Genomic DNA, 141,528 nt, shown 5'->3' with positions numbered 1-141,528 from the left:
TTATTCCACAAAAGATAAAACCATTTAATTCGACAGTACCAGTTAATGTCAGTAGTCGTTTTCTATGCGAAAGTTGTTTGATAGCGTATGATTGTGCATGTGTATTCAAGTATAATACATGACAACGGACCTACCTGAAGATATCTTAAACTAAACAGGTGACCTAATACGTTGAACACTCGAACCAGAGCAGAGCCACCTTGGAAGAAAAACAGAACAGGTTTCTACCTAAACTTTGAAAGTGTGCTATGATTATTTACTTTAACCCTTCATGAGAGCCTGAATTTCTTCAAGGTTAGAAATTTAATCCATAAAATTCTTTGAATTACACTTCTGTGAAAAACTACCTAGAGGAGAATCTATATGGTCACACACAGTCAATATGTTGAGATCGACCGGTAAGCTAGCATAGATGTCCAAGGATACTCAAACCTTCAACTCTTGCAAGAGACAAAGACATCACAATTTTTGAATTTAAAGACTTGAACTTTTTAGGAAAATAACCATAACTGTAAATAGTTCTGGCAACTCTTGTTTTCCTAGTAAGATAGATATAAGCAACTATTGTTCACCACTTGTTAGTCCAATACTCCGACCTTATCCCTAGGGCCGCCTCTGAAATTTACAGGACCTTAGTCGAAAAGTAGGCCTTTTGGGTCTTAAAAATATCTGCGCCACACACTCTTTCAATTATAAATAATTCCGAAATTTAGGGGAAAATAGAATGCTGAATTGAAACACATTAATCCATTTTAAGTTATAAGGTTCGGACATAACAATAGGTAGAATTAGACTTACTTCATATGTTTAGTGTGCACAAGCCTTCCAGCCAAAGAAATAGGAGCATCAAGTTCATCATTTTCATACAACAACTTAGGATCAGAAACCATTGGCAGATTTCTCTTCTTGAATGCAGCCACACAAACTTGAATCAACCGCGTAAACGGACTCCCTGCAGGATCCATGTTCCTATAAAGCGGATACCCGATCAGAAACGCAATTATTGAGAGCGCCATCGCGACAGTTGGCGTGCCAAGGCCCCATCCCCATCCCACATTGTCTTGTATGTACACGACCACAGTCACTGCCAGCAGCATGGAGGCACCCATGAAAAAATAATACCAGTTGAAGAACTTCCACGTGGAAGTCTTTTGTTTCGGGTCTGTTTCGTCGAACTGGTCTGCCCCGAATGCCACCACACAGGGCCGGATCCCCCCGGCTCCAATTGCGGTTAACAGAAGTGAAACATACAGGATTAGTAGCTGCCCAGAATCAGCTTCTTCGCACACTTGTTCACCACTACATGGGGGAGGCCTTAACTTTGGTAGTATTGCAGATATTGTTAAGTTTGTCATCCCCTGTCAATCACAAACATTTATGATTTATGCTCAAATTTTAAACTAATTAAATTCGAGAAAAAAAAAACTAAAATATATAGACGCAACGATTATAGTCAATTTGCAGGCTAAAATTATTAACAGGGGAGCGGAAAATCAGACATGCATGTAACGTATTTGAACTCAGTATTCGTCACCAGGCTAGGACTTTATCGGGAATATATGTGAGGGAGTTATGAGCTTACAATTAGATAGATGAAGGAAGCAATTGTTATGGTCCAGAAGCGTCCGGCATATGAATCAGCTATGAAAGCTCCGAGCAACGGAGTCAAGCTGGCAGTGCCATTAAAGTTAGTGAGAGTATTGGCTGCTTTCGTGATAGGCATGTGAAGTTGCACAGTTAAGTAGCTTATCATGTTAGTCCCGAATCCAACCACAGCCAACTTCTCCGATGTTTCATTAGCTTCATATATGGAAAAAAAAAAAAAAAATTAAGTTATCATACGAAAAAAAGTGAAAATGAGGTATCCCGCATCGCAAGAAACAGAGTTAAAACCGACTACCGCATCACAAGAAATAAGAGTCAAAACCGACTGTCCCGAGGACCGAAATCAATTAAGGTTGTGTGTGTGAAGCTTACCAAAGATGAAGGGCATGGTGACAAGTCCACCCTTCTTTCGTTTGACGACATTGCTGTTTTTGCTCTCCACATTCTCCATGTTCTTACACACTCACTTAGTTCTTGTGGTGTACATGAAACCTTAGCCACTATTTATAGGCTGTAGTAACATTTATCTTTCCATTTTTCACGTTACAGGCTGCATCAAATAATTGACGGTATAATCATATTGAACTTTTACCATTATTAAATAAAGTTCAACTCCATATTTAGAATAGGAGTAATATACTCCAAATCTATGAACAGTTTATCCGGACTTATAAGTCTGAAAATTGCATATATTTTCTAACTTTGAAGCCGAAAAAAAAACACCTCAATTATCTTCCATGAATCATCATTTATCAGTTTCCACTTTGCACAGGTAGATGTCAAATTCCGGTCATTCGTCAAAGTTTAAGTGATAGGGATTGATAATTATTGCGTGCAAGAGTACTATAAATCATTATTGCATGACAATTCTGATGATATTGCTGTATGGGAAGTTCACTGTTGTAGTACTTTCTCCGGGAGCATGAAAATATGTACTAGTTTAATTAATTTAAAGCTAATAACAAGTAGAAATTGAAATTCGGAACTAATACATTGAACAACATCATTTATGAATTATTGAAAATTTATTGGAGATTTTTAGTCCGATGTAATTGATAAAAATATTTTTTAGGAATTAATAGGAAATTAATCAAGAATATCTTATTATATTATATACTTATATATAATAAGCGTAAGGGAGATAATTTGGTCGCATGGTCCTCTGGTCCAAAAGCTTATCATCCGTTGGATCTTATATTGAACAAATAAGAACCGTTAGATTGGAACAAAATTAAATTCTGCTCTAGAAGGCAACTGATATCTACTTGCAGGTTTATAATTCCTTTTCTGAATCCAAAGCAAATTCTGTCTTTCGCATGTATATGATTTTTTTTTAATCCTAAATAAATATTTCCTACCAGTTTTATTCGTAGAATCATATAAATCTCACCGTCACAATTTTTTATAATATATTTTAAAATTAATAAGCCGGATTTATGTCAGGAACAAATACAAAAACTTTTTCTTAATCCAAAATAGATTCTACCTTCTTATTGCATATTTATGATTCATTTTCTTAATTCAAAACAAATTATGTTTATCAATTTTAATTTAGAACCATATAAATTTTTTGAAAAATATTTAAATCACATTATAATAATTTTAATATAAAATACATTTATTAATATAATCTAATAGGAGTTGGCATAACGTATTCCACTCAAAATATATTAAAATTTGATAGATGGAATTTAATACTTTGGCATGATACATACGAGAAAAGGAATTGCTTGATTAAAATAATTTATTTGAAACCATTAATGGCTGTGATGATGTATTTACCAAAGTTTTAACTTACAAACAAATCATAATTTCGAATTTTATTTTATTGAAAATTTTAATTTATTATTTATAAATTAAATTTTTTCACACCATTTAAGATATATTTAAAAAGTTTATAAATAATTAAAAAGCTCCCGTGCCTTGCACGGGCTATAAGCTAGTACTTATATATAATAAGCGTAAGGTAGATAATTTGGTCGCATGGTCCTCTGGTCCAAAAGCTTATCATCCGTTGGATCTTATATTGAACAAATAAGCACCGTTAGATTGGAACAAAATTAAATTCTGTTCTAGAAGGCAAATATCTATTTACATGTTTATAATTCCTTTTCTGAATCCAAAACAAATTCTGTCTTTCACATGTATATGATTTTTTTTAATCCTAAATAAATATTTCCTACCAGTTTTATTCGTAGAATCATATAAATCTCACCGTCACAATTTTTTTATAATATATTTTAAAATTAATAAGCCGGATTTATGTGAGGAACAAATACAAAACTTTTTCTTAATCCAAAATAGATTCTACCTTCTTATTGCATATTTATGATTCCTTTTCTTAATTCAAAACAAATTATGTTTATCAATTTTAATTTAGAACCATATAAATTTTTTGAAAAATATTTAAATCACATTATAATAATTTTAATATAAAATACATTTATTAATATAATCTAATAGGAGTTGGCATAACGTATTCCACTCAAAATATATTAAAATTTGATAGATGGAATTTAATACTTTGGCATGATACATACGAGAAAAGGAATTGCTTGATTAAAATAATTTATTTGAAACCATTAATGGCTGTGATGATGTATTTACCAAAGTTTTAACTTACAAACAAATCATAATTTCGAATTTTATTTTATTGAAAATTTTAATTTATTATTTATAAATTAAATTTTTTCACACCATTTAAGATATATTTAAAAAGTTTATAAATAATTAAAAAGCTCTCGTGCCTTGCACGGGCTATAAGCTAGTACAGATAATAGGAGTAAGATTGGATAGCGCAAGTTGTAAAAGGTTTATCTTGTTATCAGCTCAACTTCTGCGAAAATTGTTCAGAATAGATAATCAATTGTAAGGATATAAATCAAATAAAAAAATATTGGCTAAATAATTATTTTTGTAAGTTAAAAATATAATATTTTAATAATTTATAGCATAAACATCATCCGCAGACTGCAAACATGATACTCAAAAAACATATGCGTAACCATGGTCTCTTGTTCCGTTGTTATCGACCATTTTTTTTAATGTGCAATTCATATTTTGTCTGTGTTTTAATCTAGTCGACATTTCCAGTTTTGTCAAGTTGGTTTTATGAGTACGCTATTCGCATAATAAACTATAGGGTTTTTCATCAAACTCGTCACCAGTTACATCAAAATATATTATTTGACCCACCTATCTTATCATAGACTTGTTTAAAGTTTTAAACCACTATAACCATATATGTATCATTTTACCCACATCTCTTTACTTAATCACTTGTCAAAAACCAACCTTATGTTCTTTTACTACAAACCATTTATGTTTTGTTTGGTTAGGGTGAATGATTCCAGAAGGAATGAAATGAAAAATGAACTATTTTATGGTTGATTTTTAAGAAATTTCATTCCTTCCTCCATTCCATTCCCTACATCATATGCTAGATATCACCCCTTCTATTTGAGATGGAATGCTCCATTCTCTCCCATCCTCAATTTCTTCTCAAATCTCATCATAGCAATTTTGCACTCTTTCAAATTTTTTCAAAACTTTCTTCTTATCTCTATTAATTTCAAGTATTTTTAACTCATTTCATTCCATTCCATTCCATTCTTTCCAACCAAACACAACATTAGAGTACTTTTATAATTGTCTCTAATATTTATCAAAATAATTTATGAATTTATAAAACAGTTATGTTATTTAGTTAAAAGTATATACATCTCAATGAATATTAGTTGATTTTTTAAAATTCAAACTTATCCCTGTTGTCATTTGTAATTTGAATAAACATGTATTTACAATTGTTACTATAAAAGAGGGGCCTTTAAAATAACATAGTTGTTTGGGTTAGTTAAAAGATTTGATATCTTACTTCAATCAGAAATACTGTAGTATAAGCTAGAGATAAATAAGTTAACAAAGTATTTTGAAAGTGAAATAAAAGCTAACATTCTAAACTTGAAAAATTAGCATTCTCAACTTCTTAAAAATGCTTCCACTTATTTACACAAATGGATTAAGAAAAGTAGAAGGCGGAAATTGATAGGGTATAACCCGGATTGGCTTAATCTGGACCCTGGATTGGCTTAATCCGGACCCGAGCACGATATGACCCTGAGATGATCCCGGACCCAGGAGACGATCCCGGACCCAGGAGATGGTCCCGGACCCAAACACAACCTATCCACTCTTCTCCCGGACCGGGACACAAAAGTCCAAGCCGACACCTGAACAAGCCACATTCTAACATGAAAAGGATTGGCTTAACCCGGACTCTGGATTGGCTTAATCCGGACCCGAGCACGATATGACCCGGATATGGTCCCGGACCCAGGAGATGATCTCAGAACCAGGAGACGATCCCGGACCTTGGAGATGATCTCGAACCCCGGAGATGATCCAGGACCCAGACGCAACCTATCCATCCTTCCCCCGGACCGGGACACAAGAGTCCAAGCCGACACCTGAACAAGTTGCAGTCTGACATGACAAGGACAATACCCAATGCCTGCTACTGATACTATGAAGACAAACCTCATAACACTCCAAAATACTATTCCTTAGCTGACACCTGGACAGGTGTTAAGCATCCAAGCCCTACAGATGGACAGCATGATCCAAGGTACACATCCTTAAACCCTAATCCTTGGCCTATAAATAGACCAAGGATGAGAGGCTTAAGGATCTTCTTCTCCACACTCTCATATTTCTCACACACTCTAAGCCATCATACACAGCAGCCATACACCTTCACCCATCACACATAGATAGCTCATTTCCCGTCTATATATTTTCCGACGCCTGTACTCATTCTTACGCCGGAGGCGCCGCGGGACTCAAACCCCCCTCCGGTGTTGTTTTGCAGACACCCGTCCAGCAGCTACACCGCAAGACACCAGTACACGGCGGAGGAAGCACCAGAACGGGATTTGGCGTTATCATTTGGCGCTAGAAGGAGGGCAAAAATTTTTCTAAGACAAACAAACAAAAAGCTACCCCGGTCCAGTTATGACATATCTCTTACTTGGAAAAATTATTTTCCAAGGCAAACAAACAAAAAGCTACCCCGGTCCAGTTATGACCTATCTTTTACTTAGAAAAATTTTTCGAAAAATTTTTGAAGGCAAAAAAGCAAAAGCTACCCCGGTCCAATTATGACCTATCTCTTACTTAGAAAAATTTTTCGAAAATTTTTCTAAGACAAACAAACAAAAAGCTACCCCGGTCCAGTTATGACATATCTCTTACTTGGAAAAATTATTTTCCAAGGCAAACAAACAAAAAGCTACCCGGGTTCAATCATGATCTATCTCCTACTTGGAAAAATTTTCCAAGGCAAAATGCAAAAGCTACCCCGGTTCAATTTTGAGAACCCGAGTACCCCGGTTCAATCATGAGCTATCTTACTTGGAAAAATTTTTCTAAGGCAAACAAACAAAAAGCTACCCCGGTCCAGTTATGACATATCTCTTACTTGGAAAAATTATTTTCCAAGGCAAACAAACAAAAAGCTACCCGGGTTCAATCATGATCTATCTCTTACTTGGAAAAATTTTCCAAGGCAAAAAGCAAAAGCTACCCCGGTTCAATTTTGAGAACCCGAGTACCCCGGTTCAATCATGAGCTATCTTACTTGGAAAAATTTTTCTAAGGCAAACAAACAAAAAGCTACCCCGGTCCAGTTATGACCTATCTCTTACTTGGAAAAAATTTCCAAGGCAAAAAGCAAAAGCTACCCCGGTTCAATTTTGAGAACCCGAGTACCCCGGTTCAATCATGAGCTATCTTACTTGGAAAAAATTTTTCTAAGGCAAACAAACAAAAAGCTACCCCGGTCCAGTTATGATCTATCTCTTACTTAGAAAAAATTTTCGAAAAATTTTTGAAGGCAAAAAAGCAAAAGCTACCCCGGTCCAGTTATGACTTATCTCTTACTTAGAAAAATTTTCTAAGGTAAAAAAGCAAAAGCTACCCCGGTTCAATTTTGAGTACCCCGGTTCAATCATGAGCTATCTTACTTGGAAAAATTTTTCTAAGGCAAACAAAAAAAAAAAAGGAAAAAGAAAAAAAAAAGCAATCACCCGGACTCATGTCAAGCAATCCCGTCCGGACACATGTCGAGCAATCCCGTCCGGACTCATGCCGAGCAATCTCGTCCAGACTCACCTCTTGTCCGGATCAACCCAGGCCGAGGGATAAAAAGCCAAATCTCACATCCTACCCTGATCAACCCAGACGGGGTGCAAAAAGCAGAATCCCACCACTTCGTCCAGATCGGTCCGGACAGGGGGGCAAAAGCAAAATTTCACACCATGTCTGGATCCACCTGGATAGGTGAGCTAGATTTCACACCTAGTCCGGGTCAACCCGGGCAGAGGAGCAAAAGCAGGATTCTTCGCCTAATACCGGATTAACCGGGATAGAGGCGCAAAAGCAAAAATTCCACCTTGTCCAGGTTAGCCCGGACAGGGGGGCAAATGAAAAACTCCACCTTCTCCGCAATCAGCTCGGACTAGACAATACACTCAACTCCCTCACACAGAAAATCTGTATAAGGGAGTGGGGGGCAAATGATAGGGTATAACCCGGATTGGCTTAATCTGGACCCTGGATTGGCTTAATCCGGACCCGAGCACGATATGACCCTGAGATGATCCCGGACCCAGGAGACGATCCCGGACCCAGGAGATGGTCCCGGACCCAAACACAACCTATCCACTCTTCTCCCGGACCGGGACACAAAAGTCCAAGCCGACACCTGAACAAGCCACATTCTAACATGAAAAGGATTGGCTTAACCCGGACTCTGGATTGGCTTAATCCGGACCCGAGCACGATATGACCCGGATATGGTCCCGGACCCAGGAGATGATCTCAGAACCAGGAGACGATCCCGGACCTTGGAGATGATCTCGAACCCCGGAGATGATCCAGGACCCAGACGCAACCTATCCATCCTTCCCCCGGACCGGGACACAAGAGTCCAAGCCGACACCTGAACAAGTTGCAGTCTGACATGACAAGGACAATACCCAATGCCTGCTACTGATACTATGAAGACAAACCTCATAACACTCCAAAATACTATTCCTTAGCTGACACCTGGACAGGTGTTAAGCATCCAAGCCCTACAGATGGACAGCATGATCCAAGGTACACATCCTTAAACCCTAATCCTTGGCCTATAAATAGACCAAGGATGAGAGGCTTAAGGATCTTCTTCTCCACACTCTCATATTTCTCACACACTCTAAGCCATCATACACAGCAGCCATACACCTTCACCCATCACACATAGATAGCTCATTTCCCGTCTATATATTTTCCGACGCCTGTACTCATTCTTACGCCGGAGGCGCCGCGGGACTCAAACCCCCCTCCGGTGTTGTTTTGCAGACACCCGTCCAGCAGCTACACCGCAAGACACCAGTACACGGCGGAGGAAGCACCAGAACGGGATTTGGCGTTATCATTTGGCGCTAGAAGGAGGGCAAAAATTTTTCTAAGACAAACAAACAAAAAGCTACCCCGGTCCAGTTATGACATATCTCTTACTTGGAAAAATTATTTTCCAAGGCAAACAAACAAAAAGCTACCCCGGTCCAGTTATGACCTATCTTTTACTTAGAAAAATTTTTCGAAAAATTTTTGAAGGCAAAAAAGCAAAAGCTACCCCGGTCCAATTATGACCTATCTCTTACTTAGAAAAATTTTTCGAAAATTTTTCTAAGACAAACAAACAAAAAGCTACCCCGGTCCAGTTATGACATATCTCTTACTTGGAAAAATTATTTTCCAAGGCAAACAAACAAAAAGCTACCCGGGTTCAATCATGATCTATCTCCTACTTGGAAAAATTTTCCAAGGCAAAATGCAAAAGCTACCCCGGTTCAATTTTGAGAACCCGAGTACCCCGGTTCAATCATGAGCTATCTTACTTGGAAAAATTTTTCTAAGGCAAACAAACAAAAAGCTACCCCGGTCCAGTTATGACATATCTCTTACTTGGAAAAATTATTTTCCAAGGCAAACAAACAAAAAGCTACCCGGGTTCAATCATGATCTATCTCTTACTTGGAAAAATTTTCCAAGGCAAAAAGCAAAAGCTACCCCGGTTCAATTTTGAGAACCCGAGTACCCCGGTTCAATCATGAGCTATCTTACTTGGAAAAATTTTTCTAAGGCAAACAAACAAAAAGCTACCCCGGTCCAGTTATGACCTATCTCTTACTTGGAAAAAATTTCCAAGGCAAAAAGCAAAAGCTACCCCGGTTCAATTTTGAGAACCCGAGTACCCCGGTTCAATCATGAGCTATCTTACTTGGAAAAAATTTTTCTAAGGCAAACAAACAAAAAGCTACCCCGGTCCAGTTATGATCTATCTCTTACTTAGAAAAAATTTTCGAAAAATTTTTGAAGGCAAAAAAGCAAAAGCTACCCCGGTCCAGTTATGACTTATCTCTTACTTAGAAAAATTTTCTAAGGTAAAAAAGCAAAAGCTACCCCGGTTCAATTTTGAGTACCCCGGTTCAATCATGAGCTATCTTACTTGGAAAAATTTTTCTAAGGCAAACAAAAAAAAAAAGGAAAAAGAAAAAAAAAAGCAATCACCCGGACTCATGTCAAGCAATCCCGTCCGGACACATGTCGAGCAATCCCGTCCGGACTCATGCCGAGCAATCTCGTCCAGACTCACCTCTTGTCCGGATCAACCCAGGCCGAGGGATAAAAAGCCAAATCTCACATCCTACCCTGATCAACCCAGACGGGGTGCAAAAAGCAGAATCCCACCACTTCGTCCAGATCGGTCCGGACAGGGGGGCAAAAGCAAAATTTCACACCATGTCTGGATCCACCTGGATAGGTGAGCTAGATTTCACACCTAGTCCGGGTCAACCCGGGCAGAGGAGCAAAAGCAGGATTCTTCGCCTAATACCGGATTAACCGGGATAGAGGCGCAAAAGCAAAAATTCCACCTTGTCCAGGTTAGCCCGGACAGGGGGGCAAATGAAAAACTCCACCTTCTCCGCAATCAGCTCGGACTAGACAATACACTCAACTCCCTCACACAGAAAATCTGTATAAGGGAGTGGGGGGCAAATGATAGGGTATAACCCGGATTGGCTTAATCTGGACCCTGGATTGGCTTAATCCGGACCCGAGCACGATATGACCCTGAGATGATCCCGGACCCAGGAGACGATCCCGGACCCAGGAGATGGTCCCGGACCCAAACACAACCTATCCACTCTTCTCCCGGACCGGGACACAAAAGTCCAAGCCGACACCTGAACAAGCCACATTCTAACATGAAAAGGATTGGCTTAACCCGGACTCTGGATTGGCTTAATCCGGACCCGAGCACGATATGACCCGGATATGGTCCCGGACCCAGGAGATGATCTCAGAACCAGGAGACGATCCCGGACCTTGGAGATGATCTCGAACCCCGGAGATGATCCAGGACCCAGACGCAACCTATCCATCCTTCCCCCGGACCGGGACACAAGAGTCCAAGCCGACACCTGAACAAGTTGCAGTCTGACATGACAAGGACAATACCCAATGCCTGCTACTGATACTATGAAGACAAACCTCATAACACTCCAAAATACTATTCCTTAGCTGACACCTGGACAGGTGTTAAGCATCCAAGCCCTACAGATGGACAGCAGGATCCAAGGTACACATCCTTAAACCCTAATCCTTGGCCTATAAATAGACCAAGGATGAGAGGCTTAAGGATCTTCTTCTCCACACTCTCATATTTCTCACACACTCTAAGCCATCATACACAGCAGCCATACACCTTCACCCATCACACATAGATAGCTCATTTCCCGTCTATATATTTTCCGACGCCTGTACTCATTCTTACGCCGGAGGCGCCGCGGGACTCAAACCCCCCTCCGGTGTTGTTTTGCAGACACCCGTCCAGCAGCTACACCGCAAGACACCAGTACACGGCGGAGGAAGCACCAGAACGGGATTTGGCGTTATCAGAAATAACTTCTGCTTCTTGTAGACAAACGACACCATGTCTATTCGGGACAACGATTTTGTTTTCTTTTACCTTCTTTGTTCAAGGAATAAACGATTCTAAATGTATGGATTAGAGAGTAATTAATAATTTAGGTTTATATACAATCATTAATAACTGATCATAAGACCGTCAAATGGCGAGTAATCTTCCATTATTATGATTTATGACGATGATAGGATCGTTACTCCATTCAGTTCTACGTACTAGTTAAAATCATTACTATATTTTTCAAATGAACCAGATTAACAAATTCAATGTTACTTAAAAAAACAATAACAAATTATGAAATATTTATTTACTTGTAATCAATTTTTAAGGTACTCGAGTCTTTTTTGTTGTGTTGTTCATTTCAACAAACAAGCAGGTTACGTAAGAAGAAGAATCAAGAATTAGCTAGTGGTCCATTGGGCGAAGACCATAAATTTGGTCTTGGGCCACAAATGGACTCACAACTGCTCGCATTTATGTCCGTGATGACAACTAGAGAATTTTCCTTTTCATGTGATCTACAAAATGGTCCAATAAATATCTATAATCAGGGTATGTCTCCTACACCTGATTAGTTACTACGATTAATTATATACTCCATAATCCATATGACTCTTCAGGATGAATGGGGGACTCTCAGGCTGCGTTTACCGGAATGAAGATGGAAGGGATAAAATTTTATAAAAATTGATCAAGAAATAAGTAAGCATGATATAAGAGTGACTAAATATGAGGGAGTTCAAATTCTTTTATGACGAAGATTGAACATGATAAAAAACTGTAATGACAATTCTTTCTAAAATCTGAGTATGAGAAGATTGATCTTGATAAAAAAAAAATTGGAATGAGAATTCTTTCTAGAACCCTGATACCAATCAAAAAGACGATTGTCGCTACTGGACGACGAAATGAGTTTTGTAATTTATTAACATTCTCCAAAAAAGATACTGTTAATAATCCCATAAGTACTGAAACCATTAAAAAGACACCCAATAATTTATTGGGTACTGTACGAAGTATTTGAAATACGGGAAAGAAATACCATTGGGTAATATTTCCAAAGGAGTTGCAAATGGATCTGGTTCACCAATTATTGATGGTTCTAGAACCGCTAAACCTACGTTACATGCAATAGTTCCTAGAATTACTACCGGAAAAATATATAAAAGATCATTGGGCCAAGCGGGCTCTCCGTAATAATTATGACCCATATCTTTAGCTAATTTAGAGCATTTCCAATAGTATTTTAAGTCACTCTTCAAATATAATATAAATTGACTCTTAACAATTTAATGTACATTCATCTTCAACAACACTCTTTATATTCACTTTCTAAACAATATTTTACTATTAAATTATTTTTATTAAATAAGAGTACAATACAAAAGTGGAGAGAGAAGTGATCCTTGTATTATTTTATAATAAAATATAACTTAAGAGTTAGTGGTAGAGTTTTAAAAGAGAGGAGAAAGAAGAGACTCTTAAAGTTTTGAAGAGCCTCTGGGAGTCTATCGGAGCTACAATATTGTCAATGCTCTCTACTTTTTGATTTAAGAGCTTGTTTGAAGAGTTTGTTAGAGATGCTCTTAGCTCTTAATACAAGATCATTCGAGTCAGATTTTTTTTTATTGGGATAGGTGAATTCTTATAGATCCATCCCCCGAAGGAACCGAACATGATAATTTTTCATCATCCCGCTCGAGCAATAATAAAAAGAACCAAATCTGAATCTATAAAATATAATCATCTCCGTCAAAAAGTTTTCATCAAGACTTTGAGTTTTCGGAAGAATGGTAATATTTTGAATAAAAAGAAAAGAAAATCATGATATTGGAGACTCGTGTTCGACACCTTACGCCTCCAATACTTTTTTAATTTATTGTGAATATGGAACGTAAAGTTATGCCCCAAAATATCAGTGGTTGTTCCCTTTATAATCAAAAAATGGGTTTCTAATGAACGAAAGTATTAGATTATAACGATCCTCGTAAAGAATTTTTTTTCTAACATACTCATGAAGGGTCCTTAAAAGTTGGAAGACTTGGAGTCATGCTTACGAGCGAAATGATGCATTAAACTCCTTCCTTCCCATTTTAATAGTCTTGTTTATTTATCAAAATAAATGTAATAATATTTGTCTTATTTATTTGTTCACTGTAATTTTATATTATTCTCACCATTGACTATCATTAACTCACACAACTTTCAAATTTTTTTAACCAAATAACTATGAATTTTAATAAAATGGATGAAAATTTGGTTATATTCATGTATATTAATGCAATTTTGGCGATGATAATAATAATAACATATCATATTTAATATTTTTTAATATGTGTGAAATTTGTAAAGAAGATTATGTTTTTTTTTTGTCAGGAGTAAAGAAGATCATTAAAATGAGAAGGGGAGAGTATTATTTATTATGTTATAATAGTTATAGCGTTCTGCTTAGAGTCATGCTTAATAGTGAACTTATGCATTCTGAAACATGTGCTCACGCTGCATTTGTAATGCGGTTTATGGTCCAGGCTCCAGTCATCTACAGAAGTAGGGAAAGAAAATATTCCTGATAAGAAATGGGTTAAATGGCGTTTTGGTCACTCAACTAACCGGAAACTTGCAATTGGGTCATCCAACTCAAAAAGCTGTCAGTCACATCATTATAATCTTAAAAATTTTCATTTACGTCACTGGCCGTTACACTCCGTTAAATATTTGACGGAAAGCTGACTAAGTGTCGTGACTTGGCTTAAATAAATCCACCGTGGCATGTACAGTCAGCTGAAGTGGCATTTTGGTCACTCAACTGACTACAAACTTGCAATTGGGTCATCAAACTCAAAAAAATTTCATTTAGGTCACTTATCATAATATCCGTTAAAATTGAAAAAAGAAAGAATTAAAAGCTATTATGCAGCACCTTTTTTCCATCTTAAAATTTTTTAAACTTATTAACAAATGAAACAAATACACAGATATAAAATCTGTAGTTTCACCCACAAAAACTTAATATTTATTTATCTTTTATCGTTTTATATATCTTAAGGCCATTTTGGAAAAATTTCATACATATAAATCTATTGTCATTTTAAAATATTTTTTGGTCATCGTGAAAAAGTCCATAAAAAATTTAACGAGTTTTTTCAAGATGACCTCAAGATATATACAACGATGAGATAAACAAAGATTAAGTTTTTGTAGGTGAAGCTATTGATTTTATGTGTGTGTATTAGTTTCATTTATTAATAAGTTTCGAAATTTTCAAGAGAGAAAAAAAGGTGTTACATGATAGCTTTTAATTATTTCTTTTTTCAATTTTTAACGGATATTATGATAAGTGACCTAAATGAAAGTTTTTTGAGTTTGATGACCCGATTGCAAGTTTTTAGTCAGTTGAGTGACGAAATCGCCACTTCAGCTGACTGTACATGCCACGGTGGATTTTTTTAAGCCAAGTCATGACGCTTAGTCAGCTTTTCGTCAAATATTTAACGGAGTGTAACGGCCAGTGACCTGAATGAAAATATATAAGAGTATAATGATGTGACTGACAACTTTTTGAGTTGGATGACCCAATTGCAAGTTTCCGGTCAGTTGAGTGACCAAAACGCCATTTAACCCGATAAGAAATTGAACTATTGTAAGCTATTCTAGCTAGGTCACTTAACATGTTCCATATAAGAGGTGATCCCATACAAGAGCAGCTGGCAAATGATCGATTAGATGGCAATCCTAAATCCTACGTTTTGTAGAACACATTATCTCACTCGTTCATAGATCTTTGCCGCCGATGTGTTGTAAATAGATTGAGTTTTTTTCATTATCAGGGTATTTGCTTCCACTTGAGTTAGAAACTTAAGAAGAAAAAAAAAAGCTTTCGAGCAACACCAATACAGGTTGCCCATGCGTATGTGGCATGACATTTTTGGTTTCCCCTATCGGAACTTCATGGTTGTTGTTATTACCCGGAGAGATCTGCCTGACTTGACAACTGACATGACGCCTTACGACGCGACGGGTTGACGTGACACCAAGACTAGGACGTGAGCTCTGGACGTGGTTAGCGGATAAGGTATTCAAATTCTCAACAAACTGGAGAGAATACAGGGTCAAGGCTGGAGAGGAAATAGCAACCACTTCCCCGCACGATCTGTAACGGATAGATAAGCATGAAGCAGAAGTACGTTGGGTAGATTTTGAAGTAGAAATCTTGTACTATAAATAGAATAGGAGAATGAGTAGTAAAACACAACATACATTACAAACACATTACAAACTCTTGTAACAGATTATATAGTGAAGTATCTTTTCGGCAGGGCTCTAAACCCTCCCGCGGTTTTTACCTCACAAGGGTTTTCCGCGTAACCAAATTCTCGCGTATTACTTTATTGTTCTTAGTTAATATTCTTTAGCACTTAACCCTAAAATTACAGCGTAAACAATTGGCGCCGTCTGTGGGAAACTTGCTAAAGCTCTGATACGGGAACACACACATGACGACAGATGATCAACAACACCATGGCTCCACGAGCCAGGGAGACAATCCCACGATTCAGCAACTCTTGGAAACAATTCGAAAGATGCAGGACGACATGAGTTCTCAACAAGAAGCTTGGAGGACCGAGAGAGAGACATTACAGAGGGAACTCACGACAGCTCGATCCAAATCCAACCCCACGGCAAGAGAAGTGTTGGACACCGTAGCAAGACGTTTGAATATGGACGACGAAGAAGAGGAGCAATACGACGAAGAAATTGAAGTGGAACACCCAGAACAGAGGGGTCCTGAAGTTAACGACAATGGCAATGGTGGAGGCCCGAATAATGACGGTGGTGGTCCAGAGAAGCAAGACAGAAACAACGGACATAACAAGGGAGACAGAAAGAAGAAGAAGAAGGGAAGCAAGTCCACTAGGTCACATAGCCATGACACGATGCGCAAGGAATTACAGGCCCTGAAGGAAATGGTTCAACGCATCCCTGGAGTACCAAAACCACTTGAAAAGGCTGCACCCATGAGCTATGCGGACTCCCCTTTCTCTGACAACATTGCTCTGGTAGAGATGCCAAAACGCTTCGCCGTACCAGCTATGAAAACCTATGACGGGACGACAGACCCGCAAGAGCATGTGGCACAATACAAACAACGAATGTTCACGGTGTCAATTACAAAGGAGCTGAGGGAGCCGTGCATGTGCAAGGGTTTTGGCTCAACGCTGACTGGTCCAGCACTGCAATGGTATGTGAGCCTCCCAAATGGAAGCATTGAGACGTTCGCCGACCTGGTTGACGCCTTCAACCTTCAGTTTGCAAGCAGCAGAGTGTTTGAAAAAACTACAAGTGATCTCTACAAGATAGTTCAGGGGTTCAGAGAACCACTCAGAGATTATTTGACGAGGTTCAATCGTGAGAAGGTGACTATCACAAATTGTGACACACCTACGGCAATTGAGGCATTCAGAAGGGGATTGGAAAAGGATTCACCCTTGTACGACGAGCTCACCAAGTATCCATGCAAAACCCTAGATGATGTTCAGGCAAAGGCAATGGCTCAGGTGCGCCTCGAAGAGGACAAAAAGGAACGTGACGACAAGTATTACCGTCCAAATCGCAAGATCATGACCACAAGAGATAGGGATTACAAACCGTACACCAGAGACTCTAGAAGCTCAAGGGAGGAGACACGTGTGAACTCGACACAAGAATATGCGGACTGGAGAAAGGACCCAAATCTTCCCCCCACCTACGACAGCTATGGCTTCACAATCACACCCGCCGCCATGATGAGGGAATTCACAAAGATGGGAGACGTGATAAAATGGCCGGTGAAGAGCAACAAGCCTAAGGCAAACCCAGAGTCCAAATTATGGTGCGACTTTCACGGCGACTATGGACACAAGGCATCTGACTGCGTGGCATTGAGAAGAGAAATTCAATACCTCGTGAAAAAAGGGTATTTGACGGAATTCATGACGGGAAAGTCAGTGGCCAAAACACCGGAAAAGTTACCGCCACCACCACCTTATCAAAAGGTCGTAAACTTCATAGCAGGTGGCTCGGAGGTGTGTGGAGCAACCTACTCACAAGCAAAACGCGTAGCTAGACGCAAGGGGAAGCAGGTCAACGTGTTGGACGCAAAGGAAGATGACATGACAGAACTGGTTTTCAACTGGTCAGACAGGAAGACTGTACAAGAGCCTCAACAGGATGGCCTAGTTATCTCACTTCAAATAGGAAACTGTCTAATCAAGAGGGTGATGGTTGACAATGGTAGTGCAGCAAACATAATGACTAGAAACACACTCCAGGAGATGGGTTTGGCTGATAGTGACATGATCAAACAATCCACAACGCTTGTGGGATTCAGTGGCGAAACGAAGAGGACAATAGGAGAGATCACGTTACCAACTTATGCACAAGGACTCAACATGTTGACAAAATTCCTCATAATAGACTGCGAGATTACATACAACGTGATAATGGGCAGACCATGGATCCATGATTTGAAAGCAGTACCGTCAACGTTTCACCAAGTCATCAAATTTCCAACACCATGGGGGGTTCAACAAATTCGAGGGGAACAGTCCACAGCAAGGGAGTGCTACAAGACCTGTATGAAGCCAACCACCCAACACGAACCTCAACTAACACCAACACCCGTAATGACGGGCCCAGAAAAGCTGGCTGAAGTAAATTTGGACACAGGGGACAAAAAAGTGCTAGTGGGGGAGGACCTGTCGCCTAACGTGGAAGCAAACTTGGTGGAATTCTTGACGACTCGATTGGACGCCTTTGCATGGGAACATGAGGACATAACGGGTATCAGTGCAGATGTAATCACCCACAAGCTGAATGTCGACCCAAACTACAAGCCAGTGCAACAAAGAAGAAGGAAATTTGCGGCAGAGAGAAATAAAATAATCAACGAGGAGGTCTCACGACTACTCAAAGCAGGAATGATCAAAGAAGTGGACTACCCTGAATGGCTGGCCAATGTTGTCATAGTGCAGAAAAAGAATGGGAAATGGAGAGTTTGTGTCGACTACACGGACCTGAACAAAGCTTGTCCTAAAGACCCCTTCCCTCTTCCACACATCGACACCATGGTAGACTCAACCGCTGGACATGAACTCCTAACCTTCTTGGACGCCTCAAGTGGCTTCAATCAAATACAAATGGACCCGTCTGATGCGGAAAAGACAGCCTTTGTGACAGAAAGAGGAGTCTATTGCTATTTGGCCATGCCGTTTGGCCTGAGAAACGCAAGTGCAACATTCCAAAGGCTTGTCAACAAAATGTTCAAGGATCAAATGGGAAAGACAATGGAAGTATACATTGATGACATGGTGGTGAAGTCTCTCAATGCGGAAGATCATGTCAGACATCTCGAGGAGGTGTTCGACATCTTGCGACAATACAACATGAAGCTTAATCCATCAAAATGCAATTTTGCCGTTTCATCCGGAAAATTTCTGGGTCATATGGTGACAAGGAGAGGTATAGAGGCAAGTCCAGAACAGATCAAAGCAATCCATGACCTGACCAGCCCCAACAACATGAAGGATGTTCAGAAGTTGACGGGGAGAGTGGCCGCACTAAACAGGTTCATATCACGATCTTCTGACAGGTGCAAACTATTTTACAACGTGCTACGCAAAAATAAAGGCTTCAACTGGACGGAAGACCATGAAGCAGCTCTCACAGAACTGAAGCGCTACCTGACATCACCACCACTCCTTGCAAAACCGACCCCTGGAGAAGACCTTTACGTCTATCTCTCTGTCACAAGCCATGCGGTCAGCAGTGTCCTCGTGAAAGAAGTGGAGGGAACACAATCACCAGTGTACTACGTGAGCAGGAGCCTGGTTGAAACTGAAACCAGATACACACCTCTTGAAAAGCTGGTTCTTGCACTCACAATGACATCCACAAAACTACGACACTATTTTGAGACTCATAAAATACATGTCCTGACGAATTTTCCTTTAAGGACGGTCTTGAGCAAACCAGAGTTGACGGGGCGAATGGCGAAGTGGGCAATTCAACTCAGCACCTATGACATTGTTTATGAACCCAGAACAGCTATCAAGTCTCAGGCTTTAGCGGATTTTGTGGCTGATTTCAGCCCAACACAGATGACTCAAGCTGAAGAAGAACTCCGACGTGTCACGGCATGCCCGGATCCCTTGCCATGGACACTTTACACTGACGGGGCCTCCAACGTGAACGGAGCAGGACTTGGTCTTGTGCTGAAATCGCCACAAGGGGACAACATGGCATACTCAATATGCTGTGAATTTAAAGCAACAAACAACGAGGCTGAGTACGAGGCACTAATCATGGGCTTGACAACTGCAAAAGACATGAAGGTCAAAAACATTGATATATATTGCGACTCCCTCCTAATTGTTAATCACGTTAATGGCTCTTATGAAGCAAAAGATCAAAAAATGCTCACATATCTTGACATAGTAAAAAACTTACAGTTGTCGTTTGACACCTTCAACATTCAACAGGTGCTAAGGGAGCACAACACGGAGGCCGATGCACTGGCAGGACTAGGAGCTGTGCTAAAAAACACTGGTATAACATCCATCCCCATAATACATGTCATGCAACCTGCAAATCTTAGACTACAAGAACAATATGCTTTATGCACTGACACCATGCAAACAGATGACAGCATTGAGGACTGGAGACAAGTCTTCATAGACTACCTACAACATGGCACACTGCCAAACAACTCCAGTGATGCACGAGTCCTACGAATGAAAGTCTCACGGTTCACCCTGATTGACGGAGTTCTGTTCAAAAAATCTGCCACAGGACTGCTACAAAGATGTCTTGGCAAAGAGGAAGTCGACATGACATTGCGTGATCTTCATGAAGGAGAATGCGGAAACCACGCCGGAGGGAGAAGCTTAGCCATCAAGGCACTACGAATGGGCTACTATTGGCCCACGTTAAGGGAAGATGCAGTTGTATTCGCACAGAAGTGCGACGCCTGTCAACGCCATGCACCAGTGATCCACCAACCCTCTGAATTTTTGCATGTGACGACACCTTCATGGCCATTCATGAGATGGGGCATGGACATAGTCGGCAAAATGCCCCCAGCACCAGGTCAAAAAGTCTACATGCTGGCCATGACAGATTACTTCTCCAAGTGGATTGAAGCAGAGGCGTTCAAACAAGTGACATCTAAGGAAGTTATCGGGTTCATCAAGAAAAACATACTGTGCAGATTCGGCATCCCTTCAGAAATTGTTTGTGACAATGGATCCCAATTTATAAGTGAGAAGACGGAATCCTTTTGCAAGAAGTACAACATCAACTTGATAAAGTCTACTCCGAGGTATCCCCAAGCCAACGGCCAAGCAGAATCTAGTAACAAAATAATCATCAATAACCTGAAGAAGAGGTTGACGTCCCACAAGGGAAAATGGGCAGAGGAATTACCATGGGTCCTATGGTCAGACAGGACAACACCCAAGACATCAACTGGACAGACACCATTCAGCCTAGTCTATGGAGCGGAGGCAGTGCTCCCCACAGAAGTCATCACCCCTACTGCAAGATATGGACTACTCACACCTGCAACAAACCAAGTTGAGATGGCACACGACATTGACACCGTGGATGAATTAAGAGAGACGGCAAAATTAAGGATGGCGTCCTATCAGCAGAGGATTGCCAGGAACTACAACAAACACGTTCATATACGGCTGTTTCGAGTGGGTGACATGGTGTTACGAAAGACTTTTCAAAACACGACAGACCCGACCTCAGGAAAGTTTGCGGACACCTGGGAGGGGCCGTATCTCATAGATGCAGTGGTAGGCAAGGGCGCCTATCAGTTGTCGACTCTAGACGGCAAGCAGATTCCCAGAACATGGAATGCACTCCACTTGAAATTTTATCATGTTTGAATTCATCTCTTTCCCTTATTTATTTGAATAAGTCGCTAGGACCAGTTAGTTTCATTAATAGTATTTGAGAACATGCAATTCTCCTTTCATGTTTTGTTTGTGAACGTGTTAGCATCAATAAAATAGCCTGAATGCCATTTGTCTCGAAAATGCTTATCTGCATTATGTGTGTTTATGACTTGTTTCATACATTCCACTATCTGATTAGTCGTTTTTTCCGAAGCATGTAATTAAAGTAAATTAGCTTAATTAAGCGAAGCATAACATCATGTAAACACACATTTTACTACGTAAAATCACCACAATTGATCACTTCTATTTTCTTTCAACAACAATATCAGAATCACCAAATGTGAACGACGCCAACATATCGAAAACCGGTACGTCTATTTCATAAAACCTTAAGCAACAAAGTGCATGCACCTACGAAGTGAACGATGACATAAACATTGACATAATACATAAATAAACATTATGGATCACAAAGTTCAAACACAAACCACAAAAGGTCATCATTGCCAAACCGGCAAAGCAAATCCACGAGCTTAACAACAAAAATAAACTTAGTCTTAGAACAACAGAATATGCCACGACATGAAATTACGATATGAGATTAAGAATCCTACTTCAATCATCCTTGTTCTCCCCGCCGTCATCAGCAGGAACATCCACCTTTTCAGAAACCACGGCCGTATCCTTGACACCTGCATCATCAGAAGGACTTGTGTCCTCAACAACCAACTCATCATCCGCGACCCCAGTCTGTGCAGTGTAGAGCGGAAATGCATTTTCAGGATACGCTTCATTATAAATTCGAATGGTCTCGTTCAAGTCCCAGCCAGTGTGCTCTCCACGGTAGTACTCCTGCATAACCTCGACGCGAGTCCGCATCGCCTGCTGGGTGATTGCCTCTTGAGCTTTTCCTGTCATCTCCTTCTCCATGGTCCGCACCTTCTTAACAAACTCCTCCAGCTCCTGTTGAACTTCGCGACCCGCCTTCAAGTTAGCAGCTGCAGACTCCTGTGCACCCTTCAGCTTCCGAGCACACGAATTATGAGCAGATTGCAAGACGGACAACTTGGACGCTTGATCCTTGTGGACTTTTCGCGCCATAAGAGAGGCTTGCAGCACCTGTCAAGACAAAGTAATCAGTTAAATGGGACAAGAAGAATTGAGGAAAAGAAAGGACAAGTGACAAAGTAAAGAACCCACATGGTAGGCATGACCAGCGACTTCATCCACGACAACATCAACATCCTTGCCGGAGGAAGCTTCCACGTATTGGGAAAGCAACAGACCATCCAGCATATGAGCAAACTCAGAAGGTTTGGCTTCAGGATCATATCCATGTGAAATCAGAGGAACAGGAGAGGGAGGTTGAATGTTAACAGTAGAGGGCTTGAGCCTTTTATGATCAGGACAAGAGCCAGAAGCAAGGGAAAGTGGGCTTTTAAGACATTCAAAGCTTTTAGGCTTTTCCTCTCGACATCTTTTGGCGAACAACTCTTTACTGGAACCATCAAAAGGTTTCAGGACAGGGGGCTTGAACTCTACAACGAGATAAAAGGGCTCGACGAGAATCAAGAGAATAATAGAAAAACATATGGACAAGACGAGAAAAGACAACAACGAATAGAGTTTGCGAATACCTTTGGCAAAGACTCTATCGGAACTGACCTCCAGCCCCTGTTCGATTCTCAAACTATCAGAAGAACTAGAAGACAGGCTTTGAACTGACCCAGAAGACTTGACAGCAGAAGCGACAGCCTTGCTTCTGGTCCTCTGAGCAACCGTCCTCACGGTAGCAGACCTTGACTGATCATCGTCGCTTTCGACCACCATGCCCAAACGATTAGCGTACTCCTCAACATTCACCACGCTGGAGTTCCTGATGGTGCGACCCAAGCAATTAGGCCACAACCTATCACCAAGCGGAAGCTGCATTATTTTGTCCACAATCTCCTTTGCCGCTTCGTTGTCATCATCAAATTCAAAATTGGGCTCTACATAAAGAAGATATGGTGTCACAAAAGAGTCAACCGAAAAAACATTAGCCAAACACATAGCAAGCACACAAAGAACAGAAAGAGAAGGAATGTACCATTGGGGTTCCAACGCTCCACAAAATAAGAACTCTCTTCTCCTAAAGTAGATTTCTCAACGTAACAGAAGCTTTCCTTCCAGTACCTGTCGTTCACACCTTCAACATTTAGAATCAAGGGCATACTTTTCCTCCTGTGGCTGAATCCAAAACGCACACCGTAGAATTTCTTGATCTTGTAACAGCACTTCACTACATCAGCATTGATGCCCAAGTGATGCTTATTCTCGATAGCTTCGAGACATGCGAGGGTTCTCCAGGCAAACGGCATGAGTTGACCCGGAGAAACGCGCATGCAACTCAGCACATCTTTGATGACATCCGAGAAAGGGAACGGAATGGAGATGTCAAATGGGTAAAAGTAAAGACAAACCCAACCTTCTCTAAACGAGTCTGCACGATCAGTGGATTTGGGAGTAACAACGACCACGCCTTGACCCAAGCGCGATTTGATGACATTCAGTGTTGATTTCTTGATGAGAGTGACGTTGTTGTCACGAGGCTCGATCAAATTGGTAGCAACCCAGAGTGATTCGGCAGGAGCATTCTGAGTTGAGGCGTTTGGAGCGGCTGGATTTTGGGAGGTTTTCTTCGCCATCAGAGGAAAGTGTTTGGGATTCAAATGTAATGGAAACTGAAAAGATGAGTAATGGGCTGATTTACAAGAAACTGATTTGGTATAGAGAAAACTACGGGGAAGTGTAATAGTAGTGGGATAGACGAAGAGGCAACTGGACCGCGCGAAGCCCGAGGTAGAAAATCTATCCAAAAGATTTGATTCTTGTCAAATACGCTTGGTGCACATATATTTGACAAAAATCAAAGGGCTATTGTTATTACCCGGAGAGATCTGCCTGACTTGACAACTGACATGACGCCTTACGACGCGACGGGTTGACGTGACACCAAGACTAGGACGTGAGCTCTGGACGTGGTTAGCGGATAAGGTATTCAAATTCTCAACAAACTGGAGAGAATACAGGGTCAAGGCTGGAGAGGAAATAGCAACCACTTCCCCGCACGATCTGTAACGGATAGATAAGCATGAAGCAGAAGTACGTTGGGTAGATTTTGAAGTAGAAATCTTGTACTATAAATAGAATAGGAGAATGAGTAGTAAAACACAACATACATTACAAACACATTACAAACTCTTGTAACAGATTATATAGTGAAGTATCTTTTCGGCAGGGCTCTAAACCCTCCCGCGGTTTTTACCTCACAAGGGTTTTCCGCGTAACCAAATTCTCGCGTATTACTTTATTGTTCTTAGTTAATATTCTTTAGCACTTAACCCTAAAATTACAGCGTAAACAGTTGTCAAGAGGTTGCCTCTCAAGGTCGCCAAAACTGGGCAACTTCTCATCAAACTAAAAAGTAAAAACAAATCATCATCTAAAAACTATATTTCGCCTTACCTATTTATGTAGAGGACATTAATTAATTGACACAAATATACAATATTTATGTGGGGCCAGATTGGCAACTTTTATAGTTGTCAATTATTAGAGTGTATTTTGTAAAAAGATTGCCAAAAGTAATACGGAGGAGATATAAAACAAAAAACTAATATATATAGTCAGATGGCAAGATTTGATAACTATTTTGACAATCCCTGTTGGAAATGCTTTTAGGATTAGAATTTGACCATTATTTTAGGCTGAGTTAAAATTAGATGGAATGAAATGCTGAAAGAATTGAATGAAATGCATCTGTGTTAAGGGTGTATGATCTGGATATGTACATAACAAGTAAAATATTTGACATTCATAAAGTAAATTCTGTTATATCAGTTCTCAACACAATGTTGGATTGGAAGACTGGTCCCTATGTTAGGGATCATTACTCATCAGTGTTTGTTAAGATGCTGAAATGGAAGGCTGGTCCCTTTGCGCAGCATTGTCATTAAGAAAAAGCATGTTCCACTATATAGATGAAACCAAAATCTTGTGCCCCATTCACCCCACCTGCAACTCCCAAAACAATGATCCTGCTGGTTTTGGTTAATTACACAATCTACACTATTATTACCGTGATTGCTTTTTAAAGAAGTGGCTTCGACAGCGTATGCAAATGTGCGCACCATATCACAGCATATGCTCGTTGTTTCTTCACATAAGAGTCTGCAGAGAAGGAAGTGAAAAGGTACATAAGTCATAACAGAGTCTTTATAATGCAAATTGGTGCAATTTATTGATAGGTTCGTCTCATTAAGTTGTATACGTTTGAAATGGAATTTTTATTCACCAATAAAAAAATTTAAAAATAAATTATATATATACTCCAAGTAATGCAAAAAATTGTATAGAATTGTGTGGAACGGAAGGAGTACATTCCAAGGATTCGAGACTTTAATATAGCAGCAGGAAGCTCGGTTGTCACCAACATCAGTACATGGCTTTTAAACTTTGGAAGTGACCAGGTTTAGTTATTTACATAATAGTAGTTGCCATAGGCAATCACAGTAATAAGTAGTTCATATCTTCACTTTGGTTGATAGTCCAAAAGCCAAATGATCATATATTCGCTATTTTTTTTAGAAGGGGAGAAGCGAGCACAGGTGTAAATCCTAAAAATGACATTCCTGTTTAGCAAATTTGGGGCAAAATTAGAGGTTTGGATTGGTTTAGAGGTTTGACCATTAGAATCCGCTAATATAAGTGTTAAGTAGTTAGTGGATAGAAATAAAGGTTTGGACCCAAAAATCTAATTTTGAAAAAGCTACTTGAGGAGCTTTTGAGTTAGAGGTTTTGGTTTGTGTCAGAAAAAGTTAAGGACATCTCCAACCGTGATCCAAAAATCCAAATTTGAGGCAGTTTTGCCTCAAACCACTCCAACCGTGGACTAAGAAGTGATCCAAATTTGGATCAGTAAGTGAATAGTACTGGTCCAAATTTGGATCACTGCTATTCACTGATCCAAATCTTTTTAACATTAAAATATTATTACTTTTATTATTTGATGATTTTGTTAATATTATTAAAGATAGATTAATAAGCATCAGAATATAATTAAAATAACAATTAATTATAAATTAAAATTTCAAAATATATAAAATTTCAAAATACATAAAATTTCAACGATTTAACAATCGCTGCAGAAAAATCAAAGATAATGAAGAATATACTAATTCTATGAATTAGTATTTTAATGTAATATTTTAATGCTTTTAATTATTTTTATGTACCGTTTTATCTTTTTCGAATTATTTTGTAATATTTTATATTTGTCTAGTCGTTCATTGTATTATTATAATTATTGATGAAATTAGTTAACCATTTTTTAAAATATTTAAAATTAAAGTATATGAATATTATAAAGATGAATGAATTTGGATCACATGGTTGGAATAGGATTTGGATCTCGCCCTAAATTTGGATCATTTGGTGATCCAAATTTGGATCTATGGTTGGAATTGGCCTAACCAAATAGTTTTACGTTTTACGAGAAACAGCTAATTCAATCCGCTAGTCAAAATATCTATTTTAATCCGCTAGTCAAAACATCTAATTTAATCCGCTAACCGCTAACAACTAATCCCCAAACAGGGTCTAAATTTCTTTTATTTTTATTTATTTTCCATATTTATCTTTAGTAATATTCTACTTCTTTAAATTACCCAACATTGTAAGTAAAATTATCCAAAATCCAAATACTTAATAAATAGGGGTTAGTGCACGTCCATCCAACAACTATATTTCCAACAACTATATTTTGTTTAGGTGACAATTTGTGTTGACAGAGATTATTATACAATGCCAATATTATTTATAAGATGGGAGCTAATAAGTCATATTATCCAGGTGGCACATTTGTGTTGATGGAGATTTTGTACGGACTTATTTTTATTTATAAGATGAGAGCTAATAAGTCATGTTACTTATAAATTTTAAATTATCCATCATTTATAATTCACTTTTTTACTCTCTGTTTGTCAAAGGTGTACATGCATACTCGAACAAGAACGTAATTTTTGAAGAGAAATTTTTTTTATTCAAGAAAATTTATTATCTAATCAAAAGATATGCGAAACATCCCCAATCTTTAGACACTAAATTTTAATGCTCCAAAATAAAAATCTTAAACTAAGCATCACCTTGTTTCTCAACTTACAAGCAATAAAATTAATTCAAGATTAAAATGTACAACTTTTAAAATTAATAAATATAATAATATTTTCATAAAGGAGAAATAAAAATTAATATAAATTAAAAAAAATCCAACTAAAGGGTCCCAATATAATCTGTAAGTAACTTTTTTAACTTTAAACAAATAATCCCAATATTTTGGAGCACGAATAAAAATTATTCGCTCTCGTGTATTCACATAAAAAAGATATAGTATGACGGAACACGGATAATAAATATTAAGAGCAAGTCCAAGAATGTTCAAGTAATTGTCTTGTAAATATTATTTAATATAGTGTCATAATAGTTTAGAAACTCATTTTTTGTATATTCATTTCAACAAGAATCATTATTCAAAGGGTTTATTATGAAGATAATATATTTAACTTGTAAAATTTTGTTTTGTCATTGACTTGTAAGTATATATTTGAATGAAAAATATAAGAAAAATAAGTGTGAAAAGAGAGGTAATAATAATATTTTATTATCAAAATCAAATGAGATTTGAGTAGAACAATTTTATAAATAAGGCAATGAAAGATCTTAGACTCCTAGTAATTTAATATATTTTACGACATGATAGAAATATTTGTTTTTTAATAAATTATCCTAAATTATAATTTATGATATTATATATGACACACGTACTACTCCTCGTATAACTAATAAAAATATTTAAGGGTTAGATATGTTTTTTTGATAATCAAGTCCGGGGACACTGACAGATATACAGTGACATCAGTGAGAAATTAAGTCCAGCGGTAGAACCTGTTTTCAAAAGAAGAACAGAAATCAGTGGTAAAATCCTAATCTGAATTTAGACACGCTAGATATTTTTCAAAAAAAAAGTAAAATAAGAATCAATTATTGTGAAACCCTACCAAATTTGAATGAGCATTTAGCGGAATGTCGTTAAGTCAAAAGTTGTGAGCAAGTTGGTTTCGTTGCCGCAAGTCAACAAATTGGACCCTCCATAAATCTCCCACTACTCTCAGCACGTTGCCTCCAGGAACCAACGGCACTATGCACTACACTGATCAAGCAATTTACCGGGAATCACCCGTCACCATAAATATTACTGTCAGGCGAAAGTGGTAGTAGTTAAAGTATAGAGAGAAACAAAAATTAATCACCGAACTTTATCGTTTTTACGTTTTAGTAATTAGAATTTCAAATTTATAAATTGGTGGACATAAACTGTCCTTATATTTTATATGAGAAAAATTAATATTTTTTCAATCAAGTCTACCTTTTTATGAATCAAAATAATATACGGCCATACTACTGTAAATTTGAAATTTCAGATATTAGAATATTTTTAATGAATAAATTTCGATAATCATTACACATTTACTTCTAAGATATACTCCCCCGTCTCATTTTATATAATTCTTATTACTTTTCGGCATATTTTAGAAAAAATAACCTATTATATTTACTATATGTGAACACGACTTTTCACTATTACACCAATTATTTCTCTATTTTATACTCTCCTTTTACTAAATAAATATTATTACGCTCACTATTTTCTTTCACTATTTCACATTTATTATTAAATTTCGATAGGTTCTACCACTTTACCTAGTTTTCAACTGAACTAACATTTTTACTATCTTTCTTTTAATCACCGTGAAAATCAAACAAACCCACGTAAAACGGGTAAAATGGGACGGAAGAGTATCGTATTATAATTTAAAAAAGGGTGAGAAAATAAAAAATTTGAAAAGTCATATTCGTGATTCAAAGAGGGGACAAAATGGGGCCGGCGTAGCTGTCATTTGTCGTGGCATAATCATCTTTCTATTCTACACGTCACTTTATAATCAATTCTCCTTGAATATTTTAGACACGGATTTGAAGCTTTGAATTTTTTATTTAATAATAAAATAACGGTTTTTCTATGGTGTGCCCATGGGCACATATTAAGCACCAAAATTTATGAAATTGGAGGGTTTCTATTAGTTTACCTTCTTTAATAATGGTGGACCCCCCTGCAGTTACAACAACCACACCAATCAAAACCCTCCATTTTTATTAATGTTAGTGCTTAGCATGTGCCCACGGGCACACACTAGCCAAACCGATAAAATAATTTTAACATGTTCATAGCATCTGGTCAATTCTTTTTTCTATGGGTGTGTGAGTACGTGATTTTGGTAACACGTCTCTTTGGTTGGAGTACTCGGAGCGTTTCTCAGGAACATTTTATCCGTCCTTTCCATTTTAACGTTCTCATAAAATATAATTTAATAAATTATTTTATTTTTGTTTGAACAAATATTTATGATCTAAATACTTTACAAAAAACAAAAATTTCAAAAAAAATTACGAAATTGTGTTTATATATGCTTTAAATACATGTCGAGTAATGTAAAAAAGGTGTAAAGAATTGAAAGGAACAAAAGCAGTATGGAAAGAAATGAGAGGGACAGAAGTGGTATGGAATACTACTATATGACTATTATATTAATCAGTGGCGGAACCAGGACTGAAGGTTAGGGGGGCTGAACTATTTCGTTATCCACACTTCCATAAATAGCTTTCTCGACATATATCATCATACTATCATTCATTCATGCATCTCCCATCCTATTACGCTGATAAGTCCTAATTGTTTTTATAATGGAAAAAACTCTCTCAACAGTAGCAATGACAACAGGTAAAACCAGAGCTAACTCAACAATGACAGAAAGATTTCCTATACTTTAAAGTCCATATTAATCTTTATCCGCTTCTTATCATTTGAAATGGAGTGCCAAATCCGTCTGATTCTTTGATGTAAAGCTCATGACAAATTATTAGTAATTGTCAAGATAACTTTCATCAAAAGAACTCCATTGAGTTAGGGTAGTGTCAAGCGTGTACGTATGACTTATGAGAGTATATCCAAAAGTTTCCTAATTTATATGGGCTCTTTAGCCAAAATTTGAAGAATACGGAGATGAAATGAACTCCAACAAACTCCTAGCACCTCTTCAAAAACTTAGGAGATCTATTTGTTTCCTCAACAATGAGGAGCACACTCTCCCTATTAACTATATTTTATATTATTTTTTCTATGTTCATAGTACTCAGCATGCATGATAAAGTTAAGAAGTTTGTTGGAGATGCTCTGAGTATATCTATTTGAATGTATTTGTTAATTAGATTCTCTTTAGACTAAGAGCCTTTTCTTTTCTTTTTTTACAATAAATTCCTCTTTATGACATTTATAATTTAGCAGGGGCTAAAAGAAAAATTATATTGACAACACCAATTCACCGGGGGCTGGAAAAAAAAAATTACACTGTTTCTTCGAGGTTAGGGGGGGCTCTAGCATCCCCTAACCCCCCTCTGGTTCCGCCATTGATATTAATACTTTATCTATATCCAAGTTTATTTATCTTGAGATGGAATCTTGCCGCACATTTTTAAACTTTCTATGAAAATATTTTCATAAATATTTTAATTTAATTAAACAAGTACATTATGCTAATTTTAACTTTTAGTTAAAATAAAAAAAATTGACTTAAAATTCGACTAAAGACTTCACGTAAATAATAGTCAAATAAGTTAATAAAATTGGAAAATGAACGTATTTGGAGATAGAGATAGGGGCAATCTGGGGCAATGGCCTATGCCCAAAATTAGAAAGCACCCAAAATTTTTAAATTATATAATTATTGTATAATTTTTTTTCAAGATAAAATATACTAAAAAATAAAAAAAAATTGTTAAATAAGAAAAATGAAAAAAAATTGAAAGGTATAAGAAGTTTTAGATAGAAAAAAATTAAAATTGATGCATAAGAAATATTAAGAAAGTATTTCAATCCATAAGAGCAACGCGGAAACCGATACCTCTGTTCACGGACCCAACAAGATGAACAATTGGCAAATGTTGGACAAAACACTTTTCTGGCCTAGCTCCTCCAATGCATGGGCATGGCCTGTTCATTTTTTTTTTAACATTATTTTTGCAGGGACATGGTCCCACCACTTAATAAGTTGAATTTAAACTATGATTTATAGTATTTCGGTCCGTAAGTTATTAAAACTAATAAAATCTATTTTTTCTAACTTAAATTAATTTAAAGATAAAATATTTTTCATAAATTTAAATAAATGACATAAAATTTAAAAATTAGAAGAACAACATAATTATTAAAAAGAACAACATGCAAATAATTTAACGGGAATTGTGAAATTCCGAGATGTGCTCCACCAAGTCAGTCTGCAGTTGACGATATTTTACTCGATCATGAATCTGGATAGTTCTTTCGATATAGTTTTCATACGAAACAAAAAGCTCCTCACCTAAATTTGGTTGTGGTATTCCATTTGTTGTGTCATCGTAAGCCGGTAGAGGACCAAATGGTGTAGCATATGTGTCTCTTTCATCCTCCACAATTATATTGTGCAATATGATGCGTGCTCTCATTATTCTAGCAAGACCTCCTTTATCCCAGAATCGTGCAGGATTACGCACAATTGCAAAACGAGACTGCAATACACCAAATGCTCGTTCCACATCTTTTCGTTGACATTCCTGATATTTAGAAAATAACTTTCTCTTCTCACTTTGTGGACGTGGAATTGTTTTCACAAATGTAGCTCATTATGGGTATATTCCATCAGCTAAATAGTACCCTAAATTATAGTTGTTACCATTCAACGTATAATTTATTTCCGGGGCACGACCTTCCAGCACTTCATCGAATAATGATGACCGGTCTAAAACATTTATGTCATTGTTAGACCCAGCTACTCCAAAAAATGCATGTCATATCCATAGATCAGATGAGGCAACCGCTTCAAGTAAGAGTGTTGGAATACCTTTGTGACCACTCATAAACATTCATAAACATCCCTTTCCACGTTTTAGGACAATTTTTCCATTGCTAATGCATACAATCAATATTATTCATCATACCAGGAAACCCATGGGCCTCTCCCATCTCTAATAAACGTCGAACATATTGGAATTTGGTCTTCGCAGGTATTCATTTTCAAACACCAATATTACAGCAGTGACAAACTTTTTCAAGCATTCAATGGCGGTTGACTCGCCGATTCGGACATAGTCATCAACAGCATCAGCAAAGACTCCATATGCCAACATACGTATGGCAGCAGTGCATTTCTGTAGAGGTGATAAGCCTTTTCTTCCCAATGCATCAACCCTTTGTTGGAAATATGAATTGAAATTGGAGAGAGCATGTACAATGCGAAGAAATACATGTCTCCCCATTCGGAACCTTCTACGAAATGTTTCCGGGGTATAGACTGGATTTTCTGCAAAATAATCTTTCACTAGACGTTCACTCCAATGCTTATCAAAGTTACATTTTTTGTAGGATTCTCCATTTTTTTTAGGGGTATAGACTGGATTTGTACTTCCGCTATTTGTTGTAGGAGTTCTCCATTTTGGTTGCCTCTGAAGCTCAGTCCAATGCTTATCAAAGTTACATTTTTTGCCATAACGAGCTTTATGTTCAACATGAGCCTGCTATATTATATTGTCCATGTTTGAGTCACTCCCAATCATTTTTTGTGCTTGCTCGAAACATGCTCCATATTTTTAAGCGCCTTCATTGATTCGTTGTCATCTTTTTCTTATAGCCACAACGCCTCTTTTTATAAGACCAGGCTCGCTTTCTTCGCAATATTGATGAATTCGTTCCCAAAATGTTTCACCCTTTTGATCCGTACCAATTAGTGGATCAGTTGAGACATTTAATCAAGCACTAATTAAAAGATTATCTTCTTCTCATTTTCATTGAACACTACTTTCTCGTATATCTTCAACTTCAACGCTATTGTCGTTTAAATCTATAACGTCTCTACTATTAAAAGTAGAAAATTGCGAACGTGGAGAATCTTCAACATTAATTGGTGTTTGGTTGTTTCCGAATTGTGGGTGTGATGTAGTAAAATTTTGGAAATGTGAAAATGGATACATTTGAGAATTTTGAGTATACGGAAATAAATTATTTGGAATTAAAAAGGAAGGATTAGGAATCAGAGAATTGAAATTTTTATTTTGTATGTTTGAAAATTGAGTATTTTCCATACTAGGATTTTGAACAAATGGAAAATATGGATTTGGGAATTGAAATGGAAAATTTAAATTTGGGTTCTGAGAATTGGAGTTTGAATTTTACGAATTTGAAGATTGAAAATTATTGGGATTCATAATTTGGCAATAGAAAAATTGTTGAGAGAAAAAAAAAAGATGAAACTTGGAGTAAGAAGTGAATTAAAATGATCTACTATATATAGGCTAATAAATAGCAACGGATATAAATTTAGCTGTTATAAAATCAACGTATAGTTTCTTAATTATACAAATAAACGGTAACCTGCTAATACATACACTGCAAAAGAAAGTGAATGGGGCCATTTTAATTTTAAACCGCGCGCTTGTGTCAGTTGGCCAATGGCCACCCTAGAGACCATGGACAGAATTTGCAATACCACACAACGCATGTGGGTCACTTTTCTTTTGCCCAACTCTGTATTTGTCTTCCCGAGGTGGGAAGTGGCCTAAAAAAGGTCCGCGCTGCGGATGCTCTAACACACTCAATTTCATTTTAGCACATTAACTCATCACACCTCACTTTCTCCTCTAGCCTCCATCCCTCCAGTCTCCACCCATCATTAAATGTGATTATATCCCCAGAAAATAAGAAAATATTAGGTATCCAGAAATTTGTCTCATTTTTTTCCCCAAATGATGTGTCGAAAAGTTGGATGACAAAAATAATTTTTTTGTTAGACGTATGAAATTAGTGAAGCATTTTATTTGTTTATCGTCTTAAGGGGTGATGAAGTCCATTACAGCAGAAATAGATTTTTAAGAGATCTCGCGAAAGACTTGGTGTATAAAACATACTACCGTCGATTGAACTTTTTTGAGGCTATGTGCTAATTTTAAAAACGAGGTTCTCTCAAATGACAATATATTTTTTTAATAAATATTTAATGAACCAAAATATCATCTAGAAAATTATCTATTACAACCAAAACTTTGTTTGATTGTAACTAATACAAAGATATAGATGTGATTTTAAATGTTTGTGCTAATTTCGTGAGGAGAGAAAAATTTTAAATAAAAATAATTGAAAGTCACCTATATATTTTCATACACATGTGTTATAGAGGTGACAAAAAAGAATTAGTTGAAAAGTAAAAAAGATATTGATACTACTCTGTTGTTAAGAGGAGTATACCAGAAGATATAAAAAAAAGTGTTGTTAAGAGGAGTATACTAGAAGATATAGAAAAAAGGGGTTTGTTTAGCGTGTGCTCGCATCAAATTCTATAAGTTTGGTGGATTTTAATTGGTGTAGTTGGTGAATTTGGAGGGAGTCCACTATTATAAAGAAGTAGAAACCAATCAAAATCACTTAAACTTATAAATTTTAATGCTTAATGTGTGCCCAGAAAAACCGATAAAAAATAGTCATAAATTAGGGTCACTAAATTTTACCATTCAAATTCACCGCCTCTTGTATGCTTGTGATCATTCGTGAAGTCCCTATCACGGCTACATTAAAAAAAAAAAAATCACCGCAAAATACAATACTAACACTGCTGCTAGTTCCACTTGCTTTGATAAAATCATGAGAAAAGCTAAAGTTAGAAGATTTGAACCGCTTTTAGCCTGTTAAAAAGAAAATTAGCAGCTTATAATTAAGTGGGCCGAATACAAAAAATCCAAACTCGTTCTTTATTGCTTTCAGTGTCCTCTTTTGCACGACTTGCCATTTTATTCGGTGTATATGCAACAATAAGAATAATTAGGGCAATAATAAAATCCGTATTTTCCTGAATTTTTAAACTAATCTTTATTCTAAGAAATATTTAACCTAAAAATTAGGATGCCCATTTTTTATTAATTCATATAGAAATCCAAATCTCTATTCTTGTATTTTGTATCGATGTAATAGGACATGCCGATTTTTAATCTTTGTTGAAATATTGAGTATTAATTATCACAATAACTCTAGAATTATTAGATTTTAATATTGGATCCAGATTCAGGAACGAGATTTTTTTTATCAATTTAAAGAATTTATCATATTTCTTAATAATAATATAAAATGATTCTTCAATAATTAAGTATGCGAAATACTTTAAAAAAAAATCGGGTCCAACAGCTCAAAGAATTAGCTACATCTCATCGTTACCTTACCCAGCAAACTGAAAACCAAACAAAGACTCCACCTCTGCTCATAAATCCATTAATTTATTCTCATACAAATATTTATTTATTTATTTTTCCACTAATTGCCAAATAAAAAAATAAGAAAGAGGCAGTCTCCTTTTAAAAAATCAATCTCGATAACGACGGGCACAACTTGACCCCGAACTTCGTCCTTATCTCGCGGGCCCACCCTCGTAATTTCCTTTCATTACAAGCCCATTCTCGGTAACCATGATTCATCCTTACATATGAAACCCCGCTTTTCCTCAATCTCATCATCCCAGACTCAATCTCAGCCGTCCATCTCACTTTCAAAATCACCCAAAAATTATATAAATTCTCTACCAAACCCTAATTTCTTTCTCTCCCAACAACACAACTTCTCTATCTCCCCCTTGTATAACACACGCAGAAATAGCTATAATTTATTTATTATTATTATTTATTTTTTTGTGTACATACACAGAGATTTTTGTATGGAGAGCCAAAGGGTGTATGTGAAATGGAGAGAGGTGTTTGTGCTGAGTGAGAGAGGGAGAAAAGAGGTGAGATATTACTTGAAGAGGAGAGATGGGGTCTCAGATCTGGTGGTGGTGGGCAAAGAAAGGAGGGATTTGAAGGTGTATAGGTACAATATCAGGGAGACATCTTTGGTGGGTCAAGCTGATTTCAAGCTCAAGTCAAGAAAAGATGTGATTGAGTGGCTGAATTCTGTTATTTCAGGTGATTTTTATGGCCATTCTAGCTTTTTTTGTGTTTTTTGGGTAAAGATCGGATCTTTACAGTTTTTAGCTGGGTTATCCGGTGTTTGGTTTGTTTAATTTTGGTCTTGTAGGGTAAATATTGGATTTTTACAGTTTTTAGATAGGTTTTTGGGTTTTTTTCTTGTTTAATTTTGGTTTTGTGGTGATAAAGATTGGATCTTTACGGTTTTTAGATAGGTTTTGGTGTTTGTTTTTATTTAATTTTGGTCTTGTGGGGGTAAAGATGGGATCTTTACAGTTTTTAGATAGGTTTTTGGTGTTTGGTTTATTTAACTTTGGTTTTTTGGGGGTAAAGATTGTATATTTGTATCTATTGGCTGGGTTATGTGTGTATGATTAGGTCAATTTTGTGTGTATTTGGTTATTTGGTTCTGGGAAGTGGGTTTAGTTTGTTTTGTGGTTTGGTTGTTTTTGTTTTGGTGATTTTGATATTTTCTTCGGTTCTGATGTTTTTTTCCTGTTATTAGGTTATCTTGTTTTTCCTCATCTATTTTTTGGATGTGTATTATGAAAATTGCATCTTTGCAACTTTTTTCTTGTTCTGTTTCCTTGGTTCCTTTAGTGTTGATTTAGTGGTACGAAGATTGTGTTTTTGCAATTTTAATTAAGTCATGTGTTATTTTTTTCATCAAGGTTTATTTTTGTGAGACAAAGATTGTAACTTTGCAATTTCAACTGGGTTATTTGTTCGTCTACTATTCTTCTTGTGATATGAAAATTGTATCTTTGCAGTCTTTAAGTAGTTTATTTGCCTGAAAATATTGATTTTTAACAAAAATCGTAATTTGGCTGGGGAAGGTTTTTCTTTAGAAGCAAGTTTTCTTGGAAATTTTATTTAGAACTTTCTTCTTTTGAATCTTCTCTATAAAACTGTAAAATCCATTTATTTGCATATCTACGCCTCTCTGTATGTTGTAGTAATACTGGTCTCCCTGGACCGTATATCATAAATTATTGTTTTTTGGTGAAATTTAAGTGAATTAAACTGGTCTACCTTAGTTATAAAACTTATATTTTGTCTCTTAATGGCGGTAATCTGTATATTAAAATATAAATCTTTAAAAAGAAAAGAATTAATGTGTTATTATTTGTTCGAGGTCTTGTTCACTGGAAAATTATCTCTCGCTCTCCTTCCTCTTTTAAAAATCTGCCAGTTTTGAGTAAAACTCGCTTTTGTTATTGAAAACTGACTATGATCTGGGCTGCAGGATTTCTAGAATCAAATTCCAAGAGTTCGTTGAGAGCCTCGGAATTCATATGCACTCGGTCTAGGTTAAGATCTACAAAATTCTATATGGATGCTTGGTCTTGCACAATATTCTTATTATTGCCTATTAATCTGTTGTATGTATCGACACATAGACGTAGTTTTGCTTATAGGTTGTTATAATTTGTTACCAAATTTGCTCTCTTTTTGTGTTGTCGTAATGTTTGTGAATTACTTTTCATTATTATTATTACTAGCAGTATTTTCTTTTTTTACCTTGTAGTTATGTGTTGGAAAATAAATTTTTATTGTATAGTTTTTAGTTTATTAATTGCGCTGGATATTTATGCAGGGCTGTTGTTTGGTTCAAGTACTCTGTTTCTTAGTTTAGCTTGTTTGCTCCCACGTGTACTAATTATTGTTTTATCTGTGTTGTCAGGTTCAAACTCACATAATCATCACCCCCCAGTGCCTGTTGGTGGGGTTTCGGAGGTTATCAGTGACTGCCAGCCTAGTTCACAAGCGAAGGTATGGTTCAATTTTAATATCGTCCAAAATGTTTCTTTTGATCAGCCTTATGGCATCTATGGTAAATGTTAGCATCGTGATCATTATTTTTTATTATCTTCAGGATGGTCAATTACAGAAGCCAGGGAAGCATGGTACTGAAGTTCTATGGGTAGGTTCTGCAACGGCTTTGAAGAAAAAGAGGAAGCATTATCAATCATTTCAACGCAATGGTGTTAAAATATCGGTATGTATGCAAGTTTTTGTTTTGTATTTATTTATCAGCTTTGCTTGAATGTTCTCTGTGATGGGGATATTTTTTTCCGCTTGGATTAAAACTAATATGTTGCTTTATTTCCAGGTCCATGACTTTGTTTATGTATTAGCAGAAGAAGATAAACCGCTTGTTGCCTACTTGGATGATATGTATGAGGACTCCAGAGGCAACAAAATGGTTGTGGTACGATGGTTTCACAAAATTGATGAGGTTGATATTGCTTTACCTGAGACTTATAACTATAATGACAGGGAGATTTTCTTTTCTCTTTGTCTTCAAGATCTGAATATTGAGTGCGTCGATGGATTGGCATCGGTCCTCAGCCCCCAGCATTATCAAGTGTTTTTGAGAGAGGCTAGGCACACACGGTTTGAGCCATTCATCTGTGGTATGCAATTTGAAAATGATGATGTCAAGCCATTCGATATTACTCAAGTCAAAGGCTATAGTGAACAAAAAATATTTGACTACATGCTTCCTACATCTCCGTCTACTAATGCCGAGAATTTCCTTGCCAAAGATGGTCTAAAATTGGATGTAGAGTGTAATGAAAACTTCACTGTTAAACCTAAGAAGAGGCTTAGGCTTTCTAATAAATATGGTGCATGTTTACAGCCGGCCAACAAGTCTCAGGGACTGTATGATGCAACTCGTATGGATCCTAAATTGACAACTGGTTCAAACGACAATATTGTAGGGCCTGACCTGTCTGTGTTAAAACAGTCTGTGCCTCCTGTTTCTTTACCCCCCAGAGAGGTGGTTATGCAGAAATCAAAGGCTTTAACCCCTGGTGTTCAAATTGAAGTGCAGAAATCAACGGCTTTCTCCGTTGGTGGACAAATTGAAGTGCTTTGTCAGGATAGTGGCGTCAGAGGATGCTGGTTTAGGGCACTGATTATCAAGAAAAAATCAGACAAAGTTAAAGTTAGGTATTTGGATCTGAAGGATGCTGCTGATGAAGTCAATAATTTAGAGGTAAATATTAATTCAAACTTGTGAAGTCATTTTTGGAAGATATATTTTAGTTAAATCATATAATTAGTTTTAGCTGACAAAATATTGAATATTTTAGTTAAAACCATATAATTAGTTTTAGGTGGCAAAATAATGACTTTCTTCTTATTCTGTGTAGGAATGGCTTTTAGCTTCAAGGGCTGCTGTCCCTGACGAATGGGGCTTCCGGATTTCTAGGAGGAAAACTGTTAGGCCAGCACCAGTACACAGTAAACATGGTGGCGAAAAAGGTGGTGATGGACTGATTATAAAAGATGGCACTGTTGTGGATGTGTGGTGGCATGATGGTTGGTGGGAAGGCATCGTAATTCAGAAAGAATCAGAAGATAGTATCCATGTTTACTTCCCAGGTTTGTAGTGTTTTTTCTTAAAAGTGTAATTTCAATCAAATTTGAAACAAAAGAAAAGAAATGCTTAACTTGTTCTTTTTACTTGCTACAGCTGAAAAACGCGAGTCAGTTTTTTGTTGGAAGGACCTCAGACCTTCTCAAGAATGGTTGGGAACTGGATGGAAACAGATGGGAGAGAGACAAGATCTTCTGACTTCAATGTTGCCCAAACTCGATAGGAAGCCAGATACTCTTATACCTTGCCAGTCTGTAGTATGTATTGACAAACTGCAGCTAGGTTTTGATCAGGAAGGTAAATTATCAAACAGCAATAACACGGATGATAAATATGTAGCACGAGACATTGTGAAAGATGATCTACTGGAAAAATTGAAATGGAAGACTTCAGGAAAGAGAAAACGCAGTCCGAATTCCTCTCGGAAGCCATTCTGCAGTGAGACTGTGAATAGAAATCGTGTCAGAGCTTTTGGAACTCGCACATGGGAGAAGTTTTTCATTTCATCGTCGGCGAAAGTTGATCATGAGAACTGCAAAAATACCAGAGAATCTGCCTTCAGTTCGCCAGTTGTTTCTCCTCTATCGAACTTGGTTTTGTCAAGGTGACCCCTGATTCAATTGCTGTTCATTCATTAATAGATAGATATACCTCCTTTTGGCTTTAGGTTTAGATTAGTTGACTTTAGACACTGATCTGAATTTTTTTAGTTCTTTAGTAGTCTGCAATTCGGTCAACTCCTTGTACACCTTTCTGTAGACACAACTAATACATTGAAAGTCCCCATTGTAATTATTGTTAAATCTGTACAAAGTCACATCTAATAGCCTGGGTCAGGCAGTAATTTTGATGCAGTAAAACAACAATGTTTCAGACTCCAAACTTTGTTGCTCGGTACTTGTTGGCCCTTTTAATCATACTGTCTTTGGTTTTAAACGATGTTTACCGCATAATAATTGCACAAAGATTCTACTCAGTTTTAAAAGATTGCTTATCCTCTGGCTGAAGTTTTGCATGTGTATACTTGCTGTTTTTCTGGTTGGTTTCATGAATGACTTTTGCCAACAATTTCTTATGGTGTAATTGTCATTTTGGTGTGGACTCTTCACAGTTTGCAGCTACTGTTTTTGAGTTTCTTTTGATTTTGCAATGGCGGAAAATATTTCTACTTTGTCCTGTAAGGAAGATTACAGTATATATCGTTCGCAAGAACCACAAGTAGTATTGCAAATCACATGAAGCGTCATATCCGTATTTAGAAAGTTTGATAGAACATTAGAAGCTGATATGGTTGCGGATGGAACTACCTCTCAGATCTGGTGAAGATCATTCAATCGGGTAGGAAAGTTCTAATTCTAATTCTCAAAGGGTTCTTTTAGAAGAGTTACAGTCCTATGATATTCAGGCATTGTTTATCTTGTAGCTTACTGCATGCTTTATGTTAATTCTGCATAAACTTTGATTCGCTTGTTATATTCATATTAAAATTTAAACTTGTAACAGCATGTACCAAAGAAACTTCATTACAGTATGTCAGTATTTCTGCACAAAGAAAGGTCTAAAACAGAGCAGGTGCGGGATGGGGGGCTGTCCTGGGTTTCTTCTGTTTTCATCTGATTTGACTGAGACTCGGTGGCTACATTTTCATCAAGCTCTGTGAGCGATATACGGTCATGGTTAGTCTCGAATAAAATGGAATCAGACTCGGCTGAACTTTTAAATTTTCACTCAGAAACCTCTTTAGGAAGTGGTCAACCTTTTCTGTGAAAGAAGGGTCCGTACGTGTATGTGGGAGACCTCTTATATAAGAACATATAATATCTTGGCCGTTGGATGAATATCCAATGGTCAAGATTATAACATTTTCTTAACACTTTTGGTGTTTTTTAATTCGCTTGACGAGTATTTGTCTGTTTAGCAGTTATTTTTTAGCTAAACGATTGAAGTGAGTATTTTATCATCTGGCGGTCAACATTATAATAATTTTTTAAATATTTTCGGTGCTTTTTAAACTGCTAGAAGAGTATTTCTAGCTCTTTTTAAACTGCTAGACAGAGTATTTGTTAATGTAGCGGTTTTTAAAGCTAGACTTTAGAAATGAATATTTAACCCTTCCAACGATTAGGAAGCGTCGGACATTGTGGAATTTTATCCAAAATTCAAGAAATTACTCCCTCCGTCCCTTTTTACATGTCTCTTTTGAAAATTTTTTTTGTCCCAAATTACTTGTCCACTTCTCTTTTCAAAGCAACTTTTTGTATGTTTTTTCAAAATGTAACAACTTCCAATGTTTGACTAGCATATATATATACACAACTCTATCTAATTCATTGCATTTATTAGGGATATGTATGAAAACAAGATATCCACCTAACATTTTCTTAAGATGCGTTATTTTTTCAAAAAGGACAAGTAAAAAGGGACGGAGGGAGTATATGTTATATAAAAGTCTGGACGAAAACCGTATGTTATATAAAAGGTCGGGAATAAACGTTGGAATCAGGACCCAAAGAAGAAAGTGACTTTTCTTTACTTGAGGAGACTTCTCCAACCACGAATGCAATTTAAGTAAAAATTAAACCTTCGGTAAATATCATATTCCTGATGATAACTTGGCTTGTACTCTGTCACCAACCTCAAATATGTATAATTATAAGTTATCACCTAGTGGATTTGGTACTGGAGTAGCAAAGATCAATCCTGAGCTCTCAGAATCGGACTTTTAAGTTTGTGCACATCCACCCATTAACCCACTCTTGAGTCTTGACTTCACTGACAAACCATGCACTGCCCACAATTCCGGAACTGGAAGAATGTGGTCAAGTGCAGACAAGTTGGCTCCATCTCTATCCGAGCTATCAAGCGTAGTGGCGGAACCAGTTGTGTTATCCTCAACTCCAGCTCGACGCAAATATCCTTAAGTTGGCTCCCATTGTTATAAATTGTTACACTTTTCAGTGGTATAACAATTGCACAAAAAGTCTAATAAGCACCAAGTTAATTTATAATACATTATACAAAGGGTTATACATTTACACTACAGGAGTATCATGTGATACTTGATCTATACTTGATCCACATGTTACATTTGTTTGGTACGTATAGTATAGTATAGGAAAGTCTAGTATTAATCAGTGTCGTAAAAAGCGGAAATCGGACTTGATCGGTGAAACCACAGAACAATGATTAGTCGGAGATTAATCAGAGATTTAATCATTTTGGTGAGTTACGGAACATGGATTAATCGGTGATCAATATGGTTAATCACCGACTTTTAGAACAGAGGTATTAGTTAGTAATTGTAGCTTATACTTATCATAATCGACTTCATTTGTTAATGAAGGCCTTGATATGAGAGATCATCTCATTTGTACGAGTCTGTGAAATCTGAGACATGCTCAGAACTTGAAATGCATGTCCAACTCCTCTGGAGATCAAGCGTTCCACTTTGGTCCCCGATTTCGCCAAAGCGTTACAGAACTCCATGCTCCTGTCCTTGAGTATGTCGAATTCAGATACACATACCATGATGGATACTGATAAATATTTGGATGCCTTCATGTTGATTGTGCCATTTGCTGTTGGATTGCACCACGGATGGTCACGGTTCGACCCTGAGGGCAACGATAATCGCCAATAGATATCAGAAGTATTCAAGGTGAGGGCAGAGTGAGGGGGCTGCACCATGTGTTTCTCAGAGTGAGTTCTCAATTCACCGCCAAAAAATGGTTGGATTAGTATTAGGCCTTTAAGCGACGTGCTGGAATTTAAGCGTATCGCGACATTGTAGGCTATATTGGCACCTGCACTGTCACCAGCTAAGAACATTTTAGTGAAGTCACATTTTCTCGACCATAGGTCACTTGTTGAATATGTTGCTTGCAATTTTAGCCACATGAGAGCCTTAAGGCCATCATCATATGCTGCTGGGAGAGGATTTTCCGGAGCTAATCTGTAATTAACAGACATGATCATGCATCCCGCTTTAGCTGCTAATCGCGCTAAAAAATCATGGTAACAAATCCAAGCAGAGGAGCCAACACAAAATCCCCCACCGTGGAAGTACACAAGCAAAGGGAGCTTATCCCCATTACCTTTCGGAACATAAAAACGTGCCCAAATGCCCGTAAACTTGTCAATGACAATGTCATGAGAGGTAATGCCTAGCTCCGGGGCTAATGCATTACTCGTGGCACATGGGACGACCTGAGGTCGTTCCACGTGCCCGTCCTTATAAACCTTGATGAGACCACTTATTTCTTCCTTCACAACCCTAGGTTGTTGAGGGAGGTGTTTGGTGTTCTTAAGGCTCAAAGATGAGTCTAAGGCTAAAGCAACCATTCTTTTTCTCCTCATGACAAATGTTAAGAGTGTTTGAGTTACAAAACTATTGTTCATTGGGTGAATTTATATGGACATTTGAGTAATGGAGAAAGATAAGATTGTAGTACTATGGAGGGTTAAAGGCAAAAGGATGGTTCTCCTGTCCTTAGATGACAAGTGGGCAAATTGGACAGAGAGTCAATATGGAGTATATGCTTGTGGGCGCAGTGATAATAGAGATGCTTTACATTTTTTCAACGCTCTTATAAACTGAAAGTGTGTGTTCAAGAATTAAGAAGTCAAAAAGAAAGGAGAAATTTGGGAAGGATTAAGAATTAAGGGCTTCTTTTGATACATATGAGATGTTGTGCATGAACATGCAAATGGCAACCCATATGCTATTCTTATTCTTCACAAAACTGCCTATTTAGGTTCATTATTCTTTCGGTTTTGACCACCTCCTTTGTTTCTCAAATTAGATAAGAGAGGCACTTCACAAACGTGGTCAGTGGCTACTTCGAAGATTATTCGGATGAATTTTTAAGGCTAAAGGGATCTGCTATATTCGCCTGATTTAAACTCGACTCATTTTGATTCATTCAACTAAATATCAACAAAGGCGATAAAGTTCAATTTAGTTTATTCATTCTCAAATCAAACTTAAATATTTCACAATTTCAGCTCACACATAGGCCCTATCAGTGTAACAAATTCGAATATTTCATAATTTAAACTCGAATATGGCCCGACAGTTAAACGCTGTTTGGCTTACGAAAATTCTTCAATAGGCAGGGTCAAACTTTGAGCATCTCCAGCAGAGTCATGACATTTTTCCTAAATATATGATAAGATATTCATTTTTTAAGGGAATACTACATTTTATTGAAAGAAAATGCTAAGTATCCCAAATTTTGTTCCCAAAATTTTTTCCCAAATCTATGTGGCAAGTTGTGATTGGTTATACTCATACTAATAAATAATGGGACCCCCTGTATGCACATAAACCACCCAACCAAATTCCGCCATGTGTTTGCCACGTCATTTGGGAAAATAATTTGGGGACAAATTTTGGGGTCCCTAGCATTGCTCTTTATTGAATGGGAACTCTAACAACATTTCCTATTTCTATTCCTTATTATTATCATAATATTATATACAACTTGTAAGTAGGAGAGAGAAAGGAGGGAAACAGGGGAAAAAGGAGAGAAGTGAATATTTTATTCTTCAAAATAGTATGAGGAATGGTTCCACAATCTTTGAAAATGAGGAATGAAGTGGGCATCCTAACTTTTTAAGGGATGGCTAGGACTCTGCTGGAGTTGTGTTTTATGTCATATTACTTATATTAATAGCTTAGAGCATCTCCAGCAGTGTCTTAATATCTTCCTTATAAATATTATAAAATATTGAATCTTAGTGATTTAGGACAAGATTTTGTATTTCAACTCCAACAATGATCCTTATAATTCATTCCTTATTATTATTATAATAATAAATTTGGAAAGAGATTGATAAAAGATGGAAGGAAGAGAGAGAAAATAAGTTACAATAAGAGAGAGAAATGATTTTTTTATTAAAGAAATCAAATAAGGCATGGCTAGTGGTGCCTCATTAATAAGGCATGGAAGGAGGATCCTAGTGATTTAAGGAACCTCTAAGACACTGCTGGAGCACTAATTTATGTCACATTTCTTATAATTGGACTTAGGACATGATATAGGGAAGCTGCTGGAGTTGCTCTTAGAACACCATATAGGAAAGTTGCTGGAGATGCTCTTATATGACATTACTCTTTAGATGCTACTTGTCATTGTCATAGTAGTTTTTTTCTAGAATATAAAAACGCTTTTATTATTTTGAATATGATACAGTCGTGCAAATTTCCAACTGTCAATACAATTAAATTGAAAAATAAATAACATATTAAAAAATGATTAGTTAATTTATTTTTTAATCATTTAATACATAAAATTTAAAATTTCTTAAAACTTAAAAATGAATCAAAGATATTTTAAGTGATACAAATCCCTGAAACCAATATATCACATAAAAATTATTAGACCAGTGTTTAAAAATCGTCCCGCATAAACTAATCTTGAAATAGGGACACGCCATGCCAGTTAACAAGATGTCGGATATTAATTACTCTCTCCGTTCCTCTGATTTCTATACACTTTCCTTTTCGGGATGTCCCATTCAATTCTATACATTTCAAAACTTTCCTAAAATAATAAAATTTTATAATATAAAAATCCCACACATCCACTAACTTCATCTACTTTTCTAAATTTATCACTTAAATATTAATGGGTCCCCCCACTTTACCTACTTTTCTTTCTCTTTCTTATTACTTTACATTACTTTATACACTTTTCTTAGTCTCCGTGCCCGATACAAATGTATACTTCTCTTTCTTATTACTTTATACAATTTTCTTAGTCTCCGTGCCCGATACAAATGTATACATCTAAATGGGACGGAGGGAGTATAAACATACGCTGAAAGCGTAAACTTTCAAAGAATCAATATAACTTTTAGCTGTGAAAATTAAGTTGTCGTAATTACAACCAACTCATATTTATCTGGAACTTTTCAGATCCCAAAAAATCATTGACAGATCTAAAACCGAATATACTCAAAGATATCCAAACGAAAACATAACGAAATACTTAAAAAAAAGAGACAAAATAATCACTCAAAAAATTACCTACATTCACTATATTCCTCCGATGTACTCATGTTATATTATATCAATCGATTTGTCTCATCACCTTCTTTTTTTCTTTCCAAGAAATTATATATATTTTTTTCAATCTCACCGCCTTCGTCGGAGGAAGCAATTTAACATACCATCACAGCAGCCCAACCCAACTCAAGTAGCACGCAGCCCATCACTTGAAGTCCACTGACCCAAGTCCTTTCCCCAAAAACCACACTATCTTACCATAAAACCAAGTCGACAAACATTTTTGAAGTGAAAATTATATAATCAAAATTAAATTCATCTGAAATTAATCCGAGATATTCAGTCCGATTTCATTAAAATAGTTTATACATCTTTAAAATTAACATTGAATTAAATATAAATATATAAATTTAGAAAAAGTATAATTCGACAGCAAAATCTTTTAAACTTCTCAATTTACAGTTCCCTACTACAAGGGCAAGAACGTAAAGACAAAAAACCACGCAATATAAAAACAGCCTTTGCCAAACAAAATAATCGCAAAAAGCTCAGAAAATAAAATGAGGCAACAGAGAGAAGGGGAGTCTCAAAGGGCTGTTGCCCCCTCTGTTAAGATCTCATGATCTTCAAGCCCGTGATTTTATTTTCCATCAACAACCCTTTACTGTGTGTGTGTGTGTATTTCTCTATAGAGATAGAGAGGGAGAGAGACAGAAACAGAGAGATTGATGTTTAAGGGCCTGTTCGGGTGAGCTTAATAAAGGCAGTGATGATGAAAAAAGATGTTGTGTTTTCTGAGTTAAATCGGGTGTAGATGAATGTGGCGTTGTAGCTTGGCGGGGCGACCCGGTTGGGTTGCAGCCATGGCGGCGTTACCTTATACCTGATGTTTATTACAGATCTGAGCCTTGGTTTTTTTAATGAAAAATTGTTTTTTTTTTACTGGTTTACGGTTTACCCGGGGTAAAGGAATAACTTAAACGAACAAATCACAAATGTGACGAGATAAATGTGGCATTGTGTTAATTTTACCTCAAGATTTACGTTTTAGAATGGACCTGAAAAAAGGAACTGAAAATTCATTTTCTTGAAAAAAAATAAATTAATTTTCCTATAAGGAAATCGAGATTGTTATTTTTTTATTTTAAAATAATAGTCATCCTAATTTTTTGAACGTAATTTAACTTTTAAGATATAAATAATAAATATTTCTATACATTATTCCCCACTTTTGAATCAAATTTTAACACTCATATTTTTATTTTAAAAAAATTGAAGGTAATATTTACAATAATTAAATATGATTAATTCTATTTAAGATTATACAAAAATAATTATTACTTTAAAATGAGCGGAATTTATCTTTCCGAATCCCAAATGTTTAATTAATTTTACTTCCATAGTCTTAACAATTTAATCGGAATAACAATGTAATTTTTATTTCACGGTAAGCCGAAGAGACAATCTAGACAGTTCTAGGTTTATCAATGGATTGGACAACATGGTAAATTAAAAGATGAATTAAATTGTAATGACAAAAATACCCTTGCGTTCTTCGCCATAACACAACTTCTACAGAGGTCAAAACAGGCAAAACACAGATTAAGACCGCCACTACAAAACATGGTTTGGGACACAACAGAAGCATTCAGGGCATGTGAAACTCAGAAACAAAAGAATGAGGTTCCAGAGAGAAGGGATTTTTTACGGCAGTTGCCCCTCTCTGTACAACTCGAATGTTTTATTAAAATCATTCGACGAGCCTATGATTTCATGTCCTAGCCTTACCCAACAGCCCTTTCGTGCGAAAGATCTATACTATACTATTAAAACCGAAAGATCTTTTGCTAGCAAGAAACATGAATATATTTTGTTTGTTGCGAGAGTAGCAGCAACAGCAGAAGCCAATGTTGAAACTCGAAACATGTGTTGAGGAAAATAATGAACAAGAAAAATATTAAAGGGAAATTATGGAAACAAAGAGGCTGTGATGATTATTGTTTTAATATTTGTTTCTGAGTTGAATTGGGCATAGAGTGAAAGTGAGCCGTATCTTGGCGGGGCAATCTGGTGGTTGCAGCCATGGCGGCGGCGCCCTCTACGCCTGATAATTTGCAGATCTGAGCCTCATTTTTCCCATTTTACCCCTAGAAGAGTGAACTTTTGGTTTAATTGCTTCCCATTTATTTTCTGTGATTATTTTATTTTATTTGATACATATTTAAAATTTATATAAAATACAGCTTCATAATTTAATTTTAAGATTTCTTAGTTATTCAAAAAAATTTAAATATTAAACTTTTATTCGGATTAAGAAAACAATAAAAAAAATTATAAATTTACTTTTGGAAAAAGTATATAAGAAATCTCCTTTTTTGTAACATAAATTTTTATCTTTTTTGTAAGAGCGAATATGAAATATTTCTTTTGACATTAATTCCTAAAAAATTATTCGAAAATCTATATTTCAAAGAAAAACCTTATTTTATGATAATTTGGTTGTCAAATACCCTTTAATATTCCAGCTTTTGTAATTGAAAATTGAACTATTAGGTTATTTCATTTGATACAGAAAAAAGTCAAAGAGTATAATTCTGAGATAATCTAATTTATTTTATTCCAATTTTATGAAAATAACCATCATAGATAGAATAAAACTTTGATAAATAAACAGGAAAAGGGAACAATTCTGATGATAAACATAAAATATTGTTTGAACTCAAAAAGACAAAAATACCCCTAATTCACATCTCCCCAATTTATATAACAAAGTGTTTCTGCAGTGAAAGAAGGGGAGAAAAAAAAGACTGAGAAACACAAGAGATGAGGGTGCAGAGAGAAGGGAAGTTTTCAAGGGTGGTTGCCCCTCTCTGAATACACAGCCCATGATTCCATTTCTCTCAATCAACCACCCTTGAGTTCATGATTACATGGACTTTGCTCCCTCAAGTCATCACCAACCAAAACCAACACAACAATGAAGAAGCACAGAAAAAAAAAAAAAAAAGATTGGCAGTTATGACGGAATTAAAAGGGCTGTGATGATATATTAATGTTTCTTAGTTAAATGGGTATTGAGTGAATGTGACCCGTATCTTGGCGGGGCGACCCGGGGATGGTGGTTGCAGCCATGGCGGTGTTACCCTCATGCCCATTTGTTTTATAGATCTGAGCCTTTCATTTATTTGAGAAATGTCTATTTGTTGATTTATTTGATTTGATTAATCTAGGGTGAAAGACTAATCTTTAATCAACAATTCCGCGTATTAATCCTTCTTTCCAATTTTTACAAGTAACTTTTCAAATTTTATCACAACATCGAAGGGATCGTGTCATTAAAAGTGTTTGAACAGCGATGACTTATTTTGTATAATAAGCTCCAAACTCAAAAAAAAAAAAAAAAAACCCTAAGTTTCTAGCTTTTCTCTTTTTACTTTCAAACCTCATTCTAAGCATTTCTTTTAACTTGTCAAATGGTACATTAACTTGTCAAATGATACATAAATAAGTTGAAGCCACTTCTCTTCTCAATAATTCATAAGCTCGGTTTGCCAAACACCACTCACAGTTCAGTTCATGATAAGGCCAAGAGACCATCTAGACAGTTCCAGGTTTATTAGAGGACAACATGGTAAATGAAAAGATGAATTGAAACATAATGACAAGAAAACCCTTGCGTTCTTCACAATAACTGAATAACACCACTTCTACTGAGGTCAAAACAGACAAAAACATAAATTAAGACAGACACTACAAAACATGGTTTGGGACACAACTTAAGCATTCGGGGGCAAGGAAATTTTTAAAGCCAGTTGCCCCTCTCTGTAAAACTCGAATGTTTTTCTTTTAAATCATTCAACGAGCCTCTGATTTCATGACGGGATGGCAGTTTTACCCGACCCGATGGATACCCGACCCGTTCCGACCCGATTGGGTCTACCCGAACCCGATTTTTTTGGATTTGGATCTGGATCTGGATCTTATTTTTGGACCCGAAAAAGTTTGGATCTGGATCTGGATCTCAGGTATTCCGAACCGAGACCCGACCCGAAACCCGAAACTCGATTTAAACCCGATCCGAACCCGAAACCCGATAAAAACCCGATACAAAATATTATATATATATATATATATATATATATATATATATATATATATATATATATATACATACATATATGTTACATGTAAAGTATATAAATTGAAATATTATGAATTATTAGGTATGAATATTAACATCTTACTTAATTTTATATTTGCAATATAGAATTTATATTTATTTCATCAATGTTTTATTTTTCTCAATTATTGTGCATTAAAAAATCTAAATACAATAAAAATAATAAAATATAAATGATAAGTTGAATGATTGTATACAATTGAGTTAACATGTTTCACATATTTATGTAATAAATGAAGCATGTAATTCTCATTTTTATATTTCTAAAGTTAAAAAAAATAATCCATAATCACATTTTTATAGATATATAATTTTTAATTTGTATTTAATTTTATTTTTTTAAATACCCGAATTAGACCCGAACCCGAACCGAAACCCGACGAATCGGATCTGGATCTTCATTTTTTAGACCCGGACCCGAACCCGACCCGACCCGAAATATAATGGATCGGGTCTGGATCTCAAGAAACCCGACCCGATCCGACCCGTTGCCATCCCTATTTCATGTCCTTGCCCTTAACCAACAGCCCTTTGGTATGAAAGATTTCACTACACTATTAAATCTGAAAGATTTTTGCTAGCATAGAAACATGAATATATTTTGTTTGTTGCGAGGGCAGCAGCAAGAACAAAGGCCATTATTGTGGAATATGATGAACAATAAAGAAAGGAAATGCAGATAAACAAAGAGGCAATGATGATGAATATTTCAACATTTATTATTTGTTTCTGAGTGAAATTGGGCATAGAGTGAAAGTGAGCCGTATCTTGGCGTGGCAATCAGGTGGTTGCAGCCATGGCGGTGGCGCCCTCTTTGCCTCATATTTTGCAGATCTGAGCCTCATTTTTCCCCTGCATATTAGAATTTAGAATTATAATTTGTTGTGTGCTAAAATTTGGAGACAGAAATATGTGATCACTAAAAGTATTTTAAATAATTTTGATTTATTTGAAATTTCTAATAAATTTTTGATTAATTTTAAAAATATTTTATCATTTTATCGATTATATTCTAAAAAGAAATCTTTAATTTATTGATAATATTTTTGATATGCTCTAATTTCTAATATATTTTGAATCTGTATTGATTTCAATTTCCAATTTCTTTTAAGATAAATCCAATTTAAATTTCTTAATTCATTGCAACACAAAAATTGCACAGGAATATGCACATATGTGAGTGTTAGAAGAACAAGAAAATGATGAAATTATAATTGACACGAGGCTGTGATGATGTGTTGATCTTTCTCAGGTATGGGTATCGTGTCAATTTGACCCGTTTCTTGGCTGGGCAACCCGGATAGCTATAGAATCTTATTTTATCTTGAGCTACTGGTGCGTGTTTATCTGTCTGTTTATTTAAATGATAATTTTTGTAGCATTGAAAATTTTTTTAGTCAGTCATATAAAGATGTTAAAATATCGATTGTTTTATTAAAGTTTCGCAACATAACAAAACAGAAGAAGAGGATTCATTTTCTTACAGCATCGTTTGAGTGTTGTAATCTAGTGTGAAAGCTAAAACCTAGCTCATGAAACCCTGATAGATTGACGGAGGTTGTGCACTTGATGAGTTGTGTAGCTGATGAGGTTGTAGTTTAGTGACGAAAGTTGAGATCTTGTGTTTAATAGAACAAGCTTTGCGAATGATCCATTATAAAGATATGTCAGAAGAGATATCGCCAGATTTGGGAAGGAACACAAGACAAGCCCTCGGGAGCATAATTTACAATATGAAGTCATACTACCATTAGTTAGTTGCTGCTGAACAGGATTTCCCTCACCTATTCTGCAGGCATTGCCTAAGCCCATTCACACACTACAACTACAAGGAAAAACACGAATATGGTCCAGGCATTATCTCTATACTGAGTTTCACCTGAATCGCCATGTGGAGGATTAAGCTTAGTTCTTTGGACGTGCTAACCACAAGGAACTCAGGGCTCGGAGACGTGACATGTAATCGCTGATAACAAGCAGCGCACGAGCTGCTTGGCGAGTTGTTAAAATTCTATGCAATTGTTGCAAAGTTTGCTGCCTCAGAAGGTCCGCCTGATACAAGAAACATATAGTTTAGAATCAGAAGAATTATCAGGTGCACAGGTTGATATATACAGTTGGACACACCACCTGATAAAGGAAATTCTCTAGCGTAGAAAGTTTGCCCATCGCAATCGCCATGTGGCCCATATAATCAGCCACATTCCCAGAACCAGTAGGCCCCAGTGAATTTGAAGAGAGCGTCTCCACAAGGGATTGCTGCAGAGCTTCCATTCCTTGTGACAAGGCATCCTCGGCCTGCTGAGAGGATTGCTGGAGGTTGCATATGCCCATCAACTGTTGATCTGTCAGAGGTTCAAGTTGGTTGCCTAGAATCTGAAGTACGAGTGATGATTTAAAAATCTTGATGAACAGAAAATTGAGTCGATCCTATTCACGTAGCAATATGTACAAGTTTATAGTTAATTGATCACCTTCAGAAGCTCTGATGAGCGAAATCCACCTAACCACATAAAACACCGTTCAGCTGGAGTCTTCCACATACCAGAGAGCATGTGAAACACATCAGACTTTGCAGCTACACCCTTTAGCCTAAATATTTCATCATAATGTGACATTATCCCATCTACAAGAACACGCAGTTCAGCATCCCCTAAATGAGAATTCATTACTGATCTCAATTCATTGACCAGTCGCTGATGTTCTTCTAACCAGCGGGCATAGTCCATGTCAAATGCCATGGCAACTGCAAATAATAATCATACCACAAAATGCGAAGATCAGAGTGGTCCGCGTCATGATCACCAAAAACCATTGCTCAAAGTTTTAGGACATTGACTGGGAGACCACCAGCATATTTAAATTATCAAAAGTATTTTTTATTGTACAACGGGGATCTAGTGTATAAATGATATTTTTACATATGCTTATGTCTGCATTACCTAAATACTAGAGCGCACATCTGAATATAGCAGATTAAATCAGTGACCAAATAAAAATTATGGATTATATTTTTCCTGATTACTAGCAACATACATTTTAAGTTGACAATGGTGTAGATGTAGATGTATTTTAGGAGGCCCTTTTGTTTTGCTTTGCGTTCGTCAAATATTTATATTTTTCCAAGTGCATATGAACGGATCGTAATGCTGTGGCTTAAATTTTACTATATAGATGCTTGAAAAGGTTATATGACCAGTGGTACAGGTGTCAACTTAACCAGCGGTACAAGTATCAACTTAAAAAACATACACAGAACCAAATGTTCATACCGGTTATAGTTGCAATTCTAAAATCACATTGAATGGAAAAACAAGCATACCATTTAAACCAGTCGGATGAGTTTGATCTCCGCAAATTCCAGCAGACATATATAATCCCTACAGAAGAATAAAAGAGTAAGATTGCAGTAAAACTCAATGTAACATACTGATTCACAGTTGTTCAAAACTGGGCATAACCGATAACAGCAAAGCATGCCATATCTGATGGCCTTGGAAAAAAAACCAGTCAAGGAAGATGTCATTCATATAAACATTTAATTAACAAAGGAATAGGACCTGCTGACGTGCTCGTTTAAGTTCATCCTCCAATTGCGTTAGCCTTAGGCGACTGGTCTCCAATTGCTGGACATATGCCTAGACAAATGCACAAGCTTTTAAATTGAGCTTCAGTTATCGTGCACTATGTATATGGAAGGTTTTTATGTTGAATGCATTTGATCAATTAAGGTCCAAACCAAGTAAAAATCTAAACATCAATTTAAAACAGGCTCTCTCCAAAGTACAGTATTTTAACTGTTAAGACATGCTGCCAAATACCAATATGAAGATTCACCTTTTTCCTCAATCTACTCTTTCTAGCAGCTTCTCGGTTCTGAGCCAACCGGCGAAGGGTCTGGAAGAGCACCGAAATGAAATTATACAGCTGAATAGCAATTGATCTGAATTAGGACCATGAAAGAATTAGAAATATATCAAACACCTTTTGGTCCCCAGGTCTTGCGCTTGATTGATCAACTGAATCCACAACTGTCACCGCTCCACTTGGAACTCTGATATACTGAATACAGTGTATAAACCATTGTTACAGTTTCTGACTAACAACACTATACTATTGATAGGCAAAATAAAAGAAACTTGGATTTAGTATCAATATTTAATAAACATAAAACATAGCATTTAAGTTGATATATATTTAGTCATGCAAGCCTTGTTGCTACGTGTAAATAGAAAAGATAATTAGGTAAGCAAAAAATATTAGTGCAATTGGGTAACACATCAAAGTTGCCTCAAATTAGTCACCAAAGGCAATGTAAAATCCTTGGTTGAAAATTGCTGAACGCAGTGATGATAAAATGAAGAACTGACTATAGTATACAAGTGTATGACTCGTCACATTTGGACAAACCGATAACAAAGTAATTAATGGCATTGTTTTTCTTTTTCAACAAGCAGCTTAGGCCAAGTTTGTTTGCAAGAATTACAATCTCTGAACATTTATATATATTTTTCATGGACAAGTTATACATGGCTCTCAAGAAGAAACTGGATAATTTTTTTAAAATTCAGTAACATTTAGATATGTTAAAATTGCACCCAACCCAATGATGAATTCTAGGTCTGAGCACCCATTTAATCTTCATCTCTCCTATGCATTATTAATCAAAGATGAATTTTAAATTGACTGACATTTCGACCAGTAGAATAAAATAAGGTCTGAATATATGGTACAATAATCCTATGAGGCTATGATCTGTTTCTCATCACCTCCCAACTCCCAAGTATTTTCATAAATGAACTAGATAAACTTATAGAAACTCTAACATGATTAATTAACAACCTAACATAGCATTAACTAATAATAAGATGATTGTCACGGGATTATTAAGCCATATATAAAACAAATAAATAGTTCTTCATAACTATCCTACAAAATTAAAATATGAACTCGGTTTAAATGTGGCAGCTGGACTAGTTGGTTAGCATCCAGCGGAAAAATGTTGGACGAGAAAAATCACTAACAAATTACGGATAAGGAGGACCAGATCCTTTAAATGTAATCAAGGAGCCTAATTAACACATGCAGAGGCCAAAGGAAGAACAAAACAAATATGAACCAGAAAACAGTATAAAATTTGGTTAGCAAGAAAAGGACATGACAAAAAACATTAAGACGAGAGGTAAAGAAAACAGGGGAAGGGACCTGGTTTTTGTCATCAGTGTCAACATCTGTAGACGTGTCAGTCTGTTGGCTATTATCTGCAAGTCCAGAGTCTCCCCAGTTCTCAAAATGCCCATTTCCCAATGCATTTCCACCTCCCAATCCCACCATTGTTGCTGCCTCCTTGTGCATCATCATCTGCTGCCCTGTATCTACTACCCCTCTTGATCCCACCATCTCTGTTGAACTATAATTCTATTTTCCCCAGGAAATTTTTTAATCACAATTATGAACACCTAGTGGCTAGTAGATTTAAATATATACTAATGTGCACATTTTTTTGGAAATAGAGAGAGTGGTTAGTTAGGTGGGAGATTTTACCGTGGTGTGTCCCCCAAAGTGCAAGTTGTTGTTGGAGAGAATAGTCACATTTGGTTGCTTTAGTTCATAATACACGGGGCCTGAAATGTAACACTAGTTCAGAGAGACCGAGAGAGGGAGAGGGAGAGGGAGGGAGAGGGGGAGAGAGAGAGAGAGAGAGAGAGAGAGAGAGAGAGAGAGAGAGAGAGATGCAACACTGGTCAAGGGGGAGAGAAAGAGACAGAGATATCAGGGAGAGTGGGAGAGAGATGTGAGAGAGATGCAACAAGAGAGAGAGAGAGAGCATACTTGGACTTAAAACAACAGCATCCTCCTGATGAAAGGCAGTTGATTCATCAAGCTCACCAAGATCCGCAAAACGCGTAGTCTCATTTCTCCCACTAAAATCAACTACACATAAGCATGCAAGTCCTTAAAAATGTACAAAAAATAGTTAAAAAGATGCCCATAATTACCTGAGATAGAAAGAAGGGTGGCAATACATATCAGAGTTGTTGCTAACTGTAGCTTTATGCCTCTGCATTCTCTTGCTTTTTCTTGCACTCAAAGTCTGTTTCTATTATTTCTCTCTCACTCAATATATTTATACGAGGGGTTGCACAAAAATATGAAAGAACGAGAGAGATGATGAACGACGAGAAAAATAAGAGAGAGGGAGAGAGAGGAGAGATTACGAATTTATTTGGAGCAGAGAGGGGAAGAAGATAGCGTAGGAGTACGGTAGGTTTTTAAATTACACAAAACGTCTACTCTTCCTCTGTTTTCATAATTGCGTTTCTGACCCCGTAGTCCTCGTTTAGGCATTTTAGACTCCCGATGTCACTGTCCTTTTCTTTACAAACTCCCTCACGTGAGGCGCTACTTCATACGTGCTTCACTTTCTTCCAAAAGCTTGTAAGTTTGTAGGAGTAATCCAGTCCAAAGCTACCGGGGAATTTCATATTTTACGGTGAGAGCAACTCTGACATGCTAATCGGGTTTGTTTGGTCATGACGAAATTCGTATTCAAATTAGTTTATTTATATTTCATGACCATTCTTGCGGTGATTCGTATTCATTAATACTAATGAGTCAGCAAAGTAAGCTCCATATGATAAGTTGTCATCGAATTCAAAACAGTCTTAGGTGGTGTTTCGCAACGGCTTAAAAGCCGGTTTCTGGATTTATAAGTTATAATCACTTATTTCGTATTGTTTATATAAAAAGTCAAAAAGTACTTATAAAAAGTTAGAAATACTAGCTTTTGTTCACTTGTAAGTCTTAATTTACTTTTAACTTTTAGTTCATTTTTTTACTTTAATCAAGAAGCACTTATTTTAAACTCAACCAAGCGGCCCCTTAAATCGGTCACTTAGATTAGTTACAAATTAGTTACAGGTATCTCTAAATTTGAGTTCAAAAAAAATATTATTTATAGAATTTATACATCAATCATCAATATACTTATATAAAGGAGAAGCGAGGGCTGTGTAGGTGGCGACTCTCACATCGCTCCGTTTTATTTTTCTAATTTTCTGGAATTTTTGGATGAAAAATATCAAAAATTAGAACTACCTTTATTAGTTTCGGGTCTATTAGAAGCAAGTTTCAGAATCTGATTTTGTTTCAGAATCTGATTTTGTTTCAAATTATTTATGGAATATAATAGCTTTAAAGAGTAGCACACATGTCTCTCTACACCTATTAATACCCCTATACATTGTAGGGTTTTGGATCATCTAAACATAACCTCCTCTCTCTCAATACCACAACCCTACCACTCTCTAGAGATAGTTCCCTTACTCGATTTCAAACTCGGTGGTAGCGTTCGTCTGCAATGATAAGTGAAGGCTGTTTATACATTATTAAAAAATATAAAGATTGTTGCAAGCAAAAGTAGTTATAGACCGCTATGTTGGAGTCGACAAATCCAAACACAGGAAAAAAATATATTCTTGACATGATATTGATGGATGATATCAATAAATTAACTATTAGTGATGTATGTTTGTCGGTTATTCTTTTATAATATTTATTTTGTTCATCGGACATGTTTGTTGTTTTTAATTTTTATACGATTTACTTTGCATATAGGAAAAATTATTCATGCATTATCTGTTTGCTCCGTATAAAGGTTGTCACAAGTAAGGGTAGTTATAAACCGCTATCTTATAGATTTAAGTTAAATGTTTTTATGCACAATTAATCCTAAAAAACTGGAGGAAGGTGACAATGTTTAAAAAAAAACACAAATAAAGTTAACATTCGTCATACTTTAAATTGTTAATTACGTGTATAAATTTATTTTCATTTTTTCACCATGAATTATAGTCCAATTTGCAATTTTATATATTAGTATTGGTATTACATCAAGATTTTATTAATATAAAATTTATTTTATCCTACAAATATTAATTTTGAAATATTATTATACTTTTTATAGACAGTCGCAAAATTATTTTATTCTACAAATATTAATATTAAATTATTAATATAATTATTATAGGCCTACCGCAGCGCACAGTTTCTCAACTAGTTATTCTTTAATGTTAAATACAAGGTGCTTCTACTATTTATGATAATATATTTAGATTTTTTTCAAGTTTATTTACTAGTTTTTAATTAAAATAAAGAAAATAACTATATAATAATGAATAAATACTAAATAAACTTGATAAAATCTAATTATACTGTCATAAATACTATAAGTCATAATCTTATACAACTGGTAACATTCAAGAATAATGTATAAGCATTTTACTCCTTGAATTTATATATAGAGATCTCTGTAGCTGTAGCTGACTTGAGTGACCGAATTGAGACCGTTTTCCATTCGGTGACCCACTTGATATATTGAACCCGCTGTGATAACTCAATTGATTATTAACCCTAATATTCATATGTATGTGAGAGAGCTAAAGAATGGTTTGTTTTGGTGCTAGTACACTGTCTCCTTGATTTGAGCTTTCGGGTGGATACTTTTGGAGTGTAGATTGTCCGTAGCGGGATACATGGTGATTGATTAAAGTTAGGATCACCACCAGACATCCAATTCGTAAAAGCTTCTCAAGATAAATATCTGAACTACAAATTAAATATTGTTTTTTGCATGAATCCTGCGGCGGATTTCGAAAATTTTGAATTTTTCACGTTTTAAATATTGTTTCCATTGTGTTTTATGCCTCGAAAACCAACAATAACGCATTTATTATTATTATTATAGTACTAAATTCAAACTATATTAACAAGAAGATAATGGATAAAATGCTTAATCATTAAAATACAAATAAGAAATGAGTTAGTCATTAACTCGTTACGAGGAATAAAAATTGAATCCTTATATTGTATTTGGTTGGGAGGAATGGAGTGGAGTGAAGGTTTAAAGATAAATGAATGTTATGGATGTAGAAAGAAAGTTACGAAGAAAAAAACGATACAAGTGCAAAATTCATATGATAAGATTTAAAAACAAATTGTGAAACATCCTTTCTCAAATTTGGGGTGTTATTTCTACTATAGAGTGTAGTAAATGAAATTGAAAAGGTAATAAAATTAATAAATAATTATGTATATTCCTATTTTATTTAATTTCATTTTTTCCAAGTTTATTAATACTAACCAAAAACAATATTATTGTTTCCAAAATGACTAGATTCTTATGATATATTTCTTAAACTATAATTTAAGACATTATATATAACTAACCTGATACTGTTAGAATTAATTATGAGAACCACTAATTAAAAAGCGCGTTGATATATTAGAATAAAAAATAAATATTCTCATAAAAATATCACACGATTCATATTCTGCTATTATCAACTCCATAATTTTAGTCAAATTACAATGAATCAACTCCATAATTTTAGTCAAACTCTAATGAATGATTGTATTTGTTGAACCATTACAGATATATAACAAATGTCACGTCTTCAATTATTATATAAAAATAATATATTTTATTTATAATAACTTAAAATAATAATATCATATTAGTGACCAAAATGAGTTCCTGATTAAATAAATTTTACGTAATATCTTACCGATCTAATTTAACCGACCTATGTAACGATAAAGTTGAGGTAGGCAGTCTAAGTTTGTTTCGTATCAAAAGATTCAAGTCTAAACTACATGATTAATTCACGGTATCAGATAGAAATATACCCCAGAGGTGAAAATCAAAACCTTTCTAAAATTGGAATTAGTAAGAAAAATAAGCCTCCCGAGGCCAGTTGAGAGTAGCAAGTGTGTGTTGGAGTATGGGAGTATCACACATACAAACTCTCTCTCCCAGACCATCTCTCTCATTCATCAGTCCTGTGACTATTTTTCCCTAGCTAAGCCTGTATCCTATACTACTAGTAGGATTACTAATACTCTGATTCCTTCTCTCGCAGGGCAGGGTTATAAAAAAGGATTTAGGGGCCGTTTGTGTGATCTTAAAATAAATGCTTCTTACTTAAACTAGAAAAAGTGAAGTAGAAATTAGAATTAGTTCAAATTTATAAGTGATTTAAAGTGTTTGAGAAAAAAGTAGAAATTATGAAACAAAAGCTAAGACTCCTAACTTCTTATAAGTGCTTCTCGACTTTTTACACAATCGATACGAATAAGTGTTTCTAACTTAAAACTCCAGAAGCGGGGTTTTTAACCTGGCCCAAACACCCACTTAGTCTTTTGTTTATTGAGTGTATTTTATTTTTTCTTTCTCTAGAAGTGTGTGCTTATTTTGTGGCAGTATCTGCAACAGTAATGGTGTGTGTAATTGTGAGTACTCCCTCCGTCCCCTTCAATTGTTTACATTGGAGGGGGACACGGAGACCAAGACAATGTATAAAAAATGAGTAAACTTAGATGAAAAGTGGATAAAGTGGTGGGACCTATGAAAAACTTACTATTTATAATAACATAAAGAAATGAGAGGGACATCCCAAAATAGTAACTATAAAAAAATGAGAGGGACAGAGGGAGTACTTTATTACTCCCTCCGTCCCAGTGAGTTATATACATTGGGATTGGACACGGAAACCAAGAAAAAGTGTAAGAAATGAGTAAAGTTAAATGGAAAGTGGATAAAGTGGTGGGACCCATATTTTTTTAATAATAGATTTGAGTTAGTGGAGGAAGATAGTGGGTGTAATAGTTTTTTTATTATTATAAAATGGAGATAGTGGGAGCATGTAGTGGGTGTAGTAGTGTTTTATATTATAAAAAGTTGCTTTTTTGGGAATGTATAGAAATGATGGGACATCCCAAAAAGGAAACTGTATAGAATTGATTGGGACGGAGGGAGTATGCATATGTGTAAGAATAAGGTCGCATAGGGAGGAGAGATTCTTACAGGTAGCGTAAATATGATGGGATGGTGATTAGATTTGATAAGAATTGTGGTGTGAGAGTTGTAAGAAAAATCTATAGGCGCAGTATAGGTTTATTTGTGCTCTACGGAATTCATCGAGTTATGGAGACTGGGATCTTGGGTTTATTTAGAATGACGGGATGAGGGTGATGAACAAACCGAGCTGATTCGAGGTAAAAACCGAGTTTGAGTTTGAGTCTGAGTTTTTTATTTCGAGTCGGGCCAAATTCGATAAACTAATCGGTCTTCTTTTCTAGTTCAAACTCGAGTTTGTTAAAACCCGAGTCGAGTTCGAGTTTTTAACAAATCGAACCGAGTCGATACCGAGCTAGTCAATGAAATTTCTATTTTTTCAAATTTCAACAATTCGTTTTGTCTGTTTAGCACACAATTTAAAATTTAAAAATTTTAATTATAAAATTGAAAATAAAAAGCTAAAACTAAAGTCTAAAATCAAAATTAAAATTAAAATTTCTCTCTTTTTTAATGCATATTTTTATAATGACGAGTCCAGTCGAAATCGAGTCCGAATATTTAACGAGTCGAGTCGAACTTCGACTTGTTAAACCTATCAAACATTATTATTTGTTCGAACTCGAGCTCGTTAACGAGTCAAGTCAAGTTTTTATCGAGTCGAGTCGAAATTGCTTAACAAATAACTCGGTTCGTTTACGGTCTTAAGACCACTCGTTTTCATTATTATTAGATTATCATCATGTTAAATATTTAATGGTCTGATGCTAGAGCAACAAAATTTGAAACGAAAACTAAATATTCATCTCGGTTTGAAACGAGAATCATTTAACGAATAAGACGAGATTACGAGGACTCTTAGATATAGCGCCTGTTTGGCAACACGAGCTTTCAGTTTCTTTTTATAAAAAATCAGTTTTTTTTTTACTCGTTTGTGTAAAAAGTCAGAAGCACTTATAAAAACATATGAATGCTAACTTTTTTCCGGAACTTCTACTTGTTTCTCAAATAATTTAGTCGCTTATAAATCTTAATTTACTTAACATTTCTAATTCATTCCTCTACTGTAAGTCAAAAACATTTTTTTTTAAATTTATCCAAACCATCCTATAGTATGTTCATTCACATGGATATGCGAAATTGCACATTATTTGAGTTGCGTCCAAACAAGAACCGAGTAGTAATATGTTAGCAGAGGATTGAAAGCTGTTGGATTGGCAGTAAAGGGGTTTTCTTGAAACAAGGTTTTGCATCATAAGATATTGTACGAAGCCTGGTGATAAAACAGAACATATTCCAGAAATGGCTCAAATAAATAAAGTGTATGACGCAGACACTTATTGCGAGACTCGTACGCTAGGTGCCCGGTGCCCTGCCGCTCAGAGTTTTTTGGACCTGTCTCTAAATTTTTCGTCCCCTCCGATTTTACATGGCAGATTGGAGTGAAATACACTCCAAAACGATGTTTTAGAGAAAGTTCAATGGTGATATTAAAAACAAATGTAGCTATTGTTATAATTTAAAACAAGAAATGATTTTTGGTGTTAAAATAAAACTTATGATCCGATGACATGTGCAAAATAATATCAAACATATCCAAATAAAACTATATTCTAATTACAAAATCTTAAATTACATAACTATATTTGTCACTATTTCTTTATTAATGTATTTTGTCACTTGTATGTTTATGTGTCAGTTATAACACCATTTATATTTGGTTCTATATTTAGCACCAAGTATAACATTTTACTATTTTACATTCAAGTTTAGCATATTATTGGAGTTGATTTTTTTGCTTGGGTGTTATATTATAACAATAACATCTATTTTACCATCAGCATTGAACTTGTGCTTAGACTTGTGCGCCGAGAATGTGAGACCAAATAACATCCATTTTACCATCAGCATTGAACTTGTGCTTAGACTTGTGCGCCGAGAATGTGAGACCAAATAACATCCATTTTACCATCAGCATTGAACTTGTGTGCCGAGAATGTGAGACCAAATTCAAGTGTCGTCCCATTTTATCCGAGGCCCCTTTCCTTTTCTTGATATTTTAAATAGTATGATTTTTTATTTATAATATTATATTATAATTATATATTCATAAATTATAATTATTTAAAATTCACCAATTTTTTTAGAAGCTATGCTCATTTAACATTCACCAACTTCTTTTGTGATGGAAATTAAGTCAAGGATTTATTTATTCAAGAACGTGCTGGTTAAAGAAGCTCGTAGAACGGAGAGAAAAGTTATTATCATGACTTGTAATATTATGATATATTGTGTCCTCAATTTTTAACATTTTAATTAAATTTCCGTTCATATTTTGATAAGAGATATAATTCAGCGGTAGAGTGTCACCTTGATGTGATAGAACTCATCAGTTCGAGCCTAATTATCCCTAAACTCGTTGGGAGTTTTTTTATTTGATTTGCTCTTGAATAAATATGAAAGATGTAGTTCAGTGTTTCACATATTATTTAGTTAGCTGATTCGATAGTACAATTCTAAATAATTGTTGACCTGGTAATGTAGAATTTGGAGACTACATGTCTCAAGCAACATACTTCTGTAGTTACATTAGTTTTACACGCTTTCATCTTTTTTTTTTTGCCCTATATATACAAAGTACCTAAATACAATCAAAAGCATATACAATTTTAAGCAACATGTTCATGTAATATCGTATTTATTTTTGAATATATTAAATTAATTTTGATTTTATCATCCTATCCAGAGACGGATTCAGGGTCGGGACACCGGAGTACTTGTCCCCACTTACCTTCCTAAATCTATGTTTAGTTGCCCTCATGGTTAAGAAGGTATACGGACGAAAATTACAGGATACTATTTATATATCAAAAAGGTTTCTGTATTAAACAACCAGCAGAAATTTAAATACATGAGATCCATGTTTGAGTTCTCGTGTTAGTCTATGGAGTACTCGGGTCTCAAAAGCAGTTCGTGTGAGCTAAAAAGAATTACTCGTAAAGAAAGGGTAGAAAAGCTATAGGGTCCAGTGGCCTACGTTACGAGCCAGCCCAGGTCCAATATTCTGAGCTACCTGTTGGACCCTATATCCAGCATAACCACTGTCACTTGTTCTCCAAGTGGATCTGGGAGGACAAATCCTATTTCGATCCCTCGTATATAGTAAAACATTACTCCTAATTATTTAAAATATAATTAAATAAATTATTTTTTTATTTTTATATTAACTGTATTCCTTATGATAATCTTCTATATTTAAAATTAATGTTTTATTGGTTTTACTTTGATGGGATAGATGAAAAGTGAATGAAAATGAGGGAGGATGATATGGAATTTGCTTTTATCTCTAAAATAGGAAATTCATTTTTCTCTTCCCTAAGATTATTAAGGAGAATGATTGGAGTTTAGGTTTTTTGAGCTAAATTCCTATTTTCGTCCACATGAGTGCATTACATGCAGGAGATGGTCTCTTGGAGTTCCTCTGACACACTCTTCTTTTTTCTTAATTTCTTTTAAAAAGATGTTAGTAATTAATTTATTGATGAAAAAGTAGAAAACAATAAATTAAGAATATTTAGAAATGTTTTGGAAAAAAAAGATGGAAGAAGATTTTAGAGAGCCTCCATAGTGTATCACTAATTTTTAGATATTTTTATAATTTGAAATTAACTATTTGTTTAAAAAATATATTGAAGAAGCTGAAGAATTCACTCTTATATTCCGATAGTATTGTTAATATTGATTCTCTCATAAAATTCTTTCATAAGCCAACCTCGTTAAAGATTCTCTCATATGATTTTGCAAAAATAATAGACAAAAGAAATGTCTTATTAGAGAGTTGACATTTTTTATACGTAATTTCCATATTTTTTATTTTTATTATGGATTAATTATTTTTATCAAAGAGTCTTACACGATATGAAGATGTTCTTATAAGTAAAATTTTATTCTTTTATGCAATACCGACTTGTATTTAATTTAGAGCATAAAAGATGCAAATTATGTTTTATATTTGAAAATTATACTGAGATATTATATTATTTTATAGTTTTTACCATTTTTCAAATAATATTCTTCAGTAGTGCTTATTTATTCTATTATTCTTTGATAGCGCACCGGATAATGAAATTATTAAATTTATGCTTATTTCTAAATTGGGGAATTAAAAGAGGCTAAAATTGAAGTAGAATTTGAAGAAAGAGATAAAAGCATGAGATGCAATTCTGCAAAAGCTGTTTCTCAATATAATCCTTTCCAAATGAATAATGATGCAATGCACTAGGCACCATAAAATTGGCATTGGATTCGCTTATATAAAAAGGACCATTAAGAATAGGATAATAATTATTCTTGATTTCATTCTCGTTGATACTGCACTAGTTTCTTAGGTTTATCATTTAAAAATGTTAAAACATGCTTTGCCTTTTAAATCGTAACAAATAGAATGGTGGTTGATTTAATTTAATTTAATACTGCTCTCTCAACAATTCGCAAAACAATTTTATGAATATTTTCCAAGCAACAACCCAATCAAGTGAACTACATTTGATCTTAACAAATTAAAATTAAATCTATCATGATATGAATATAAAAAAGATAGATCGATTGTGTAACAAAAGTGAGAAAGTTCGAAGTCATTGTTAAAAAATATAAAGAACGGAGTGTTGTGTGTAAATATTACTGTGTGGCGGTATTAACAATGTTATCATTGACTAATGGACAAGGACAAAACTATACTCCTATTAAATTATTAATCGATAAAACTAATTTATATTTCTCTGATACTTAATGATGATCCGACAATAATAAAGTATACGGCATATGAATATTTTCTATAATCATAACTACAAAACACGTGTTTCGCACGCTCTGAAAAAGCTTGGAGTGGACTGTGGAGATGATTCACCTTGTGGCGTGTGGCGCTTTCTAAAAAGCTTACTTCCACTTGAAAATTTCTAAATATAAATAAAAAGTGTTTCTTAAATATCTAGGTTTAGAAAGTTCTTGTGTAAAAATATATTTACAAAAATATTATCTATTAAATAAAAATTGCAAAATTTTATTTTTTAAATATTTTTTTGCAAAAATACGGTAGCTGCATTTGCAACTGCTACAATCATATATGCAATCACAAATGAAATTTTTAAAAAGTTGTTGAAAATTAAATTTAATTACATAAAAGTTGCAAATACTTGCAAAAGTCGAAAAATACAAATATCATGAAATCGACCATAAAATCAACTAGAAACAACCACAAAATCAACCCCTATCCATTCACGTCAAAAAAATAAAATCAATCCTATCAATTTATTGTATGTCCATCACCGATTGATTATACTCCACGATTGATGATGACTGCTCAGATGAAAAGACATCACTGATTATATAAAATCGGCAGAATAAATTCTCAAAGAAGAATCATCGCGGATGATGACTGCTCAGATGAAAAGACATCGCTGATTATATAAAATCGGCAGAATAAGTTCTCAAAGAAGAATCGACGGAGCAGTCGCTCAAAGGTGTAGGATTTCCGAAGTTAACTTAATTGACCTAAAATATATCTTTACAAAAATATAAAGTTGCACGGGATATTCATAATTATTTTTAAAAAATAGTAGAATTGTAAGAAGACTTGCATAATTACAACCACCCAAAAATAGCACAAGAACCCAAAAATTATATTCGTTTACAACCACCCGCCACGCGCTACCGTATAACACTTTCAGTTTTGTATTGAGATTAAGAGATTCCACATATAGTTAGTTAGCAAATCAGCTGCAGCCCAACAGAAAAACCAAAACCCCTCTCTCTCTACGTGTTTATATAACAGATACTAAACTATCTGTTATATAATCTAACACACTTTGATCTTCCCATAAATCTAGTTCATCTTGTCTCTTCTCCCCTGTCTGAAAATGAGTCACTCTGTGGTACAAGTAAGTTTCCAAGTCACCGTTAATTATTTTAATTTCGTGATCTCGAATTATTGAATTTTTGATTGTTTTGATTTTTGATTGTGGATTTATAATAGGGTTTTACTAAATCTCTTGCCATGACTGTGCTATCTGAGATTGGAGACAAGACTTTTTTCGCAGCTGCAGTGAGTAAATTTTTTTTTTTTTTGCTTTTGTTATATTGATCGTTATTGGTGGATTTACATGATTTTTTGATGTTATTCAATGCTAGATCGGTGCGTTTGTTTTTTAAATTTGAGTAATTCTTCATATATGTGTTGGGGTTTGATAAATTGTCGAATGTGTACCTTTAGTTCAATAGAGTGCTAATTGCTGAATAATGGCATATTTTCCTCAGATGAGGTTCTTGTGTGTGTTAGCGAGATCGACGTCTGGTAGCTTAAACTCTGACATCCGTTATAGCGTAATGTTTTTGATATATTATTCTTTCTCAATTGTTTTGCATCGTACTGTTTGTTTCCGGCATTACTTAATTGGGGAAATTTGTTTTGGCAATTAATTGAAATGGAGTTTTACTGCGAGGCATTAATTGAGAGGAGTAATTTATAGAAATATGTCTGATAAATTCGACAAATTTATGCTGCAGTATAAATGATACATGTGTACCATGCGGTATGAAGAAGTTGGTTAAATTTAATTCTAGCTGCATTGACGTAATATTGAGCTGTCATGTGATGGTAATTTGTTTGTTGTTTATTTCTGTTCGTTGATCTATTTGATGTGTTTTGTTGCGCACTTGAGTTGAAGAGCTTCTCCTCGTTCTTATCTTAAAATTTTGTTTATAACAATGACTCGACAGCTGTAAACACTTTGTTCTTCCAGCTAAAACAACTAAGTTATCAATTGTTACGCTTTACAATGATATGGTCTACTCCAACTTTCTATGAGAAACTTCTTTTACTAGGTGCACTTGAACCTAGTTCTTTAGTTGCTTTCCCTTGATAAAAGGGAAAATGACACAAACAATGGTTTTCAATGTTTAACGTCTCTCTCCAAGATTCTACATTTATTTCAGTTGTTGCTTGTTGGTTCGTAATTGGATCCATGATTTATTGGCGATGACTTAATCCCAGAGCGTATAACATGAATCTTCTTTGAAATATTCTGCACAATCTCTAGGGATATCCTTGGATGGGCGTTTGCCTTGTCAAGTTGGATGGTTTAGCTGCAGAAATTATATGCATTTACTGGCAATGATAAAGCGCTCTAAGACATCAATTTAAGCGGACGATGTTGTTGTTTTCGTATTATCAACTATTTTGTACACTGTGCTGCTTATATACTCACTGTTATCTTTTGAAACAAATGACGAACTTTTAAGTATTACTTGCATGAATAAGAACATGGACTTCCTTTATCTGACATATATGTCTTTGGCACAGATCTTGGCGATGCGATATCCTAGGAAACTCGTATTGGTCGGCTGCTTGTCTGCTTTACTTGTCAGTGGTTTCTGTCGTAGCTTCATTGTTTTGTTTTCTTAAGTATCTATGACACTATTCTAAAGCTTTGCAACCAACTCAACTTGTTTGATGTCTCTAGGTAATGACTATTCTTTCAGTGCTTCTTGGATGGGCTGCTCCAAATTTGGTAAGACTAGTATTACATCTTATGACCAGAGCTCCTATATTCGATGGATCAATTTTGACACATGTTTTAGAGGAAGCAGGCAATAGCACTGAAATTCCAATCTACAACCTAGATCCATCATTCATCATGCTTAGACCTTAGTGATAGCTTGGAAATCATAACGGTTAAATGAGAATCCTACTTCTATTAATCCTTTGGAGTTAGGTATGTCAGTTTATATGTATATTTATATATATGCGCCCACATATTTATTTAAGTTCAATTATGCCCAAGACAGAATGCTCTATTGTCCCCCCCAAACCAAAAAAAAAGAACCTTTGGAATATATACAAATGCCTGTTAACAAAACATTTTCAGTAGAACATTACTGGCATTTGCGGGGCCATTTTTTGTCTCTTATTCACATCAAAGTACTTGGGCATAATTATGAGTTGTACAAGTAACTTCAGTCTCAGTAGAAATTATATTGACCTGATATGAAGAATCTCAATTCTACAACTGATCTATGATTGAGTAATCATTATAGACGATATCACATTACTATTTGTCACTTTAAAGTTTACGACGTCATATGTATGTTTAATTGTGACTTGTGCAGATTCCTCGACAACTTACTCATCATATAACAACATTATTATTTTTCGGATTTGGGCTATGGTCCTTGTGGGATGCATTCAAAGAAGGGTAACTACGTTATTGTTCATTCGTTTTTTTATTGGCTATTATACAGTGCAGATACTTTGTATTGCAAAAGTTATTTACTTTTAAAGGAATTCGTCCATTTTTGTTTTGCGAATAGGGAGGCTGAAGAATTTGCTGAAGTTGAAGCAGAACTGGTCCATTTCCTCTTCTTCTTCAGAGTGCTTTTTTCCCCTCTACATTGCCTTGGTTGAATTGCATTTTCTGACATTACCTTGGTTATATTGTGTAGGATGCTAACTTTAAAACAAATGGATCAGCCAAACAAAATGGCAAGGTAATGCCCAAAACTACAGGATTAAATAAATATAGTTAATTATTATCATCTTGGCACTGGCATGTTAGCCTAGTCGATACTCTGCTGCTCTTGGTAACAAGAGGATGATGGTTTGAGTTTTAGCCGCTTCATGTGTGTGTGAACAGTGTTTAAATTTCTGCAGATGAGCATTACCATTTTTTATTAGAAATTTACTTGCCTCTTAACATCTGATCCCTCTCTTTATACTAAAACTGGCAAAAAAAAAGAGTTATACAATCGTGTTTTGAATAATTAATCAAGATCGTCAAGTTTTCTGGTTCTCATGCTTTTCCTTAGTTTCTTTTTCCTCTAAAATACAACTTTTCTGTGACCCTTTAGACTTGTTGATTTTTATTGTTTGTTATCATTGGTGCTGGTTTCCTCTGAATTACTACGATTCTTGATGATTTCCATCTGCAAACTCCTTGTGGTTGCACAAACATGAATGATTATTAACATCAAGAAAATCTTTGTAATTGGTTGCATTACATTCATGTATTTTTTTAATATTATTCAATGAAAGTTTTAAAATTGGTGATAGTTCTCGTAGCCTATTTTAAATGTAACTTTAGTAAAGTTTTATTTGTCTACTGAATGAATGTCAGTTTTGTTAATACCTTACTTTGGGTGTACGTAATGATGGATGTCCAGACAATTGTCTTATTATATATACGTTGCGTTTTGTTTTTAAGGGTGGTGATGATTTGAAAAAGCAGAGTCGACCTTTTCTTACTCAGCTTTTCTCACCTATCCTCTTAAAGGTACTATTCTGTAAAATATATCTCTGAATTTGATTGTAGTTACATGCAAGTACTTGTTATCTAATAAGATATATATGCCAACGGACAGGCATTTTCTATTACCTTTTTTGGTGAATGGGGTGACAAGAGCCAGGTTTGTACTTGGAATCTAAATGCTTAATAACATTTTAAATACTTTGTAACTACTAATTAATCAGTTTTTTAGTTGACAATGTTATGTCTTTTTTTGCAGCTAGCGACTATCGGATTGGCTGCAGATGAAAATCCATTTGGCGTTGTACTCGGTGGAATCTTGTAAACTACATTCTCTCTCTCGAGACTTTTTTACTTCCCTAAATTCTACTCTTATTATATGGCCCATTTGGCAACTTCCGGGACATATTCTCCTGAGAAAAGTCCAATTCTATTGCTATCAAAACTATTTATATAATATATCAGTATATCACAAAAGTACTACCTTAAAGACACAATCTAGAGAATAGAGATAGTGTATACCGGGACACTGAAACTAATCTGGGGTTCATGAATCTGAAATTGAGGGTAAGATGGCTGTCTGTTCACTGAATTTCATATTTGGCTAAACAGGTGGGAGAAACTTATAACTATAAGACTATATCAATGTGAAGTATATATTTTTAATATTAAGACCTCAAGTAAATCTGTAATTATAATGTATCACGATTTATTGGGTTTTACACACCTGCTCTATAGAAGTTCGTGGTATCTTGGAAATGCTCAACAATGTCATTCCTAATTCTCTGTTTTTCTTGATTTTTGTTTAAGCAATTAAATCATTTACTTGCAGTATAGATTATCAGCTTTATGTTCTGAATCACTAATTCTTATCACAAAAACAGTGATCTAGCTATAACACACTGTTTTATGATTGCACAAGCACGATCCCTTTAATTCATAAGGAAATAATGTATTAGTTGTTGTTTCTTGCTTCAGAGGTCATGCCTTGTGTACCACTGCTGCTGTCCTGGGAGGCAAAAGCTTGGCGAAACAGATATCTGAAAAACTAGTAATTAACCGCACCTGTATCTGTATATTTTGTTGTATCATCTTATATATCGCTCTTTTCTTCCTTCTAATCTAACTAAAACAGGCACAAGTTTTGGTATCAATACTAAGTTGTACACATCTTCTGCAGATTGCACTTTCCGGCGGGGTTCTCTTCATTGTTTTCGGAATCCAATCCTTCTTGTCCACGGTGGAGTGATGAGATGTGGTAATTTCAGCCCACCATTGTATTCAGATTAGATGTATTCTACAATTGTAGCATGACAACATATGCTGAATGTGGCTGCAAAGAGGAGGAGCCACAGTGCTACCTTCTCTTAAATCATGCTCCATGTGCTTGTATTTATAGACTTCATCAGATGGTGGTTGCGACTATCTGACAATAGCTAAACTTTTCTCCGACATGGAAAGCTAGAGCCAGCGAAAGATTAGTAGATGTAATAATCATATAAAGCTCTCCTATACCAATATGTATACAGACTTGGAAGATTGTTTCAAACTTGCCGTAGTGTTATTCCTTCTTTAAAAAAAAAATTAAAAAAATTAACGTCAGGTCTTTCCAAATATATGAAAATATTGCATGTGAAGGCCACCTTAGAGCATTTCTAACATGGTGTATTGGTGTCCAAAGAGTGGGGTTTTTCATGCTGTATAGGCTTTGTAGAGTTCTGTTTAAGCTGTCAGGATGCGTTTTTTTTTTTTTTTGACTATTATGTAAATAAACTGGATATCTTAAATGTAATATCTGGGATTATACAATCGAAATTTCAAATTTCATTATCAATGTTTATGTGTGATAACTGATGTGCCCTGAAAAAAGAAATCACATGTTAAAACATTCAACGTTCGTGGAGCATAAAAATCAATTTATAATTGGGTTAAAGGACGAAAAGAACCTTTTGCTTTTAACTGTGAGAGCAAATTAGCAAATAACCCCTTACATTTCATAAAGCCCTTGTAGTTTGAGATAATGGTACACAAAGGGAGAGTAAGAATTTATATGTTAAGGCATGTGATCTCACAATTCATATAGGCACAAGTAAGCTCTTATACTTTAAAGTAATGGTCTAGAAAGGGAGAATAAGTGCTTATTAGCTCGCTGGTCTTTTGTTTATCAGGTTAGTGGAAAGTGAATTTGGAGTTGGTAGAATGCTAAAAAGGTGTAAATTTTTCACTAGTGTTAAGAATATTTTAGTCCAGAATCGAAGAATCATGGTTCAACCACCGTACCACATGATCACTTTCTAATTTCCATGGTGCTCAATTTCCGCAACCTTTACACTAATTCTTGCTAAGCAAATTAAAATATACATTTCTCCTTTTTCTTTCGATTAGGTACGAACATACAGGCTCGTTTGACAAAATAAAATGCTAGGTATCGCAAAAATAATCGAGCAAACTGGGGACCGTTTAGGTGAGCTTAAAATAAGTGCTTCTGGTTTAAAATAAAAAAAATGAAGTAGAAGTTAGAAGTTAGTTAAGACTTATAAGTGATTAAAGTGTCTGGGAGAAAAGTAGATTTAATAAAACAAAAGCTAAGAATACTAACTTTTTATAAGTGTTTTTCGACTTTTTACACAAACCGTATGAATAAGTGCTTTAACTTAAAACTTCAGAAACGGGGCTAAAAAGCCCACCCAAACACCCACTAAATTCAAATCGTTTACATAATTATACATCACGGTTGCATCATGGCTTGCGTAAACCAGGAAAAACATCCTCAGTTTCTCAGCCTGATGCACAACACAACACAACTAACACTTGAAGTAAAATCAAAGCGAAAGCTTTACAACAAAACACCTATTTTTCTGAAAGTGATAGTGTGGTGAGAAGAAAGTGAAGCAACTGACTAGTCTTATGTAGAAGAACATTATGTCCTCCACACTCACTTACTATGGTGTTAAATCATAATAATAATGTCTCATAGTGGATTTAGCATGTAGACTTGTTACTTGTACACATGCAAGCATCAAGATAATCACTGAATCATGAGTAGAACTCGTAGGTGGATGAGTCTGCAATGATGTTCCTCAGGCCGCCAATCGTCGATGCAATCATCACGAACACTCCTATGATTATGCAGGCCTGTCAGGACCAAGATAGTTGGATTAGTATGTGCCACTAGTCAATATTTCAACACTACCCCTCACTCGAAATCTCATTTTTTGGGTTGAAGAGTGGATCACTGGCCCCCATCTGATATCATGTTGAGAATCAATCTATCTTATATTTTAAGGTGTTAGAGGAAGGTCCCGAATGGATCTTATGCTATGTTATAACAAGTTGCTTACCCAATTGATGAGCCAGGATGCACTGAATCTCTTAGGTTTCTTGATTGTCAGCCATATAATGCATGGTAGCTGAAATTCATGCATCGAAACATTAGTATCATGATTCAGATCTTGACTAAAATATGTAGGTAATGATAAGTGGTAATGGAGAATGAAACTTACGAAGTAAGATGTGGGAGCAAAGCCAAATCCCCCGAAAAAACCAAGAAGATCCCCAAAGAATGGGAAAGTGACACCAATGAACAAAGTCATGGCTGCAAAATACCCAAAATTTTAAGGTGCATATGAAATATAATTTTTAAAATTTTCTGTCGCCCAAAATAAACAACCTAGGGGATAGAGGGAGAGGGAGCATGACGTAAGAACTTGTCATGTGTTAGTGAACCTTGTTGGAAACAGAACTAGGGGCTCACCAACGTAAGCAGAACGAACGACGAGTCTGAGTAAGATTCCTGGCGGAACATTGAACTTCTTAGTCATGCCTCTCTCTGCCAAGTCGAACACTGGCATCGCGAAAACCTACACAAAAGCATGACTAGTTAGATAAGCATTTTTGCAGTGATTCTCAGATAATTTCAGACTTGAGTTATTCTAATATACCAACTACTGCGTAATATTTAAATGATCCTCTGATTCCGAGACAAAATCAGTACTTTAGCAGAAGAAACATTACTTGGTAGCTGCCAATGACATGGATGACCACCATCAAGTTAGCAGCAACAATGAGCCAGGCCGGCTTATGAAGTCCGACGATGACATTGTCTTCGACATCTTGGCCGAATGCCCAGTATCCAATAAAAGCAACGGGGGCATAACAGATTGCATTTACAAAATAGGCAGCAAGAGCTCCTTTAAACATAGGAATTCTTGAGGGCTTCTCTGGAGTAGATGGAATTGTGGCCTGAATCTCCAGTGTCACGGCATGGCCTGCAAACGCAAATGCGATCTGGCCTAATGCGTTGAAGACCCTGAAAACCGAATCAGCTCCACTGGTGCTTTTGTATGCGTAGCTCACGTTTTCGACACGGCCGTGAGCTATGCTTCCTACCCATGCTATAGTCGAATAGCTGCAGCATAGTCCATGATCAATTTGTTAAACTGGTTTGTTATGAACTAATTAACCCAGAAATTTGCACACTTAAATTAAAAATTAGAAAATCATGCTCCAATGACTACTTCAGAAACAGAGGGTACAATAAGAATGAGACTCGGAATCATGTCAATCCAGAAGTCGCGTGCCCTGTGCAGTAACGCTTTTTTGGTGAAAAAACGTATTACATGACACCCTAACCTGTCTAGGATTTTTGTTTAGAAACTTGCCGACTATTTCCATACCCGACACACGTATGTGAATCAGATTAACGAGCGATATGATTTAGTAGACGGGAACTCTCTGTGATACGCACGAGTTGAGACATGATCTCTTTTGGCGAAATTTTCCCGCCGTCTCTTCAACTCGGATGAGCGTCCGGAGCAGGTGAGTTTCGAACCATGTGACGGAGGCCCCACTTTTTTACTTTTCACGTGATAAAACTATTATTTAAAAAATTCAGTTACTAAGAGAGTCGAGTGCTCTGTGTAATCATTCCCATCATTCATGGGAATTTGAATATTTGATAGAATAACTTATCACATAAATTTAAAACTTCGAGTCTCCTCGACCTTTTGCATGTAGTTGCATCTCTAAAGCTGCGTTTTCTATGAAAAAGACTGATCAAAATACACTGTCTATTTGTTTGTGTGCTATTGCCTGATTCTTATGGTACCAGTCTACCAGAGCTGGACCAAATTTCAAGATTCTGAATTCATTATCTCAGACTCACTACCTACATGAGTTTGACCATGCATCTCCTGGACCTAAAACATCTTTTAATTCCCACATCACAGAAAAATTGAGAAAACAGGAGTATGTTTATACCATTCTACTAGTATTCTAAAAAGCGGATTAAGCAGACACCTAAACGGATGCTTAAGCAAGATTTATTGATCAAGAACTTTAAGACACCTGAGAGACATGATGGCGGCTGCCAGTGAAACAGCAGCAACAGAGTTAAAATCAGGAAGCTGTGAGAGAACAAAATGGATGGATCCAAAGATGCAAATCCAGTAGGACTGTCTGAGCCTAGTGCAATCCGTGCAGGTGATTTCGAAGAATTTCTTGAGGCACTTGCCACCAGTGACCATGTACACTATGTTACATCCCACCTGAACTATAAGTTGCTGAGGAAGCACAATCCATGGCCCTAGCTTTGGCCCAAATGCATACTGGCTGAGACTGTAGTATCGATCAAATCGGACCCCGGGGACACATTCATGCAGCTGGATCATCTGCCACATTGTATACAAGGTGATGCACCATGATAATATTATAAACATGGCCCCTGGTCCCCTGAAGAACATCAAAAAAAGCAAAAAAAAAAAAAAAATTAAAATATTTTAGGATCCTGAACTGTGAACTTTTATTCATAGATAAATTATTTATGCATAGACAAGTGTCGAGGATCGATATACCATCCTAAGTAGGCCATGGCATAAGGCAAGCTAAGAACTCCAGCACCAACCATGGCTGTGACAGTATGGAAAGTTGAGTACCACCATTTCGCTTCGCGAGGAGGTCCATCTTTCCATTGATCATCTGCCGGAACTTCCTGCATGTCAAGTAGTAGTTCAAAGAAAACAACATCAGTATCAGCTCGAGGATTCGGGGATAGCCTAGTGAAATATCAGTATCGAAATATTTAAAATGTACCAAATAAACATCCGTACTAGTTTAATAACCTTGTACAATATTTTTTAGCTAGGCCTAAACAAATTTCATTTTCATTCCGTAAAGACTTTGATGGCCCGACCCCTCTCAAGGAGAAGACGGGTGGACGAGTGTGTTTAATTATCAAAAAATGATGAACGTACTAATTACCTTTGGAAACTTAGGAGAAGTTGCAGTGACCATAGTGAAACCAAAGAAAGAAAGAAAGAGTGGTTAGCTAGAATGTTGGAGTTGAAGTATAATGAACTCAATCATCATATATTTGTACTAGTAGTTTGATCCGTGATGGAATAAAGGTTACAGGACACAAGGGGTCTCTTTTATTAGTCACCTCTGCTTTTACAATAAAATAAAAACACTCATCTTTTGTAAAGCATGTCAAATTTTCTTCATAAAATATATTGCTACAATATATATAATTACGTGATAATCGACACTGAAGATTAGTCAAAAGATACTTCATAAATAATTTAAGAACAGTACTGCTATTTGTTTATGTGTTGGGGGAATGAGGACAGGCGCATGCTTTTTAGGTCTTGAAATGACAAGGGTCTAAATTAGCGGAGTTTAAGTTCGACTAAATATTTACATTTGAGTGCGACTTCGATCAAATTTATATAAATATCTAAGTTCGAAATTCGATTTGACAAAATTTTAATAGGTCTCAACTTAGTCTGATTTAGGATTCACAAAAATTCGATTAAGATGTCTTAGGCTTGAATTTGACTCGATCAAATTTAAAGACACCACATAGGCTTGAATTAGTTTGTGGGTTGGTGAATCGTAGCTATGCTATTATTTTCAGAAAAGATAGGAATATTTTGTATACAAAGTAATTATTGAAAGAAGAAATAGGGCCTTCTTTCTGCCTACACTGTATCTTTCGTCCTTTCTTTGGGAACACTTTTCAAAAAAGCATTATATATGATAAGGATTAATTATTATAATAATACTAGCAAGGAAACATTGAAAACCTAGCAAGTAAATAAATAAACTGGGCAACTACATATATATATATATATATATGTTCCTCTGTCAGTTTAGTTTTCCCTTAGATTCTTTGGAGGGAGGCCCGCCGCGACATCTCTTTATCACCTCACAACCTCTGGTATAAGGACTTGCTGGAGTGTCTGGTTCCATACAACCTCCAGGCTGGTTGCATATTGTCCCATCACCTCTTAATGCACCATATGAAATCATCTTTGCATCAGCAACATCTGCCACTAGTGCAAGAAACACAATCATGATGACGAAAAATACAACTCTGGTTTTCGACAATTCCATTGTCGTTACTTTATTTTGATTTTTTCACTTAAAACAGATATTAAGCCAAACACCACCTCAAGAGAAAGTTTGTCTTTTGTAATTAGTATAATTAAAACAATGACGTTTTATTACCAAGGTTAAGGTATATATATAGTTAAGCCTGTCAAGATTGATTCGATCCCCAGTGGATATGGATTGATGTGTACGACTATAAATAAAGTTGAAAATTATCCGAACGCAATTAGATAACAACGATATCTAAATGATAAATAGATTGACATATAGTTAGGTTGATCCGATCTTTTATCATCGATTCTATCTGTTTAATCTATTTCCAAAACTCTTAACTATTTCTAAATCTTTAAACTTTGACGTGTGTGCTATTGTTTAGATTATCATTTATTATCTTGCTACGTGTAACCTTTAGAGATTATAATATTCGGTTAAATCTAATTTCGCGGACTTGATTTGTAGACTCAACAGTATTCGGTTAACTGAGTTTACAATAATTATTGCAGAATTATAATGGGATGAAAAATTTCCATAGGGGACCAAATATATCTATCTCGGTGATTAAAAGAAACAACATCACAAAATCAAACTCAATAAAAACCGGAACTTAGCAATTTTAAATATAAAATAAGAGACATCACATAACGAACTAGCCCAGCCCAACCAGATTTTGGCCTGTATAAAACTCCAAAGAGCGAAAGACCAAAATATAGAGCTCAAATCATAATTAAAATTATTACCAAGTGCTCAGCTTAAAGTTTAAATTATATATTTGGTTGATTTTATATTATAGATGATTTTATAAGTTAATAAAATAATAATAAATTTAATAAAATATATATTTTAATATTGAAATTGAATTTTATTAAAAAATAATAATAAAAAACTCTGATAAAAAGGTACATACTTTTATTTCTAATTCTGCTTTATTTTTAATATTAAACCAACTTATTACACAAATATGAAAATATATATTATTTCAGTTTAAAATTGAAAACGGGTTAAAATAAATATCAAAGGCAAATACCAAATAGGCTCACAGTCTCCGTCCACAGTTGCGCACAACAAAACTTGTACTTCTAGTTTGCTCTCGAGACAGTGAGTTATTCAGATTTCTGGTAGCAACTTATTTTTAGGTTTTTCGAGTTATCTGGTTAGATATATTGTTAGTTTTGTGTTACGATTATTAATATTTGAAATCAAAATGTCTTTTTTGGTTGGTTTTTCGAGTTATCCGGTTAGATATATTGCTAGTTTCGTGTTACGATTATTAAAATCTGAAATCCCAATGTTTTTTGGTTCTTTTGGGGTTGGATTTTGCTAAACATAGAAGGGAAAATATCGAGATTTTTGGTAGCAACTTATTTGTTAGTTTTAAAGTTACCAATCTATTGTTAGTTTAGTGTTAGGACTATTAAAATATGAAATTAAAACGTGTTTGAAAGTTATTTGCGGGGTCGGATTTTGTTAAACATAGATGATAAATTATGTAATAATCGCAGAATTAAGAGCTTAAAGAAGTGGTTAGGGGATGTTGGAGTGATAATTATTATGCTACTTTTTTGTGATATGATTTCTCATGTTATATATTCCATGGTGGTTACTTGGGCGCGGGGATCTCTGGGGCAGTGGGACAGAAGCTGCATATCAAAAATCATCCAAGAGTATAGAAAAATGGAGAATTATTGGCGCATTAGCAGAAGCTTTGAGTATAATAGAGGGATTAGTGGGAGTTGAATTGATTTTTGAATTCCTAAAAGGCGAAGACTATGAAGAATCCACTATATTAAACTAGTTTAATCGAGTTGGAGAACAAGAGAAAAGAAAATGCGAAAGAACGGATGTTTCTAGTGATTCTGTTTGAAAGTAATCATGATCATTTGTTGCAGAAATTAAGCGCTGCAATGAAGGTAGTAACGAAACAGGCGTTTTAAACCATAGCTAGATCGTTATGAAGTGGACTTATGCGGTTATTATAATTCGACAGAGTGCAGTGGTGAACGAAGTAAAGAGATACTGTTCAATGTGATTAGCGGAAGTGTAGTTCTGAATCTTGAAATTTAGGCAAGGAGCTATCGGTATAAAATTGATATTCCAATTAAAATATAAATTAAGAAGACAACTTCATCATTAATGAAGTCACTTATATGGTGTTGATGTATACAGATTGTGTTTGAGTGTGTATACGCTGCAAATGACAATTGCACACTGGATCGACTGAAAGAGTTGAGCAACACACGCAGAGAAGTAGAGGAATTTATAAATGACGGAAGCATTATTGCAAAGGCTATTGCAAGGGAAAAGTTCGGAGGGTCGAGTTCACATTTGGAACAGGTATACTTGAATTTAAGTTTTAGGCATCTCAATGTGATAACAACAACTTGCAAAATGTTCGAAATTACTTTTATTGCCTTTGGTTACGACAGACAATTACCACATGATACAGACGATGACCAAAAAGTTTTATTATCCGCATGTTCTGGTGTCTTCCAACACTAGCTGACAACACGAAGTAGGTCATACTAACGTGTTTCAATTTTCTTTGAATATATCAGGGAATCCAGAAGTTAGAGAAGTACTTGCCTTTATTGGAAAATTTAATTCATCATAGTGGAAAGGAGTGGCGGTATCAGTGGGCATCGAGGCTAAAGATACAGTGGAGTAGTGCTCTTAGTGCTTCGTCTCTATTCAGTTGTAAGGGTCACAAGTTTTTTCAATCAAATAGTTTGCTGTATGAGCTCACTATGATGCGTTTCCTCTATGGCGCTATGCTACGTGAACAGGCGAGAGAAGTTCTGTCAAAAGGTAGGAATAAGTAGTGTCAATGTTTACATGAAAACATATTTATAATAGTAAATGTCTCTCACTTCTTCTTCACTATTATAGACCTAGTACAATCTACCACACTATTTAGAAAAGCTGCTGGAATTTATCATTCGTTGGCCACTAAGGTTGTGTCCGAATACGAAGCTACGTTGATTACAGAAGAAAGACCTCCTGAAGCAACATCAAATGTGTGTTCTGTTTTGAGCCTTGTATGTTTGGCTGAAGCACAGGTTAGAGGCCGTCTGTTTGTTTACTTCTGGAAGGCACAACATATTCTACTAGTAAATCATCCTAATTCCAAGTTAATTATTGCTAATCTTCTGCAGGCTGTAACTATCAGAAAGGCTGAAGAAAAAGGAAATACGGAAAGTCTTCTGGCGAAGCTGCATTATGGAATTGTACAGATGCTGGATGAAGCCATTATTATTTTACATAGAGCAAACAAGGACAGGAAAGATGTATCAACTAGCTTTCTAGTAAGTGTGCAATCTTGCAAAATCATTAACCGAAGCTCCAATGTTATAACCATAACTCTCCAATCTTGTGCATTTCAGTTACTTTTTGTCTGATATAGTGGCAATCTTTTATGATATACATCTGTCCAAATTAGTCAACCGTTGCTGGTAGACCCACTGCAGGCGTCGCTAGCTCAAAAACTAATTTATTATTTATATTATCAGAAGTGAACCCAATGTTATATGCTTCAGGTTTGAGAAAACCAGAACATCCACCTTTTTTGGAATTTCTCGCCTACTATATATTGTCTAGACTCTTTGCGGAAATTTCCCAAAGTTCTATCGTTCAGTTTCTCAAAAATCATTATATCCTTTTGTGCAATGTCTTTTAGTAATTTTTACTAATTTTACAGGAATTTGTGTCAACTTGCAAAGCTTTCCATGAGTTGAAAAGTTACAAGCACTTTGCAGACAGTCTAAAGACAGATTCTGACAGTCAGATTGGTAATGCAATTGGAGTTCTTCAACATGCTCAAAATACTATACAGAAGAATAAGCAAGGAGTCATGGCGATCAGTTATTAAGCATGAGCTTGAAACTGTATCTGCACTGATTCGTAAGTATGAACATGAAAACAACTTTATCTGGAACAAAAAGATCCCACTATTCTTATTATATATACGTTGCATTTTGTTTTTAAGGGTGGTGATGATTTGAAAAAGCAGAGTCGACCTTTTCTTACTCAGCTCTTCTCACCTATCCTCTTAAAGGTACTATTCTGTAAAATATATCTCATTGTAGTTACATGCAAGTACTTGTTGTCTAATAAGATATATATGCCAATGGACAGGCATTTTCTATTACCTTTTTTGGTGAATGGGGTGACAAGAGCCAGGTTTGTACTTGGAATCTAAATGCTTAATGACATTTTAAATATTTTGTAACCACTAATTTATCAGTTCTTTACGTAGTTGACAATGTTATGTCATTTTTTGCAGCTAGCGACTATCGGATTGGCTGCAGATGAAAATCCATTTGGCGTTGTACTCGGTGGAATCTTGTAAATTACATCCTCTCTCTCTCTCTCTCCTCTTTTACTTTCCTAAATTTTATTCCTATTATATGGCCCATTTGGCAAGTTCCCGGTACATATTCTCCCTGAGAAAAGTCCAATTCTATTGCTATGAACACTATTTGTATAATATACTCTCTCCGTCTCTAAATACTTTTCCTGTTTGTACTTTTCACGTTTGCCAACACATACTTTTAATCGTTAATATCTTTCATTTCGTAGTAGCATTAAATATAAAAAATTCACTGTATTAAAATACTCGTGAATACGAATCTAACAAGATCACTCATGACTATATTTAGTTTTATAGATTAGATGTAAATTAATAATTTGTCTCATGTTATTAACATTACCGACATCACAAACAGGAAAAGAAAAAAGAAACGGAGGGAGTATCAGTATATCACAGACGTACTACCTTAGAGACACAATCTAGAGAATAGACATAGTGTGTACCGGGACACTGAAACTAATTCTGGGGTTCATGAATCTGAAAATCGAGGGTAAGATGGCTGACTGTTCATTGAATTTCTTATTTGGCTAAACAGGTGAGAGAAAATCTATATCTATAACACCGTGAAGTAAATATTATTTAAAGACCTCCTGAAAATCTATATTATTTATCATGATATATTGGGTTTTACACACCTGCTCTATAAAAGATTGTGGTATCTTGGAAATGCTCAACCATGTCATTCCTATTCCTCTGTTTTTCTTGTTTTTCGTTTAAGCAATTAAAGGAGTATTTAAGCAGTGTAGGTTATCAGATTTATGTTCTGAATCACTAATTTTTATCACAAAAACAGTGGTCTAGCTATAACACATGTTTTTATGATTGCACAAGCTCGATCCCTATAATTCATTAGGTAATAATGTATTTATTGTTGTTTCTTGCTTCAGAGGTCATGCCTTGTGTACCACTGCTGCTGTCCTGGGAGGCAAAAGCTTGGCGAAACAAATATCTGAAAAACTAGTAATTAACCGCACCTGTATTTGTATATTTTGTTGTATCATCTTATATCGCTCTTTTCTTTCTTCTAATCTAATTAAAACAGGCACAAGTTTTGGTAACAATACTAAGTTGTACACATCTTCTGCAGATTGCACTTTCTGGCGGGGTTCTCTTCATTGTTTTCGGAATCCAATCCTTCTTGTCCACGGTGGAGTGATGAGATGTGAAAATTTCAGCCCACCATTGTATTCAGATTAGATGTATTCTACAATTGTAGCATGACAACATATGCTGAATGTGGCTGCAAAGAGAAGGAGCCACAGTGCTCCCTTCTCTTAAATTATGCTCCATGTGCTTGTATTTATAGACTTCATCAGATGGTGGTTGCGACTATCTGACAATAGCTAAACTTTTCTCCGACATGGAAAGCTAGAGCCGGTGCTGGTTTAATAGATGTAATAATTATATAAAGCTCTCCTATACCAATACGTATACAGACTTAAAAGATTGTTTCAAACTTGCCGTAGACCGTAGTGTTATTCCTTCTTTTAAAAAAAAATAAGAAAAATTAACGTCAGGTCTTTCCAAATATATGAAAATATTGCATTTGAAGGCCACCTTGGAGCATTTCTAACATGGTGTCCAAAGAGTGGTGTTATTCATGCTGTATAGGCTTTGTAGAGTTTTGTTTAAGCTGTCAGGATGCCAAATTTTTTTTTTTTTGACTATTATGTAAATAAACCGGATATCTTAAATGTAATATCTGGGATTATACAATCGAAATTTCAAATTTCATTATCAATATTTATGTGTGATAATTGATGTGCCCTGAAAAAAGAATCACATGTTAAAACATTACTCCCTCCGTCCCACCAGGTTCTTTACGTTATTTTTTGGCACGCATTTTAATACTCCTATAAAGTACACTTACATTATATATATTTTTCTAGAAAAATTCCTGAAAAAAAGTTTGAAGTTTAAACTTTTATTCAAAATATAAAACAAAAATACGTTATAGAACTATATTTTATGAGAGATTCAAAATGCGTGCAAACAGTACATAAGTCATAAACTTCCTGACGAGACGGAGGGAGTACAAGTCTCGTCAGGAGTACAAGTTCGAGTACAAGTTCGTGGAACATGAAAGGAGCATAAAAATCAATTTATAATTGGTCCAGATATCATAAAGCCCTTGTAGTTTGAGATAATGGTCCAGATTCCAGAAAGGGAGAGTAAGAATTTATACTACTGTTAAGGCATGTGATCTTCTTTTGTTTCTCTTTAATCGGATAATCTTACAATTCATAAAGGCACAAGTAAGCTCTTATACTTTAAAGTAATGGTCTAGAAAGGGAGAACAAGTGTGTATTAGCTCGCTGGTCTTTTGTTTATCAGGTCAGTGGAAAGTGAATTTGGAGTTGGTAGAATGCTAAAAAGGTGTAAATTTTTCACTAGTGTTAAGAATATTTTAGTCCAGAATTGAAGAATCATGGTTCAACCACTGTAACACATGATCACTTTCTATGGTGCTCAATTTCCGCAACCTTTACCCTAATTCTTGCTAACCAACTTAAAATATACATTTCTCCTTTTTCTTTTGATTAGGTACGAACATACAGGTTCGCTTGACAAAATAAAATGCTAGGTATCCCAAAAATAATCGAGCAAACTAAATTCAAATCGTTTACATAATTATCATCACGGTTGCATCATGGCTTGCGTAAACCAGAAAAAACATCCTCAGTTCCTCAGCCTGATGCACAACACAACACAACTAACACTTGAAGTGAAATCAAAGCGAAAGCTTTACAACAAAACACCTACTTTCTGAAAGTGATAGTGTGGTGAGAATAAAGTGAAGCAACTGACTAGTCTTATGTAGAAGAACATTATGTCCTCCACACTCACTTACTATGGTGTTAAATCATAATAATAATGTTCCTTAGTTGATGTAACATGTAGACTTGTTACTAGTACACATGAATGCATCAAGATAATCACTGAATCATGAGTAGAACTCGTAGGTGGATGAGTCTGCAATGATGTTCCTTAGGCCGCCAATCGTCGATGCAATCATCACGAACACTCCTATGATTATGCATGCCTGTCAGGACCAAGATAGTTGGATTAGTATGTGCTACTAGTCAATATTTCAACACTACCCCTCACTCGAAATCTCATTTTTTGGGTTGAAGAGTGGATCACGGGTGCCCATCTGATACCATGTTGAGAACCAATACATCTAAAACCTTAAGATATTAGAGGAATGTCCCAAATGGATCTTGTGCTATATTTATAACAAGTTGCTTACCCAATTGATGAGCCAGGATGCACTGAATCTCTTAGGTTTCTTGATTGTCAGCCATATAATGCATGGAAGCTGGAATTCATGCATCGAAACATTAGTATCATTGATTCAGATCTTGACTAAAATATGCAGGACATGATAAGTGGTAATGGAGAATGAACACTTACGAAGTAAGATGTGGGAGCAAAGCCAAATCCCCCGAAAAACCCAAGAAGATCCCCAAAGAATGGGAAAGTGACACCAATGAACAAAGTCATGGCTGCAAAATACCCAAATCAGATATTCCGTCCCTCTAATTTCTTTACAATTTTTTTGCATCGAGGTATATATAAAAATATAGATTCATAAATTAGCAAAAAAAAAAAATTATAGTTTTATAATTATTTTTAAAATTTTCCGTCTCCCAAGATAAACAACCCAGGGGATCGAGATAGAATCACGTAAGAACTTGTCATGTGTTAGTGAACTTGTTAGAAACAGAACTAGGGGCTCACCAACATAAGCAGAACGAACGACGAGTCTGAGTAAGATTCCTGGCGGAACATTGAACTTCTTGGTCATGCCTCTCTCTGCCAAGTCGAACACTGGCATCGCGAAAACCTACACAAAAGGAAGACTAGTTAGATAAGCATTTTCAGAACAATCAGAAGAACTTTTATTATTTTTGCAGCGATTCTCAAATAATTTCAGACTTAAGTTATTTCGATAACAATAAATCAGTACTTAACCAGAAGAAACATTACTTGGTAGCTTCCAATGACATGGATGACCACCATCAAGTTAGCAGCAGCAATGAGCCAGGCCGGCTTATGAAGTCCAACGATGACATTGTCTTCGACATCTTGGCCGAATGCCCAGTATCCAATAAAAGCAACCGGGGCATAACAAATTGCATTTACAAAATAGGCAGCAAGCGCGCCTTTAAACATAGGAATTCTTGAGGGCTTCTCTGGAGTAGATGGAATTGTGGCCTGAATCTCCAGTGTCACGGCATGGCCTGCAAAGGCAAATGCGATCTGGCCTAATGCGTTGAAGACCCTGAAAACCGAATCAGCTCCACTGGTGCTTTTGTATGCGTAGCTCACGTTTTCGACACGGCCATGAGCTATGCTTCCTACCCATGCTATAGTCGAATAGCTGCAGCATAGTCCATGATGATTTGTTAAAAAGGTTTGTTTTGAACTAATTAACTCAGAAACTGGCACACTTAACTTAATTTACAAAATTATGCTCCAGTGACTACATCAGAAACAGAGAGTACAATAAGAATGAGACTCGGAATCATGTCAATTTAGAAGTCGCGTGCCCTGTGTAGTAACGCTTTTTGGGTGAAAAGACGTATTATAGAACACCCTAGTACGTCTAGAATTTTTGTTTAGAAACTTGCCGACTAGCTCCATAGCCGACACAGGCATGTAAATCAGATCAACGAGCGATAAGATTTAGTAGACAGGAACTGTCTACGATACGCACGATTTGAGACCTCATCTCTTTTGGTGAAATTGCCCCGCCGTCTCTTCAACTCAGATGAGCGTCTGGAACTGGTGAGTTTCAAACCATGTGACGGAGGCCCCACTTTTTTACTTTTCATGTGATAAAACTATTATTTGAAAAATTCAGGTACTAAGAGAGTCGAGTGCTCTGTGTAATCATTCATGGGAATTTGAATATTTGATAGAATAACTTATCACATAAATTTAAAGTTTCGAGTCACCTTGACCTTTTGCATGTAGTTGCATCTCTAAAGCTGCGTTTTCTATGAAAAAGACTGATCAAATACACTGTCTATTTGTTTGTGCTCTGTCTATTTGTTTCTTATGGTACCAGAGTTGGACCAAATTTCAAGATTCTGAATTCATTATCTCAGACTCACTACCTCCATGAGTTTGACCATGCATCTCCTGAACCTAAACGCAGATTAAGCAGACACCTAAACGGACGCTTAAGCGGGATTTATTGATCAAGAATTTTGAGATACCTGAGAGACATGATGGCGGCTGCCAGTGAAACAGCAGCAACAGAGTTAAAATCAGGAAGCTGTGAGAGAACAAAATGGATGGATCCAAAGATGCAAATCCAGTAGGACTGTCTGAGCCTTGTGCAATCCGTGCAGGTGATTTCGAAGAATTTCTTGAGGCACTTGCCACCAGTGACCATGTACACTATGTTACATCCCACCTGAACTATAAGTTGCTGAGGAAGCACAATCCATGGCCCTAGCTTTGGCCCAAATGCATACTGGCTGAGACTGTAATATCGATCAAATCGGACCCCGGGGACACATTCATGCAGCTGGATCATCTGCCACATTGTATACAAGGTGATGCACCATGATAATACTATAAACATGGCCCCTGGTCCCCTGAAGAACATCAAAAAAAACAAAATAAAATAAAATAAAATATTTTAGGATCCTGAACTGTGATTTCTTCATAGATAATTATTTATGCTTAGACAAGTGTCGATAATCGATATACCATCCTAAGTAGGCCATGGCATAAGGCAAGCTAAGAACTCCAGCACCAACCATGGCTGTGACAGTATGGAAAGTTGAGTACCACCATTTCGCTTCGCGAGGAGGTCCATCTTTCCATTGATCATCTGCCGGAACTTCCTGCATGTCAAGTAGTAGTTCAAAGAAAACAACATCAGTATCAGCTCGAGGATTCGGGGATAGCCTAGTGAAATATCAGTATCGAAATATTTAAAATGTACCAAATAAACATCCGTACTAGTTTAATAACCTTGTACAATATTTTTTAGCTAGGCCTAAACAAATTTCATTTTCATTCCGTAAAGACTTTGATGGCCCGACCCCTCTCAAGGAGAAGACGGGTGGACAAGTATGTTTAATTATCAAAAAACGATGAACGTACTAATTACCTTTGGAAACTTAGGAGAAGTTGCAGTGACCATAGTGAAACCAAAGAAAGAAAGAAAGAGTGGTTAGCTAGAATGTTGGAGTTGAAGTATAATGAACTCAATCATCATATATTTGCACCAGTAGTTTGATCCGTGATGGAATAAAGGTTACAGGACACAAGGGGTCTCTTTTATTAGTCACCTCTGCTTTTACAATAAAATAAAAACACTCATCTTTTGTAAAGCATGTCAAATTTTCTTCATAAAATATATTGCTACAATATATATAATTACGTGATAATCGACACTGAAGATTAGTCAAAAGATACTTCATAAATAATTTGAGAACAGTACTGCTATTTGTTTATGTGTTGGGGGAATGAGGACAGGCGCATGCTTTTTAGGTCTTGAAATGACAAGGGTCTAAATTAGCGGAGTTTAAGTTCGACTAAATATTTACATTTGAGTGCGACTTCGATCAAATTTATATAAATATTTAAGTTCGAAATTTGATTTGACAAAATTTTAATAGGTCTCAAATTAGTTTGATTTAGGATTGACAAAAACTCGATTAAGATGTCTTATGCTTGAATTTGAATCGATCAAATTTAAAGACACCACATAGGCTTGAATTAGTTTGTGGGTTGGTGAATCGTAGCTATCCTATTATTTTTAGAAAAGATAGGAATATTTTGTGTACAAAGTAATTATTGAAAGAAGAGATATGGCCTTCTTTCCGCCTACACCGTATTTTTCGTCCTTTCTTTGGGAACACTTTTCAAAAAAGCAGTATATATGAAAAGGATTAATTATTATAATAATACTAGCAAGGAAACAATGAAAACCTGATGAATAAATAAACTGGGCAACTACATAGACGAGGAAGAACTAACTATCCAATACATATATATATGTTTCTCTATCAGTTTAGTTTTCCCTTAGATTCTTTGGAGGGCTGCCAGGCCCGCCGCGACATCTCTTTATCACCTCACAACCTCTGCTATAGGGATTTGCTGGAGTGTCTGGTTCCATACAACCTCCAGGATGATTGCATAATGTCCCATCACCTCTTAATGCACCATATGAAATCATCTTTGCATCAGCAACATCTGCCACTAGTGCAAGAAACACAATCATGATGACGAAAAATACAACTCTGGTTTTCGACATCGTTACTTTATTTTGATTTTTTCACCTAAAACAGATATTAAGCCAAACACCACCTCAAGAGAAAGCTTGTCTTTTGTAATTAGTATAATTAAGACAATGACGTTTTATTACCAAGGTTAAGGTGTATATATAGTTAGGCCTGTCAAGATTGATTCGATCCCCAGTGGATATGGATTGATGTGTACGGCTATAAATAAAGTTGAAAATTATCCGAACGCAATTCGATAACAACGATATCTAAATGATAAATATGATAAATAGACTGACATATAGTTAGGTTGATCCGATCTTTTATCATCGATTCTATCCATTTAATCTATTTCCAAAACTCTTAACTATTTCTAAACCTTTAAACTTTGACGTGTGTGCTATTGTTTAGATTATCATCTATTATCTTGCTATGTGTAATCTTTAGAGTTCTTCTATTTAAACATACTAGTCTTTAATAATTCATAATTTATTGTTTATAATTTAAATTATAAAATTATCTTAGTATTTTAGTATTAATGAATTGCAACATCTACTTATAAGTATTTAGTATTAATATATGTTATTAGTAGTAGTTTCATTTTTTTTCAACTAATTATATTTATATTTAAGAGAATAATGATAAAGTTTTTGTCTTGTAATACATGATGAGTGTTTTTAGCATTTGAAATTGTTTAATAAAATAAGAGTAATAGACCTCCATATGTCGTAGACTTCTAGTTATATAAGGAGAGTACTAAATCAAAAAGAACATGACCAAACCAAGATTTGTACGACTACAAATTATAACAATGTTGATAATATAGATTATAATATTCGGTTAAATCCAATTTCGCGGACTTGATTTGTAGACTCAACAGTATTCGGTTAATCAACTGAGTTTACAATAATTATTGCAGAATTATAATGGGATGAAAAATTTCCATAGAGGGACAAAATATATCTATCTCGGTGATTAAAAGAAACAACATTACAAAATACAAACTCAATAAAAACTGGAACTTAGCAAATTTAAATATAAAATAAGAGACACCACATAACGAACTAGCCCAGCCCAACCAGATTTTGGCCCATATAAAACTCCAAAGAGCGAAAGACCAAAATATAGAGCTCAAACCATAATTAAAATTATTACCAAGTGCTCAGCTTAAAGTTTAAATTATATATTTTGTTGATTTTATATTATAGATGATTTTATAAGTTAATAAAATATATATTTTAATATCGAAATTGAATTTTATTGAAAAATTATACAAAACTCTGATAAAAAGGTACATACTTTTATTTCTAATTCTGCTTTATTTTTAATATTAAACCAACTTATTATTTCAAAAAAATAAAAAAATATTAAACCAACTTATTACACAAATATGAAAATATATATTATTTCAGTTTAAAATTGAAAACGGGTTAAAATAAATATCAAAGGCAAATACCAAATAGGCTCACAGTCTCCGTCCACAGTTGCGCACAACAAAACTTGTACTTCTAGTTCTGGTCTCCAGATAGTGAACCCTTCAAATATTCATTTAATTAAATTAAATATAAAAGGTTATTATTACCGGTGTTTAAGTTCTACTATGATTCGATGTATTTGATGTCTTCTAAACTCAACCAGCTCTTCCTTCTCTTAAATATATCTTGCTTATATGAAAATTCATTTAAATGTGAAGAGGTTGAGAAGCACAGATTCATCATCCCACCACGATGTTTCATTTTCCGGATCCTTTGAAGCTCAAGACCAAAAGGGTACGTACATGTGTATGTCTCATGTGTCTGCATGCAGCAACTATAAGTGTGTGAGTTATTCAGATTTCTGGTAGCAACTTATTTTTAGGTTTTTCGAGTTATCCGGTTAGATATATTGTTAGTTTCGTGTTACGATTATTAAAATTTGAAATCATAATGTTTTTTTTGGTTGGTTTTTCGAGTTATCTGATTAGATATATTTTTAGTTTCATGTTACGATTATTAAAATCTGAAATCCGAATGTTTCCGGTACTTTTGGGATTGGATTTTGTTAAATATAGAACGGAAAATATCGAGATGTTTTATAGCAACTTATTTGTTAGTTTTAGAGTTACCAATCTATTGTTAATTTAGTGTTATGATTATTAAAATATGAAATTAAAACGTGTTTGTAAGTTATTTGCGGGGTCGGATTTTGTTAAACATAGATGATAAATTATGTAATAATCGCAGAATTAAGAGCTTAAAGAAGTGGTTAGGGGATGGTGGAGTGATAATTATTATGCTACTTTTTTGTGATATGATTTCTCATGTTATATATTCCATGGTGGTTACTTGGGCGCGGGGATCTCTGGGGCAGTGGGACAGAAGCTGCATATCAAAAATCATCGAAGAATATAGAAAAATGGAGAATTATTGGCGCATTAGCAGAAGCTTTGTGTATAATAGAGGGATTAGTGGGGGTTGAATTTATAATAAACTAATTTAATCGAGTTGGAGAACAAAAGAAAAGAATATGCGAAAGAACAGATGTTTCTAGTGATTTTGTTTGAAAGTAATCATGATAATTTGTTGACAGAAATTAAGCACTGCAACGAAGGTAGTAAAGAAGCAGGGTGTTTTAAACCATAGCTAGATTGTTATGAAGTGGACTTCTGTGGTTTTTATAATTCGACAGAGTGCAGTGGTAAATGAAGTAAAGAGATTACTTCATCATTAATGAATCTTGAAATTTATGCAAGGAGCTATCGGTATAAAATTGATATTACAATCAAAATATAAATAAAGAAGATTACCTCATCATTAATGAAGTCGCTTATATGGTGTTGATGTATACAGATTGTATTTGAGTGTGTATACTCTGTAAATGACAATAGCACACTGGATCGACTGAAAGAGTTGAGCAACGCACGAAGAGAAGTAGAGGAATTCATAAATGACGGAAGCATTATTGCAAAGGCTGTTGCAAGGGAAAAGTTTGGAGGGTCAAGTTCACATTTGGAACAGGTATACTTGAATATAAGTTTAGGCATCTCAATGTGATAACTACAAAGTGCAAAATGTTCAACGTTACTTCTATGCTTACTGTGTTTAATCTTTTTGGTCTCTCTGTTATTTTTATTGCCTTTGGTTGCGACAGACATTTACCACATGATACAGATGATGACCAAAAAGTTTTATCATCAGCATGTTCTGGTGTCTTCCAACACTAGCTGACAACACGAAGTAGGTCATACTAACGTGTTTCAATTTTCTTTTAATATATCAGGGAATCCAGAAGTTAGAGAAGTACTTGCCTTTATTGGAAAATTTAATTCATCATAGTGGAAAGGAGTCGCGGTATCAGTGGGCATCGAGGCTAAAGATACAGTGGAGTAGTGCTCTTAGTGCTTCGTCTCTATTCAGTTGTAAGGGTCACAAGTTTTTTCAATTAAATAGTTTGCTGTATGAGCTCACTATGATGCGTTTCCTCTATGGTGCTATGCTACGTGAACAGGCGAGAGAAGTTCTGTCAAAAGGTAGGACTAAGTACTATCAATGTTTACATGAAAACATATTTATAATACTAATTGTCTCTCACTTCTTCTTCACTATTATAGACTTAGTACAATCTGCCACACTATTTAGAAAAGCTGCTGGAATTTATCATTCTTTGGCCACTAAGGTTGTGTCCGAATTCGAAGCAGCTACGTTGATTACAGAAGAAAGACCTCCTGAAGCAACATCAAATGTGTGTTCTGTTTTGAGCCTTGTATGTTTGGCTGAAGCCCAGGTTAGAGGCCGTCTGTTTGTTTACTTCTGGAAGGCACAACATATTCTACTAGTAAATCATCCTAATTCCAAGTTAATTATTGCCAATCTTCTGCAGGCTGTAACTATCAGAAAGGCTGAAGAAAAAGGGAATACGGAAAGTCTTCTGGCGAAGCTGCATTATGGAATTGTACAGATGCTAGATGAAGCCATAATTATTTTACATAGAGCAAACAAGGACAGGAAAGATGTATCAACTAGCTTTCTAGTAAGTGTGCAATCTTGCAAAATCATTAACAGAAGCTCCAACGTTATAACAATAACTCTACAATCTTGTGCATTTCAGTTTTGTTTTTCCTGAAATAGTGGCAATCTTTTATGTATGTCTGTCCAAATTAGTCACACTGTTGCAGGTAGACCTTCTGCAGACATCGAAGCTCAAAAACTTATATATTATTTATATTTACAGAAGTGACCCTAATGTTATATACTTCAGGTTTAGGAAAACGAAATTCATCCACCTTTTCTGATATTTCTCGCCTACCATATATTGTCTAGACTCTTTGTGGAAATTTTCCAAAGTTCTATTGTTCAGTTTCTCAAAATATATGATATATATCTTTTTGTGCAAGGTCTTTTACTCATTTTTACAAGTTTTTCAGGAATTTGTGTCAACTTGCAAAGCTCTCCATGAATTGAAAAGTTACAAGCACTTTGCAGACAGCCTAAAGACAGATTCTGACAGTCAGATTGGTAATGCAATTGGAGTTCTTCAACATGCTCAAAATACTATACAGAAGAATAAGCTTCCAAGCAAGGAGTCGTGGCGATCAGTTATTAAGCATGAGCTTGAAACTGTATCTGCACTGATCCGTAAGTACGAACATGAAAACAACTTCATCTGGAACAAAAAGATCCCACCCAAACACGAGCTGCCTTTCCCTGAAGGTAAAAAAATCGTTGATATTATACCCTATGAACCTCAAAGACCAGAACAGAAAATTCTTTTAAAACTGCAGTGAATATAAATAGAAGAGCTGTTCCAGTTTGGCAGATAGAATTTTCTCGCAATATGGAGAAAGAAGCTGTTGAAAGTTGATGCACATACGTTTATGTTATCACCATGTAGAAAGTGTGATAAGTTAGATGGTTAGTTGAGTATCAAAGTTGTCAATGTATATGTTAAATGTCTTTTAGATGTGCACAAACAGTTTTGTTGGTTTAATCTCACATTCTATCGCTTTTCATCGCGTGAAAGCCTCCTATATGAAACTGAGAAACTCTGTTTCTTTTATCTTGTGCTTTTATGATCAAGTGTGTAAAGATTTGGAATGAGTTAATATTATGAATCAAAGTTTTTTAATTTTGGAATAGTAATTTTTACACTAGCATTTGCATACTTTTTGATCAGAAATCGTAGTATGATTATAAAGGCCATCCTTGGGAGAAATTATCAGAAGCTTCTTCAGTTCTGCTGCGCTCTATTGTTTCTGTTTTTTTCATGGCCAGTTACCTAAACTCAAATAATCAGGCATGCTTTCGCAACTATTTTCACATGAGACTCACAATTTCTAAAATTCACACAATTGCATCGAACAGAAACCTTTAAATCTTTGATAAATTCGAAACCCTTAAATTTTTGATAAATTCGATCGGAACCGGACGAAGGACTTCCCTTCGACAAATCTTTAATAAATTCGATCCGAACCCGACCAAGGGCCTTCAACGTGCCTTATATTTTTCTTAAAGTCCGATCCAAATGTATGAAAATGTGCAGACATAAATTTTAATCAGAGCAGTGTGAAATGCAAAAATGAAAATTCAAGGAGTACAAAATCAAAGACCAAGGCAGTGGTTCCGCAGATGCCAAGTAAACAAAAGAGTATACAACTCTAAAGTCATTCACATAATCTTAACCTAACCCAACAGAAATGAGTGGCTACTATAAATAAGAACTCGCGGGAACAACTTAAAACTTATAAAACCACTTCAAGTTTGCAAATACAAATCAATCTTCTTGTTATTACATATGGCTGCCAAGAATTTTGTTCCTGGTTACAACCTTTACAAACAATGTGTAACAAGCAAACCCCTGTTCCCATTTTTGTCTACTCATTTCAGCTCTAATTACAAGACTCCATTTTGTGTTAATCCCAAGGCACTTAGGCTCTCAACCACAAGGTTTGGTTTATTCATCCTATTCTCTTTCTGTGTGGGTTTGTGGGAGAGAGGGGGGGAGGGAGAGAGAGAGGTAGAGAGGGAGGGAGGGAGGGAGAGAGAGAGAGAGAGAGAGAGATTCTAACTTAATTTAGATGCACACTGAACAACTGAGAATTTACCCATGACCAGGTTCTCGATTTCTATCTTAAATATTAGTAGTGTTTCTTCAAATAAATTTTAATTTTAGTAACAATTTGCAGATTGGGGAGGCCTATTTCTGCTGTGGTTTCTGAAGAACAAGCTGTGGACTCTAGTTCTTCTGGAGTTGACACATTCAAGCTCACTTACCTGGAGGTGTGATTTCAAGACTCTGATTTGGGTATTAGTTTTTCTTGATTTTATTATCAATTTGGTATTCTGATTTGGAATATGATTCGAATTTTGGCATAGGGCAATAGTTGGCTTTGGGAAGTAGGTGGATTGACTATTTTAGTTGATCCAATTTTGGTGGGTAACTTGGATTTCGGCATTCCATGGCTCTACGATGCTGCCAAGAAGTTCTTGAAAACTTATAAGGTAATGTATGCATGAATTGCCTTTCTGTGTTTTTATTTAGTAAGGCCAATTTTTCATGATAAATAATAAATTTTAATTTTAGAACAAAAGGGACTGAAGTACCAAATATTTGACAGTGTGTGGACCAAAATCCCACATTATAAAAAATGACTTAAACCACATCTAATGGTCTGGAATAATGTATCTTGTCAATTAAGGCCGCACATTGTGCATAATATTAAAAACTTCTCAAGTGACACGCGTTTGAAATGCGTGACACGCAAGAAAGTATGGTTTGTGGTATGTTGGGCCAAACTTCCCATAATGTGGTAGAAATGAACATTACTTTCAGTACTGGCAACAGTCCTGAAATGTTAGAAATTTTTGTATTCAAGATTTGAGAATGTAGTTCTTTCAGCATATTAAACATTGATTATAATATAAGTGGAATGTACATATATAGATCGGACCCCTTTGGGTTAAGTGGTTAGAACAAGAGTTATGTTGCGAGGCAGATGAGAGTCTCTACAATTTAAAAGATGTGTGTGTGTGGGGGGGGGGGGGGGGGGGGGGGGGGCTTTGTTTAGACTTGGATATGAGTTTTCTTATAATCCAGATAGCTTGTTTATAGCTTGGTATATAGCATTACTTAGTACTAAATTAGTACGCTTAGTAAAATTTCAATCCTTTTCTCATGAGGACAATTTATGCAGCTTTCAAGTCTTCCAAAGATAGATTATTTGTTGATCACTCAGAGCCTTGACGATCATTGTCATATGAAGACCTTAGAACCTCTTGCTCAGATGCTACCAAATCTCAATGTAATAGCGACTCTAAATGCCAAGGCATTGTTAGATCCTGTTTTCAAGAATGTAAGTGATATGTTAACATTTCTTCGAGATTACTAGGCCTCATATGTTATATTTATGGCAAATAGTTTGAATTTTTTAATACCTATACTGCAACATTAAGAAACAATACATGATTCCTGACTTGTTCCGCAATCTCCAAGTATACTGACACTTCACGAATCAGTACATATAGTTGCTCGCGAGGTCTTTTGCATGTTGATTCTTTCCAGCTAAGGAAATGCTTCTTTAAATTGCATACAGTATTGGCAACCGCACTAATGAAACTAAGTAGGAATATATATTAATGGGAAGTAGAATTTGGTCACACCCTTATCTACATAGAGTTTGATTATTCAATAGTTCGAAAATTGTTTTGCAACATTACTATTGACTAGGAATGATGTATGTATCTGTCCTTTCCCCACTTTTGGTCGATAATTCATAGTTCGTAAATTCTTTTGCAACATGATTAGGAATGATGTTTGTATCTGTCTTTTCCCACTTTGGACAGTTTGGAACCACTTTACTTACAGTTCCATCCACTGCAAATATAAATGAATAAGATTGTTTAGGAAATTGGACAAGAAACCATCATTGCTGCAACAAATCAGTGTTAGAAAGTGAAAATTGTGCTATATATCTCATATCGTTTTCTTCTGGTATGATGAACGATCCTGATAAATGTCCATCGTCCTACTATAGGAATTTGGCATTTTTACCCCCAAGTGCCTATTTTACTGGAGGTAGGATTTAGATCTGCACTTCACTTTCTTCTTTCCATCAATTTAGCATTGTATTCCTATTTATATATCACAATCCGGTTTTCAATTAGTTTATTCAACAACCTACTTACCAGTCCAACATGTCTAAAGCATGACGATGATATTGGTCGTTACTATTCAGTTTCTACAAGTTCGATTACAGATATGCAATAGTATATAATATGAGTCAGTGCTGGATGTTATTATCTTGGAAATTGATGAATGCTATGCCAGATAATTTTGTTGCCCTCATTTACTACTTGATCTCCTCAAATCATTATTATACGGGAAAAAACTTTTAATAGTATTCCTTAATCATTTATGTTCATTCTTACATTATAGCTTGAAAACGATTTAGGTTGTGTATCTAGAGCCTGGTCAGAGCTTTGAAATGGCAGCAAGTGATGGTTCTCGGGTCAAAGTCAAGGCTACAGCCGGGCCGGTTTTGGGTCCACCTTGGCAGCGTCCTGAGAATGGGTATGTACATTACACTCGATCTTGCGTCTTAACCAGTTCTTTTAAGTGCTGACAATTTAGTTTCCTTTGTATGTAAATATATTACAGGTATCTTGTCACATCTCCACAAGGACAACTGACACTATATCTTGAACCTCACTGTGTCTACGATAAAACCTTTTTAGAGAAGGAACGAGCGGACATTGTTATTACACCTGTTATAAAGCAGCTTTTGCCAAAGTTTACATTGGTTTCTGGACAAGAAGATGCAGTTCAACTTGCGAAAACGCTATGTGCCAAGTATGTGACATTATGTTTAGCCTTGTCAGCTGGGGCAGACTTGAATATAATTTGTATAATAAAGTTTTTAACTTTTATGTCAGGTTTGTTGTGCCTATGCAAAATGGAGAACTTGATGCCAGAGGACTTCTTGCAGCATTGGTTCAGTCTGCTGGAACACTAGAATCATTTGAGGTATGATTTTGGTTTATAAAAAAAAGGTGCATGACTTTTCCATTGCCGATAGGCGATAGCTGATGCACATATACATGGTCACTCATTCTCTCAGTCAGTTGGGTAGTATTTTAAACAACATTCTGGCCGGGGCTATCTCTCTTGCAGTAGATCTTAATGGGTTGTGTCTTGTTTCCATTTTATCATAATGGGTATCATATTACCTTGGTCATTTTTAAGACATATCATTAGAGATTGGATTCCCATTTCTAAATTAGATATAAATTTTGGTTTGATAGAATACTCGGGACTATAGATCAGATGGTCAATTCCTGGAAACCACTAAACAATTGTGTTAATAACAGATAGGTTGTTGTGATCAAATGATGGTAAAAGAATTAGATATAACAGTGGGAACCAAAGGACTTCCTCAGGGGATAAGTAAAAAGTATTTGATTTTATACAAGGGTATGCTAATTTTCTTCTAATATTGTCTGCTTATAGAATTGTTACATGCCCATATGATAAAATAATTAACTAGGCAGCAAGCAGTAAAACATAGTACATTCAGTGATAGTCGAAATAAAAATTCTGCGATTGAACAGGGTCTGCAGACTGCAGGTGATAACATGTACTGCTACATTTGGGTTTATCATATCATGACTCTAAACATGTTTATCTTTGGCGTGCAGGAGCTTTTGTCAAAAGAACTGCCCGACACAGTCGTGCTAAATCCTACTCCTGGTGTAGCACTTGATATTTCAGCAGCTTGAAAATCGTCATCTGCAGTATGGCCATCTTTATGCATATATTGTGTAATTAAAATTACCCTAATCTTATTCTTTCCAGTTTTACATATTAAGAATCGAAGTCACACTTAGAAAATGATTTCGCCTCTCCTGTTTGTACTTTGTAGTGCCTCAGGATGAATAGATAATTGCCCTGTAATTTATACTGCAAATATGGTTGAAACAAGAAACACACATTTTCAATGTGTATCTAGTAGTTGGAATCCTAATTGAACATTTCGGATTTTTAGCATAATTGTGTTCCTGTTTAAATTGCAAAAAAAAAGGGGGAAATAACTTGGGATATATTATTACACAGAACAAAACTTATGAAAAAGGTATTCCATTTTTTTATTTGAAGATATAAATCTGGATGTAATCATCTGCATCAAATCTGTAGGTGTGTTCTTGACTTCTTGTAGTCAATGATCAATTGTATTTTATAATATCGTGTTTGGATGATATAAAAAGATATACGCCCTTTAGTTGCGCCAAAGGTCAAGTACTTTCAAGTTTCAATGTTTATCACAAAGCAGAACTGTATTTAGGAGTAGTATTCAAAGTTATTTTGATGGATCATGCTGATAAGGTTACAATTTAGTATCCAGCGGCAGTGTTGCTGCGTAGTTGTAGAAATCGAGAATCAGAAATAATTGCTTGATCTATCGATTTAAAATTTACTGAGATCGGAGATTTTTTTGATAAATTCGGGATTTTTAGTCAAATCAAAATGCAATCAGTAAATCGGCAAAGAATTTATCAGGAGTTTTAAAATAAATCGGGGATTTTTTAAACATTATCTAGTTGCTAAAACTCTCCGAATAGCGTGATAGTTTTATCATTTGAGTTATCTGATCGCTCACGCACTCGGCTATTTATAATTGTTACGTAAAAACAAGATCTGACTTGCATCGAATTCATATTCGGTACTAAGTAGCAAAAAGAAAAGCAAGCAAACATTTCTAAAACAACTGTAAAAATGTAGCAACTCTTAGTCCATACTCCATAAACTCAGAAGTAAGGTCTACAACATCAAACTCTCTGCTACAACTACATTTTCTAAGAAGATTACCTGCACTGATGCAAGAGCTATTAATTTTCATATTGATTAGTTGCAAAATTCCTAGGCAATTCGCGATGCTGTAGTTGTATGAGTCGAAGAGGATGTAGCCGAGGAATCAGAACCATTGCGTCCTTTTTGATAACAGCGGGTTGAATCAGCAGATTGAAACTCTATACTTCGTTTCCTTTTCTTCAGAAGTGGCGTTGCCTCGTCTTCTGGTGGCTGAGCCCGTAAGGGCCTGGGTGCATAAATTTCCATGGAAGGGGAATGCGGCATTGTAGTTTCTGTTCCATCTCCAAGCTGCAAAGTTCTAGCAACCGCATATTCTGGTGGCGGTACCCATAGTCCTCCTAGTATAACAAACTGAGGTGCCGTTTGAGGTGGAGGCAGGACGGCGCTTTGAGTTTGAGTCTCCTGAGTACTTGATGAAGAACTCGGTCTTTCATGTAAACGATATTTCTGTAGTAGAATAAATCCGATCAAAAGGCTATGCAACATTATTCAAATTAAAATTCACTCAGTATACAGTAGTTATAGTCGACGTATTCTATCTTTTATGCTGGTAAATGGTAATAGGCTCCGTCGAATCATTGCATGAATTTATACAACCAATGGAGTAAATTGAGTACATTTTAAGCAAATCAAATAGCAGCAACATCAAATTTCATCCAATATTTAGCATCTAAACGACGAACGGGCTCATTTGTGGAAGAAAATGGGAGATTAATGTATACATTATACCTGCAAATGGCTTTTGACTTCATTATTGGTAAGCCCGTCAACCTTCATCTTCTGCATAATTTGCTTTGGTGTAGCCACTGCATAAAAAAACCCGAATTAACTCAAATTTGCACGACAAATAGTACTAAAAACTAATGGGTTCGAGACATACCATGAGCACCGCCAAGCTCTTCAAGTGCTACCAAGAAACGCCTATGTAACTCTGGAGACCAGTTCCGTCTTGGTTTGCTACTTCCACCACCACGACTACCACTTGCTGCTGTAGAATTCACATTAGGGGTTGTCACCGGCTCTCGTGCATTACTTCCAACCCTCTTGTCTTTGTTGAAAGGCTGAAAACCCCCTCCACTACCATTACTCCGCGACCTAGTGATCGACACTTCTCTTACTAAATCCTACAACAACATAATTTTGCAACATAATCAAACCAAAAAAAAACACATAGTCCAAATAAATCAATTAGCCTTATTCCAATGATCCGATTACCTTATCATTGCTTTGATCTTGATCTGGTGTATGCTGCCACAGTTGAACAGATTTAAGCCAGTCCGATTTTGTTGAGTTTTCGTTATTACAATCATCGTCGCTAACAACATTTTTGCCTCTGTCATTAAATTTGCGCTGCTCATCCTCCGGAGAAAAAAAAGATGCATTTTTCATAGGAATAAATTCTTCGAAAACAGGCCTTCCTTTAGATTCCTGTTCAAAACTTTCAGATTTTCCCGAATCACTCATCTCTTTTCGGCATGTTTCAATAGCTGCAAAACATAAACAAATCACAAAAAAAAAAACAAAAAAAAAACAAATATGACTTTCAGTTACAAAGTAAAAAAATTAGTTAGTACAAATCACCGATCTTAATAATTTTAAGCGATAACCGATACTTAAATGCAAAAATGTAGAGATACCTTGAGACACAAGGTCAAGACAGAGGGGAAGCTCGCGGTGAAACACTTGAATCTTGCGACGTTCATCTTCTAAGCATTCGATGTAGTGCAAGCTGCTCGTACCAGGATTCCGATTCTCGTTAACCGTCATTATTTCTTCTCCAACTTTATCTACGTAATTTGAGTTTCAAAATTCGAACATAAGACATAAGACTATGTCCAGTCGCATCGAGACTTCCGGGATAGGAAAGAATATAGGGATTATCCTCGAATCACATAAGAATAAACTTGTAACACGATTATAAAGTAATAGATTACAACATAAATAGCTAGTGATTATTGTGCTAAAAGTTGTGTAATATATATTTGTCGTTTGATGAGAGAAAAGAATACGTTAATGGATAAAACGGATGGTTCAAATCGGGGTGTCGCGTATTGACGAATCTTCGTTCGATAGAGTCGGGATTGTAGAGAGAGAAAGCGTGTGAGGAGAGAGAGTGGGGATGGGGAGTTATCAAACACTTGAATATTCCAAACGAGTACGTAGGATGATTCTTGTAAACTAGCTGGCATTTGACGTTACTCAATTTATCGGATAAGATCAAAAATCCAAACCCCTTTTTATTTTCGATTTATATCAAAATGTTCATATTCTCGTAAAAATTTATTAAGTGATTATTCAATCTCCACCAGATTCATTTTCAGATTATTATTATATATATATATATATATATATATATATATATATATTACTATGTTAAATCTTGAAATATAACTAATAATGAACTTAATCTAAATCTAATCAGCAAATGATGTGTGAGACCGTGAATCCCATGAATTACAGAAAAGAATTAATATTTTTTTACACATCATCTGCTTGTTAATTTTTTTCCATTAATATTTTTCCAAATCTATAGTAATTATAATGGTTTAAACGAGTTCTCGTGAAATCGGATAATCACTCAAGTTTTTGACAAGAATGTGCCAATGTGGACACTTTGGTATAAAAACATATTTAATGGGCTATTCAAACAAAACTCTCAACTCTAACGGTATATTCAACTAGGATTTTAACGGATTGTTTTTAACTTATATATTTTAACAATTTGTTTATGATTTTATGTTGTACAATTTTTGCTAAAATGTCAGAGAGATATAGATTCTTAAGGATTTCAGTACAGTGATTCAAAATCTTATGAATTTTGACGGGATTTCAACAAACTTAAAATACACCAACCAATCTCACAAAATCCATCATTTTATGAATTTCAAAAATATCCATCAGTATTTGAATACCATCAAATTAATGGATTTTAAACCGTCCCAACTAAATATCATCGAAATTTTAAATATAATTTAAAATCTCGATTGAATACCACCAGATTTTGTAACATAATTTAAAATCTCAATTATCCCAAAATTCCGATATAGTTTTAAGAATCTGAGTTGAATACTCTCGGATTTCATAAATGGAAAAATATCCTTTAAAATACGGATTGAATATCCCCTAAATTTAAAGATAATGTGAAAAATCAAAGTTTCAGTGGGCTCTTAGTTGGCTCTTTAAGAGCATCTCCAATGAGGCTCTTGGACAAACTCTTATCCTTACATTTAAAGAGCAAATCAAAAAATGAGGCTCCTAAAAACTCTTAAAAAATTTAAGAGCCTATTATATCTTTACTCTTTTAAAGAACATCTAGTAACTTTTAACTTTGGGTTTATCTATTTAACTTTTTATTCATGAATATTATATTATTTTTTCTCCCACTTCATATCTAACCTTTCTTTCTCTTTCACTTTTCTCTCTCATTTATATGAATAAAATATGAATAGAGAGTTAAAATATGAATAAAGAGTAAGTATAAAGAGGATTGCATTGGAGTTGGTCATTTATTTCAATGTCTCAACTCACTAAGAGCCATATATTTTATTATATTTAAAAGAGTGGTTTAAGAGTACAATTGAACACGCTCTATGAGCATGCTCTAAGAGCATCTCCAAGAGACTCTTAAATGAGCTCTTAAATTGAAATTTGAGGAGGGAGAAAGAAATTTTTGCTCAAAGAGACTCTTATATAGTAGCTCTTTATATTACTAAGAGTTTCTTGTTTCTCTCTCCACCTTCCTCAAAGTTAAGAGCCACTTTAGAGCTCTTAACTTATTTTTTACAATAATATATTTATTCCCTCCAATTACATTTGAGTTGTGTGTCATATACAAGTCCAAATAAGAATAAAATATTAACTTAAGAGCAAGTATAAAGAACATTGTTGGAGTTGAGACTCTTAAATTTGTATTAACTTACTAGGAGTCTAATATTTTATATTATATTTAGGAATGAACTAAGAAGCTGTTGGAGATGCTCTAAGAGGCTATTGGAGCAAGCAAAAATGACATTATCCTCAAATTTCAATTTAAGAGGCACTATAAAGAAGATATTGGAGATTCTCTAGCAATCTAAGAGTTTACTCGCTCTCCTTCTACTTCAAGGGGTAGGGGCATGTTCAGCGTACATTTTAGTCTCCTCAGACCCTACTCTATTTGGTTTGTTTTGATGCTAATACATAATAATAATATTTTTATTTAGAAAATGGATTTTGTGATTTAAAATTAATCGAAGAATATGATCACATATTAATATTAAAGATATATCTACATATTGATAATAAAAGATTTATAGTTTATACTATGGATTTATAATATGAAATAATATTGTAAAAATTAAATTTTCGAAGAATTATAATAAGTCGGTTAATATATTTTTACCAAGTTTTATTTTATTAATATTAAACATTAAAATTTTTATTAAAATTATAAATTATAAATTTCGAATTCGTTAGTTTTAAAAACAATTGTAAATCATGTCAAAATATTCAGTTATCCAGTTCCCTCCCCAGTGGGGAGTTGAGCTGCCGATAAGACTTAGATAGGATACATAGAGACACACTCGCCTTTACCATCACCAATGGCAGTCTCTGCAACACCATCTTCTCTCTCTACATTCTCTTCCCTCTCTCTCTACACAACCCCTCCTCGCTTCTCTCTCTTCACCCAGACCCAATTCCCCTCCCTCTCCCCCACTCTCTCCCAATCTCTCTCCACAAAACTCAAGCCCATCAAAGCCCAAGAACAAGAAGAGGAACAACCCCCCACTATAACAGACCAAGACACAATCTTTTTCGCGAATGATGACCCAGATGGGGTTTCCACATTCGACCCGCCAGAAATCCCTGAAGGGTATGAACCCCCACCCTCATTTGATGATGGGCCTCAAGAAACAGAGGATGAAATTGCTGCCGCTTATGAAGAGCTTTATGGGCCTGCTTACAGTGGGGTTTCTTTGCTGGGGAATGATATATATGTGATGGATTCGAAAGTGAAGAAGACTGGGGCATTGGGGAAAATCAAGAAGGAGAAGGTGAGAGATGGGTTCGATGAGAGGGTGATTCAGGTGAGGAGAGTGACTAAAGTTGTCAAAGGGGGGAAGCAATTGCATTTCCGGGCGGTGGTGGTTGTGGGTGATAAGAAAGGGCAAGTTGGAGTTGGGGTTGGGAAGGCTAAGGAGGTTGTTGCTGCTGTTCAGAAATCGGCTACCAATGCACGGAGGAATATCGTTACCGTGCCTATGACGAAGTATTCTACGTTTCCTCACAGGTGAGTTTTCGTAAAATGTCAAATTCTTGTGAATGTGGTTTGGTTAGTTGTTCACTGTGGTTTATGTCGAATGTTATGATCTTGAGGATATTGGGGGTCTTAGGCGAAAATAGATTGATTTACTGTTTTTAGAATGTCAAAGGCGGGGTTTTTACTTGGCTTTGGTATATATTTTTAGTTTTCTGGAATTGAGAACTCATAATTCTGGTGAATCCGCCAGGATTAGAGTTTTGTTGTAATGTTGAATTGTTGTTGAAGTTATGCTTAAAGTGTGGCAGTTATGGTTGAAGTTTATTATAATGTGCTTTAGGCTAAGAGCTTAATATGAATATGTTAATCCTCCCCTTCAAAGCCTGTTCGTTCTTCATATAGATAAGTGGATCACTAGGAGTCCAGGTGCAATGCTCAGCCAAAAGTCCAAACTAAATATTTGAGAAGATTGAGGTTGCTAGGCTTCAGAGCTTTAGACTGCATGGTCATAAGAGTTATAATATCATATGAGGACAGCAGGAGGATGGTTTTATATGCTTATGTTTAATGTTTCTGTGGAATGCTCATCTTTTTCTGTTAAACTTTAGGCTATAATTTACTGAAATTTGATGATAGTTAGGGTTGTAAAGATATTATTGATTTTGAGTCTTTGACAGTCGGTGGATGGTCCATACCTAGGGATGTAATCGAGCCGAGCCGAGTCGAACACTGCCGGGTTCGGCTCGAGCTCGATTAAAAAGTTGGGGGCTCGAGCTCGAATTCGACCGAGCCTTTAATTTCAAGCTCGAAGCTCGGCTCGTAAACAGTTCGAAGGCTCGAGTTCGGCTCGAAAGCTGGAATCGAGTCACCAAATATTGACAAAAACTTGAAATATGATCAGTTCGGCACGAGTTCGATTCGATTAAATATATAAAATATAAAATATTTTTATAAAAATATATTTATAATAATAAATTAAAAATAATAGAGGCTCGATGAGGCTCGCGAACCTTACGAGCCGAGTAATTTGAAGCTCGCGAGCTCGAGGTCGGCTCGATTATTGAATATTTTACGAGCCGAGCTCGAGTAGCTCACGAACAGTTTTATTCATTTACACCCCTATCCATACCCCAGACTCTCAATTCTTATCCTCATAAGTCATACCCGTGTCGATTGGACATGACATGGGTGTGGGATCTGAGTATTGAACCTGGATACTTTACCTACAAGCACTGCAGTTCAAAATGCATATAAGAGACCAACTCTTTTACTGAGAACCTGATCTATGGAAGACTTGTCTCTGGGTGGTACTTCTAGTTTTTTGCTGAAGTTTACATGTATAAATTATAATTATGGCATCTGATTTATCTGGTAGTATACACAAACTTTAAGTTGGTAAAATGGATTCAGAGTATAAATTCTACGTGTTAAATTTCATGCCAAGCTCCTGCACTCATGTCCAATTTCGATCCATATCGAAGGATATTAGCCTTTCTAATAATAAGAATTGGATTGGCACTCGCCTCTGACACCCATACCTAAGTCCGGGTAAAATAGTTGAATGTTTCTTTTTGCTCGGTCTGTAGTGTAAACACATTTTTGCTGAATTCTTTTGCAGTGATGATTAGTTGGTTGATATTTCTTATATAAAATGTGGGCCTTTTGGGCTAGTAATTGATGAGATTAAATTCCAATAGTAGTTTGGGTTTTAGGACTTGTACCGAGTATTGATTTAAAAATCATTACGTGCAAAAGAAATATAAATTCCAGTACTTTTCAAAAGATCTCTTACTTCAAAATGATGAATTCCTACTTTATGAACTGCCTATATATATACACCCTTGTTAACATCAAAATACAGAACTTCTTATATTGTTGCTAAATATACCGAGAATTTTTACATTCCACTACTACATATCTATTGCTAAGTTATAGGCATGTTAAAAAAGGAGTTGAATCTTTAAAGTTGTTTTGAAAATTTATTACTGGAGTAGGTTAAAAGATGCATTTTCTCTATAACATCATTGTTTTGCTCGGTAGAAGGTTATAGAATCTCTGCCTTATACCTTGTACCAAGCACAAGCCAAATCTCTATTATCAGGTGAAGGCTGCCCTCAAAACATAGAGTCTGTTAAACACTGCAGACAAATTCGGTCATCAATTTGACCTCATGTGCTTGATAGATTTACATCTAATTTACCTATTTCCTTCTCTCTTGAATGGATAAATAACAGAGCTGATGGAGATTATGGGGCAGCAAAAGTGATGCTTAGACCTGCATCCCCTGGTACTGGAGTGATTGCTGGTGGTGCTGTTAGAATTGTTCTTGAAATGGCAGGTGTTGAGAATGCATTAGGCAAACAGCTCGGCAGTAACAATGCCCTCAACAATGCAAGAGCCACAGTTGTTGCTGTGCAACAGATGAGACAATTCAGTGAAGTTGCTCGTGATCGTGGTATCCCAATGGAAGAACTGTGGAAGTAATTTTATGTGCTAATTCATTGTATATTGTCCGGCTTTTAGAGAATACTTATTGGAGAGTTGTAACTTCATTTCCTTGGACACTTATCTTCGCTAAATACAAATCCAATTTCTCTCTTTTATCCAATTGCACAAATATAAGCATCTGCAGAGGTAGACGGCAGATGTGCAGAAATCTAAAGGAGTTCCTGAAGACTATTGTAGCTATGATATATGACCCCCAGTATCAATCTCTTTTTTAAGAAGCTGGAGATCAGAGAGCTCATATTCTCGGGTGCATCCTCCACAATGGCTGCAACTCTTTAGCGTGGTCTCTTCCTTGATGAACTCTTCTTGCTGAACCTTAACCTTAGATTCATTTATTTGCCACGTTATTTGGGAAAAGATTTGGGTAAGTAGCATTATTCAAAAAAAAATTATTCTTACCCAGCGAATCAGGGTAATGTCAAATGCCAGCTGGTTTGGAATATTCATTATTTGCATTATTTTTGTGTTGATGATAAAAGTTCTCCTACTTAGCTTGTTGTGAAATGTTCACAAGTAAACACAATGTGAAGGTAACATCGAAAAATAAAAATGTTCACTAAGTAAACACAATGTGAAGGTGACATCGAAAAATAAAAATCTAGAACATCAATCTCTTTGCCGCAAACACTGCCCCGCAGAAAGAAAAAGAGAGATTACACAAGGGATTAAGTTACATATTGATTAATCTGAAGATGTAGCCGAGGAATCAGAACCATAGCTTCCGTTATGATGATTACGGGCCTGATCACTCCGTTTCCTTTTCTGCAGAAGCCGTGTTGCCACATTTTCTGGCAGTTGAGCCCGCAAAGGCTTGGGTGCATAAATTCTGTCAGGAGGGGAATGCAGTATCATAGTGTCCGTTTGAGCCCGTAAAGGTTCGGGTGCATAAATTCTGTCAGGAGCGGAATGCAGTATCGTAGTGTCTGTGACTGTACACGCATAGTTCAGTGGCGGTACCCAGAGACCGCCTAGTACAACAAACTGAGGTGCTGGTGGAGGTGAAGGGAGAAGGTTGCTTTGAGTTTGAGTCTCTTGAGTGCTTGACGAAGAACTTGGTCTTTCGTGAAAACGATATTTCTATTGTAAAATAAACGAGATTAAGAGGACATGCCAATATATTTAAATCAAATCAAACACTAAATCCAATCTGATATCATACACAAGACTTGTTGTAAAATATACAAGATTAAAATGCCATGCAAAAATATTTAAATTAAATCAAACACGATTCGAATCCGACCTGATATCATACACAGGAGGAAGATATTTGATCTTCTACGTATCATACACAGTCTCAAATTCAACTTGATTTCCTTAATTTAAAAATACACTATACCTGCAAATGGCTTTTAACCTCATCATTGGTAAGCCCATCAACCTTCATTTTCTCCTTAATTTGTTTTGGTGTAGCCACTGCATAAAAAAAACCAGTTAATTCAATTTTATGTAACATGAAAATGCAAAATTCAATCTAGTTTCCTGATATACCAAAAGCACCACCAAGCTCTTCAATGGCAGCCAAGAAAAGCCTATGCAAGTCCGGGGACCAGTGCCGTCTTGCCTTGCTACTTCCACCACCACGACCACCACCACTCTCTGTCGTAGAACTCACTCTGGGGATTGTCACCTCCTGTCGTTGTGCACAACTCACCGGTTGAAATTGAAAAGCCTCTGCACTACCATTTTTTTGTACTTCGGTGACTGACAATTCTCTGATTAAATCCTACAAAATATAGTGTTTGCAACATAATCAAACCAAAAATAAAAAACACTTGTCAGTTGTCTAATTATTAAATTCACTAGCTTTAGTTTTATCTTTTGATTACCTTATCAGTGGATTGATCTGGGGTATGGTTCCACAATTGAACAGATTTAAGCCAGTCTGATTTCGTCGATCCATCATTACTACAATCATCACTGCTGCTGACAACATTTTTTCCATTCTTATTATCTCCGCGCTGCTCACTTTCGTCTGGAGAATCAGAAATTACATTTTTCATAGGAATAAATTCTTCGAAAACAGGCCCTCCTTTAAATGTCTGTTCATAACTCTCAGAATTCCCCTGCAAACTCATCTCTTTTCTGCATGCTTCAATAGCTGCAAGACAAAAACACATAAATCAAATATTTTGAACTTAATATTCAAATTACTGATCTTACAAGAGTACAAATCACCGATCACAATAACACAGATCACGAGCCTGCATTCTAACATAAATGGAAAAAAAACGCGTAAATAAACATTCCTTGAGAGACAATGTCCAGACTGAGGGGAAGTTCGCGCTGAAACACTTGAATCTTGCGACGTTCTTCTTCTAAACACTCAATGTACTGCAAATCCCTCTGTGCTTTCTCTGCATAATTCTCAGTACAATTTTTGTTAACCATCATAGTTCTTTCTAAATATTCCGCGTTTCAAAATTATAACATAGAAAATTACACTTCGTTTAGTAACATAGAGACTTCCGGGAGTCACAGAGAAATGAACTTGTACTACAATCATGAAGCAAAAGATTGCAACATTTATAGATGGATATTTATTGTGGTAGATGAGAGAAAGATCGGTTATGTGGATAAAACGGATGGTTCAAAGTCGGGGCGTCGCGTACTGATGAATCTTTGTTTCAAAGTGTCGTGTAAACACTTGAATATTCCAAACTAGCTGGCATTTGACATTACCCGGATTTATCGGGTCGGGTAAGATGAGTAATGCTACGTACCAAAATCGTCTTTATTTCTCTAATATCACTTTTAACTTCTCTCTTTTTCTTTAATATCACTATTTATTTCTCATATAACCTGAATCCTTCCTCAAAATTTAGAATCCTTCCCTGTACCATAGGATCTGAAATCTGCACCTTCTAAAGTGATTTGAGAAAAAGTTGTGGAAGTGACAGAGTATGTTGCTTTCGTGAATGTTTTTGATTTTATGTAAAATGATGTTATTCAGCTGGTACAAAATATCATCAAAATTTCATCTTGATTTAGTATGATAATCTGATACACATATGACATTACGTTAGCAGTTTTTGAAAAACTGAGCGATAAAAAATATAACGCATGAGTCCTTTATAAAAATACTAAGCACACTGAGCGAAATGCTGGAACTAGAAAAACTGAGCGATAAAAGGTATAACGCATGAGTCATCTATAAAAATACTAAATACAGTGAACGAAATACTGGAACTGTTAAATAATACGACACACTCGAGTACATGTACGTTACTTATAACGATTTAGTCCAGTAAAGAAACTATTACTATATTTAAAAAAGAGCGTTACATGTTACAACTCTTATGTCTTGTATTAAATGTACAAAAATATAATAACTATGTTCTCTCTACGGAAAAGTCGGAACAATTATACGTTATGATGTTCGAACGTGTGCATAAAATGTGAAATGACTTTGTCAGATGTACAAATTACTATCTCAAGCGTTATGACGCTCAAACGTATTCATGTGATATAATGATTTTGTCTAATACGTAAATCGTTATATTAGAAATGTGTTGTAGTTAAAATGTGTTAAATAAAATATTTATGTCGAATTCATTTACATAATAATGTATTTTTGAATTTTGTAGTAGAGTTGTATTTCATGAGGCAAGAAAAACAGACAGAATTATAGAATTATGTAAATTGTGGCGTTTAATGAAAAATTCAAGAGTTTACATACTACAGTATTGAGTATACTTGCCATATTTTTGTGAGTTAGTGTTTCTGTCAATAGCTGCTGAGATACTGTCACAATTAGAATTAATGTTAATAAAAATACTCCTCGTTGGTTTGTAGTAAATCTAAATTTATTTAGTTAATATCTGAAAATAAGAATCACCTATGATATAAATATAAACTACAAATTTTTACACACTAAAACAAAATTTTAAAAACTATAACCGACAATATTTGTTTTATGCACCTGAAATAAGGTGCAAAAAGAAAAGAAACATGTAAAAGAGGACGCCGAGAACCTGTTGGTTTTCAGACACAATTTTTGGATCTGCCGATCTGTGCACTAATAAGTACTAGTGGATAGACCTGCTAGTTCCAAGAAAAACAAGTGCAGATATACTTCATACTCAGCAGTCAGCAGGAGTGTATGAATAGACTTGCTAGTTATAAAATTAATCACATCCCTGAATTTACTTATAAACATTACAAAGGTACAGAAATATACATCCCTGAATCAAGCGCATAATTGGATGAACAAAGCGACATTTGCACCTAAAACCAATGAATTCACAGATGATCACTCTGCCAATAATGACCGAGGGACGGACTTAAGAACTATATAATATATGTTTGATTCCCCCTAAATCTTTTAGCCTAGCCTACATAAGTATAAATATTGAACTAGTTGACTACCCAATACAAAATTTAGATATATAAGAGCCACAAATACGTTAAGTAACGCCTACACTTTCTGAGTTCTGAGAATTCTCTGAAGGCCGTTTAGTTTGTCTGTAGGCAAAACCAGCTTGGATTACTTTTAGACCATAGTTTCAGTGTGATCCAGAATTAATATAATCTTCCTATAGCACAGCTGCAAGAAGTCCTTTATGTTTGACGCGTGAAAGTAGTGCAAGGTTCTTACTTCCTCCCCGTTAGACTATAGTTGGAACTGTATATCGGAAGGATAGTCAAAAATCAGTACCACTTCCTTCCGTGGATCATCTTACTCATATTTTGTCAAAATTTCTGCTCCAGTTCTGGTAATTAATATTGTGTGCTCAAATTGTGCCGAAGGGCGACCATCTTTGGTCAAAGTTGTCCAATTATCTTCCCATGTTATACTCTCAATGGTACCTAGTGTGAGAACCGGTTCTGCAGCAAGCATAGTAACATATATAGTCAGAATATCTAGCAACTTTATCGGGACCAACTAGTCAATTACCATCTGCTGCTGCAAGCGACAAAACATCAAGGCAGTATACAAAATATTTAACTATTTACTTCGAACTCCTTGCAAACCTATAAATTACTCGAGTAGGATAACATTGACTAGAACTACTCAAACTTGCTATACTTTGGAATGTGTCGCAGTTTAATATTTTAGCCAAAATAAATAAATACCCAATACTTTAATTTATTAGTTACCCAGATATGAAACCGTCTATCAGATCTTTGTTTGAGTAGAACCAATGAGTATAAAACTATGTTGCATACCAAATTCATCTAGGAAAACACACACCAAGTTCAATAAAAGTTGAAAAGTTATTAGTTAAAGTGCGACGTATTAAAAATTAAGTTTTTTGTTGTAAGTGTTCCCTAGTGGGGGTAATTAAGACAATTACACAATTTTAGTACTTGTGCTCCCTATATGCAATTATCAAGAGACTGCACTCACCAATTGTAAAAGTTTGGCCTTCAACCATGACACCAGGAAATTCATTGCCTGCAGAAAAATAAGCACAACTATGACCACATAAGAGATATCAATGCACAAGACTAAAAAAACGAAGAATATAACATTTATATGAAGGTGAGAATCCATATATATTACTTTAAAACAAGTATTTGCACATCATATACTATAAAACCCAGGCCAACTTTCATTTATGAACAGGACTTGTAGTCCCCAAAAAAAGAAAGAAGTGCAGAACCTTAAAACAGATATATGTATGTGCCTCACAACCACAACCAGACCGTAGAAATATTAAGTAAATAATCTCGATGCCATTTTTTGACTTCTGAGCAAACAAAAAGCTTGACATAAATTCTATAGTCACGGTTTAGAAATTCTAGTATACACAATTCAGTATCAATTAAATCATGAGCCTGATGATCACTATATACATATTAATAGCAATTAAGGAGTAAGGACACTGGTGCAACTTATTTATATACATACATACACAAATACAGACATACATATGTGTGTGTGTGTAGAGAGAGAGGGAGAGAGATAAAGAGATTATGTTTTTATGTTAGCCAAGTCTCGAGGTTGATATTTTCTTCACAGAATTAAGTTTTAACGGTTACCAAGACCAAAATTGTGTTCGATTCGACTCCTGCATTAACAAACTGAGTGCCAGTTTGTTCTCCAATCTCAAGCTAATCAAAACTGTGACTATATTTTTTTAAGCACATAACAAAGCCTAAAGCAATATTAACAAATATAAATACGTTAAAACCAGCTCGGTCAAATTACAACACCAATATAAGTGCCGTAAAGTCATTATCATAGTAAATATGCTTCAAACATTTTTAAGTATTACTTTTAGCTTGAAAGGTTCAACTCCACAAAATTTGCTTGGAGTATTAAAAAACCTCTAAACAGTAAGCCAAAAAAAAAAACCACTTAATGTAAATGTAATATATGGTACAGTGAAGCCAAATTTAAGATGCAGAGGGAAAAAACAGAGAAGTTACATACGACAATGGAATATTAATGGTTCAGAATGAAATATGGTCCCCACACCGTGCCCAACAAATCGGTCTACCACGCCAAAACCAAACTTTTCAGCATGTTCACTGTCAAACATATCAAGAAGATTGTGAACTAAAATATGGAACAGTTAGCTAGTAACAGAAACATTATATTTCATCTTAAAATGACCAACTAGTTTCTCATTTAAAGGAACATTGGCAAAATAATGTACCTAATCCTCTTCCCAATTTTTCGAAAAGGAGCACCATCTTTGCAGACAGCAATGCCTTTTTCAAGGCACTCTTCAGTCACCTGTCATAAGTGTAAAGAATAGCAATATCTATAGCTGAGAAGACCATTTGAGATTTAGGATCAACGAACACCAATCACATTAAAATATACAAACTGTGAACATGTTCCTTAGTGCACTGGCACGATCTTGACTCGTACTAGCTAACGCATACATAAATAAACTAGCACAAAGAAACACAGAAGCAGTGGGAAATAATGTCAAAGGAATTACGTATAGTCTTGGACCCACTCTTACTTAAAAACTGAATATTACCTTCACAAGCCTTTTCGTTGCAGTATTAACATTGCCACAGAGAAAAGTCTTCGACGTATCTCCATGATAACCCTAACAGCAGATGAGATGCACAGTCAGAGGAAGTCCAGCATGTGGCAGTACAGAGGATATAACCAGAAAACTTTTAGTTAATATATGCTTAGCTAGTAATAATTGGTACGGTTAGCAACAAAGAAGATGTTAAAGTATTGCCAGCAAAGTGAACCTGAGTGAAATATATGTAAATGAACAACTTACATTTAAGTATACGGTTACGTCGATATTTATGATATCGCCATCCTGCAAACAGATTATCTGATGAATTATATGTACTATGAGCAGTAAACAATGAATAAAGATTTTACAGAACCTGCAACTGACGAGAATCAGGTATTCCGTGGCACATGCACTCATTGACTGAAGTACAAACACTCTTCGGGAAGCGCCCATAACCAAGTGGTGAAGGATAAGCACCAGCATCAATAATCATTTGGTGTACTGCTTTATCAATTTCATTTGTTGTCACTGATGGCTGATTTAAAAGCAAGAATTTAATAAAGGTCTTCCAACATTTTTTTCAAATTGTAGATGCATCGAAAGCTTGGTTTGGCTTAAGTTGCTGCTAGGTGAAAGGAATATTAAGATTCTAAAAGAAGTAAAATACACGCAAAGAATATAGATATATTATTTATATGAATAAATGTGAAGACCCCGAAGTATATTGTATATATGTTTATATATCGGTCATTGATCACAAAGATAGTGATTAATGTCATGCAACTGTTTAGAAATCAAAAGTAAGATTATTAAAGCCAGAGGTAGGTCAACAAAAGTTTGTCATCAGTCAACATACAAGTTTATAGATCACCTGATCCAAATTTCTTCTAATTAATCAACATGCCCGTCTGTGAAACAGACAGAATGCCCTAGTCTCCTAGCATAAGAACTTTCACGACAGAAAAGTAATATACACTTTTCTATATTTTCCATCACCACTCATTATAATTGAAGAGAAGTTCTTATGTATAACATTGTACTCAATTTTTTTTTAAAAAATAAATGGCCCATTTAATGTTTAATTTTCAAATGCACCCTAAAATTGCTGAGATTATTGACAAATCCACTTCTTTTTCCCTTTTTTTTAGAGGGGGGTGGGGGAAGAGGGGGGGGGGGGGGGGGGGGGGGGGGGTCGGTCTGAATATAAATTAATTACCAATATACAACCCCCCCCATTTTCTTAAAAACGCCTTCCAAAATACCATGATTATATCGAAGCCTACATCTACAAGATTGCGACTACAAAGCAAAAGACTCGAACTAAGTTCACGCAAAACAGATCGGCAATAGGATCAAAAGAAGAGAAAACTTACCCTGACCAATGTTCCTGCATAGTCAAGGACCCTTGCAGCAAGCTCGCAGGCAGCCCTCATGTGAACAATCCCTTCAGCATCAGGAATTTGAAATTCACTGGAAATTTCTGGAACCTCATTTGAACTTGTGTAAGGGGGCAGCTGTATATGATCAGGCACCAGAAGGCGAGGTGATACCCTTCCACGCCTTAAAGGCGGCCTACGTCTTGAAGCCGTTGGTGTTCCATTAAGCTCTCGTTCTCTATGCAGTGAAACCATTATTAATCGAGAAAATTAGTAAAAACCACTTGAACTTTTATCGAAGATAATTAAGAAACAAATATTTATACACATAACAAAGTCACAGGGAAATGATATGCTAAACTAAAGCTTCTAGATAACGTTTCAATTAGTACACTTTATCGCAAACTGCCCAATATGCACCCTCCTTAAATTGCAACAATTATACGAAATTGTATCATTTTTATAATGGACACAAAGCATTACACTAAATACCAATGTATGCAATGTGAAAGCCAGAATAATAAAGAAAAGAATTTAAAATTAAAGAAATAAACCTTCTGATTCTCATAGCTTCCTCCAAACCTGAAATCCTCTTGGCAGAAACAAGCAATCTCTTTTGACAAGAAGAATTTTTCCCTATTCAAACTCAAAACAACAAATTTCAAACTAACCAATAAAAAAAAGGTACCAACTTTTTGCAATAGCCATGAAATTCTAAACAAAACCATACCCAGAGAATTAAAAGAGATCAATTTAACTAAATCAACACTCACACACGGGAGAGAGAGGGAGAGAGATAAGGGGGAGGGAGAGGGAGAGAGAAGGGGAAGAGAGAGGGGGAGAGAGAGAGAGAGAAGAGGGGGAGAGAGGGAGAGAGAGATGTACAAATGCATACCAGAGAAAGGAGTGAAGGAGGTGACATGGGTACCCATGACAAGACTAGACGATGAAGATAAGAAGGCTTCATGATTGGCGTAGACTCGCAAATTTGGTCTACTTAGTAGCACAGCCATTGCTGAGAAATACAGAGCTCACTGAACTAATGAAGAAGACTGAAGAAGGATAAGTGAATTGAAACCAGGACTTTAATCAACAACAAAAATGTGGACTTTAATTAGAGACCCATGTCATAAAGTTCTATGGGCCTTTTCAGTGCTTGGGTTGGGCTTCGGATGCATACATCAAGGCTTTTCAGCTGTTTGGTTGAAAGGCTTTTCATAAAGTTTCTAAATACAGTAAAAACTCTATAAATTAATAATGTAGTGACCGGAGAAATTTATTAATTTAGAGAGTTATTAATTTATCGATAAATTAATAATTATTAATTTAAAGAGTTTTTAACAGATTATACTCTACATACCAAACAAAAAGACAAATTAGTCTATACCTCTTAGAATTGAATCTTGGGATCCAAAGTAAATTAGTAACTAATGTGTGTGTTCATATTTATTGGAAATCAATAATGACTTCTGAAGTACTATACAATAAATGTAAACAAGATGAATAGATGCGTTCAACGTACAATATTCTTAAGCAAGTTTGACATATACAAATCATGTTTCAATAGAGATGAGCTCCAAATATACTTGAACTTTAAAGGAACATAGACAACTATTGAATCATATTTCAATAGAGTGTGATATATTCTTTTCCGGTTTCTATGAATTATTAATTTATGATTTTCTTGGGACCGAAAATTATAAAGGGATTTTCCGAAAAATTATTATCTTATTATTTTACCGAGTTTTTCAATTTTTTACACTAGCCCAAGTCGGGACCGGACAAATTTATTATTTTAGAGAGTTTATTAATTTACCGAGTATTAATTTAAAGAGTTTCTACTGTACATAATAAAATACAGTTTCAATGAAGGGAAAATAGATTTTTTTGCCACTCAACTTATAATGTTTTTAGAAACTTGACACCCAACTAATTTTTTTTCATTTTACTCACTTATGTTAAGTTTGGATCTTTTTTTAGCCACCAACTTAGGTTCGGATTTGATTACTAGCATTATGATAATCTTTGTAGCATCATTTATACTTAGTGATAGTATGTAATATTTTGATAATGTGTCGTATGTTTATATCTTTATATATAACAATAATAATATAAAATGAGCCGATGAAAAATTAAAATCAGGAAAAATCGTAATTAGAATTCTAAAAATTCAATAAATCATGAATATAAAATCAATAACTTCAAACAATACACCCTCCCTGATAAGATAAAGTGTAATTGAGTGATATGATGCATCATCTTTCGTTATTAAAATTTCAATCTACTAGCTCAGTCTAAAATCTCTCTCAAATTTATCTTCATAAATTTTAATAACTTTATCTTATTACAATTTTCAAGATAAATAAATAGGGGAAAAATCTCAAATTGGTCACTGAAGTGAGCCTCTAATATCAAAACTTATATCAAATTTAACGGGGCCTCATTCCTACCACTTTAGTAACGGATAATGACATATCCGTTAGTTTGACTGGTTGACCAAACAGAAAAATGACGTGGCGAACAGAGTAACTAACGGACATGACAGGCTGAGTGACTTTGTCTCAGATTACAACGGCCACGGTAGAAAAAAGAGAACAAAAATAAAATAAAATAAACAATACAAACAAAAGCAATGGATTCTTCATTATTAGTTGCCGAAGGAAGTAAAATTATTTACGAAAGTAGTCTTTTAAAAGCCATAAAATGCGTGTAAAATTTTTATCGCCCAAGTTAAACAACGTTGGAGACATAAAAAATATTCTATATAAAGATACAGACATATACTAAATCATCAAAATATTATTATAGACTACCACTATATTTTAATAATGCTAGACATAATTAATGTAATGCTAATAATCAAATCCAAACCTAACTTCAGTGACAAAAAAAAATGAACCTAACATTAGTGAGTAAAATAAAAAAAATTATAGTTGAGTGGTTAATTTCTAAAGAAGCAATAAGTTTAGTGACAAATAAAATTATCTTAATGCTAGTAATCAAATCCGAACCTAAGTTGGTGGCTAAAAAAAATCCAAACCTAACATTAGTGAGTAAAAGGAAACAAAATATAGTTGGGTGGCAAGTTTCTAAAAACACTATAAGTTGAGCGGCAAAAAAATCTATTTTCCCCTCAATGAATGATAATTTTGATAACAATGTTTATATTTTTGTGATTATTGTAATATTAAACTTAAGAATTTATTATGAGGATGATATTAGAAAAATATGAAAAAGCTAAAAGGAAAAACTCGATATTTTAAAATATCTGTAAATATTGAGAGCATCTTCGATTAAGGATGATTAAATGATTGACTGAAATAATATAAACAATGATTAGATGAAATTTACTAAGGGACTAATTATATGTATTTTTTATATTATAAAATAATTTATTATTAATATAATTATATTATATTATTGTGAAATGATAACATATATCGTACGTAAAATTGTTTTGCAGATATTTTGAAATTTGCTAAATATATCTCATATATTGTTTTATATAATAATAGAATCGAAATACAAGACATCCGTCATAATAAAATTCATATCAAATAAATATAAGGAGTCGGCAGAGTTTTTGTGTGGATATGAAAACATAAAATAGAAAATAGGTTAAAAAATTCTATTATTGTTATTTCATTATTTATTGCGAATTTTATCTATAAAACATATTTAAATTATTTAACTTAAAATTTCTTTCGACTTCTATATTAATTTGTCATACAAACAACTGTCATGCCACTCCTAGATGTGTAATAACTCCAACCAACCAACATTACACATACCTATTATAAGTATAAAACAATTACAAATTAAAAAACATTACACATACCTATTATAAATCTAAAACAATTATAAATTATTAATATAAATTTTAATTCATTCCACGCTCTTTAGAAGATTGTGATAAAGATGAATAAGTCGGTGGTAACGCTGACTTGACAAACAAAACTCGGAGAGAATGTAGCCATTTGTCCATATTGAAAACACAGGATATCCATGAACAAATTTGATATCAAATTAATTTTGAAAAGTTAATTAATTTGTCAAAATACAATATGAAATAAATTTAAAATAAGATCAAATTTTAATATATAGAATATCTAAATAACAATAATTTAAATATTATTTAAAAATAATAAAAATATAATAATATCATTAAAAAACTCCTTCCAATAAATAATAAATTTTAAAATTTTATTTAAACCTGTGCTTGGCACGAGTCATCAACTAGTACACCAGTAATATAAAAAAAGATTTCTTTGATACAAGGCATACCCTGTGCATTTCTATTCCTTGGGAGAAAAAAAGAAGCACGCCTTATCGAATTGTCAAAGTTAATTTAACACTCATAAAGTGAAAACAATAACGAGAAAAAAGTTTGACATTGTTCTTAATTTTAAGTCGACGCGATGCATGATGATATATCTGTTTGATACCCTCCCATTGATTAACAATTTTTTATCCGAAAAATCCACTATTTTTAGCAGATATTGTGGCGATTTTAATCCAACTTAACCAAACACCATAAAAAATAATCAAAGACCGATGATAATTTGAGCAATATTCTGTCAGGCATTTTATCTTTGACCACAAAATGTCAACGAGAAATATTTCACGGGATTGGATACAATAACATTGACATTACAAAGCATGTTCATGCTGGTCAAAACTCAAAAGCATCTTTTTAGCTGGAATGGATACTAGAATTATGAGTTAAAATTTTATCATTTCTTTTGAATAAATACAGTTTGAAGATCTGCTTGTGACTTACAAATGCAACGTACTGAAAATGTACTTTATTTTCTAATTATTGCATGTGTTTTTGTCCAATAATAATCCAAACTTGCCCATTTTCTTATTGAAATTCAACAAGATCTGCATACAAATTGTCGGATAAGATGGAGCAACACAGCCTTTTTGAAGACAAAGAGATGCGAGATACCCCTCTTTGCAGTGCATGAATCTGAACATTTGCAAAAAATATTACAAATTTGATTCCGTAAAATAATGGTTTAAGCGTATAGTTGAACCAGTGAGACATGAAGTCGCGAAGACTAAAAATAACAGGTATTTCAGTATTGTAAGTTCAGAAAATCTTCTGAAATAATTTGTGACCGAAAATATCACCGGTTTAATTAGATAAAATATTGATTGAAGTGAACTGTTGAAACCTGAATCAGTGGCACATGGACACAGAGAGCTGCGAAAACAAAGAATGAACAGGTACTTTAGTATTGTAGTTTCAGAAGACCGTTCGAACTAGTTGGTGAAGAAACAAAACGGTCGATTGTGGGATTATAACCGATCAATAATGATGGTCGGTTGAAACCTGATTGTTAAGGAGAGATTTATCGGGTTTAACGATTTTTATTGATCAAATTATATATCGATTGTACGCTGTTCATTTTACCCTCTAATGTAACTCGGATTAAGACTTGAAGGAGAAGAGCGTTATCAGAACCATGACTTGAGTGATACTATTATAAAAGTTGTGTTTGGTCGGAGAGAATGATATATTATTTCTGATATCAGTTTGATTGGGCGGTAGAATGAATATGGTTGAATGAAGTTTTCAACCAAACACAGTACCTAATTTGAATAACAAAACTCATACATTATACCATGTCTCCGAACCAAACTATTCTAATTATTTTACTACAGAACGGGATAAAACCTAAACTTTTTAATAGAAGGCGAAGACATTTTAGACAATTTAGACGTGTTTAGATGATAAGATATTATTACATTACTAGTTAAAAAGCAGGACTCTGCAGAAATTTTGGCCAAGCTGCCAGAAAATGCATGTGTGATTCAACCTTCATCGCAATGGAAAGCACACGTTTTAATTGGACAACTCAGAAATAATTAAGTAGACAGCCATCTCACCAAACAAACAAAAGTACTAGTACTAAACACTGTATACATGTGCATTACTTTAACGTGCTCACACTCTTCTTAATCCCACCTAATTTCAGTTCATGTTTCATAATCTTTCTGTTTGCCTATTGTAAAAATCTGCAATAGTGAATTGTACAAATCTATACAGTAACAGTTATCTTTGGAAACCACCCCGGACAGCTCAGCTACGATTCCGGTTAGAAGTCCATATTTAAGTCGGAGGTGTGACGATGAATTACTGTACTAGTCCAACGAAAGTGTGAGGTAGATTGTTATACTAGTTTCAGGTTTAAGTCGGAGGTGTGACAATGAATTATTATACTAACTCTTTTCAGGATGCGCTAAGTATGCCTAACTAGCCCGGACACTTAAATATTCCGTATAATTATTAGTAGAAAAGAAGTAAGATGATTTTTATACCAGAAAACTTCAATATTAGAATAAATCAGAACAAAAATTTCATTAGTTATTCTTTACACTTTCAAACACTACAGCTATCTTCAGCTGTTTTCTTAGTTAACAAGTAGTAATATACAATTTATCAACTTGCAACCTCACTAATGCTGTAATGCAAACCACCACCCGTTCGATTAAACGCGTCACAACACCACCGCTCAACCGCCGCATCGCCGCCGCTAAACAACATCAATAATCCTCTGTTTCTTACCACACTCTAACCCTAAAATCTCCATCTCTCTCATTCTCTTCTTATTACACGAATCAACTTCTTCAATAACGACTTTATTATTAATATTAACAGCGGTAACTATATTAATCCCGAATAATCTCACCATCCGAACCGGAGCAAAACCGACCGCTTCATGACCCAAACCCGGTCCATTCCTCTCCTTCCAGTCAATAAAAAGCTGCTGATCCGGTCCGGTTGATTTCATAAAACTCACAACATCACCGGCTTTCAATCCTTTCTCTTTAACGAACCGGCTCCAACCTTTAGTCAACACATAACTCTGACTACTATTCCAATACGAATAACGGAATCTCCACACTTTCCCATTAAAATCTTCGAAATTTAACAAAATGCCTTTCGAAATCGCTCCGTTCTGGATCGGGAAATGCTTTTCGGCGTGTTGTTTCGGGATCACTAGCCGGTTCAATTTCCCCACGTCGCTCGGCGTCACGGTTTTCTCGAATAAATTTTCACGCGTCGCAACATTTTTTTCGCACGATAGCGAAATAACGTCGTTAACGAACATATTATTTCGCTTGCTTTGATGCAACTCATCGTTGTACGTGTGTTTACGTAGCATGTCTACGATCTCGGCTTTCGAGTGAGAATTAAGAAAACGTGATTCGTGATCATCGTTTTCGGTTTCGGATAATGGCTTGAAATTAGTCACGGCATCGCGGCCCCGAAAACGCTGGGCCGCGATGTCGTAAGCGCTAGCCGCTTCATTCTCTAGGTTGAATGTCCCTAGCCAGACGCGCTGGTGCTTCTCGTAAATTTGAGCGCCCCAGCGTCCATTAGGCTGGGGAACAACTCCTTTGAATTTCGACGAAGGGAGTTTTCGTGACTCCGCTTCTAAACTGTTGTTGTTGCTGCTGTTGTTGTTTTCGGAATCGAGAATTACGCTCGTGCCGCTCCCCATTCGGGACAGGCCTTCGGGCGATTTTTCGATATCGAAAATCAGACAAGGTGGTGATGTTTGGGGAGGTGGAAATGAGTCGGTACTTGTAGTGCTTTGATCATCTATGCAACTAGTATCCATTTTTCGTGTGTTGTTTGAGGAGAAAAAAGAGGTAGTTAAGGAAGTAAAGTGAGTTTGGTTTGGTTGATGTTGAACAAGTGTAGCTACGTGTGTATATATAGGAAAGACAAGACTCGATCGCCCGACGTTTAGGTTTAGGACATGGAGTACATTTGTAAAGTATATTTAGTACGGTTTAATACATGTTGTTATATTTGTATTGTTTTTAGGATTTTAGAATATTTTATTTAGGTATGAGGGGATGAAAATGGACATTGTTTAGGCGGGTGGGTCAACTTGTGTGAGAAAGTAGGGAGGAAGATTCATGGGTTTGTGTGTGTTTAGGTGTGTGTGAGAGAAGAAGAAAGGAGGAGAAGTAATTTGAGTCACTTCTGTTATTCACTATTTCTATCCTTCTCATTTTTATTCGGTCTATATAAAATAATTATAATTTATTTTTAAAACTTTTTGTTTTGAAAATATTATACTTTATTCAGAAAAATAATTTTTTTAAATAATTTATAAAAATTATATTTTATAAGAATTTTAAAATGCATGTCGAGCCCTCCGTCTTAAACATATACAAAATGGGATGGAAGAATATTATTTTTCAGGAAAAAAATTCAATTATTCCAAGAATATATATGTGTGTGTATATGTTATATTCTAAAATTAAATAATTTATTTCTAAAAAATAATTTATGAAATATTTAATATGAAAATATATCATAAAAATAAGAAAATTTTACCTGTTTTTGACAAATAAAAGAGGCCAAACATGGTGAGAAATGGTATTATGTGATGGGGAGGTGTGGGCTGAGTGTGTGAAGTGGGGTAGGCAGGATGAGGAAGAAGATGAGGTGATTTAAGTAGATGGGGGTTCACATGAGGAACTTTTATTATTATGCTCCTTTTCTAATTCCTATGTTCTATCATCTATGTGCATGCAGTATTTCTTTTTAAAAAGATTGAAAGTTCAAGTTCAAGTTCATCCCCCCTCAACCTTTTGCTCATGCCTACTAGTTATCTTATGTTATGTGGTTGTCAAGATGTTATCTACATATGAATCTAAGATTTCTGTATCTATAAAAGGTGATGATCCATTTACACCGGGATGATAAAACAATATTATGTAATCCGATGATATAATTGATATGTTTTGATATTATTGAATTTAAATAAATCTGGTATAAACCCAATCTTAGTGGGTGTTTGATTCTGGAATTATAAGTTAGATGCAGTTATTCATACCGTTTTTGTAAAAAGTTGGGAAGTACTTATAAAAAGCTAAGAATCTTAACTTTAATTTCATGGCTTCTGCTTTTTTCTCGAACAATTTAATCACTTATAAGTCTTAACTAACTTCTAACTTTCACTTTATTTTTTTTACATTAAGCAAAAATCACTTATTTTATGCTCACTCAAACGCCCATTATTTATTATATTCACTTAGGCTTTGCTCCTGAGTTTTTATTGGAGAGAAAGCAAGTGAATGTAAGTGAAAGCAAGTGTCTTTTTGGAATGAAAGTTTTAGAGTGAAACTATACTATATTTTCATTCACTTTCAATTGTTTTCATCCTTTTAAAAAACTTGAGAGCACGAGTAGGAGTGAAAGTTACATAACTTTATTTTCTCTTCACTTGCTTTCCTCTCTTTTTAAAACTCGGGAGCAGGCGTTAAATTCATGACGGAGTACATCACAAACAACAAAATGACAGGTGTTGTGGTTCAACTTGACAGAGAGTTGGCATGCATGATGATGGGCCATTGGTTAAATAGGGATGGACAAATAATGCCAATACTAGAGCTCGTCTAGAAAACCTTCCCACTATCTTACCTGGTACTTGGTTGCTCCACATCCATTGTTTTTTTAATCAGCAATGGTTTCTATCTATTCTTTACAATTAAAATAATATTCTACGGAAAAACAACGGTTGTTACTAAACGATGCTTATCTAAGACAATTTGTTTCAAATATTCCTTTTCATTTATGTTCAAACTTATATCAAGAACACGGTAACTTTCCTACCAGCTCGACCTATATGGATACTAGATTCTTTATTTTCGGGATGGTTTTTATAATATATAGTTTATAAATTATTTTAATAAAAAGTTGATATCTAAATATTTACATAAAAAATTAAAAATAAGTTATAAATATATAAAAATATATAAAAAGAAATGAGAGAAACGGATAAAGTATAATATAAGAATATCAAGATATATAAATAATTCTAAATCTTAATGTTAAATAAACTTATTGTGACGTGTCATAATTATTCCTTCCGTACCTCTCGTTACTATACAGTTTTATATTATTTGACACGTATTTTAAGACTTTCATAGAATATAGTTCTATAATTTATTTTTCAAATTTTTTTGTTTATAGATAAAAGTTTAAATACTAAATTTTTATTCTGTAAAGAATTTAAAATAAATTATAAAATTATATATAGATATATAAAAATCTTTAAATACATATCAAATACCCCATGTCAAATGTATATAACTAACGGGACTGAGAGTGTATTGAGAAATAAAGAAAAAATATCACTAAATTAGTCAGTGATATAAAAATATCTCAAACCACCTGCCCTACATACAAGAATGACCTCATTTTACTAATACTCTACTCACTATAAAGAATCGTTGTTTCTGATGTAATTCGCTTTCCACCTAGCTTAATAATCATTCATTAGTTTGGTTTTATTTACCTTCCAAACACTCGATATTGCGGTTGATCATGTCAAGAATTAAGGTTTACACTTGCTTATATTCGTTTTTAAGGATAATGGTGTTTAATGGTGGGGTCTACGAGTTAAGTATGTTGTCAAATAAAGTACGTACTTATCCACTAATTAACCCGTCAAATATTTCTTAATTTGATATGATGAAGCAGATAATCTCAATCCTATGTAAAGAACAGCTTTTTCATAAGCATATGTCCTTTATATCATCACGAAGATCAACCGATCTATCGGAATAAAAAGCTAAAAGTATTAATAAAAGTATTATTAATTATGTTATCTCCTAGCTCGATCGGCATACACATCAGTAATCTATAAGCCCCAGTAATCAGGTTTTATTTTTTAACACCTTTTTCTATTGTATATAATACAAACGTTAGGATAATGTCAACAAGATATTTAACCTAACTGCAAATATCTATTAGACGAGCTTATGTCATTTTCGTGCTCCTTAATTCCGAGTTCGTAACAGTGAAATGTTAATAACATATACTCCCTCCGTCCCCCTCATTTGTTTACATTGGGGGACGGGGCTAGACACGCGCATTTTAATACTCTCATTAAAACGTAGTTCGCTAAATTATTTTGAATTTTTTTTTTCTGAATAAAAATTTGATGTTTAAATTTTTATGGAAAAAAATTCAAAAATAAATTATAGAACTATGTTTTATATGCGCTTTTAAATGCGTGTCAAGTAAGGTAAAAAACTGTAAAAAAAATGAGAGGGGCAGAGGAGTATACCGGCTGGATAAGAAAAATATCAACTGAGTTGGAACACGTTTGACAACGCTGAAAATAAGTGACTTAAAGATAATTGTTACTTTAAATCGAAAGAAGTATATTTGTGTAATAAATTATAAACTTATTTATAGTCAGAAATTGATTTAAAGTATAAAATTAGTTTGGGATATTTTCTTTAGTGACTTTTTTTTTTAAAAAAATTACTCATAAATCATAAATCATCCGTAAATCATTTTATTTTTATTATAACATTTTAATAATCCATAAATCACTAATAAGTGAAAATTACTTTTTAAACTCCCAGAATATCACATTAAATTATGTTAAATCATTAATTATAATTTTAAATTTAGAACTCTTAACTTTATTGGATAACACTTTATAATTAAGTCATCGTGCGATTTTTTTTCAACTCATAATATATCGTGACCTTAAAAAACGAGTTTATGTATCATAAAACTTTTACTTTTAAAAATATATGAATTTTCTTTAAAAAAATAAGGAATTTATAAATTCATGAATAAGTATCGAATACATTTTACTGAAAAATGTATCGAATACATTTGTATCAAAAAACCTATATAAATTCACTGTTTTACTTTAGAAAAATGTAGTCTTAGATTGACCATCTTAAAGTCTTCAACAATGTTGTTCTGACCGATCAGATTAAATAAGTTAGTGCAAAGATTGCTTGCCTAATTATAGTTATCTTGATTAAGTGTATCTTCTACACAATGTGAAAGCACCACGTGATCCATTTTCCAACTTTCCAGCTCTTAGTGCAGCTTTTCAGTTGGAGATGACAATGTTAATGACTTCAGAGTTCAGATTAGATGCCATTGTCATTCTCACCGACAGCTCCCGTTTCGCTATTACTTTTGGTTTTCCACAAACGAAAACTTAATTTAAATATTTTTAATAATGAATAAATATAAATTTTATGAAATATAAAAGATTTTCTATCATCATGCGTACGTTGTGAGAATAAAAATCTAATCTTTCTCCTTTCACTGCAGTCTTGCGAAATTTGGCTTTGTTATTATGTATATTAATAATAATTAGAAGTGATATTAATTATCACTTTACGAGAAGTTCTTTTTTGAACTGAATGGGTCTTCGCTTACCTATCAGATGGCATTTACATGTCACAGCATATTATAATAGCATATATCATCTACTAATTAAGTAATTAGTGATTAGGATAAAAGATTCGATAAATATCTTGGAGTATTGGACCACCTACAATATGATTATTTAGTTAGATCGATCTAACGGCCGGTAAAAAGCGAACCAAAGAGATAAGGTTGAACCATAAAAAGTTACTCCCTCCGTCCCCTTTTACTTGTCCCTTTTGAAAAAATAACGCATCTTAAGAAAATGTTAGGTGGATATCTTGTTTTCATACATATCCCTAATAAATGTAATGAATTAGATAGAGTTGTGTATATATATATGCTAGTCAAACATTGGAAGTTGTTACATTTTGAAAAAACATACAAAAAATTGCTTTGAAAAGAGAAGTGGACAAGCAATTTGGGACAAATTTTTTTTTCCAAAAGGGACATGTAAAAAGGGACGGAGGGAGTATATGCAAAGTGATATAACAGGTTTGGCCGTCAAGACTTTAAATCGAGGGGAAAAATATTTATATTTATATATTTTTAAATTAAATATTTTAGATAATATTTAATAATTCATATTTGTAAAAGTAAGTATATAAATTAATATTATATATGTATTTATAAATAATTTATTACTAAAGAATAAAATGATTCAAAATCAGAACCTACATCCGTCTGAAATGTTGCTATACTTTGATCATGATGGGACTGCATTGTAAAAGTAAAATGTATTTTCATAAATTGCACTAACTTTCTGGTTTCTTGATAAAATAATAATAACTGAAAATTCAAACCTTATATATTTAAACCGAGAAAGGAGCAAAAACCTTGAAAATTAACCAACTTAGCTAGTGGCTGGCTAGTTGCATACTTGCATCTTAATGAAACTAAAAACAAAGCTTTCATTTTCGTTTAGTTAAATAATACAAAGTGACATATCAAGATAAAGAAAATTCTGTACAATCACTCACGTAAATTAGCAGAACAAACAGCAGATGTATGTTCAGTATAATATTGACAAAAAGAAGAGAAAACAACAGAAAAAGACTATACAGTTTCAATAAGAAATGTCCCCAGCACAACTTGTTGTGACGCGTATATTTCTTTGTTTGTTTGAGTACAAGTTGGAAACTCTTTCACACAACATCTGTTTTGGAATACGGGGAAAAGTATTTGGACACAAGTATGTTATTGAGACATATCCGTAAATACAATATATTTTAAATAATAATATATTTTATAATATTTGTAAAATATTTAGGGTCTGTGATAAAATAAAAAAAAAGGACTCAATCCTTCCAATAATTCATTTCCATTACATTTTGTATTCTTAGTTTTCAGAAAAAGAATAGCACCATATTTGCTCGAATTATATAAATGAATCCACGAATGAAATGAGTTTAACAAGGTTTTATATGTATGCTCAATATTTGATATATGAGTTTCATGTATTAAATTTGTATTTATATAATTTGGTTTTAACGAGAAAATGTTAATAATTTATATACAAGCAAATGCTTCAGTTTTCAGATCTCATGGCTTGCTACATTCAACACATGATCGACATATTTAGAGCACAGAGTCAAAAATAACTAACAAAATGTCAAAATCAAACTACTAATACAATTTTGTGTAGAAACAAACAAAACAAACAAACATAATTCCCTCCCATAAGGAATTATTGGACTCCGCAAACACACAATGATCACTACGGGGCCGTTTGGGTGAGCTTAAAATAAGTGCTTTTTGCTTAAAATAAAAAAGTGAAATAAAAGTCAGAAGCATGTTAAGACTTATAAGTGATTAAACTGTTTGGCAAATAAGCAGAAGTCCTGAAACAAAAGCTAGTAATGCTAACTTTTTTTAAGTGCTTCTCTACTTTTTACACAAACGGTACAAATAAACGTTTATAACTTATAAGCCCAGAAGTCGGCTTATATTTGCCTGCCAAACACCACCTACATATTCTAATTCTCAAGTGATGCATACTTGTACGTGCAGACAAAATTTACAACGCGTTCGAATATAACGACTTGTCAAACGAAGTCGATCTACAACGATAACAACAGAGAAATCAGCCACAGAATTGTATGTATTTGGAAAAACAAGCAACAAAAGTAGAAGTATTAGAAACTAGAAAGTTGTTCAGCCATTAGGGTTTCCTATATGGGACCACTTAAGGTACGTAGAACAGCAATACAGGTTGCTTTTATTGACTTATTAAGGAGGAGACTTTTAGAATATTGTGCCTAAATCGGACCCATGGGCCATGACCCGTGTGTAAGTTCCTCGAACGCAATAAATAAAATCAATCAAATTAACCAAAAATTATTTATTGAATCAAAGACTAGGGTTTATATTTTGAAGGGGATAAGTTCTTTCGAAAACTAAATTTAATAAGCTCACAAGTGTCACTACGTCCATAAGTAAGACAGTGACCATATCTCCGATCACATTCTACATCTCCACCCATGTTTTCCGTGAAGAAAATTAACAATAGAAAAGAAGAGGATAATTGATGAACGAAAATATGTGTGATGTTTTTTAATATGAAGTAGACTAGAGAATTTAGAGAAAAAACATAGAAAATTGTAAAATTTGGAAAATATATATATTATGCTCACTTTTTGCTCAAATTATATATAAGTAAATATCATATTATTTTTAAATAATAACAAATACTTAATTAAGTAATTAAAATTACGAATATTGTATTATTACTATTGTCCGTAGCTTCTTGATAAGGATTGGATTAGGGATTAATCTAAGTAAAAGACACGTGTCTTTAACAATTTTTCAGTTTCTTAATAATCTAAAATCTTATATAGTTATAAAAAAGATTTTCATAAAATTTAGAAATATGTAGATATATATATATATATATATATATATATATATATATTTTGATAATTTACGTAGACTTAAAATTTAAATTCTGAATCCATAAATCATAATTTTAAAAGTGTCCAAACCAGCTCACACCCCATGGAACCCTGGGCTATGTTGCCGACATGGCAAGCACCAACCAGAAGATAATAATCGCTTAATACCACATGTACTATAAACAATAGTAATACATTATTGCTATTACTACGATGACAATAGCTTGAATATAGATGAAAGTCACCACACAGATTTGTGAAGCCACTTGGGTGTTGATTGTCTTGTTTACTTCTGTTACTTGCAGATAAATTAGCATGCACCACGCATTATTTTACCTACGTAGTTGCGTTATTACGTACTTCACCCGCTCTACTCCCTTGTCGGTCTCGCACATATTTATATTATATTTCTCGATACGAAATATTTAAATTTTGATAAATATATCACTTATTGATCAATAATTTAATCATATCATTAATCATCAATTAATTGACTAATAATTTAGTCGGATAGAAATAAAAAAGCTTAAGCTTTTAGACACATGAAAAATAATTTGAAACGATGTGTTCTTTTGACTTAATTTATCAGATTATATAATATATTATAATTTATTAATTTATAAATGAGTTGTGACCTTAAAAGTAAACGAAGTTCAGAAGTTAGATTTGGTGTGCTTTTTTTTTTTTACAAAAGCAAGAAGATTTCATTAACTTGAATATAATACAGTCGGGACAAACCCCCAACTGTCGATACAATCAGGTGGTAAAACAAATAGCATGCTAAAAACAATTAGATGATTTGTTTCCTGATCGTTTAACAGATAGAATTCAATAATTCTTGAAGCTAAGAACGAAATCAAAGACATCCCAAGCGATCCAAATTGCACCAAAATCTCTGGAAACAGTAACATCGCAATTGACCATATCACATAAAAACTATTGATAGCCCAATGTTCAGAAACACCAATCGCATAAATGGAGATTGGAGAAGTGGCACCACAGCTATCTACATGCCGAATACCAGCTATAGACTTGCCGAAAGCACCCCAGCTATCTACATGCCGGATACCAGCTATAGACATGCCGAAAGTGTAAACCCGTAAATGATGAACAATCTTTGATTGTGAAAGGTGAGCTCTTGCAATAATCACCACCGTCTCAGATTCGATACAGTTTTTGTAGATCACCAAAAATATCAATAAACTCGTTTTCAACTGATCCAACACGAAATCAACCCAATCATGACTAAACAAAGACATAACAAACACTCCAAAAGGAGAGACACAACCACACACTCCAAGAGGAGAGACACACAAACACCCAAAAGATTGGGTTTTATTGAAAAGAAATTAACGAGGGTAATAATAAATAATAAAGGGGTTGGGGCTTTCCACCGGAGAAAACCAGTGGAAGCCCCTCGATTTACTTGAAAAAAGACAAACCCTAACAGAAGAGGAAGAGAGAAGAGACAGATTTGGTGTGCTTAATTATATAAATAACAGATTAGCAACATGCAGAGAAGAGCCTACAGTATGTTATACATATCCCTACAAGTACGATTGCGTTAATTGAGATTGATTTTACATCCTTCTTAAGCGTCCAAAGTAAAACCCTCCGGTTAGTATTAACATCTAATCATAATATTAATCTCTTTGACATTTTAGCTAGCTCAGCTGATCAACTTGTGCAGTTTTACAGTTTACACTATACAACGCGTAATTTCTTTGTTTCCTCCCTTCTTAAACGGGTCAATGAGCGTTGCTAGCTGGTTTATATAATTTCCTTCATTCTAGAATAATCAACTCAGTTATTGTGACAGTTAAATATGTAATTTATCGTAAGAATTTTAGGATCCTCTGTAAGTAAAAGTCAACAACTAATGTATATCAGTCTTCGGCAGCAACCTCTGTTAAGTTGTTGAGTGTAAAACATTATTGAAGAGTGAAAGTAACAGTTGTTGCTTCAAGGTTCACACTAATAAAGCTAATGGGAGAATGCCATACCATCAAGATCCAGGACAAGAAAAAAAAGCCAAACTTTTAGGCTTGCAAATCATCCAAATTAACCCCATACTGCACTAGCCAGTACAAGTTATGAGACGAGGATGTACAACGATACTGCATTAATGAGATCGGGACCATCTGAATAAAAACACGGGCCTTCCTCGACATATTATGAATGCGGATTCAGATAATATTCATCGAATGCCAATATTTGGGAACTATACATTCTGCGGCATTTGAGTTTTTTTTTTGGTAAATAATGAATGGAACTTGAGGTACATTGCATCATACAGATGTGGTTTTGTAGGTCCTCATCCTGACCAAGAATCTGGGAACAAAGTGAAGCCTTAGATCTCATCTCTTCCGGATGTGGCGGTGCGCCCATCTTCCTGTAATGTCCTGTTCATTTTGTACCAGCATATTGCTCACTATTTCTACACAGCTTGTTGGCAAGTTGAAATCTATCAAAATTTGAAATCCTGCATCAATAAAGCGACTAAATTACAGAGTTGTGGCTGAACTTTACAGGCTTTTGCATTTTGGTGGCAGAAATTTCAAATTTGCAATATAATGGCCATACATTGCTTTTATATTTCACAAAGATGGGTAAGGACCACTTTTTTCAGAAAAATTTACTTTTTAATCTTTAAATAACGACTCTTAATATAACCACCTTTTCGAAGAGTTAAAACAATTTTTTGTCTTTATATTACAAATTTGAAATTTCGGCCATCAAAATGTAAAAACAAGTACAGTTCAGCCAACACTTGCAATTTACTCTTAATAAAGCTCAAACCGTAAAACATGAGAGAAGTGAAAACTGTAAAGTTTAGATTTATGCAATTAATTGGTTTCTTCAAGCAATAATTGTAAGTTGGGCAAATCATACAAATAAAGGATTTCTCACTGAAAGATTGGTCTTGTGTGTGTCAGAGTTTGAAATGGACAAGACAACTAATAAACAGGATACAGGCATACATATTTCAGCTTCAGCATTGACAAAAATCTTTCACAAACATTGAGTAGTAAACAGAACATAATCTTTGGCAAACAAAATTAAAATTCGATAGCAAACTAGTTTACCTGTTGAAATGTAACAGAGCTGAAAGTGCCTGAGATTTTCGCAGCCACCGCAAAGCATCAAGACGTCACATTCGGTTACCTGTTTTAACAAAACGATTATCATTCTAAACAATTCTGATTTTTGAGTCACGGAGTGGTTCAAGTCTTCATAAGAATTTCAGTTGTAACACAAAAAATCTCAATAGAAAGATTATTTCAGATTTCTCAAAATAAAAATGGACCGGGTATATGTTAATCATGAAGTATTAAGATTTTAGAAAAACTGGTCAATTAACATGATATCAGTGCTCATATTTGTAAAAGATTGGGGTACGACTACCTATAACCCCCTATATTATCATATTTAATTATAAACACGAATACAAAATTATGTCCGAAAGATGGACGTACGTGCTCTACTCTCAACTCAAAAATGGGTAACTATTTTCATATTTAATTATGAACGCGAAAATAAAATTATCTCTCAAAAATAGGCGCCAATGATCCAATCTCGACCCAAGTATGAGTTTTGGAGTCAATGAGCAAAAATATTAAACAGAACATTTTTCATTGGCAAACAAAATTTAAATTTGATAGCAAATTAACTAGTTTACCTGTTGAAATGTAACAGAGCTGAAAGTGCCTGGGATTTTCGCAACCACCTCAAAGCATCAAGACGTCACATTCGGTTACCTGTTTTTAACAAAACGATTATCATTCTAAGCAATTCTGATTTCTGAGTCACTGAGTGGTTCAAGTCTTCATAAGAATTTCAGTTGTAAGACAAAAAATATCAACAGAAAGATTATTTCAGATTTCTCTAAATAAAAACGGACCGCATATATGCTAATGATGAAGTATTAAGATTTTAGGAAAACTGGTCAGTTAACATGATATGAGTACTCATATTTGTAGGAGATTCAAGTTCAACTACCTGCGACCTCCTATATTATCATATCTAATTATGAACACGAAGGCAAAGTTATGTCACAAAGATGGACGTCCGTGATCCAATCTCGACTCGAAAATGGGTAAATATTTTCATATTTAATTATGGACACGAAAGTAAAGTTATCTCTCAAAAATAGGGCCGAATCTAAAACCATCTCCAAATCGCGTAGTGGTCCCTCCAAGAAGAAAGGATTGAACAATAATATTCTTCAGTTTCTGTCCAATTTCGATTATATTTGTAGATGTCGTATGACTTTTAATTAATGAATCGATTCATTTTTATTAAAAAAAAAAAAAGACGACAAAAATTTTATCACTATTTTTTTAAATTATCATGTAACTTATATAAAAAAATAATAGCTTTTTATAAGCAAATAAATGATTTAATCAAATATGAAAAAAAAATAGATTTTAAGAGATTCTAAATAATTTTAATTGAATATTATCAAAATTTTAAGCATATTAAAATCCTCATTGGCCTGAAGATTATGATAACTCTTTAAATCTCAATTAAATACATCCTAGCTAGGGTTTCATGTTAGCTTCGTGACCTTTTTTTTATTATTAATCGTAGGTTAAAACTACCAGAAGGATGGCTAGACGGCTGTTCCGGCGACGGATGCCTAGACGTGTGACCTGCCGATGGTTGTTGAGAGGCAAGAAAACAAGTCCGCCGCCTCACTATTCTACGCCTGATTATTCCTCCTTGCCTGATGAAATACAAGAGCAGATACTCTTGAAACTACAATGCTTTAAGTCTATTGTAACATGCACTTCTGTCTGCAAATCATGGTATGTTTTGATCAAATCACGCGGCTTTATTACCATGCACCTCTCTCGTCCACTTAGTAATGCAGAGTATTTTCTCTGCTCGTATTCTAAACGATTTTGTTATTCGATAAGAAATTATAATAGTGAAAGACTTGAAGGCTATCATGGCTTGATTTTTCCTGAGAGGAGGGTTACACTACATGGGAGCTGCAATGGATTAATTTGCTATACCAAATTAGATGATGTTTTTAGTCAAATTTATTTATGGAATTTTACTATTCGGAAATTGAAAATTCTGCCAAAATCCAAATATTTTTCACAGCACACTGCTTATGGATTTTGGTACGAAAGAAATTCTGACGATTACAAGGTTGCGAAGATCTCTTGTACAGAGGTATTTAGGGTTGAGGTGTATAGTCTGAGCAGCAATTCATGGGATCTGATCGCGACTAGTGGTCCTTCATATTCCAAGACTTTCTTTGATAAAGTTGTACATGTTAATGGTACTTTGTATTGGCTGGCATCGGACCAAATATATTGGTGGAGAAATAGGAGGATTATTTCTTTAAATATGAAAGATTTAATGTTTCGAGATACTCTAGTGTGGCATGCAGAGGAAAGCAGATCAGTTGTAACGTTTGATATGTTGGGGGCAGGCGGTCGTGTCATTCTTTTGTTTTCTTTTTATAACTCGGGAACGGACCATATGGGCATACATGTGTATGATGAAAATTTGAACGATCTATATAGGTATGAATCTGGAAGTAGTGAGAAAGAATATTTTCGTCCACTGGGTATGAGAAGCAGCGGCAATGAAGTTCTTTTTCAGAAGCTTGGTACTGATGCACCAATTGTGGTTTTTGATGCAGGGGATTTCAAATTCAAGGAGTTTTGTTCCTCAACCAAAACTATTTTCCGGGCAATACCTTTTGTGGAGACCCTGGTTCTACTTGATGATGGAGACTCTAGATCACTTCCAAATGCTCCATAACATAGTGTCATACTGTCATCCGTAATGCCATAGGCTGCTGCTTCTTTTCTATAATCTAGAGAATGTTCGGCTTGATGCATTTTGACAGGTGGTGTTCTATTTTGTACTTATTTGGTTTTTTACTCAAAAATGTTTATCTGATAAGTATTTTTTTACCGTATATTCATGACATTTCCTAGTCACAAAGTTATCGATTTCCTTACGGCAAATAATGCCGACGAAACACACAGACCGAAGAACTATGAAAATTACCTGCAGGGCTTATATTCTTTGCTCTGATCTCAAACATGAACATCAGAACATGTATTAAAATCATGAATAAAATATTTTATAAGTGTTGGTCGGTTTTGAACCTTGTTTTTTGAATTTTTGTAAAATACGGGCCTGCCTCGACATGTTATGAATGATTGAATGCGGATTCAGATAATATTCATCGAGTGCCAATATATTGGAATCGTACATTCTGAGGCATTTGAGTTTTTTTTTTTGGGTAAATAATGGATGAATCTTGTCGAGGTGCATTGCATCATACATATGTGGTTTTGTAGGTCCTCATTCTGGCCAAGAATCTGGGAACAAAGTGAAGCCTTAGATCTCATCTCTTCCGGAAGTGGCTGTGCGCCCATCATCCTGTAATGTCCTGTTCAGTTTGTACCAGCATATTGCTACCACCACAAAGAACTCGCATAATTCAGTCGAAAAATTAATTTCGACTCAGTAATTTCGACAGTATTCCGTTGAAATTAAATTCTGTCGAAAATAATTTGGCTGCACCTTGTTGGCAAGTTGAAATTTATAAGAATTTGAAATGCCTGCATTAATAAAGCTGAAACTGTAAACTATGAGAGGAAATGAAAACTCTAAAGTGCAGATTTAGGCAATTGTTTGGCTTCTTCGAGCAATGATTCGGAGTTCGGCAAATCATACAAATAAAGGGTTTCTCACTAAAAGAGTGGTCTTGTGTGTGTCTAAGTTTGAAATGGCCAAGACAACTAATAAACAGGATACAGGCATACATATTTCAGCTTCAGCATTGACAAAAATCTTTCACAAACATTAATAAACAGAACATTTTTCATTGGCAAACAAAATTTAAATTTGACAGCAAATTAACTAGTTTACCTGTTGAAATGTAACAGAGCTGAAAGTGCCTGGGATTTTCGCAACCACCTCAAAGCATCAAGACGTCACATTCGGTTACCTGTTTTAACAAAACGTTTACCATTCTAAGCAATTTTGATATCTGAGTCACTGAGTGGTTCAAGTCTTCATAAGAATTTCAGTTGTAACACAAAAAATCTCAATAGAGAGATTATTTCAGATTTCTCAAAATAAAAATGGATCGGGTATATGTTAATCATGAAGTATTAAGAATTTGGGAAAACTGATCCGTTAACATGATATCAGTGCTTATACTTGTGAGAGATTCGGGTTCGACTACCTGCGACCCCCTATATTATCATATTTTATTATTGACACGAAGGCAAAGTTATGTCCGAATGATGCACGTCCGTGGTCCACTCTCAACATAAAAATGGGTAAATATTGTCATATTTAACTATATACACGAAAGTAAAGTTATCTCTCAAAAATAGGCGGTCATGATCCAATCTCGACCCAAATATGGGCTTTCCAGTCGAGTGAGCGAAAATGTTAAAAAATATTATGATACTGGTAAACCCTCTACTGATAATCTTTGATTGAACTATAGTCTGAGGTATTAGATTATGCAGCGTCTCATGCTTTCTGATTTTTGCAACTTCCAGTTTGTATCTATTAAGCATATCATCTTCTTTTTGTTGTTCTATTCTGGAACCGTCAACGAATCATGAGTGCGGATACAATGCACGGAAAATTGGGGAAATCTAAACATATGATAATTCGACAAATATCAATATGTAAAATTTTTATATTATGCATGTATTTCAATAGTTACTTTTATATATAAATGAAATGATCAAATATATAAATTCATTATCATTAACAATTTACATAAAATTATTTGATAACACAATTATTGCATTATAAAGTAGTTAGAATCAACTATTGCAGAATTAATTATCAACAGAAATGCTTTAACACCAAAGTATCTCAAAAAGTCGAGTGCGCGATGTGACGGGTGAGTGAAGTATTCGTGCTTTGTAAAGACCAGTATAAGCTGCATTCGATACTTTTTACAGCGAAAGCGAATAACAGTTTAAAACCAGAAATTCCTTTGTGATACTTTTTTCAGCAAATTAATTTTTCAAAAAAAATTTTGATAAAAATTACTAATAAGACATAAATTACCTACAAATCACTTTTATTTTTACTATTATATTTTTAATAACTCATAATTCATTAATAAGTCAAAATTACCAAACAGATATTTTAAGCTCCGAGATTATTATATAAGTTATGATAAGTCATAAATCACTATAAAATTATAAATTCAGCCAAACAGGCTCTAATTACCTATTCCATTTTCAATTCTTAAGAAAAAAAGAAAGAAAAATAGTTAATATTTGAATTCTAAATAAAAGAATATGTCAGATGATATCCGTAACTGTACAAGTAAAACCGAAACATATGAATAACAGGAGTAATGTCTCTCTCTCTCTTTTTTTTTTTGACGGAAGGAATAATGTCTATTTAAATACGAAAAATGACTTGTTTCAGGAAACTCATATATGGCCTGCAGAAAAAGCATTCGCTGTTTCTTTTTAATACATTGAGAGCTCATAGTCATTTTTTTTTCTTTTTTTTTTTTGCGCTAAGATACAGCTCATGGTCATAGGCATGGAGGTGTATGATGAGATTTTTTTTTTTTTTTTTGACAGAGTGTATGATGAGAATTTGAATGAACTATCAAGGATTATTGAAAAAAAAGTGAAGCAACAAGATTCCTCGTCCATTGGGTATTAGAAAACAGTGGTGAAGTTCACTTGCAGAAGCACTGCACTGATTAATCGAGCAGTTTAGATTTAAGGATTTTTGTATGGGCTCATGGGCTCAGAAGAATTCGCAAAACAGAACCAAACCATTGGCCAAAATAGGCTAAAATACGTTTTTACCATTGAGATATGTGGTGTTGGACACATCAACCATGCATGTTCAAAAAAATACGGTTCAGCCATTCAACTTTCAACAAGCAAACTCCCCGACCACAACCCATAGAAATAACCCGACCGTAGCTTGTGTGAAATACAGATGCTTGAAAAGAGAGTGAGTGGTAGATGAATGTTGAGTGGGGACACGGACACCTGTGCTTGTCTCCTTGTATATTCTCTTGTTTATAGCAACAGCTGATAACCATGCTTGCCTGCTCGGTACA

The 141,528-nt window shown here is 34.9% G+C and overlaps 17 protein-coding genes, 1 long non-coding RNA gene and 1 pseudogene across 22 annotated transcripts in view; 9 read left to right on the top strand and 10 right to left on the bottom strand.

The window, feature by feature from the left end:
• Positions 1-2,132, bottom strand: part of LOC108203174 (protein NRT1/ PTR FAMILY 3.1) — a 3,428-nt gene extending 1,296 nt beyond the window's left edge. The window contains exons 1-3 of the mRNA XM_017371946.2: positions 1,978-2,132; positions 1,583-1,800; positions 799-1,358 (exon numbers count right to left, since the gene is read on the bottom strand). Coding sequence (XP_017227435.1) covers positions 799-1,358; positions 1,583-1,800; positions 1,978-2,056 — 857 coding nt within the window. The 5' untranslated portion in view covers positions 2,057-2,132. The remainder of the gene's footprint in view (positions 1-798; positions 1,359-1,582; positions 1,801-1,977) is intronic.
• A 13,999-nt stretch (positions 2,133-16,131) lies between these two features.
• On the top strand, positions 16,132-21,567 carry LOC108201410 (uncharacterized). Its single transcript, XM_017369696.2, has one exon. The coding sequence runs from the start codon at positions 16,132-16,134 to the stop codon at positions 21,565-21,567; it is 5,436 nt and encodes a 1,811-aa protein (XP_017225185.2).
• A 10,398-nt stretch (positions 21,568-31,965) lies between these two features.
• Positions 31,966-34,415, bottom strand: LOC108201411 (uncharacterized; annotated as a pseudogene).
• A 1,882-nt stretch (positions 34,416-36,297) lies between these two features.
• LOC108202564 (uncharacterized) lies at positions 36,298-40,981 on the top strand. Of its 2 annotated transcripts, none has more exons than XM_017371021.2 (6): positions 36,298-36,708; positions 38,396-38,484; positions 38,588-38,710; positions 38,825-39,715; positions 39,873-40,104; positions 40,196-40,981. In XM_017371021.2, the coding sequence occupies exons 1-6, from the start codon at positions 36,462-36,464 to the stop codon at positions 40,705-40,707; spliced, it is 2,094 nt and encodes a 697-aa protein (XP_017226510.1). In that variant the 5' UTR covers positions 36,298-36,461; the 3' UTR covers positions 40,708-40,981. The 2 variants fall into 2 exon arrangements, with proteins under 2 accessions (XP_017226510.1, XP_063940016.1); XM_064083946.1 differs by lacking the exon at positions 36,298-36,708 and adding an exon at positions 37,981-38,093.
• A 2,115-nt stretch (positions 40,982-43,096) lies between these two features.
• Positions 43,097-44,733, bottom strand: LOC108202146 (probable carboxylesterase 6). The gene has a single exon (XM_017370530.2). It carries the CDS (start codon positions 44,495-44,497, stop codon positions 43,427-43,429), a length of 1,071 nt encoding a protein of 356 aa, XP_017226019.1. The 5' UTR covers positions 44,498-44,733; the 3' UTR covers positions 43,097-43,426.
• A 6,599-nt stretch (positions 44,734-51,332) lies between these two features.
• On the top strand, positions 51,333-54,212 carry LOC135149295 (uncharacterized). Its single transcript, XR_010287677.1, has 2 exons — positions 51,333-52,623; positions 52,836-54,212. It is a non-coding gene; the product is annotated as an uncharacterized LOC135149295 (long non-coding RNA).
• On the bottom strand, positions 52,954-57,629 carry LOC108202623 (transcription factor TGA2.2). The gene is made up of 11 exons (XM_017371106.2): positions 57,288-57,629; positions 57,121-57,212; positions 56,833-56,912; positions 56,494-56,706; positions 55,273-55,350; positions 55,126-55,185; positions 54,849-54,926; positions 54,611-54,668; positions 53,763-54,034; positions 53,419-53,664; positions 52,954-53,340 (listed from the first exon to the last, which is right to left on the bottom strand). Exons 1-11 carry the CDS (start codon positions 57,353-57,355, stop codon positions 53,194-53,196), a joined length of 1,392 nt encoding a protein of 463 aa, XP_017226595.1. The 5' UTR covers positions 57,356-57,629; the 3' UTR covers positions 52,954-53,193.
• A 10,192-nt stretch (positions 57,630-67,821) lies between these two features.
• Positions 67,822-84,550, top strand: LOC108202624 (GDT1-like protein 4). Of its 3 annotated transcripts, none has more exons than XM_064083978.1 (12): positions 67,822-68,079; positions 68,175-68,243; positions 69,501-69,560; positions 69,661-69,708; positions 70,307-70,392; positions 70,508-70,544; positions 70,640-70,684; positions 82,808-82,876; positions 82,957-83,001; positions 83,105-83,166; positions 84,079-84,151; positions 84,279-84,550. In XM_064083978.1, the coding sequence occupies exons 1-12, from the start codon at positions 68,059-68,061 to the stop codon at positions 84,345-84,347; spliced, it is 684 nt and encodes a 227-aa protein (XP_063940048.1). In that variant the 5' UTR covers positions 67,822-68,058; the 3' UTR covers positions 84,348-84,550. The 3 variants fall into 3 exon arrangements, with proteins under 3 accessions (XP_063940048.1, XP_063940047.1, XP_017226597.1); XM_064083977.1 differs by lacking the exons at positions 82,808-82,876; positions 82,957-83,001; positions 83,105-83,166; positions 84,079-84,151 and adding exons at positions 71,398-71,466; positions 71,555-71,599; positions 71,699-71,760; positions 72,418-72,490 and having other exon boundaries at positions 67,824-68,079; XM_017371108.2 differs by lacking the exons at positions 82,808-82,876; positions 82,957-83,001; positions 83,105-83,166; positions 84,079-84,151; positions 84,279-84,550 and adding exons at positions 71,398-71,466; positions 71,555-71,599; positions 71,699-71,760; positions 72,418-72,490; positions 72,620-72,988 and having other exon boundaries at positions 67,828-68,079.
• Positions 74,139-77,851, bottom strand: LOC108200648 (lysine histidine transporter-like 6). The gene is made up of 8 exons (XM_017368869.2): positions 77,698-77,851; positions 77,292-77,428; positions 76,786-77,169; positions 75,454-75,847; positions 75,194-75,299; positions 74,943-75,034; positions 74,781-74,849; positions 74,139-74,574 (listed from the first exon to the last, which is right to left on the bottom strand). Exons 1-8 carry the CDS (start codon positions 77,728-77,730, stop codon positions 74,476-74,478), a joined length of 1,314 nt encoding a protein of 437 aa, XP_017224358.1. The 5' UTR covers positions 77,731-77,851; the 3' UTR covers positions 74,139-74,475.
• LOC135149260 (uncharacterized) lies at positions 80,730-82,787 on the top strand. The gene is made up of 6 exons (XM_064084458.1): positions 80,730-80,735; positions 80,992-81,159; positions 81,381-81,630; positions 81,712-81,881; positions 81,978-82,127; positions 82,520-82,787. Exons 1-6 carry the CDS (start codon positions 80,730-80,732, stop codon positions 82,688-82,690), a joined length of 915 nt encoding a protein of 304 aa, XP_063940528.1. The 3' UTR covers positions 82,691-82,787.
• Positions 84,551-85,755: 1,205 nt separating the features above from the next.
• On the bottom strand, positions 85,756-89,473 carry LOC108200415 (lysine histidine transporter-like 6). Its single transcript, XM_017368552.2, has 8 exons — positions 89,322-89,473; positions 88,916-89,052; positions 88,417-88,800; positions 87,182-87,575; positions 86,933-87,038; positions 86,606-86,697; positions 86,442-86,510; positions 85,756-86,234 (listed from the first exon to the last, which is right to left on the bottom strand). Exons 1-8 carry the CDS (start codon positions 89,352-89,354, stop codon positions 86,136-86,138), a joined length of 1,314 nt encoding a protein of 437 aa, XP_017224041.1. The 5' UTR covers positions 89,355-89,473; the 3' UTR covers positions 85,756-86,135.
• A 2,609-nt stretch (positions 89,474-92,082) lies between these two features.
• LOC108200416 (uncharacterized) lies at positions 92,083-95,555 on the top strand. The gene is made up of 6 exons (XM_017368554.2): positions 92,083-92,207; positions 93,267-93,434; positions 93,697-93,946; positions 94,028-94,200; positions 94,297-94,446; positions 94,841-95,555. Exons 1-6 carry the CDS (start codon positions 92,166-92,168, stop codon positions 95,198-95,200), a joined length of 1,143 nt encoding a protein of 380 aa, XP_017224043.1. The 5' UTR covers positions 92,083-92,165; the 3' UTR covers positions 95,201-95,555.
• Positions 95,556-96,039: 484 nt separating this feature from the next.
• On the top strand, positions 96,040-100,432 carry LOC108200611 (uncharacterized). Of its 2 annotated transcripts, none has more exons than XM_017368828.2 (8): positions 96,040-96,359; positions 96,599-96,692; positions 96,789-96,914; positions 97,607-97,765; positions 98,864-98,982; positions 99,070-99,261; positions 99,345-99,435; positions 100,107-100,432. In XM_017368828.2, the coding sequence occupies exons 1-8, from the start codon at positions 96,208-96,210 to the stop codon at positions 100,185-100,187; spliced, it is 1,014 nt and encodes a 337-aa protein (XP_017224317.1). In that variant the 5' UTR covers positions 96,040-96,207; the 3' UTR covers positions 100,188-100,432. The 2 variants fall into 2 exon arrangements, with proteins under 2 accessions (XP_017224317.1, XP_063941696.1); XM_064085626.1 differs by lacking the exon at positions 96,040-96,359 and adding an exon at positions 96,429-96,527.
• Positions 100,433-101,171: 739 nt separating this feature from the next.
• Positions 101,172-103,423, bottom strand: LOC108200746 (transcription factor HHO3-like). Its single transcript, XM_017368996.2, has 5 exons — positions 102,915-103,423; positions 102,493-102,764; positions 102,158-102,401; positions 102,007-102,083; positions 101,172-101,724 (listed from the first exon to the last, which is right to left on the bottom strand). The coding sequence occupies exons 1-5, from the start codon at positions 103,042-103,044 to the stop codon at positions 101,326-101,328; spliced, it is 1,122 nt and encodes a 373-aa protein (XP_017224485.1). The 5' UTR covers positions 103,045-103,423; the 3' UTR covers positions 101,172-101,325.
• A 2,359-nt stretch (positions 103,424-105,782) lies between these two features.
• Positions 105,783-109,117, top strand: LOC108203107 (small ribosomal subunit protein uS5c-like). The gene is made up of 2 exons (XM_017371848.2): positions 105,783-106,546; positions 108,751-109,117. Exons 1-2 carry the CDS (start codon positions 105,858-105,860, stop codon positions 108,998-109,000), a joined length of 939 nt encoding a protein of 312 aa, XP_017227337.1. The 5' UTR covers positions 105,783-105,857; the 3' UTR covers positions 109,001-109,117.
• Positions 109,118-110,354: 1,237 nt separating this feature from the next.
• LOC108201413 (transcription factor HHO2-like) lies at positions 110,355-111,412 on the bottom strand. The gene is made up of 4 exons (XM_017369698.2): positions 111,238-111,412; positions 110,851-111,122; positions 110,513-110,747; positions 110,355-110,437 (listed from the first exon to the last, which is right to left on the bottom strand). Exons 1-4 carry the CDS (start codon positions 111,410-111,412, stop codon positions 110,355-110,357), a joined length of 765 nt encoding a protein of 254 aa, XP_017225187.2.
• Positions 111,413-113,140: 1,728 nt separating this feature from the next.
• On the bottom strand, positions 113,141-118,420 carry LOC108200167 (methionine aminopeptidase 1B, chloroplastic). The gene is made up of 10 exons (XM_017368216.2): positions 118,228-118,420; positions 117,887-117,968; positions 117,330-117,570; positions 116,330-116,491; positions 116,218-116,259; positions 115,960-116,031; positions 115,627-115,706; positions 115,401-115,498; positions 114,372-114,419; positions 113,141-113,848 (listed from the first exon to the last, which is right to left on the bottom strand). Exons 1-10 carry the CDS (start codon positions 118,343-118,345, stop codon positions 113,700-113,702), a joined length of 1,092 nt encoding a protein of 363 aa, XP_017223705.1. The 5' UTR covers positions 118,346-118,420; the 3' UTR covers positions 113,141-113,699.
• Positions 118,421-123,674: 5,254 nt separating this feature from the next.
• On the bottom strand, positions 123,675-125,070 carry LOC108200360 (AP2/ERF and B3 domain-containing transcription factor RAV1). Its single transcript, XM_017368483.2, has one exon. The coding sequence runs from the start codon at positions 124,964-124,966 to the stop codon at positions 123,875-123,877; it is 1,092 nt and encodes a 363-aa protein (XP_017223972.1). The 5' UTR covers positions 124,967-125,070; the 3' UTR covers positions 123,675-123,874.
• Positions 125,071-137,045: 11,975 nt separating this feature from the next.
• LOC108201414 (F-box/kelch-repeat protein At3g23880) lies at positions 137,046-138,215 on the top strand. The gene has a single exon (XM_017369699.1). It carries the CDS (start codon positions 137,046-137,048, stop codon positions 138,213-138,215), a length of 1,170 nt encoding a protein of 389 aa, XP_017225188.1.
• The last annotated feature ends 3,313 nt before the right edge of the window (positions 138,216-141,528 follow it).

Source organism: Daucus carota, chromosome 9, assembly GCF_001625215.2.
Source record: "Daucus carota subsp. sativus chromosome 9, DH1 v3.0, whole genome shotgun sequence".
In the NCBI taxonomy this organism is placed as follows: Eukaryota; Viridiplantae; Streptophyta; class Magnoliopsida; order Apiales; family Apiaceae; genus Daucus; species Daucus carota.
The sequence above is the reverse complement of the archived record's forward strand: the minus strand, read 5'-3'. Positions and strand labels throughout refer to the sequence as shown.

What these genes read in the sequence shown, in the direction of transcription:
- LOC108201410 (XM_017369696.2), top strand. Translation starts at nt 16,132, where the DNA reads ATGACGACAGATGATCAACAACACCATGGCTCCACGAGCCAGGGAGAC.
- LOC108202564 (XM_017371021.2), top strand. Translation starts at nt 36,462, where the DNA reads ATGGAGAGCCAAAGGGTGTATGTGAAATGGAGAGAGGTGTTTGTGCTG. An exon ending in GCAATGGTGTTAAAATATCG is followed by an intron (nt 38,711 to 38,824) that starts GTATGTATGCAA and finishes CTTTATTTCCAG; the next exon opens with GTCCATGACTTTGTTTATGT. An exon ending in TATCCATGTTTACTTCCCAG is followed by an intron (nt 40,105 to 40,195) that starts GTTTGTAGTGTT and finishes TACTTGCTACAG; the next exon opens with CTGAAAAACGCGAGTCAGTT.
- LOC108202146 (XM_017370530.2), bottom strand. Translation starts at nt 44,497, where the DNA reads ATGAACAATAGTTTTGTAACTCAAACACTCTTAACATTTGTCATGAGG.
- LOC108202623 (XM_017371106.2), bottom strand. Translation starts at nt 57,355, where the DNA reads ATGCAGAGGCATAAAGCTACAGTTAGCAACAACTCTGATATGTATTGC. An exon ending in TGCTGTTGTTTTAAGTCCAA is followed by an intron (nt 56,913 to 57,120) that starts GTATGCTCTCTC and finishes GTTACATTTCAG; the next exon opens with GCCCCGTGTATTATGAACTA. An exon ending in CAAGACCTGGGGACCAAAAG is followed by an intron (nt 55,186 to 55,272) that starts GTGTTTGATATA and finishes GTGCTCTTCCAG; the next exon opens with ACCCTTCGCCGGTTGGCTCA.
- LOC108202624 (XM_064083978.1), top strand. Translation starts at nt 68,059, where the DNA reads ATGAGTCACTCTGTGGTACAA. An exon ending in CTGAAGTTGAAGCAGAACTG is followed by an intron (nt 70,545 to 70,639) that starts GTCCATTTCCTC and finishes TATATTGTGTAG; the next exon opens with GATGCTAACTTTAAAACAAA. An exon ending in CAGCCAAACAAAATGGCAAG is followed by an intron (nt 70,685 to 82,807) that starts GTAATGCCCAAA and finishes TTTGTTTTTAAG; the next exon opens with GGTGGTGATGATTTGAAAAA.
- LOC108200648 (XM_017368869.2), bottom strand. Translation starts at nt 77,730, where the DNA reads ATGGTCACTGCAACTTCTCCTAAGTTTCCAAAG. An exon ending in CTTCTCCTAAGTTTCCAAAG is followed by an intron (nt 77,429 to 77,697) that starts GTAATTAGTACG and finishes CTTGACATGCAG; the next exon opens with GAAGTTCCGGCAGATGATCA. An exon ending in CGTTCGTTCTGCTTACGTTG is followed by an intron (nt 75,035 to 75,193) that starts GTGAGCCCCTAG and finishes GGTATTTTGCAG; the next exon opens with CCATGACTTTGTTCATTGGT.
- LOC135149260 (XM_064084458.1), top strand. An exon ending in GAGAGAAGTTCTGTCAAAAG is followed by an intron (nt 81,631 to 81,711) that starts GTAGGAATAAGT and finishes TCACTATTATAG; the next exon opens with ACCTAGTACAATCTACCACA. An exon ending in TATGTTTGGCTGAAGCACAG is followed by an intron (nt 81,882 to 81,977) that starts GTTAGAGGCCGT and finishes AATCTTCTGCAG; the next exon opens with GCTGTAACTATCAGAAAGGC.
- LOC108200415 (XM_017368552.2), bottom strand. Translation starts at nt 89,354, where the DNA reads ATGGTCACTGCAACTTCTCCTAAGTTTCCAAAG. An exon ending in GCCGCCATCATGTCTCTCAG is followed by an intron (nt 87,576 to 88,416) that starts GTATCTCAAAAT and finishes ACTATGCTGCAG; the next exon opens with CTATTCGACTATAGCATGGG. An exon ending in ATGTCATTGGAAGCTACCAA is followed by an intron (nt 87,039 to 87,181) that starts GTAATGTTTCTT and finishes CCTTTTGTGTAG; the next exon opens with GTTTTCGCGATGCCAGTGTT.
- LOC108200416 (XM_017368554.2), top strand. Translation starts at nt 92,166, where the DNA reads ATGTTTCATTTTCCGGATCCTTTGAAGCTCAAGACCAAAAGG. An exon ending in TGAAGCTCAAGACCAAAAGG is followed by an intron (nt 92,208 to 93,266) that starts GTACGTACATGT and finishes TGATGTATACAG; the next exon opens with ATTGTATTTGAGTGTGTATA. An exon ending in CAAGTTCACATTTGGAACAG is followed by an intron (nt 93,435 to 93,696) that starts GTATACTTGAAT and finishes TTAATATATCAG; the next exon opens with GGAATCCAGAAGTTAGAGAA.
- LOC108200611 (XM_017368828.2), top strand. Translation starts at nt 96,208, where the DNA reads ATGGCTGCCAAGAATTTTGTTCCTGGTTACAACCTTTACAAACAATGT. An exon ending in TGGCAGCGTCCTGAGAATGG is followed by an intron (nt 98,983 to 99,069) that starts GTATGTACATTA and finishes AATATATTACAG; the next exon opens with GTATCTTGTCACATCTCCAC. An exon ending in GAACACTAGAATCATTTGAG is followed by an intron (nt 99,436 to 100,106) that starts GTATGATTTTGG and finishes TTTGGCGTGCAG; the next exon opens with GAGCTTTTGTCAAAAGAACT.
- LOC108200746 (XM_017368996.2), bottom strand. Translation starts at nt 103,044, where the DNA reads ATGACGGTTAACGAGAATCGGAATCCTGGTACGAGCAGCTTGCACTAC. An exon ending in TCTTGACCTTGTGTCTCAAG is followed by an intron (nt 102,765 to 102,914) that starts GTATCTCTACAT and finishes TATGTTTTGCAG; the next exon opens with CTATTGAAACATGCCGAAAA. An exon ending in AAGATCAAAGCAATGATAAG is followed by an intron (nt 102,402 to 102,492) that starts GTAATCGGATCA and finishes ATGTTGTTGTAG; the next exon opens with GATTTAGTAAGAGAAGTGTC.
- LOC108203107 (XM_017371848.2), top strand. Translation starts at nt 105,858, where the DNA reads ATGGCAGTCTCTGCAACACCATCTTCTCTCTCTACATTCTCTTCCCTC. An exon ending in TATTCTACGTTTCCTCACAG is followed by an intron (nt 106,547 to 108,750) that starts GTGAGTTTTCGT and finishes GATAAATAACAG; the next exon opens with AGCTGATGGAGATTATGGGG.
- LOC108201413 (XM_017369698.2), bottom strand. Translation starts at nt 111,412, where the DNA reads ATGGTTAACAAAAATTGTACTGAGAATTATGCAGAGAAAGCACAGAGG. An exon ending in CGCGTTTTTTTTCCATTTAT is followed by an intron (nt 111,123 to 111,237) that starts GTTAGAATGCAG and finishes TTTGTCTTGCAG; the next exon opens with CTATTGAAGCATGCAGAAAA. An exon ending in CAGATCAATCCACTGATAAG is followed by an intron (nt 110,748 to 110,850) that starts GTAATCAAAAGA and finishes TATATTTTGTAG; the next exon opens with GATTTAATCAGAGAATTGTC.
- LOC108200167 (XM_017368216.2), bottom strand. Translation starts at nt 118,345, where the DNA reads ATGGCTGTGCTACTAAGTAGACCAAATTTGCGAGTCTACGCCAATCAT. An exon ending in CAACGAAAAGGCTTGTGAAG is followed by an intron (nt 115,707 to 115,959) that starts GTAATATTCAGT and finishes CACTTATGACAG; the next exon opens with GTGACTGAAGAGTGCCTTGA. An exon ending in AAAATTGGGAAGAGGATTAG is followed by an intron (nt 115,499 to 115,626) that starts GTACATTATTTT and finishes TATGTTTGACAG; the next exon opens with TGAACATGCTGAAAAGTTTG.
- LOC108200360 (XM_017368483.2), bottom strand. Translation starts at nt 124,966, where the DNA reads ATGGATACTAGTTGCATAGATGATCAAAGCACTACAAGTACCGACTCA.
- LOC108201414 (XM_017369699.1), top strand. Translation starts at nt 137,046, where the DNA reads ATGGCTAGACGGCTGTTCCGGCGACGGATGCCTAGACGTGTGACCTGC.